General features: G+C 48.5%; 1 long non-coding RNA gene across 2 annotated transcripts; it reads left to right on the plus strand.

Annotated features, from left to right (window-relative positions):
* The first annotated feature begins 6,955 nt into the window (after window positions 1-6,955).
* On the plus strand, window positions 6,956-85,640 carry LOC119401433 (uncharacterized). Of its 2 annotated transcripts, XR_007417325.1 has the most exons (6): window positions 6,956-7,073; window positions 12,455-12,673; window positions 44,144-44,173; window positions 50,385-50,434; window positions 66,474-66,533; window positions 85,460-85,640. It is a non-coding gene; the product is annotated as an uncharacterized LOC119401433 (long non-coding RNA). The 2 variants fall into 2 exon arrangements; XR_007417326.1 differs by lacking the exon at window positions 12,455-12,673.
* The last annotated feature ends 31,594 nt before the right edge of the window (window positions 85,641-117,234 follow it).

Raw genomic sequence — 117,234 nt, forward strand, 5'->3', positions numbered from 1 at the left:
CAAGCGCGTGCCCGGCCCGGGCCCGGGCGTACATGACCGAACCCAGCCCGGGCCCGGGCGTACTTGACCGTACACAGCCCGAGCCCGGCCCGGGCCCGGGCGTTCATTACTAAACTAATCCAGGGCGCGCTTGTTCATGACCAGGCCCGACCCGGGCCCGCTAGAGGGTATTAGTTGATGATGATTATTAATGATGCCGTGCGCTTTGTAGCGGGCGATCGGACGGAAAATCCGGTGTGTACATGCATCGAAATGTTGCTTTGCCCACGGTGGTAGCTCAGCGATTAAGCTGCTTCGCTGTTAAGTCCCAGAACGCGGGTGCGATTCCCGCGGCCACGGCGGCCGCAATTTGGGGGGGGGGGGGGGGGGCGAAATGCAAGAACACCCGTGTATATACTTATCTTTATGTGCACGTTAGAGAACTCGAGGTGGTCGAAATTGATCCGGTGCTACTACGGCGTGCCTCGTAATCATATCGTGGTTTTGGCACGCAATATCAAGGAATATAAATGAAATGTATCGTATGTGTCAACCTCGAATAAAAGACCGAAATCTTTTTGTCTCCCACGGGAACAACCGTGATCTGGCCCATTGTTAGTGCTGTTAATATATATATATATATAAGGTGTATATATACGTGTCACTTCAGCTTGGCACAGTATACCTTATACCATGGAATGCATAACATTCGCGGGTGCTCGAAGGCCCGACTTACGCCTTTTAATGAGCGGGTCCGAGTCCGGCCCCGCCCACAGCCTCAAGCCCGGGCCCGGCCCGGGCCCGCACTTTCAAGCCCGAGCCCAGGCCGGGCTCGCCGGAAAACGCTTTGGACGGCCCGGCCCGGCCCGCGGGCCGGGCCGGGCCCGGTCTTTCGGGCCGGCCCGGGCCCGTGCAGTGCTCTAGTGCCTGTATAAAAGCCGACGCGCTTGACCGCTTGTCAGTTGATCGACGGTCGACGCTCTGTTCGCCGCTATCAGTGTATTGCTGTAGTTGACCTACAGTTTTCTGGCCACAAGTTCGGCCAAATAAAGAGTTTCATCTCTGACGTGCTGACTGCTTCCCTCGTCGACGTCACGACAACGTGACATCTGGTAGAGGTGCTGGTTTATCCATGTTCTGGACACCCACACGCAGTCGGGATGCAAGTCCAAGTAGTCAAGAAGAAGAGCTTCAAGATATCAGACCGTCGAACTAGCCGCCGGCAGCTAGGACTCAAGCCAGAGTACAGACCTCTTGCCGGCAACGCCAGGCAACCTAAAGCCGTGACCTCGACTGTAACGATGACCAACCCAGTAGCTCCAACATTGATCCGGCTACATCAGCCCCGGGAGCCACCAACCTTCCACGGGTCATCGCTAGAAAATCCGGAGAACTGGCTGGAAAGGTACGACCGGGTCGCCGTTTTCAACAATTGGACAAGTGAAGACAAACTACGGCACGTGTATTTCGCCCTTGAAGACACAGCTTGGCGATGGTTTGAGAACAGAGAAGCCACGCTGACGACTTGGGACCTTTTTCGCACCGCATTTTTGGACACCTTCGGCAGCGTCGTCCACAAGGAAAGAGCCCAAACGCTGTTGGAGACCCGTGTACAGCTCCCGAACGAAAGCATCGGGATGTACACCGAAGAAATGACCCGATTGTATCGGCACGCCGACCCGGCTATGTCCGAAGAAAAAAAAGCTTCGTTTCCTGGTGCGGGGAGTGAAGCAAGAGCTATTTGCCGGACTTGTACGCAACCCGCCCAAGACTGTCACGGAGTTCAGTTAGGAGGCCACAACGATTGAAAAGGCCCTAGAAATGCGTACGAGGCAATAGAACCGCCGCATGCCGACGACGAACTACGGGGAAGCGCATGCGCTGGGCTCCGACGACTTGCGTGAGTCGCAAACAGCAGCTGCAATGAGCGCGATGGTTGCCGTTGGCTCCGAGGCTCAATATGGCTCCGAAGCTAGCAACTGGAGCATGCGGGCGAAGTCATCGGCAGCTCGAAGCACATGGGCACATATTATTGCAAGTCAGTTCTGCGGTATCCCGCAAGGTGGCTGAATGGTTACGAAATGCATAATGACGACCACCCCTTTGTACCACAATGCTACAGCGAAATCCTTACAAATTTTTCAGCAAGAAAGCGTCTTAGTATTCGTTTCTTCGTAGGTGATACTGAGTACGCCTCATCCGTAGAGAGTTTCTTTCCTGATGCATAATGTTAGATTAGAAAACAAAGACCAAGTGGCACTGACGGTGCATCAGCGTCTTGCTTCAGTGTGTCAGTTGTAAGGAGGAAGAAGAACAATATGGCGCAGTGGCCCGCACTTGGCCCGCTCATTTACCTCGGACAAACAGGCCCGCGAAAAAAAAACACCATAACCACGACCAGCAAGTCGAGACTTTCACGTAGGCTCACTCGTCTGCTCCGGGTGCCCTTCCATTCTCCTGGCCTGACGTACAAGCTTTCCCCGAAGTATCACAGTCCTTATCGCGTCGTGGAACGTACATCTTATATAACATACGTGATTGAGCCAGTCAAGCCATCTACAGACTGGCGCCGCCTTGGTCGCGAGGCAGTCCACGCCAGTCGCCTCAAACCATACCACGACCCCTTCCTTCAGTCGTCAGCTTGACTCGCCAGGATGGTTCCCCTTTGTCACCGGGGTGTTGTAAGGAAGAAGAACAATATGCCGCAGTGGGAAGAGTTAGAAGAGCTAAGGTGGTGTCCCACATATAAGCAGATGAAGTAGCGTAATTTGCAGAACTCCGCCATGATTTCAGGTATTTGTTTCTTCAGTGCTGTATCCATAACTACATCAAGGCGGGCAGTATCTGTGTGGTAGCGCTATACACAACCTATCTTCGTTCTACGCTTGCAAAATGAAAAGGGAAAGCTTCTGCAAACGAACTACGTGCTGTAGTACCATATGTGCAAAAGGTTCCGCCCACGTGGATTTGACTGGACTGCCAGGGAAAATTGTTGCTAAGTATGGTGCATCTCTCATTCTATTGAGAAAAAAAATGTGGATCTCAATATTTTGGCATAACAGCTGCAAAGCATTCTGATAGAGCCATTTAGGAAACTTCCTTACGCGTACCACGCAACCCATCGCACAGCCTTCTCAGAAGAAGTGAGAAGTGCACTCTCCGCAGAACACTTTGCATATAGCGTTGTACTGGCAGTGGAACCTACAGTTTTATAAGATGAATGTTGCATCTGCTTCAGGAAGTGCGTTAGACTGTAGCGCTGTGCAAGAACTTTAGGTGATCAGACGAAGCGGAGGGAGCGCTTGTTGGGAAGATACGCATTATGTTATCGTTTTCCGCGTGCCGAGAGATAGCGCGCCGGTCTGAGGACCGTGGCGGGCTGCTGGCAAATTCCACAAAGCACCTCCAGCACCTTGGCTACGGTCTCCAAATCTAAAACCAAGTTATCGCGCGATGTCGACCATGCGAGACGTCACGCGAACGGCCTGTTTCATCGCCCATAGCGTTGATCGTCGCTGTGCAGTGCATCTCCGCGCATATGGGGTTTGGCCTTCACAGTCCACGTGCTACGTTAGCCATGCAGTGCACGCACTTTGTCTTGTGGCTACCATTGCTTTTTGAGGTCATTTTTGGAACTTTCATAGTGGCCAAGCGTTTTTGTGGTGCGGAAGAATGGGCAAGTGCTTTGTACACTTTTGCAACAGTTGCTACAAATCTTTCAGAGAGAAATACGTGCTTTTCACGCCGCAAGTCAGCGAAGAAAGTCTTCAGGCATGGGGACGTACAATACCACAGAAAGACCGCGTGCTGCAAAGCACATTCCATGCACCGCGGTCTTACAAGGGACATACATACGCTATTCAAAAACAAGGATAGGACCGAAACGCTTCTTTAATAAAGTAAAACCAGCATTGGCATGCGTTTGTTTAATTCTAGTTGCGAAGTTTAATGTCACAGGACTTCAAGTTGGAGATCCGGTGCGGCATTCTGAGTTTCTAAAATAAATTTCGGTTTCTTGAGATCCTTCGGCCCGCGCGAAATCAAAAGACGGTATAATTCTGCATCCCGCTCGTTTCGAAATGCAATCGCCGCGGTAGTGAGCGTCTGAGAAATAGATGTGCTTCGCCTCAGCGACTGTATCAGTTGACTGAAGGTAATAAGAGGGTGCTATTTCTTGTACTGAGTACTTCAGGCACCATGGGTGGTTTTTTCCTCTACGTCGTATCCTATTCGCTTGTTGCGTGGAGTTTTTTTTTTTTAATTTGCGACGTAACTGGGACGTAACGTGGATATCACAATGCAACATAAAATAATGACGCAATCACATGACATCGTCACTGGGTAAAAGGTGGGCAATCTCGGGGGCACGTGAGGTGCGGAAAGCTTGCAATGCCTTCGATCCCAGAAGCCATGCCAAACCACGCTAGGTGCAGAAATGGTTCGAGGGCGGGGAAATCAATACAATCGACTGAGAAAACGAAAATGGATTTCGCCTTCTAGGGGTCCTAGTCGAATAGGGCACCATGGAAGTTTTTTTGTTACAGTAGATGGATAGATAATATTGCGTCCCTGTTACAATGGGGCGGTGACCTGCTTCCCACCAAGGTCATGATTTTGTTATTATTTTCATTGTTCTAAATTACGCCCTAATCTTGCCCAGCTAAATTAAGGTTCTCATCCTATAAAAAAACCCTTATGAATTCACACCCCAACTATCTCTGCCTTATCGTAGATTAACCTTTATGTGCCTGCTTTTTTTGCCTTCTGCCCACTTTGCTGCCATCAGTCCTCTAGTCGTCGTTTACTTCTTTCTACCACCGATCTATTTACCTTTGTAGTGTTGTCCCCGAAACACAATGCTTTATGTAGGCTAGTGCCCAAACATACACCAGAGTGTATATCTCCATAATCAATTAAAACATGCTCCGTCGTTTCCTTCCCCACGCATGTGCATTTCTCTTTACTTTATCTCGATTTATAACTAACCGTTCTAAGGCAACCCAAGCCCCTTTCAAACAGCAAAGTGCTTTCCCTTCAATTATCTTAAAATGTATCCTTGCTGATCTCGTCTTGGCACCTGTGGTAGATACTCAGACCCGATTTTTTTCCATCGCTTCCATCCAAGGCCATTAAAGTTCATTGTACATTAAAGTTCATTGTCTGTCTGCCTATCCAAGGCATCTTTTGCTCCTCCATGACATTTCACTTGAAGTCTCCTAGTTATTTTATTCAACAATGAGTCAACACTCTCCCCATCAAAACTACCGGAACGCTCTTACCGCCTGCTGCATTTCATAATTTTTACTCTCTTTGGAACTAATTTTCCAACCGCTGAAATCGCTGCCGACTTCAACAACACCACGTCTACATTTCGTACAGTGAATTGTAGTATTCACTTTATTGTTGTTACACGGCGCTAATTTAGGCGTAGGGCCAAATGTAGGTTATTAATTAGCAGTCGCACAGGGTAAGGTAGGGAAATTTTGAAGGTGATGTAGAGTATCTTTCAAAACTTGTTCGTCAGCACTGTTTTGAGGTGTTTTCTATTTTTGCGTAATTGAAACTACCTGTGCGACACAGTACAGCTTGGGCGATGCCTTTTGATAAGCTTAGGGTAATTCTACAAAGTTTCTCCTGACATTGTTAAATGAAATAATAAAATTAGAAATCACTGCTCCGTCTACCATAAGTTTTGAATATAGACAGTAATCACTTCACTGCTTCGAGTGTTATATGTGAGAGTTCAGCCTTAGAGGTTGATCTCTCACCCTCGGGCACAACCATGAGCGCGCAAATAATGTCAGCACTGCGAGTGTACTTATGCTCTGATAACGTTAAAGAAAAATTTGGAGGACGCTTGAGCTTCACCTTCAAGTGTAGAACAGATAGCGTAATCAGGCCCCGTGCCCGTCGCCTTCTCACTTGCCAGCCTGGCTTTGGTTCTCGGTGCATGTCTCAACTGTGCTGCAAGGAAACGAATGTCTGTGCGCGTAATATTGGCCGTTTCGAACTATTTGAGAATGCCTACTGGGATTACAGTTGCACAGTGCCCATTACGCCATAATTCTTTCTTTTGCGAATCACCAAAACGCCCACTATACGTCCCTAAGGCAACACGCTAAAGTACGCCGCTGCTCACTTTCTTCATGCTTTTGCTGATGAGGATCATTAAGTATGTTTGAGCTCTTTGTAAACAGCTCTTTGTAAACCTCGTGTGATTCTACGTTTCTGCCACGCAATGTTACGTGCCTTAAGGAGGCTCCTCCAACTACATAACATTCACATAGTGCCTTTGTTTTCGAAGCAGTTTCAAGCAATGGCGCGGCTCTGTGGTTGAACGCCGGCTTCCCATGCAGGAGGCCTGGGCTCGATTCTCACGCGAACCTTCAATTTTTATTTTTGGTTTTATATGCATCTCTTTCGAGTGTTCGGTCACGCGCAACGCTGACATTTAGCTCACAACCAACCACACCGGCACCGGGATTTCTGGGAAACGACTTCTGTAACGCTATCTCGTAAAAATTATTGGGGTTCCGGCGATGGAATTTGTGCTTTCTGCATCAGCTGTCCCAGCCAGGTGCTCAAACTGCCATTCAGCAAATGCCACAAGCAAGACAGCACTTTCAGCGCATGGGCACTGATTCTAGAAGACTGATTGTTCCCTTGCGAATTTCTTTTGCGAGAGACAGGGAGTTCAGATACGAAGCGCATTCTCACAGCCCTGACGGTATGCCGTCGAGCCGCGGTTATGCTAGTCACATTGACAAAGGTTAATGACACCTGTCACTTTGGTATGTTGCATGTATTTTTTTCAACTCTGAATTTTTATAGTTCAGCGCTCGATAACTGAATCGAAAACACGTCAATCTTGCTCTCCATCATTTCTACGATATAGATAGGCCCTAACAAGAAGACCTATTGCATTTGAATATAAATATGCGGTGCTGAAATTAAACATTCATGGCTGTGCGTGACGTCCCCGGCTATATGTATTGATCGCTATTTTCAGAATTCACTCTGCACAGAAGATACCTTCAAGATAGAAAGCACTGGAAGCAAGTTTTACATCTTTTTTGTATTGCCTAAAGAAAAAGGTGAACTCAAACATATTGGAAAAATTTTTAACCACCGAATGGCATAGACGCTCCGCCACCTCTGAAGGTGGCATATTCGTCATGAAGATGCCACTGGTGCAGGTGGCGAAACGTCATACGCATTTTTTTAAAATCAGAGTTAACCTTGTTTTAATATAAGTTCGCCCGGCTTTCGCGTATGTCATCGTTTTCTTGTGGCTCTTCTTTAGAAGTGAAATTATTACTAAAATGAAAGATGGGGAGCAACTTTAGGTTCGCTCCAAGATCGAAATGTCAATAGTGCAATTAGAAGATATATTTATTGCGCAATAGAAGAAAAGAAATAAACGCCGACCACAAGTCATATGGTGGACGTAGCATGGCCCCAGAGTCAGCTGCAGGTTTCCGAAAGGTATTAGCAATTTTTAGGAATTTATCGCCACCACTTGGTTAGTTCTGTTATTTACAGTATTTTAGAGCTTACTCGTTCATTTTAACACGGTTTTCAGCATTACTAGCATTGGTATGACCTATATTGAGCGCTTTACAGTGAGCGTGATCACGCCACATGAGATGCATGAATGGACAACACGCCGAGCCTCTAAAGTGCACTTATAACGTGAAGGACGCTTGACGTTTGCCTTTAAGAGTAGAATGCGATATCGTAATTGGGCCCCAAGCGCTACACATTCAATAGTGGCGCAAGGTAGGACTGGCCGTCTCAAACCATTCTAGAATGCCCACTGCAAGTACAGTTGCGATGCACCCACTACTTCATAATCCTTTCTTTCGTGAATTAGCGAAACAGCCAGTACGCGTCCGCTTGCTGCCACACGAACCTGCGCAGCTGGAAACTGTAATTGGTGGGTAGCTGTAAACCACCAACTCGTTGGGTAATTCAAATGTATTGACGAATGGTGCTACTGTGCGAATCTGCGACGCAATATTACATGCGTTAAAAGACTCCTCCGGATACATGATATTCGTATAGCGTTTCTTTACGAAGCTGTTTTCAAGCACTGGCCTTACTCCGTCGTAGAGCATCTGCTTGTAACGTAGAATACATGGCTTCAAATCTCACTCGGACCAGGTTTTTTTTCTTATTTGTTTATTTGTATCTATGCCGAGTTTACGCTTGCGGACAACGTCGATTTTTCGCTCACAACCAACGACGCCACCATCGACTGCAACGTGAAATTTCAGCTGAAGGAGCTCTTGAGCGCTATCGCGTGAAACACGCTCCACATCAAACGCGATGTGCACTCAACGATCTCAGAAATCCGAATTCTCATGCACTGCTGGTCTAGTGTCAACTGCATGGAATTCGTTACCACAGAAGAAATTTTCCAGGAAAGGGCAAGGTTGTGTTTCAGTGCCAGTAGCCGTGATATTGAACATCCTCGTGCCATATTTATTTTATTGTCCTCTCACTACTGTTGCATCTTGTCCTTTTTGAATAGTCAGGCAAGATGCGTGAACAGATTCGCAAGGCACCTCGTCATCGTGCGCAGAATGATCGGTAAAATAAACCATTTATGGCTCAATCTCAGTAATTCTAGTTTTGAATGGTTCATGCCGTACTTATTTAGATTTTCCCCAAAGAGCTTCTTCACTCAGTCGTTTAGATAAAAATTATGGCAGCTTCACACTACTGGTGCCAAGCCTAAGGGAAGAGCAAAGCTGGGTGGCATTCCTTGTTCCTCGCTATTTTTCTGGTTCTTTTTCTTTCTCTGTTTCATGAATATTTCTTGTATATATTTCTTTTCTTTAGATTAACAGAGAGCTGAGCTAGTTGGTAAGTTTTCATTCTAAAAAGACAGGTCGTGCAAACACGGACACAAGAGAGAAGTCAGGAGACGACAAACGCCGACTAACAACCGAATAGATGCACAAGGGCGGAAAAGAAAGAAGGCACGAAAACTTACCTGCGCATGCCCAAGCAATAGGCGAACCTATCAATACGGCACGCGTGGTGGCCTACGCGAAAGATAACTGTTAACGCATTTGATTTTCTCTTTATGCAAGTTAATCGACTGTTGGCTCACGCATGCGCTACCACTATTCTCGATATGCCATGCCTGAATTATCAGACGCGTTTCTTCATTCCTATATCGGTACAAAACTGCGCATTCCGTGAATTTTGGCGTGCACTTACAATCTCGACAATGCAACGACAGATTAGAAGGTGAGCCTCCGGTTAGTGATCTTTTATGTTCTAATAATCTCTGCTTGATGCAGAGGCCCGTCTGTCCTACGTAGAAGCGGCCGCAGCTGGAAGGAACCTTATACACCACACTGCCGTACATGTGTCCGTACAGGACCTTCCGCGTGCGAAGCCAGGGTTGCTGCGGGCGCCTGTTGATCCGTATCGGTGAGGTGACGGTGAACGGACGAGGCGGGCTGGTCCACAGCTGGTATGAGACAGGCACTCACTGATCTCGCTCGGTAGTTGGCCGGGCAAATGGCGCAGTGCATCGACAGAGAAACCTCGCAGGACGAGTTGTCTGTAGGGGCAGCAACAGTAGACGTGACCACTGCTTCCCCGCAGTGCTGCTTCCCCGCAGTGGTAAGACAGCGGACGACGATCGGGGGTTCACCACACATAGGTCTTCCTTGGTGACTGGTGTTGCAGCGTTGGCGGTCGGGCGGGCGATGAAGGACGGTGATGACGAGGTATGGGAGTGCGAGGGGCGCGAATAGCAGTGGCGTATGCCATAGCCTGTGGCTCACGTGGTGTAACGTTGCTTGTTGGGCGAGTTGGAACGAGTCAGTCATAACGTAGTTCAGCGCAAAAAACAGGCAACAGACGAGTAAGAGGACAAGGACACAGCGCATTCTTCCAACTAAAGTTTATTGGATTGGAACGCATGTATATATACACACAGGGAAAGCAAGAAAAGATCAAAGAAAAAAACAGGAAGTAAAAACCGAAAGGTGAAAAGAAGAAAAGTGCCGATAAGTCACACACGTGTGCCAACACCGCCCCCCTTCCCATGACTCGCCAAAAACAAAAGCTCTTTGTCAGAAAGATGCAAGGAAGGCATGCTTACGCATGCGTCCCCAGACCGTTTAATTTCCTCAGCCTCGATGATTTCCCTCACCCTTTGGTCCCGACTGCGTGCAAGGACCGCAGTGTTGCTTTCCCTGTGTGTATATCTTGCTTTCCCTGCTTGCTTGCTTCCCTGAATCTTGCTTTCCCTGTGTGTATATATACATGCGTTCCAATCCAATAAACTTTAGTTGGAAGAATGCGCTGTGTCCTTGTCCTCTTACTCGTCTGTTGCCTGTTTTTTTGCGCTGAACTACGTTATGACTGTCACGTGGTGTTTTCGGTAGTGTAGTGGTCACCAGTGCTTGTCGCATCTCTTCACGGACCACATCGCTTAAAGCGGCGACTTGGGGCTGCCGCACTGCTAGAAAAAGCTTCCGCAGCTCCTCTACTACTGCGCGGATGGTCTCGCGCAGTGTGTCCGTCAAAATCCGGGTTCTGTCAACGTAGTTTGCATTGGCCACATCAATAAAGTGGCGGTCATGCTGCTTAGCAGGCATTTCGAGTCCTCTCAATTGTGCTAGCCTCCGACAAGACCGCGTATCACGGACAAGCCAAGCGAACAGTTCCTCCTTTACGCTACGCAATAACAGGCGTAATTTACTTTTCTCGCCAATTTCGATATGAGCCCGCCTAAAGAGCCTTGCCATTTCTTGACGAATACTACACCTTCGTGAGGGTTTTGTTTGCGCGTCTGCATCAAGACTTCGGCCCACTCCTTTCGCACAACCGTGCTGAAATTCGTTAAAAATTGCGCCGTGAATCCCTGTCAGGACTCTAGGGAGCTTTCATGGTTTTCAAACCAAGTCCCAGCTGAGTATGCATGGCAGAAGAGCACGTGTCTCAGTGTCTTCTCATCGTCCCAGCGGTTAAACAGCTTGACACGTTCAACTTGCTCCAGCCAGTCTTCTGGATCATCCGAGAGTGGCGGCGGCTTCCTGGGTTGCTGAAAAACTACGGGAGGATTGGTACCGCTGTCCATGGTGGCGGCGTCGTTCATCACGGTGGCCACGACGTCCTTCACTTTCTCCGGAAGCAGCCCAAACTTCGGCTGAAGACCTTGCTGTCGGCGGCTGGTTGCGAGTTGGACTTGCCTGGCGACTTGTAGACGACTCAGGGTTCATGTACCCCGCACCTCCACCAGATGTCACGTAGCCAAGTACGATGCCGGGTTCTTCCAAAAAACGAGGTTTAATAGAGTAGAAAAATGCGGGCGACGAAGAGCCAGCAAAACGACCTGCGTAGGCGACCGGAGGCGGAAAAAGGAATCTCGCGCCGTTATTCTTTCCTCAACCGGCGGATTACCCCGATAAATCTAGCCTGGTGGCGACAGGGCAAAACACTCTCCTTATCAAAAGAAGACAGCTCGTGCGACCTAAAAAAGAGGACGATTGAAACGCACTTTGCTTCTAACATATATAAGACGATCGGGTGTGGGTAGACGCTGGCAAGAAAACAGCTAACAGAGCAAACGATGAGGCTTTGTTGGAGGCAATATATCGCACCATGATGTTGTCAATGCGTCTGCAGTGTAAGATGAAATGTAAAGTTACTATTGAGTCATATGACCGCAGAAATCACTTGTTGCTCTTCGTTTTTTTTTATTTTTGCTGGTCTTTCAGAGAATTTAGCCTGTTTCCCTGTGTTTCAATTGGTCTGGTATGCACTTTTCACGACATACATGGATGCAACATTGCTTGTTGGGCAAGTTGGAACGAGTCAGTCATAATGTAGTTCAGCGCAAAAAAACAGGCAACAGAGGAGCGAGAGGACAAGGACAGAGCGCATTCTTCCAACTAAGGTTTATTGGATTGGGGCGCATGTATATATGCGTCCCAATCCACAGCCTGCCGCCGGCAGCGGCGGCAGGCTGTGCGCACACGCGTACTCAAGCTCATTGCATCGATTTTTTCAGCCTATTCATCGACTTATCGAAGTGGTAACGCCCCTGCCAGCAGTTCCTGCTGCTATCGCCGACTGTTCCTAGCGTGCCATCTGCCTACTTCCGCGTGACGTACAGTGACGTTTTTCCGTGGCTTCCTTCCTGGCTTTTGGCGGGCGTTTCTCACACTTTGGCAGCGGCGGCAGGCTGTGCGCACACGCGTACTCAAGCTCATTGCATCGATTTTTTCAGCCTATTCATCGACTTATCGAAGTGGTAACGCCCGTGCCAGCAGTTCCTGCTGCTATCGCCGACTGTTCCTAGCGTGCCATCTGCCTACTTCCGCGTGACGTACAGTGACGTTTTTCCGTGGCTTCCTTCCTGGCTTTTCGCGGGCGTTTCTCACACTTTGGCAGCGGCGGCAGGCTGTGCGCACACGCGTACTCAAGCTCATTGCATCGATTTTTTCAGCCTATTCATCGACTTATCGAAGTGGTGACGCCCGTGCCAGCAGTTCCTGCTGCTATCGCCGACTGTTCCTGGCGTGCCATCTGCCTACTTCCGCGTGACGTACAGTGACGTTTTTCCGTGGCTTCCTTCCTGGCTTTTGGCGGGCGTTTCTCACACTTTGGCAGCGGCGGCAGGCTGTGCGCACACGCGTACTCAAGCTCATTGCATCGATTTTTTCAGGTTAGTGTGGATTTCTTTATGCAATAATAACGGTGAATACGTCCTCTCTCTGCTGCCGCTGCCAAGGCTGCGTGTATTGCTGATATTGCCGCATGTGTATTGTCAGTTCATGTGACCCTTGTGACCTTCAGTGTCGCTAGTAGACGTTTCACGTAGATATGTCTGATCTGGATGCTGACACTTGTCCATGCTGCAAATGCCTGTGCTCAGATGAAGAAGGTTTGATGTGTGAAGGGTGTAGCTGTCGCTATCACTTCGGAAAGTGTTCCATTGCTTTAAGCTCATACAAGTCAAAAAGCGAAGCGTGGCGTAGGTCGTTGAATGTCCGACATGCAAATCAAAAAAGTCTAAATGTGTTCAGGGCTCCAAATCTAACAGTGACGAGGCAGACTTTGCAAGCTTGTTCTTGAGTGTGAATGAAAAACTTGATGAATTGTTGGGACTGAAGGACACGGTGGAAAGCATTGAGGAATCGGTAAAAATGATGTCTGGTCAATATGATGAAATTCTGAACCACATTCGTCGCCAGGACAAAGAAATTGCGGATATAAAGAACAGAGTGCAGAAACTGGAAAATCACGAGGCAATTTCTGCATCAAAAAATGTCACAAAGGAACTCAATGAACTCGAGTGGCACAGTAGAAAGCTAAATCTTGAATTCCACGGGATTCCGGTTTCAAAAAATGAAAACGCATTGCAGAAAGTCAATTATATAGCTTGAACAATGGGTCTGCCTCAGCTCACCGGCAGCGACATCGTGTCGATACACCGACTACGTGCTGTTCGTGACAAAGCACCCGGAATTATAGTTCACTTCGCAAAGCAGTCAGTGAGGGAACAATTTCTGAGCAAGCGACATGTACTGAAAGAATCCAAGGAACAATGCTACATTCTGGAGAATCTTGTAAAGCTAACAGAATTCTGCTAGGACAGACAAAAGCCTGGGCCAAGGACCATGGCTACAGGTATGCGTGGCACAAAAATGGCAAAATTTTTATCAGAAAGAAGGATGGCGACAGAGCAGTCATTGTGCATGACGCTTCTGATTTAGAGAGAGTAGAATAAGGCTCCTTGTATTCCAATTGTTTAGTACTACTTTGATTTGAATTTCGATCATAGCAATTCCTGACTTTACGGAACCAGAAGAATTTCGACAGTTATGTAGACATGAGCAGGCTAGCTCTATCAAAATGTTTCATCTGAATGTACAGTCCGCTGTAAACAAGGGAACGCAATTGGAGGTGCTATTCAACCAGCTAGAAAACGCATTTGATATAATCATGTTTACGGAAACGTGGTATGCCGAAAAAAGCAATATTTTCAGTATCCCTGGGTATCAAAACTTTCTGCTAAATAGAACTGCTAGCAGAGGGGGCGGTGTATACATGATGGTGAAAGGCCATATTATTTGCGATATGTTACCCGAGTTCTGTCGCATGAACACTGACTATGAATGTCTGTCTATGATCTCGAACCGATCCTTAGTGGCTGTTGTTTATCGACCCCCAAGCGGCAATTTTCAAAATTTTATGCGTTTCCTCGAATCCCTTCTCTCCTACGTAGGTGAATATAACTATGATATCATACTAGGAGGAGATTTTAATGTAAATATGTTAGCTGACGCCGCTAACGAAAGAACGCTAGAACAAACAATTTGTTCATTTGGCTGTAGTAATGTTATTACCGTGCCTACAAGACTCACCATTACCTCTGTAAAAAAAGATGATGTACAAATAAACGCTGCCAGCGAGTAGAGGCAAAGAAGAAGTAGATCACGTTCGATCACGGCAACGATGGCTTCTGCCTGAATTCTTCCGCGCCAGTTAACCTCATAGCGTCCATACATTTTGGTGCCGAAAACCCACGTGCGGACAAGTCTTCCCTCTACGCACGACGAACAAGACTCTACTTTCGCTTCGCGTCGCGGGCGGTGAGGATTCGACGGATCGTGGATGCGAGGATCGGCGTTGGTGCAACGACATCAGGCAGCAGCACTGCTCTCCCAATGGATCGACTCAAAGGCAAGCGATCTGCACGACGCGCGCAGAACACAAAGATTATTCAGGAAGCTCGAATTTTACTAGACTCCGCTAGCGTCGACATCGCGAAGCTCACAGCCGTAAAGCAACGACTCTCCGCTAGCAACGATGAGCTGTCTAAGATTAACCAGCAGTATGAGCAGTATATTCCGACTGAACGCATCGAAGAGGAGTATACAGCTGTAGCGGAATACCAAGATGAAGCGGTCAGCATGCTCGCCGAGATAGGTTGCAGACTTTCCCAAATGGAACGAGCACAGGCCGGCCATGCGCAAGCTGCCAGCGGTGAAAGCGCAGCAACGACTTTCAGGCACGAGGCTTCCGCAAGATTTATGGCACCCCGGTTGCCGCAGCTGCAGATCCCAACATTCAAAGGAGATATCGCACAGTGGACAGGCTTCTGGGAGCAATTCGAACAGCTTATTCATCTGAACAACGACCTGACGCCATCCACTAAATTCTACTACCTGAAGAGTTTCATATCCGGTGACGCAGCAACAGCAATCGCGGGCTTGCCCACGACCGAATCTTGCTACGCCGACGCAGTGCATATGTTGAAGGAAAGATTCGGCGATAAGACGATGATTATTCAGCACCATCTGACGGCGCTGAGAAATCTCCCAAGGGTGACATCCGCCAACGACATCCGCGGTTTGCGAAGATTGTATGATGCCACGCAACTGAATATTCGCTGCCTAGGAGCCCTGAACGTGCCGACACTGACGTATTCAGCTATGCTCATCGATATCTTGCAGAAGGCTCTACCGCGGGACATCGGTCTTTCTTTCACAAGAGAAAAACGGCACCCCGCCTTGACAAGGCCCACCGAAGTACGTTATGCTCAAGCCTCCTCGTCGAGTGCACCAGCAGAGGCGTCAGCCGCGTCGGATGCCGAGCTAAATGACCTGTTATTATTCTTACGAGTGGAGCTCGAAAGTAGAGAGCAGCACGAACTGCCACATCAGAGACCTGCTTTGGAGGATCGCTTGGACCGACGAAATGGTGGCATCCCAGCGGCATCCGTATTGCATACCACATCTATACCAAGGTTCAAGTGCTTCTTCTGCGAGATTGATCAGCACGGGACGCGCAGCTGCAACGCTGATATTCCTCTTGCAGTCAAAAAGGAGCAGCTGCAGAAAGACAACCGGTGCTTCCGCTGCACGTCAAAAGGCCACCGAGCGAAGGATTGCCGCGTTAAGCTTACCTGCAGTTCCTGCCGCGGAAGACACGCTTCCAGCATGTGCGACCCCAATTACAGGAGGGCTTCGACGACCGCAGGAACGCCAGGAAGTGCCACCGTATGCATTTCTTCAAATGCTCTTTCGTCCTGCGAAGACGTATCATCAACTAGCCAACCACCTAGGGACAACGCGGTCTATCTTCAGACATTCAGCACCCAGTTGGTCAACAACGACAGCAGGCAATTCGTTCGAGGTATTCTGGATGGCGGAAGCCAAAGAAGCTTCATTAAGGAAGATGTGGCCAGTAAGCTTAACCTGAAGGTGGTCAGACAGACCCGGTTGGCATTGAATACCTTCGGAAGCACTTGCTCTTCAGCTGCACAAAAGCGGAACGTTGTTGAAATAGCCCTTCGAAGCAGAGACGAGAAGGTTGACCTTCGCATAGAAGCTGTAGTTGTCCCTGCCATTTGCCACGGTGTGACTCTACCATCAACGAACAATGCATTCATTCTAGAATTAAAGAGACAAGGCAAGATGCTCGCGAACGACTACCGGCCTAAGGACGCACCAGACACCGGAATCGGTCTGCTAATAGGTTCTGACTATATGTGGCAAGCAATCACCGGTGAAGTTGTGCGATGTCCAGACGTGCCAGGTCTGGTGGCAATGGAGACAATATTTGGTTGGACGGTACAAGGACCTATAAGTCAGAAGACCCTTTTGGACTGTGGCACTCACCTGCTTGTCAGTGTCTTGCGTGTGGATGCAACCGAAGAGGAATCGACTGCAGAAATTCTACAGTCTTTCTGGCGACTCGAGTCTATGGGCATTACTGACTCCAACGAAGGTCTCGCTGACCGGAACATTCTACAGTTTAAGGAGACCGTTAGGAAGTCAGGCGGCCGGTACTCGGTGGCCCTACCATGGAAAGAAGATCGCAAGCATCTTCTAGGCGACAATCGGGACACATCAATTAACCGGCTCCATAAGCTCGTCAGAAGACTCTCGCAGCATGATGGCCTAATGGAGAAATACGACACGACCATACGTCAATACTGGCAAATGGGACATGCTGAAGTGGTGCCGGAGCGACAATCTGATAATGCCGTGTACTACATGCCGCATCGCGAGGTTGTACGAGAAGACTCACTCACCACGAAACTGCGAGTAGTGTTCGACGCCTCGTCCCATGAAAAGGGATATATGTCACTGAACGACTGTTTGGACAAAGGTACAAACCTGAACCTGGATCTGCTTCGAGTGTTGCTTCGTTTTCGACGCCACCCGATAGCCATCAACGCCGACATCGAGAAAGCTTTCCTGCAGATAGAAATACAGGAATCGGATCGAGATGTATTTCGGTTTCTATGGTTCGAGAACGTGCCCCGTGGTGAAAACGACAACATTATCGAATGGCGAATGACACGTGTGCCATTCGGGTCGACATCAAGCCCTTTTCTGCTGATGGCAACGATACACCACCACCTGGACAACGTAAGCGGTGAGCAAAAAACATTGGCCCGGACGCTGAAGCAGAGTTTCTACGTGGATGACCTGCTCGTAGGAGCCGACAGTTTTGACGAAGGCTTAGACGTGTACGAGAAGGCAAAGTCGATTTTGGAAGGCGCTGCGATGAACCTTCGGAAGTGGAAGACAAACAACGCTCAACTCCAGGAAGTGTTCTCGAAAAGCGAAGAGTGCCTGGAAGGATTGGACAGTACTTCAGCAACGATTCTAGGGATGCATTGGAACACCGAAGATGATTACTTGGCATGTTCTTCAAAGTCTGTCACGCAGTTCCTGCTTTCGGTCAAGGAGGACTCAAAGCGGACCATCTTAAGAACAGCTTCCAGAATATTCGATCCTCTCGGTATTCTTTCGCCTTTCACGATAATAGCGAAGATCTTATTTCAGAAGTTATGGCTGTTACGGCTACCGTGGGATTCCAAGTTACCCATGGAAATCGAGAAGGTGTGGAAAGAATGGTGTACTGAAGTTGCTCAGTTACACCTTATTAAGATACCGCGCTACGTCATGAGTCATCCGAAAGAAGATATCACCATGACGCAAGTCCATATCTTCGTGGATGCTAGTCCAAGGGCCTATGGAGCATGCGCGTACCTTAGAACGGTGGACCGCAATGGCAGTTGTGGTACGAAGATTGTCGTGGCTAAGTCTCGCGTGGCACCCATAAAAGCCTTGACCATGCCAAAGTTGGAACTAATGAGTGCAGTTGTTGGAGCAAGGCTACTAAAATACCTTAGGAAGTCATGGGACACGGTTCAGTTCTCACATATAATGTGGTCGGACTCGACAATTGTTCTGAGCTGGATACGGGCACAGCAAGATAAACTCAGCCCCTTCGTGAGAAACAGAGTGGCCGAGATAGCCGACTGCACCGACAAAGGGCAATGGCGTTATTGTCCTGGGGAGCAGAACCCAGCTGATTATCTGACACGGGGATTATCAGCGGCAGTGCTTCGGGAAAGCGTCAACTGGTGGATTGGCCCAGAATGGTTAGTTCAACCTGAAACCGCTTGGCCCATCGAGATCACTTCGGTTGCCGCCCAAGAAAACAGCTACGAACCAGAAACTCTACAGACAGAACTACTGCTACAGACGCAAGAACCCCTTGAAGATGTCATGAACGTCAAGAAGTACAGCAGCTTGACCAGGCTTCTTCGCGTCACAGCGTTGGTTTACAGATTTTTGGAAAGGACGCGGCGCACCCGTGCACCACATACGGGGCCTATTTCTGCAGAAGAGCTAAATATGGCCGAGAAGTTTTGGATAATAAGAACACAGCGAGAAGCTTTCTCTCAAGAAATAGAGCAACTCTCCAACGAACGCGCGATCTCAAGGCGGTCGATTCTTCATGACTTGCATCCATTTTTGGATACAGAAGGACAACTTCATCTGCGCGGACGCCTACAGAGAGGCCAACTTTCAATTCAAGAAAAACATCCACTGCTTTTGCCTCAGAACCATGAATTTACGAGACTGGTGATCATGGAAGCACATTGCCGCAGTTTGCATGGTGGAGTATCAGCCACACTGACAGTAATTCGTGAGCGGTTCTGGATTGTTCATGCACGCCAGGAAACAAAAAAGTTGATCAACAATTGTTACCTTTGCAAACGATTCCGAACAAAGCCCATGAATGTGGAACATGCCCCACTGCCGGAAGACCGAGCTACTATGTCTCGCCCGTTTGAAGTTGTCGGCATAGATTTTGCAGGCCCGTTATATATGAAACTCAACCAGAGGGAACCCCAATGTACCAAGGTTTATATTGTGCTATTTACCTGCGCAACCACAAGAGCGGTACATCTAGAACTGGCAGATTCTCTCTCATCAGACAGTTTTGTACTTGCCTTCAGGAGGTTTCTTGCTCGCAGAGGAGTACCTATTACTGTGTACTCGGACAACGCATTGACGTTCAAGAAGGCAAGCAAAGAGCTACGTGACATAGGGAAGCTTATCAATGGATCCCCGTTTGCTGCATTTCTCGCCAATCATCGAATATCATGGAAGTTTCTTGTGCCTAACGCCCCGTGGTGGGGTGGCTGGTGGGAAAGGCTCATCCGGTCGATCAAGTCAGCTCTTCGAAAAGTTCTCGGGAAAAGCAGTCTAGGAAGCGAGGAACTGATGACGTTGCTTCAAGAAGTCGAAGCTGTTATCAATTCTCGTCCTCTGACATACACGTACACGCAGGCAGGGGAACCGTCACCGGTGTGCCCGGCTCAATTTCTCACCGGGAGTTCAATCCTGGCTCATCCGGATCCTAGCCCACGTGAAACTTCAACCTGGCCGCAGACTACTAGGAATGGTGTTATCCGAAAGCTGGAGTATCGTCAAAGACTACTGAATCATCTGTGGCAAAGATGGAGAAAGGAGTATCTCCTGGAACTGCGGTCTCTGCATCGGTATCCGCAAGGACCTAACCGAAGTTTAACAGTAGGCGAGGTCGTACTACTGCAAGACGACAAAAGGAACCGGTGCTTTTGGCCGCTAGGCCGAATATTAGAAGTACACCCTGGTCGTGATGGACTGGTGCGGGCTTACACCATAAAAACACAGAACGGAAAAGTGGTTAAAAGACCCGCTCAAGCTCTGCATCACCTGGAAATGCCCACTACATGCAAGGCGGGGCAGGATGTAAAAAGATGATGTACAAATAAACGCTGCCAGCGAGTAGAGGCAAAGAAGAAGAAGCAGATCACGTTCGATCACGGCAACGATGGCTTCTGCCTGAATTCTTCCGCGCCAGTTAACCTCATAGCGTCCATACAACCTCTTCTTCGTTACTTGATCTATTCATAACAAATATACATCCCTGTTGACGAAAGGCGGGAGTCATGAGTACAGACATTAGCGATCACAACAGCATATATTTATGGGTGTATACAAATACGCTTAAGATAACTAACGAACAAAAAATGTCATTTCAAGAAATAACACCTCGAACATTGGAGACTTTCCGAGAGAAAGTAGAAAGTTTTGATTGGAGCGAAATATTCAAAGAAAGCGATCCTGACTGCGCGTGTAGTAAATTTGTGAATAATTTTTTGTCTCTATATAATCAGTCATTTCCACACAAGCTTTTACGAACATCAAAAAAAATTCGTAAGCCATGGATTACGCCTGAATTACTAAGCAAGATTCAGGTTAAGGACAGAATGTTTAAAAAATTTCTTAAAACTCGCGATGTTGAGCTGCTCAGAACTTACAAAACATATCGTAATAGTCTAACGAAAGAAATTAGAAAGGCTAAGGATAACTATTTCTGTGACCTTTTTTCTATGTCTGCATCAAGAGCAGACACAACGTGGAAAAATCTAAACGCTTTATTAAATCGAACGAGGCATTCAGGAATTTTAACACAAATAAGACAGAATGACGACGAATTTAATGGAAAACGATTAGCAGATTTGTTCAATGATTATTTCGTCAATATTGATACCGGAGAAATTAATGACAATGCCCTGCATTACTTAGAACGTAGTTGGGACAAAACATTTTTTCTTAACCTTGTTACTACGACAGAGGTGATCTCTACTTTTGTAGGGCTCAACAACAGTGCTAGTAGCGACGCTGATGGTATTAAAATAAAACCTGTCAAACACGTGATAGACCTTATAGCACCTTGCCTAACACATGTTTTTAATCTTTGCTTAGCAGAAGGGGTTTTCCCAAAACGAATGCAAATAGCCAAAGTAACTGTTCTGCACTAAAAGGGAGACAAAAATAGTATAGCTAACTGCAGGCCAGTGTCCCTCTTGCTCATATTTTCTAAAGGCCTCGAAAAAGTTTGTTTTTCAAGACTGATCAGCTTTTGTGATAGACATGAGATAATACATACGGCGCAATTCGGCTTCAGGAAAAAGCGCTCAACAGAACTCGCTCTGTTAGAACAGAAGGAGTTCATTTTGAATGCTTTTGAACATCGACACTTGGCCTGGTTATCTACGTAGATTTCAGGAAGGCTTTTGATTATCTTAATCATAGCCTGTTATTAAAAAAACTCGAAAAGTATGGATTTCGCGGTAAGGTATTGGCCTTTCTCCGCTCTTATTTAGGTTGCAGGCAGCAATTTGTAAATATAAACGGCCATTCTTCCGACATCAAACCAGTTTTGTCCGGTGTTACACAAGGAGGTATCCTGGGTCCATTTCTATTTAACTTGTACATTAATGATATCGTCAATATAGATGAAACCACAAAATTTGTAATTTACGCCGATGGCACGACTTTACTTTTCTCCGGTACGGTATTGTCGGACATAATGGATAGAGCAAACAATACATTAACGCAGCTAGGTAAGTGGACCGAATACAATGCATTAAAGATTATTACTACCAAAACAAAAGCTGTAGTTTTCCGGCCAAAAAACAGGGAGGTGGTCACCGATGCAGTTTTAGTGTATAATGGCGCACTTATAGAAAGAGTTAAAACATTTAAGATACTAGGTGTAATATTTTCGGAAACAATGTCTTGGGACGACCATGTTAGTTATGTAGCACAAAAATTATCTAGCATTGTAGGGATAACGTATCTAAACAGACGAACTCTCCCCACGTACGTTAAACTTCTTATTTATAACTCACTATTTTATTCACGTGTAATCTACTGTCATCTTGTACGGGGATCAACGACATTCACGAATTCACGAATACTGTACTCACTTCAGAAAAAAATGTTAAGGTATATATATAATGTGGCTTTTGATCATCCTTCAGCATCGCTTTTCCACAGGCATCATACTCTACGTATAGACAATATACAAAACTACTTGGTCGTCTGTTAACACTGGGCACCACTAGTCAGGTCGCCATCTTGGTAGCGTCAAGTGTTCGGCGTGTTCGTAGGTGTTCGCCCAGCTCCAGCCTCCGCTTCTGCAGCTTCGTCGCGCTGAGATATATCTGCATTGCATTGAACGTTTTTGACCGCGCGTAACAGGTGCATATATATAATGGCAAACCCTCTCGCTCCGCTCCAGCAGCCGTGCTTTCCGAGTCTTAGCAGCCCGGGCTGGACGACAGATTTGACGGTCGTACCGCGCATATCGGAGCACACGTTGGATTCCTTTTTGCGATCAAAGAGGACCCTCTGCCCGTCAGCGCAAGAAGGAGTACAACTTTGCCATGGAGGCATACTGTGCGCCATCATCGCTTCGCATGAACACTTGTGACTTCGGGTAAGTAACCTTTTGGTGTAGTACTAGTGACATGCTCGGCGAACGGCGTCTGATGCCGCTGTGCCTGCCCTGTGCCGGCTCTCGGCGATTACGCGCTCACCCGAAGCCGTATGTCGCTCATGTTGATATGGAAGTTCTGTCCCAGTCAAATGCAGTGAGAGCAGCTATAGGTTTCTTTTCTTATTTGTTGGTGGAAGCAAGCCACGGTATCTACGTTATATAGATGCTCGGTTTTTATACTCATTGGGGCAGACTCCGAATCGCCCCTTAAACAAGTGAGAAACAAATGCACTGATACTATCGAAAGGCTCTGTGACCAGTTTTGTCTCCCATTGTGGTGGCTCAGTCGGCTATGGCTCTTGCTGAGAGCAAGGTCGCGGTATCGAATCCCGGCCGCGGCGGCCGAATTTCGATGGAGGTGCTACGGAAAAAGCGCCCGTTTACTTGCGCTGCCGGGCACATGAGAGAAGTCCATTTGGCCTAAATTAATCCGGAGCACTCCACTATGGCGTGCCTCTTAATCATATGATGATATCGCCACGCGAAAAAGCACGATTAAATTAAATGCGGAGCATTTCTAAGCGAACCTCAGGCATTTTGGCCGTTTCTATCTACGTATCTATCTATCTATCTATCTATCTATCTATCTATCTATCTATCTATCTATCTATCTATCTATCTATCTATCTATCTATCTATCTATCTATCTATCTATCTATCTATCTATCTAGCCGCCTACGTCTGGGCCCTCTCCTTGCCGTCTTCATAACTTGTATTATACCAAAATTGGCATAGCAGGGGATCAGTGTATGCCGAACACGATTCACTGGTCATGACATGAATAACGCATAATACCTGTCGCGTACGTCATGAAACCCTTCCTCTCAGTCACGTGTGGCACATACCCGCATACCAGAGTTCATGTCATGCGGGTATGTGCCACAGGTGATACAGAGGCTCAACCAACACAGTTACCGCGAACACACGCACATTGACACGCAAGGAAAGGATAACAGTTATAATTCTTGGGGTTTTATGTCCCATAACCACGATATGATTATGAGAGACGCCGTAGCGAAAGGCTCCGGAAATTTTGACCGTCTGGTATTCTTTAATGTGCACCGAGATCGCACAGTACACGGGCATCTAGCATTTTGCCTCCATCGAAATTCGACCGCCCCGGCAAGGATCGAACCCGCGACCTTCGGGTCAGCAGCCAAGCACCGTAACCGCTACACCAACGTGGCGGACGCAACGAAAGTGAGGAAGGCGAAGACAGAACACCCCTGGAAGACACTCAACTACCATCCACTCGTCCACGTGTTGCGCAACGTGGACCACGTGGATTACGCAAAAACCAAGGCCAATGCTTCCTACAATAAACCTGCCGAGAGTACCAGGCCTCTCATCATTACCGGAGACTTCAACATTGATTTATAAAGACCCAACAACGACTGGTCCTTATACTGCATGAAAGACGGCTTAGATGTGTACAGGGCATCAATAGACCTCGCTGCCACGTCCAAGACAGGAGGCATCATAGATAATTACATCGTAAGAAGCATCCAGGATTTTCACCACCTGTAATATACCTCGCACTTCACTACACTTAGACCCCTCGTAACCGCGATCAAGAAAGGATCCGATTAACAGGTCCGGTCCAGCTGCTGGTGCTCACTGATCACGGTGATGACGACCTTGTTCAAGAACTGTCGAGAACCCCTTCCACACATGAACACGGGTTCGTGAAACGCGCGTGCGTTCTCCGTCATAATAGAAAAGTGCAAGCATAACAACTGTAACAACTGCAACTGTGACTGTAGCGTATGTGCAGTGCGCCTGCGCGTGCCACCCGGCTGTGTACATATCTAAGGAAACTTTCCTGAATGAAACTTAGTTGCGAGTAACGCCTGTCCTGTGCATCTGCGTTCCTTCTCTGTCCTGTTCTGATTCGCGCTGTCCAGTATTGAAGAGTATTATCAGCTTACCGCGTCTGCTGTTGATAACACCAATGTTTCTGTTGCCATCGTTACGCAACTGTAAATAACTGGTTACATAATACATGTGCGATTCTTCATTATATGAGTGTGCGTATACCACTACCACATTTCTCTAGCGTTATTCCGTAACGTTTCGCTCAATGTGAGAAATTACTTCACAGTCACTATCTCGCGCATGCTTCGCATAATATCGACTCTCACGGTACGGGGGATCTGCCGAATTTTTTTTTATTTAGTCTCGTTGTTGAGGGATAACACCACTGATACAGACATAAGTATTGCTTTAACAACCTGCACTGCGTTCATGGATGTCACAACTGGTTTGGCTTTTCAGAATTTTCCATGTGCACTCTACATGTTTTCGAAGCCAAAAGAAAACTGGCCGCCCCTACAATGTGCAGCTGTCATTCAACGCTGCTACCGGTGTGCCTCGTACCACAGCCTGCGAGTGCCCAGCAGGAAAGAGTGGAGCCTGCAGTCATGTACTAGCAGCAGTACGCCTGCTGGCACTCTTGATCCACCTCTTGTATACTGTGTTGTCTGTTGGGAAGCGGTGATACGAAACCTGCAGGTTGCAAGAAATACAGGTGGTTAAAACTTGCGTTGAGAAGCCATCCACCAAAACCTGTATGTACGTACAATACTAGAATATTTTGACCTGGCTGTAACATTCAAAGATGCTTCGCCTGAAATAAATGTAGGACGATATGCACATCCGTCACGCGAGCACTTTAGATAGCGGTTAATTTGCTTTCGATTAACTTGCTTTAGATTCTGCACGATATGGCTTAAGCAAAGCGCGACAGGCCACCATTATAGTCGGTCGTCAGGTGCACTAGAGGCCAACAAACTCGATCCGGTTAGTTGGCCCATGAAAGAGGGATCATCGACCACGGTCGTAAATACTCGTCTGGCGTGAATGTGTTTATCAGAACCATCTTTATCGTGGCACCAGGTTTGGCCTGTACATGAGCAGAGCTCCGCATGAAAGTCCTCGTTAAAGTCCGGCTGGCGATATCCTATCGGGTTCCGAGTGCCAGGCACGACTGGCAGGTGATAAGCACACGCGGTGCGATAGCGCCAGCCGGAGCAAGAATCTAACGCTACGGTGACGCTGGCTGCAATCACAGATTCGCCTAAAGACAGACAAGGCATGCCGCAGTAGGACTGTGCCGAAAGCCACGCTTTCCGCTGTTCGCGTTTCTCTAGTCCCAATATTACTCAGTCCCAGCCTTTACACATTCACCGCATACGTTCTAACCGCATGGCTGCGGATAAACAACACGGCGCTGATGCGTGTGAAGCAAAAACCACGCACCTTGTCACCGCCAGGATCCTTAGGTCCTCGCTGTTTACAACAGGGTACACAACAGTGTGTTGGCATTTCCGATGTAGATCGATTTGCGCAAGAGAACACTTTTCGCGCTTTCTGTATCCGTGCGGGTTTCGTCGTGTGCGGCAGCGGAGTCTCCGCTTCGTGGACGCTACCAAGATGGCGTACCTAACTCTAAACTTGTGCACGAGATGGCGCCGCGCATTTCGCATATCAACTATTCCATCTCTCTATTCTTACCGCCTGTCCATAGCATACAAATCCTAAATTAAAGATAACGGCCAATTCCTAGCTCGATTAGCCTGTTTAGAAAGGAGGATGCAGCCATATTCAGTGCGCCATCCAGTCTTGGAAAGTACCATTATGTCGAACAAATTACGGGACACAAATGCTGAAACACAAGCTTCCGGAGTTACTAAACTTGTTTTGCAACCAAAACATTGCACCGGAGAGATCATCTACAAAAAAACTGCGTACGTTTTTTTTCAAATGTTGAAGTTTAATTGTATTCATAGCTTTGCAGTGGTTCTCCCGTCATATTTCTAATGCTTGTTTTGAAATAATTTTTTATGTTCTTTAAGCACCATTGTCATTTCATAAATCTAACCCATATGTTGTCTCGTTTGCCCCTGATGAATTTCAACACTGGTTTCTCTAGGCACGAATATTTTCTTACAAATGTTTTTAGTTACAAATGTTTTGTGATAACAAATGTGTGATTACATGATATTTTCAATGAAAATGAATTGTATTATTCCCAAATGTTTTCTCCTCCATCTCTTAATTTTTTTCCTTGATGTTTCTTTGCCCTGTTTATGTGCACTGTTTAATAGCCTGTCACTTTGCATTCTCATTGTCATTTTGGTTTTTGGTCATTTTGGTTCAGCACAGTATGGAGAGCTGGGCGAGTTGGTTTGAGGACATTCTTGGAAACATTTCGGCGCGCACACAAAATACGAAAACGAAAGGCGAGAAGACAAACGGGCGCGAACTCACAACTAAGTTTATTGAGTATCTACATCGTGCAGCAGATTTTAAAAGTCATGTGCTATGTTATGAACATATGAAGTCATTGGATAATAGTAATAACTCCCATCTAGCCAAGCATTGCAGGAACTGCCAATGTCATCCTGTGTGGTGTGATACTAACATTTTATTTTATCATAAAGACAAGATAACTCGGGAAATAGTTGAAGCTTTCCACATTAGAAGGTGTGCTGATAAATGCGTAAGCAACCCATCGATTGCACTAACTGACAAGGAGTTCACCTTTTTGAGTACCACTTGACTTTTAAAATCTGCTGCACGATGTAGATACTTCTGCAATATTACTGTCATGATGTGTTTTTTCTTATGTTTCCTTATGTTTTGCTTGTTTGTTTGCTTGATTCTTTTTACGCACATGCGCTCTTGAGCTACCCTGGGTTATATATTTCGTGTACTTCCTTCAATAAACTTAGTTGTGAGTTCGCACCCGTTTGTCTTCTCGCCTTTCGTTTTCGTCTTTTGTGTGCGCGCCGAAATGTTTCCAAGAATGTTCAGCACAGTCTGCTGTAAACGCGCCGAAGTGTACATTTTGGGGGGCCGGAGCTAGTCAAGCTGCTCGTCAGCTTTTAAATGCGAAGCATTTCTTAGCGAACCTTTGGCACTTTGAGCGTTTCTATCTATCTATCTATCTATCTATCTATCTATCTATCTATCTATCTATCTATCTATCTATCTATCTATCTATCTATCTATCTATCTATCTATCTATCTATCTATCTATCTATCTATCTATCTATCTATCTATCTATCTATCTATCTATCTATCTATCTATCTATCTATCTATCTATCTATCTATCTATCTATCTATCTATCTATCTATCTATCTATCTATCTATCTATCTATCTATCTATCTATCTATCTATCTATCTATCTATCTATCTATCTATCTATCTATCTATCTATCTATCTATCTATCTATCTATCTATCTATCTATCTATCTATCTATCTAGCCGCCTACGTCTGGGAGCTCTCATGGTCGCCTACGTCTGGGAGCTCTCATGGTCGCCTCTTTCACTCAGTGTAGACCAAAATTGGCCTGGGAGAGTAAGAGAAGTTGACGAATATGATTGTCGGGTCATGACATGAATAATGTGAAAATCCTGTCGCGTACGTCGTCAAACCCTTTCCACTAGACACGTGTGGCACATACCCGTTTGCCACGGGCCGCGGTGTACGGGTATGCGCCACAGGTGATTGACAGTTTATACCTACCCAGGAACGGCGAGAACAGACATTGGTAACTTAAATGCGAGAGCGTTAAGAAAAAGTAACATCGGCAGCGTTGACTTGCCGAATGGAAAGAATGAAAATTATGATCCTAGCAGGAATCGAACGCAAGCATTCTGCGTGGCAATCCGGTATTCTACAACTGAGCCACGCCAGGTCTATAAAGTGGTTTGGAAAAACAGCGTACGCAGGCGTAATATCGGTGCAACCTCACTTGTGGTTGTGGTGCTTGCTATCTAATTTTACAAGAAAGCAATGAGCACTACATGATACTCCTAGGATGTGTACTTCTACGATACAGGCGTCATATCCCATTAACGTCAGTGGTTCCAGTGCTGGCTCCGCTTTTATAGCAGTATAATAAACATTACATCTGTATTCCTATGATTCCGCAAGACATACTGAAGCGTTGCTCGACCCTGGAGGAATACATTAACGAAAGTTACATATGATATCCACATCACCGCACTGTAAAGTGCACTTCGTCCGCCAGAATGACGCAGTGTCCTCTTCATTCCTTACGAGGCTGGGCGATGGCCTCATGCTGACCGAAGATGATGTCAGATTGGTTGGCAGCCGCTTTGTAGACTAGGCAACGTTGTCCACATACGCCCAGCTAGTCTACGAATACGACAAGCGCCATCCACTGATGTTGGTCTACGTAGCACTATCCAGACCTACCAGCCTCGACGGCCTATACCTCACCAACGCGAAGGGTGGCTTCAGGTTCCGACATGTCGCCGGCTCTGTCGACTCACAATTTGTCGGACGAAATGACGGAGGCATCCACGAATTCCAACAGCTCTACTGTACCACATACTTCACTACACATGGACTCCTCGTCACCGCGATCACGACCGGATCATATAACAAGTCTTGACCAGCTGCTGGCGCTCACTGATCACGGTGATGATGGCCTTGCTCAAAAACTGTCCGGAACTTCTTCGACACATGCACACGGGTTCGTGAAACGTGCGTGCGTTCTCCATCATAAGGGACAAGTATAAGCACTATATATCAGCTTACCGCTTGTGGTGTTTGTAATACCCACGTTGCCATTGGCAGCGTTACCCAACCGTAAACTGGTATATATATCACATATGCGGCTCTTCAACGTATATATGGGGTTATAAAATATATACAAATCTTTATCGACATTTTGTGACGTGTCTCTCAGTGAAAAAATTACGCCACAGTCACCTTCCCGCCGCACGCTTCGCATAACATGGACTCGCACGGTACGTGGGATCTGCCGATTTTTTTCTCCCTGCCTCCCTCATCATATGCTTGATGAAAAATAAAGGACCTATTATTATTATTATTATATACACACAGGGTAAGCAAGAAAAGAAAAAAACCAGGAAGTAAAACCAAAAGGTGAAACCAAGAAAACTGCCGATAAGTCCCACACGTGTGCCTGCACCGCCCCCCTACCCAATTAGTTGGAAGAATGCGCTGTGTCCTTGTCCATTCGCTCGTCTGTTGCCTGTTTTTTTGCGCTGAACTACATTATGACATACATGGATGCTAGCAGGAGTGAGCGTTTATTCCTGCAAGGCAATATGTCACAGAAGTTGCATCCATAAGCAGACCGTGTAAAAGTCATCTAAGTGTAAATGCATTTATCTGACTTTTTCTCTTCCTCACTGGGCGTGTGTCAACTATTTCGTAGTGTAATATGAACAGTGCAACATAGTTTTTAAGATATACTTGCCACAATAACTTTGCTTACAGGGTTACTTCTGAGGCAGTAGTGTTTTTTAATAGTCCATGCCTTCTCCCTGTATCATATATGTGTTTTAAAAACGAGCATATATTATATACGTTGGACGCGTTTTCACCAATCTGCATTTTTTGTTTATATCAGTTATACGTACGTTCCATGCGCTTTATATTAGGCCCTTCCACAGCCTCTTTACCCTAACATTGGTCACTGATTAAAGAACTGTACATATTTTATAATTTGCCATGGCTCTCTGGCCGTAACCGGCTCTTGCACAACCAAATGCCATAAATAAACATCATATTTTTCTGTCTTCAGAAGTCCGTAAGAAATGAGCGTGTGTGGGCAAAAAACACACCTTGATTGCAAAGTGCACGGATATTCATAAACGAAGCAAAATATAGTAGTAGTCGTGGTCTTTATGTTCCTAATTGCTGGACTGCCCCGGGGAGTGATTATTGAGAGAGCTGAAGCTTGAAGACTGCAGAAACCCCTAAGAAATTTCGCATAATGTTCAATAAAAATTAAACTTTTATTGGTAACTCTGTAAGTCTGGCAGTTGTTACACCCGGTGCCTATTTGCCCTGTGTAGAGCAAGACTTACTGAAAATGCGACGAAAGGCGAGCTAGTTGGTACATATCTCAATACAGGGTTTAATAGCTTTCGTCTGTTCTTTTCTTCGTCCCGCCTGTGCACTGTTAATGCCTTACTTCAGAGTATCTCACTATTTAGCACTGCGGCATATTAGCTATCAACTGTACTGTATCACCGAGTTACCGCTGAGATATATATTGAGCCTACATATTGATTTCTCCTGTGGAAACACACTGAGAATGGTCATAACAACAAAACATCTCGACACTTTGCTGGCAGAATCAGGAGTTCAAAACTTGGAAGACGCTTGAACTCCGCCTGCAAGTGTAGAACGCGATAGCGTAATCGGGCCCCGTGCGCGTAACCTTCCAATTGGGTACTCGTTGGATGCCTCAGCCATGCCACAAGGACATGAACGTCTGTGCGGCTAACATTGGTATTTCAAACTATCCTAGAATACCTACTGCAAGTACAGTTGCGGAGTGCCCATTACGACTTATTTCTTCCGTTTGCGGATCAGTGAAGCTCTCACTGTGCGTCCGTAAGGCAACACGCTAACATACGCAACTGCTTGTTGCTGCTTTTGCTACTGATGATGAATAGATATGTCAGAGCGCTTTGAAATGGGTGGGCCTTTAAAACACCCAATACTGCTGCAAGTCACATGTTCTGACCCCTAGCGCGTTTCTACGCTGGTGTCACGCAATACTACATGTGTTAAGGAGACTCCTCCCACAACATGTTTTTTCGAAGCATTTTCAAGCAATGGCGTGGCTTTGCGGTGGAACAATCATTTGCCAAGTAGCGGGCCTGGGTCGGCTTCTCATACGAACTGAAGATTTTTATTATGTATTTTATCGCATCTTTCTCAATTTTTCAATCACAGCCAACGCGGATTTTTCCTTCACAGCCAAAGACTCCGACACCGGAATTTCTGCGAAACGAACTATTCAACGCTATCGCGTTCATATTAGGGTGGCAAACATTCATCTTTAGAAGCTAATGGTAAGAGAAGTTGAAAGCACACCTACGAGGAACCAGTCAGTGACAAATCCACAACCAAAATACCAACGCTTGGCTTCATTAGGTTATACGATGCTAGTTATACTTATACTTAAACTGGTGTTAAAAGCAATGCGCCAGGCACTTAAACCAGCAGCGCCACAGCCGCTGTGTAAGGGAATGGTAGAGGTGCCATCGAGCAAAGAAAGCGGCCCCCAGTTGAAATTTTGTCCAGGAGTGCCGTAACCACGTCAGACAAAGCGACATGAGAGGCCACCTGATAAGACGGGACGCGCATGCGCACTTCTGATTCAGGGGTGCTCTCGACAACAGGCGACGTGTCGAAAAATGGTGCGTCTATGCATTCTGCCGCAAGCTTTTTTGGTTGTATATTTTTACGCACACCTGCACATTATTAACACGCTCACCTAAGCATTCGTTTAGGCGTCAGCCCGTCTGACCCACGTAACACGTGACCTCGCAACCCACGTGACCCCGCAAGACAAGGGGATCCTCTAAACAACGTCCTGCACACAGTCAACAAGTCGTGTTCTGTGTTTCATGACACATTGCTTCCCGCGTATCTTTACGGGACAGGTCTTTCATGGGATGGTTTTGTATGGTAGGAGGAGGCAAGCTGGGAGAACTTGTCGGGAGCAGAGAAAGCAACTTTCACATTGACACGTTGTCCTATTTTCCTTAGGCGATGGGACACAGAGCGTATATACGACATGACGGCTACTCCGCCCCGTTTTTTAGCAATCATTTGTTCTGTGTCGCCGACAGCGACGCAGAACAAAGGAGGTCAGTGGTTGTCCAGTGAATTTGCCTTTCGTGGCCATGCTTTTTGCGCTGTTTGAGGGGGTGCAGAAAGAGGGGGTGCACTCAAGTTGTAGCGTGGTACGAGGGAAAGTGGCCGCTCTTGTTGTTAAAAAAGGGTGGTTTCCACACTTCTACCAGTACGCCATGCATATTTCTGTGCAGCCAAAAAGCTTGCAACGCTTGACACACCAGGTTGAACATTCGAAGGATGAAGCAGATCGTAACAAACCGAATGACATTTGTAGCACGAAGAGATAAACGCAGCTGCAGAATAAGCAGTAAGCCTGTGCAACTTGAAAGCAGCCAGAACTACTTGTTTTGCAAGTTCCGGGCTCAGTCAAGACGTGAAGAGGGAGATGAGCGGGACGGCACGAAAGACGGGGCGCTGACAACTGAGGGTTGATATGAGCGTGTAACGAAGGAATACTCTTATTCACAGTATTTCGGCAGTATGGCCCAAAATAAAACAGAGGAGCACATACATAATGACCGAGATGAAGCGACGCCAGTAGCTCTAATATACTAAAGTCATCTGCGAAAATTTGCGAATACGACCAGAAAGCCTGCTGCGCATACGCTGAATTGAAATAGAAACACACTCGGGTTCGTAATCAATCTCTGAATGGTGGCTGACTTCACTAGCAGCAAAAATAGACCATTTTCAAGCAATCCCAGAATCCCCCGCGGGCGCGCGAAGCACTATGGGAAAAGTGTGTACGGCAAGCCCGCCGGCTGTTCCGTCGCTCGCTGCTCGTTGGCGCTGTGGGAGCACCAAACGAAAAAAACGCGTCGCTGATGGCTGACTATTATTAAATCCTAAATACTACACGTCTGAACGCACCTGCACGTACCTCTACGCATGAAATGCGAAAGGAATGATGCAGTCAGTGTAGGTGTTACCGAGCGGATGTATACCGGATGTAGCAGTTAAGCGGCATGCGAGTTATCACGTGCCGATACATGCAGCCACAACGTGCTATCGTGAGCGATGTGAGCTGGAACACCGAATTCGTATTTATTCAATGATTACTTGTTCACAAGCCGCTATGGCATTTAATGCCATAGCGGCTTGTGACCGGTTTTAACCAAACTGTAGAGGTGTTATGGTGTTCAGATATAAGATGATTATTTGATTTTAATTGACAAGTCACGCGATGCACAAAGAAGTGAGCACATTCTAAACGTGTTTAAAGAAAAAGGAAAAGGGATGGGACTAGAATTCACTTGCGAGATGCCTTACTCTGATAATTGGCAGTTTCTTGACTCATGCCTTTAAGTTTCACTGCGGATCATGTCTGCGGGCAGTATAGTCCACGTTCAGCGAAATCGGTGTTTAATTTCGCGTCGTCGCATTAGAATATTGTTAAACGAGGAGTCGTGATGTCATGGTTACGCACGGCATTGGAAAAAAACTTGCGCACATAAGATGAGCAATAGTTTCCAGCTGCAAAGTGATCGCCTTAAAGAGGCGGGATATCCTGCGTATTGTTGCATCGGTTTCCGAAAATCGGTTCTCATGGCAAAGAAAGATTAATACGGACGTCTTCCATCCGTGAATAATGAAGAAACTAGAAATATTGCAGTTATTCCACATATTTATAAGAAGTCGCATGGCCTGAAAAATTTAGGGAAGCGATGTGGGGGTGAAGGTTGTGTTTGCCGCCCCAAATAAGCTTAGTCGCATTAATGTCGCCAGGGTTCTGCAGGGGGCAAAGAAAAATGCGGTCAGAGGCATGCCAATTGTTTCGTCAATTGTGTAGGAGTTCACCACAAATTTCTCTTTCTTGTGTCCACATGTACATTGGCCAGACTGGTCGATGTATTAACATGCGCCTCAGCGAGCGTCGAAATTCATTTAATGGAGCCGTGTCATCTTACATCGCTATGTCAGTTATGCAAATGTAATCGCATCTTCGAAAGCACAGTAATTTTGTACCATCAACCTAATCAGACAACGCGAGAAATTTGGAGGCATATCATGTCACAAATAACGCGATACGATGTGTCAGTCAGCCATCTCAGTCATTAAAACACAAGGAATTCAACTTTATTAATCGACCGTGAACACGCGCCTTGGTTCTTTGACTATTTCTGCCTCATTATGGCATGCGCAATGCACCTCCATGTTTGTATATATGCTTTTTTTTAATGAACTTTCAGTTGTGGGTTAGTGCTAGATGGTTTGTGCGTTTTCTTCCTTGTACTGCTGTTTTCTTTCTTTGTTCTAAGTATTATTCCAACCTGTAGTTATAGTACCAACGAAGGTTAGTAGGCAGTTATCGTTCTTTACATATATGGAGCGAGCGACGCAGTGAATGTATCTCATTTCTTCAAATGCCGACTACACGATGTCGATAGACGCTGATTCTAATTAAATGCATCTGCGAATCACACACCGCTCCTACACTTCACACGCAACAGAGTTGTGTTTTTTTTTTCATTTATGCCGTAAGGCGCACCGGCGCAAAAGAAAATAATAAGTAAAAGGTGCCGCTTCTGAGCCGCTCAGCTGGTCCAACATAGAGGTGTGCACGGGCTCCGGGTAGCCCGAAAGCCCGAGCCCGACCCGGCCCGTGGGCCGGGCTCGGGCGGGCCGACGTATTTTCACCTCGGGCCCGGGCCGGGCTCGGGCTACTTGCAGTTTTATCGGACCGGGCTCGGGCCCGGCGCAAAGCCCGACTCAAGCCCGAAATATAGAGAATGAGCGGGCATTGATTTCTAGCACGCATGCAGCGCCTTTTCCGCGACCGCCCTTTACCGCTTTACTTTTTCATTCGCTACCTTAAACAAAAGGGGAGCAGGTAAAGCACTGCCTCTGTTGCACTCCGATAAACAGAGAAGTAACACCACCTGAGCTAGTGACGGCGCCACGCGACTGTTCGCGTTAGATTTAAGGCCAAATCCCATATGAGTGAAAATGCACGCGACAGCGACGAGCGACCCGACGTTGATCGCCTTCGTGTAAGCTGACGCGCTTACGCTTGCATGAGCATACCCCATACACGTTGTTGCTGGCATGAGGCCGTCTACATGTATAGCAAAAGTGCCGCGCTGTCACAGGTATGCAATGAAAATAAAATATTTGTTGCATGTTGGTACGTAAAACGTTTACCATTGTCTCTCAGTATTTTTTATATGCACGTGCATAATTATTACGTTATTTGTTGGTGTACAGCTGATGTGCTTAGTACGTCGCTGATGTACATCCGGTTCGGGTGTTTTGTGACTTCCGGGTGATGAGCGACGGTTTCCAAATGTGAAAAAACTGAGCGATCGCGCGATTTCGAACACGCGATACATCGCGCGAACGGCCCGCAGCGAACCTTCAAAAAGCCGGGCCGGGCCGGGCCGGGCCCGGGATGGTGTTTTCGTACGTCGGGCCGGGCCGGGCGGGCTCGCAGCCCTTTGCCGTCGGGCTCGGGCGGGCCTTCGACAAAGTCAGCGGGCCCGGGCCGGGCTCGGGCTCGGAAATACGGCCCGTGCACAGCTCTAGTCCAACAGTGGGACAGATGGAAATCGTCGAGAGGCCGTCGCAGCTAAACACTGAAGTTCGTGATTGAATTGCGCAGTCACATGTTGCACCTTGCCAAATTCACTGCGTCTAAGATGTCCTGGCACGGCGCAAGCGCAAAGCGACAGCGCGAGGCCCGCGCGCTCGTCGCGGCGGCTGCTGCGGCGTACACACTTTTCCCATGAGCGCTTGCGCGTCCGCTGGTGGCGCTCGTGTGCTTGAAAATGGTCTATTGTCCGGCCGTACAATCGCTTATGGCACATTTCCATTTCTTAGAGGAAATGACACCCATAAAAAATTGGCCGCGTATCTGCGTGCTTCGCTGCAAATGTCGTGTAAAGACGATAGAAGAGGCGCTGTGTGAGATATGGACGCCATCTGGCAATACGTCGGGAAACATGAGTGCTGTGTTGCGTGCTGGTAGTCCCGGCGCAGCAGCAGGTGAAGACCTTTGCAGAGAAACGTCCGCACTCAACGAGTACTCTCCACGCACTCTTTTATTTACACGTCGCCTGGGTACAACAGGAACGCCAGAGCGGCGCCCACAACCGGCAGCCTGAAGGCCGCCCACAACGCTGCTTTTTCATTTTTTAAATATTTTTTTTCACCTTCTTGGCCTTCTCAAAACTAAAGTTTTTCAACACCAACCCATGGCATTCGTACAGTGCAATACAGAACCGAAACCGAAACACAACAGTGAGCTCGCGCGAAGGGCACGGAGGAAGGCAAATTTCAGCGCAGTCGCATTTTCAGCTTTGTTGAAACAGCGCTCACTAGACGACGACGAAGTAAAAGAAGGCACAGGACAGGCAGCGCCTGTCCTGTGTCTTCTTTTACTTCGTCGTCGTCTAGTGAGCGCTGTTTCAACAAAGATGAACGCATACCAACTCGCTCAAGCTTCCATTCTTATGCATTTTCAGCGCAGCTTAAAAAACTAGGGTCCTTAAAATTACGTATGTATGCATTTTCTATTAAAGGAACACGCCACATAATACTTACCTAGTGATGTTGCACCTCAGATATGCATGATATTTACTTTTTGATCGACAACGTTCACAAGTATGAACAGCCGTACCAGTTCAAGACGGCTGGCCCTTGGGCAAGTGGTTCAACTTTGGCCGAGAGGCTGAATCGAGGGACGTGCCGACAAACAGAAAGACAGACAGACAGAAAGACAGACCAAAATTTCTGCGTTTAAGTTCCCCAAGAAAGACTATCGTCTTTAAAAATGTGCTGTATTTGCACAATGGAAGACAGATTGCGGATGGGAGGGATAGAGAGATATACGAGGGTTGTACGAAAAGTAAGGTTTTCATACTTCTTACAACACCAAAACATTGTTTGTTGTTACAATTTATACATCGTTGAAACGCTTACACTTTTGTATATTTTCTACATAGTCTCCATTTTTTCGACACACTTTAGAAGACGGTGCTCCAGTTTTTGCATTCTTAAATCGAAGAAGTCTCCCGCCAACCCTGAGGAAGCGTGTGACCACTGCTCGAACTTCATCGTCGCTCTTGAAGCGTTTGCCACCTAAGTGTTCCTTTACCTTGGGGAAGAGGCGATAATCGCTGGGGGCTAAGTCCGGGCTGTACGGGGGATTGGGCATAACAGTCCACCCAAATTTCTTCAAAAGCTCCTGCGTTTGACGAGCGATTTGGGGTCGAGCGTTGTGGCGAAGAAGCACTACTCCCTCCGCCAGTCGTCCGCTCCAGCCATTCTGGATTGCTCGCCTGAGTTTGGTCAGTGTTTCCCTGACGAGACTGTTGTTTTGTTTCGGGGGTGTAATTAAACCCCCACATTTTATCTCCCGTAACGATAGAGTCCAACAACTTCTCCTTGTTGCATCTGCCCTCACATTTTTGAAGAAACTTGAGAGCACAGTCAATGCGTTGCTCCTTGTGTCCGTCAGTCAGCATCCCGCGGACCCAGCGAGCACACACCTTGCGATAACTCAACGTTTCTGTTGAAGTTCTTTCACTTGTGCCGTGGGAAGCTTCAGGAATGCGTTCAAAAAGTTCACGGACAGTACCGCTCTGATCTTTGAGCAGCTCACTGCTGATCTACTGGACCATCGCATCCGCAAACGGCGGTCTTCCACTCCGTTCTTCATCGTGGATATCCGTGCGACCCTCAGCGAAAACCCTGCATCATTTGCGGACGTACTGAACTGACGTGCACTATGCACTATAACCTCTGTCAGTTGTCGATGAATATCCACGGGCGTTAAGTTCCTTCCGTGCAGAAAACGGATTACTGCTCGAACCTCGCACTTAGCGGGAGCGGCGGTACACTTCCATCTCTGTCGGCTGCCAAGCGAACACTGAGCGACGTAGCGAATCGCGGACAAGCGGGTTCGAAAGAGGGGCAACCACTGTACACGGCACTGTTGTGGGATTTAGCTAAGCACCTTCCGTCGAGGCTGTAGCTCAGTGGGAACCTTACTCTTGGTACAACCCTCGTATGTGAAGGGAAGAATTGGAAACGAAGGATAGGAAGAGCGATAAAGATAAACAAATATCGGGGGGTGTAGAAACGTTCTTGTATTTGTCAGCCCTCTCAAAGAATTAAAACTTAAAAGTAGAACCATATGAAAGCTTGATACTTTGTTGTGTAATTGTGCAAGTATGACACGTGTCTGGTTTCCATAACTAGTTTCAATTTCAAATACAACGTGAGATGGCAGATGTGTAAGCTGGTTTCTTGTTAGTTTAGTCACGACGCGTCACAAAGCTTCTGTTTCTCCGGGAAAAGTCTACAAAGAACATTCACACTGAAATGTCAGAAACATTGAAGGAGAAGTGTTCTCGTAGCACATTCAAATGCTGGCTCTCTTGTTCTTAGATATGACAATTTACTATTAAATATGAACCATGCAGCGGCCGTGCAACAACTTTGACGGATGCGCTAACAAACTATGCTGTCTACAAGCTTTGGGGTTCCCCGTCCACTCCAATAAAATTAGGGCGCTCGTCGATGTAACTAAAAAAACATTTATATGTAAAGGTTTAAAACGGTTAGGGCAACAGATGAAAATACATAAAAGCAAACTTCCAAGAACCCTTCCGCGCCGGTCCAGCTAACCCTGGCCCAGGCGGACCACACGTCGCACAAGCATGCGTACCTCACGACAGTTCACCGGCAACTCCCCCTTGACCGCTCGGTCATGCCCGATTATGCAGCTTGTCTGCATCGGAGCGTATGCACAGTGGCCCTCGCTGCTGTGTCTTGTCACTGCCGGTGCTGACGTGGGCGAGGGTGGTGATCTGGTGATTATCGAGGGTTCCCGACACATTGCCCCTCTCCAAAAAAGGCGTCGCGTCACCGCTTCCCTTGACGACGTCCTTGATTTTGGCTGTTGCCCACGCAGCAGCTCCGGCCTCCATCTTAGGCTGTGGCTCGAGCAGGGCACCACTGGTCTCGTGCTTCGTGCGCTCGATGAAGAGCATCTGTGCGCTCACATCGGTGCAGTGCCACCACTGAATGTAGTGTCCGCTTCCTCGGCGGTGCTCACTGTTCTGAAGTCGAAACTGGGTGCGTTGTCGATAGTGGCGAACTTGGCAGACACCACCTTGCCTGTTTGCTAAACAGCGCCTTGGCGTGGGCTGCTTCCTTGGCATTGGCCAGCCCACTGCCCCACAGGTTGCGCATGTCCGCTGCTGCGTTGGGCTTCGCGTTTGGCCTCGCATTGCTGCGTTGGGCCTCGCGGCTCCCCTTGTCGCTGGCGACGCGGCCCTTTTAGCCATGCCATTGCCGCCTTCGGCGGCATCCTTCTTTACCTCCACCACAGTTGCTGCTGCAGCCATTCTCGTGGTCACTGTGTTACCGCCACCATCTTCGACTGGAACCGACGTATCTGTTCGTCCTCTGCGTCACTGCCGTCTTTGACGTCGTTCTCGGGCTCGTAATTCAGCGCCATCCGTTGACCGACCGGAGGCACCGCGTCTTCACGAGAGCCTTGGCCTTGTCTGCCGTCCGGGCTCGAGTCGGCATCTTATGGGGGGTCAGTGTCGGCACCCGTGGCAGGTGTCGACGTCTCAACGCTCTCTGGCGCGGCGGCTCTGTCCTACTCCGTCGTCGTGGCCACGACCGTGTTCAAGTCGACGTTGTCGTCTGCCTGCATGACGAAGGCCGTCTCAGCCTCTTCGGTGACAGCTCCGTTCCCTCCGGCCGCCGAATCTTCTTCGGATTTCCTTTCGGCGGCCTCACCGTCGCGGCCGGCCCATTCGCCATTGCCTTCGTGAGCGGCTTCAATCATGCCTTGCTGCTGGCCGCACTCGGCCTCGCGCTCTTCCCCGTCGTTGAGCGTCCCAGCCCTGAGCTCTTCGTTTTCCGGCCTGGTGTGCACAGCTGCCCAAATGCTGGCACCAGCCCTCACCCACCGCCGATGGTCGGGATCGCCACGCCCCTCGCTGCAAGGTAGTCAGCGGACTCGGTGTGTCTCCTCGCCGCGCTGAACACTGCGGAAGCTACGTCGAGGTGCTCCATGGTCTCCAGCAGTTCTTGCAGTGCGGCCTCCATTCTTGCTTGCAATAGACAGGGCCGATTTCACGTTGGGCGCCAGTTGTGGGATCCGCCGTCTATTCCAGAGAAGGGACACTCACATGTTCACTAAAAATATTTATTAGTAAAAACTTCAACGTTAAGGCGGCATGGGCAATACACAATAACGAGCACACGACCAAGATCGACGCACAATTTCCGCGCCGGTTCCGCTAACCTTGGCCCCAACGGACCGCACGCCGCGCATACACGCGCATCTCACGGCATTTCGTCGGCCACTCCCCCTTGACCGCTCGCCGTTCCCGCTCATGAAGCTTGTCTGCATCCGGGCGCATGCACAGTGACCATCGCTGCTGTGTTTTGTCACCGGCGGTGCTGACATGGGCGAGGGTGGTGATCTGGTGATTATCGATGGTTCCCCACAAAGCTCATACTTCATGATAGGCAAATACCTGCCAAAATATAACTAATTTTCTTATAGCTCATTGGCAATATTGCGGGAGCAAATCAGTTCCATTGGTACCAATACTTTACAATTTTTGTGTGACTCAGTGCAAATTGCGCAGTTTTTTTTAGCCCGCCTAAGCATCGATGGCCGCAAAATATGCCAACAAAATGAGACCTTCGGAAACCACGCTGACGCGCCTAATGAAGTGCCTCTCTTTTGTGCACCTTTTCAGCGAAGACTCCCTGGATATGTCCATATTCCCTGGGTGCACCCAAAGACTCGCTTTGTCCGAACAGACGACAGGGGTGTACCCATAAGCTGGGTACATGTAAGATTTTCAGCTTGTGGTTAAAATGCGGTCTTTACTTACAGACAAGAAGTGTTTTTTGACACTAAGCTAACGACGATGGAGCACGACAAGATAAGAAATTCAAGCGTTAGACCTGTTCCGAGAACAAGATAAGAAGGATAAAAGGTTTTCCAAAGGCATTCCGTCGATTATAATTGTGAAGATAACGCAGCAGAAATATTTTCTTTCGACTTATCAGAAACCCACACTTTAGCCTACGTTTTCTCAAAAGCACCATTTTGGTCCCAATATGAACAAATTCTCTGGGGTCACTCCAGGTCAGAGTTGCCAAGTTTGGCTATGTGGCACCGATTAGGCTACTAGTTCTTATATCGGTTGGGGGAGAAAGAACGCTGGCTTCCTGGCTTCTTTTGCCTAGTGTCTCGTTCCCACAATTTGAACAAAACTGTTAATACGTTGAGACCTAACCGCCACTGGCGTTCGAGTATGCGTTGCTACAGCGTTAGGACGAAGGCGTGTTTCCAGCGCCCAAAGTTGAACTTCACGCTTCCCATCATGCAAAAGAAACGTCTTCGTTATACGCAGCTGCGAGTCGGAGTAAAACTGTTCAATGGCGCTTTCCTATGTTGACGACGTATTGCTGAAAGCGACCTTAAACCTTCGTTGAAAGTGAAGACGGCAATTGAAAGCGATCTGCATCCAGGATGCTTTGAACTCATCGAGATAAGGAATCGCATTTCCGACGAAAGTCGTGTGTTATTTCTTAGAATTAGGTACGGGCTACATTTCGGGATTATTAAATCCTGAACTGCGCAATGACAGGAGGAATTGTTACAAAAGTTACTACAATTTATGTTCCAGTCCCAGGAGCTGTAATTTTCAGCACATTCGTGCAATGCCCATTTTTGTTCTCACCAAACTCACGCAAGACGGCAGAAGAGAGTGTCATTTCCGCAACTGCAGGAGAAATTTCGTCACGGTGCAATAAAGGATGGCTGCAACCAACTATTTATTCTTTAGGCCCAGCAATATTCACATTTCCGTTGTATTGCTCTCAAATGTAGTCGTCAAATAAAACATCGGTTTTTTTACACATTCGTGGCTACTATTGGCTGCTTTCGCTGCTCGTGGGTGTATTTTCTACATTTTGGCAATTTTTGCCAATTTCTTAGTAATTTTTTTTCTCCTCGACCTGGTACTCCTGGGTAGAATTTACCAATTGCTATTACAGTATGACCTCTCGAACACAACTCGAGCAGTTTGCACAGTGGTGGCTATAGTAAAAACATCTTTACCACATGCAATATAATTTTACTGGACCATTCACGTAATCCGATTGACCTCGTCTTGGAATTGTGCTACAATTCGGTTTACGGGTAGCTGAGCGGGATTAGTCAGGGAATGCTGTCCATATGGGCAAATCGTTATAGCATGAGGTTCGTCGAGCCCCTTTGCTCGAAGCACAGTTAAGCATACTTTTTTGCTATTGTTGGTGCTAAGCACACGCCTACGTTATATATCAGTTAACTACAATTGTACTTTTAGATATAGGTACATTTGCAGATGACTGAACCGAACAGTAGCGCTGTACTTCCCTACGAATGTCACGCGACCAGCGCTTAGCACGCCTCCGTAGATTCCCGTGGCTATATAAGCAACTCTCGTATTTCCTTTTTAGTTTCGCCATTAGGACTCATCCACATCCACATACGAGTAGCCCGTTTTCTGTAGAAGGTATTCAAGATCCGTAAATTAGTGCGTTCTGCGAACTCTACTAGTAACTCCCCTCTGGCGTTTCTAGAGCCGATGCCATATTCCCCAAGTGCGTGATCTCCAGCCTACTTCTTGCCTACCTTTGCATTAAAGTCACCCATCAGTACAGTATACTGTGTCTTTACCTTACTCATTGCTGATTCTACGTCTTCGGAAGACGTACGATCAGCAGAAGAAGACCATATAAATGCGTCATCACAAAACATCATCGCTTGGGCAGGGGTGTTCGGATCGCGTAGTCAGCGCAAAACCATTTGAGGTAAAGAATGAGTCAGCGGCAAGGCAAGGATCAATGCAATCGCGTAAGAGAGAGCAGATGATGGTTGTCGCCTTCCAGTGTTCTTAGGCTAACGTATATGACCCCGTTTGACTCCGACGTTTTGACTACGTCGACTACAGTTTCACATCCGGCTTTGTTATTCCTACGTTTATTCTGGCGAAAGCGTTACATGCCTTATGAGTCAACATGCTTTTGAAATTTTTGCGAGAGCTTATCATACTTTGCGAGTCTGTAGGCAGCGGCATTAACACTAAGGATGAAAAATAGAAATAATAGTCAAAAATCTCACACGGTGCTCAAGAGAAAGAATGTTTGCCTGTCGGCGTACCAAAGCCACATAACCTAAAAGCCACGTGACACCATCAGTGATGTCACACGCCGGCGTTTGGCTGAGGTCACCATGTCAAAACATCTGTAGTCATCACGAAGTCTTGTGACGGCGTGCACTTTCGTTCATCGCTTGGTCAAAAGTGAAATGATCTCGGTAGCACTGCGACAATGTGTGAGGTGCATAAAACCTGCGGGGAGCGATGCAATAGACTGAGACATTAAAAAAAGGACATACATTTGGCTTTTAGTTCGTCTATAAGCGAATACACAAGGGACCCTTCGACTTTCTAATGCTCTATTCAATGAAACAGCGGTGCATGCTCGGTGACGGGGGAAAATGATGAGCTCACATGCACGCACAATTGCGGAAAAATGTCGCGCAACATCTGTTAGCACAAACAGCTTCATTTCATGACCGCCGTGTAGCAATCAATATTAGTTTGGTGTGGCATGAATGAAAACTGTAGACGGCGCTTTTCCTCGATGTAGATAAATCACAATTGATATTTATGGTACTACCGATCGGTACGCTTTTTTGTTTTTTGCGTCTTTCTTGTTCTTCATACTTGTTTATAAGGTTGTAGTAATGTTTTTAATGAAGCAGTATCTCATATAGTAAAAATACTTCTCTTAATTTCAGTTCACTCTCGCGGACATGGGGACGTATCAGGTAAGGAGGGCGCTATTTTGCTATTTCAATTAGCACGCTGTTGAACTCTAGTTAGTAAGGAAACAGAAAGGCTATAATTTTATTAAGGACAGCTAATTTGTTCTTGTGGCTCGAACAAAGTGCGGTACTTTTGCTGTTCACGCGTAACTTTCGCTTTCCCTAACGGTTTCCGGTTTAGGTAAAAAAAAACTCCGAGAAATTACTCACAAGGCCCTCGTACATATCAGCTCGCATCGATCACCGCAATCAAGTTTGGATTCCATCTTGTCACACTAAATGTTTTCATGACTCATTCGTACCCAGAACTTGTGTCAGTAGGAATTCCCTTCCCCATGACATTGCTGACATAGCAGATATTAATATGTTTCGCAAAAGAGTTGCTATCTTGTGAATATATTTACGCTTGTTTTGTATAATTTTTTCCTCTTATTATCAAAATTGTTCTCGTGTATTCCCACTGCTATTTTTTCCTTTTCTTTTTGCCTTGTTCTGAGTTTTCGCCAGCCACTTTGTACTGTTACTTTTTTGGTTCCTTTATGATTTGCTGTTTATTTTATTCTTTATGTATCGCCGCACCCCTCTGTTATGCCTTCGGGCCCTGAGGGTGCAATAAATAGATAAATTAATTAAAAAATATTATTATACAAAAGCGTGGCTTTAGTTAACGTTCATGATAGATATTGTCGGAGAATAAGTTTAGTTGGATATTTTTAAATATAGGAGGTTAAGTGACAAAAGTAATTAGTACGCGATACTAGGGCTTGCCCTCTTTATACAGTCTGTGTATTGAGACATTTAGAACCACCTAAAGTAGCAGCAGAACCCCCACAATAGGCAAGGTCAACCTTTCGTACTAGGAGGTGAATCATCTGGGATTTTTATGGGGAAGATGAACTATCGTTTCTGACATGAGTAAGATGCCATACTCGCCTGCTATGTCATGATTAAAGATGCGCGCATGGGGGTATGAGTCAGGAATATGTTGTTATGAGGCACGCATACTAAAAAAAATATACTGTCACAATGGCCACCTCAAGGTCGCGTATGAATGAAAATGGTCTACACTCACCTGCTTACTCAAACGCGAGGACAATAAGCGGTGCATTGTAGCAGCAAGCACAAATATCGTAATTCCTAAATGATGAGTAATATGTTCATGCTCAACGTCTTCGCGCTAGCCTGATGTTAAATTAGCGCCACCAAGCCCTCTCAGAAATTGTCCGCAGGCGGATTACACATGTACCACCCTAGCACAGCAGGAGTTTGCTTCGCGGTTGACCGGATAGATAAAGGAGATAGGAGCTCTTCTCTGATCTAGAAAATAGTGGCAAGTGAAACTTGGCTTGTGCATGCTTGACCAAACTGTTTTGACTTGAGACATAGCTTATTGCGCAAAAAAAGACAACGAACAAGATGATGAACAGGATGCTGTGCTAAATATCACATGAGGAATGACTCGCAGAAAAATAGCATAATACTCATAATATGTGCAGGAAGCTTCGCAACATGGGGAAATATCACTGTGAAAGCGCCCGCTCATAAACACCGCAAATTTTTTTAACTCTTCGTATGCCTCCGCAACCTGCTGTGCCACATCTAGTCTAACAGTTCCATGCACACATTTCTTTCAAGCTATGGGCATTCATTTTTGGTGAGACCCATGGAACTGTTAGCTTAGATGCGACACGAGGAGGTTGCGTCGGTATGCCAGGAGTTGAAAATATTAGTGGTGATATTAAGCGGACATCTTTAGAGTGATGTTTTCCATGGTGCCAGCTCCCTACCTATCTTGTTGTCTACACGTTGTCTCCGAGTAAATCCTCAGTTGAAGTCTAGCACCACCTGCTCTTTGTTGTCTTCACCTTTTCTGTTGTCCTTTTTTGCGCAAACTATTTGTCCGAAGCCAATTCGCACCAGCTAGCCCAACTCGCGTGTCTAATACCAACTTCATTTTTTTAAATTTCTATAATTGTTTCTGTCTGCGGTTTTTTATCCCAGAAGCAAGTGAAAAAGTTCTGATTGGTTGCGGTTGTGGTGTGAGGACGCGCGTAGGCAGCTTGTGCTAAAAGTACCTCGGCCGCCCTGGCCGCCGCCATATTTGGTTCAGCGCGGCCGAAGCGGCGGCGGCGCGGTGTTCATTTCTCGCGGAGTAACGCATGTTTTACGCATTGCGTGCGCTTTTGCAGCCCAACGAAGCATACCGTTTTCTCTAAATGATTAGGAAAGAAATACCGGCAGTTTAGCTTGCCTATTGAGCAAGCCTGCACGCGTACTAACGCGGTAAAGAAATGCCAACTGCGCGGCATTTACGCGCTCGGCTGCCAGCATTTATTAAATGCGAAGCACTTCTTAGCAAAATTGTGCGACTTGGAAGGTATCTATCTATCTATCTATCTATCTATCTATCTATCTATCTATCTATCTATCTATCTATCTATCTATCTATCTATCTATCTATCTATCTATCTATCTATCTATCTATCTATCTATCTATCTATCTATCTATCTATCTATCTATCTATCTATCTATCTATCTATCTATCTATCTATCTATCTATCTATCTATCTATCTATCTATCTATCTATCTATCTATCTATCTATCTATCTATCTATCTATCTATCTATCTATCTATCTATCTATCTATCTATCTATCTATCTATCTATCTATCTATCTATCTATCTATCTATCTATCTATCTATCTATCTATCTATCTATCTATCTATCTATCTATCTATCTATCTATCTATCTATCTATCTATCTATCTATCTATCTATCTATCTATCTATCTATCTATCTATCTATCTATCTATCTATGTAGCCGCCCACGACTTTGGCTCTCCTGGCCGTTTCGTTAATGGGATGTACACCAAATTTGTTATGGCATAACATGACTGTATGAAGAATATAACTTGCAGGTGATAACATGAAAATAACGATATACATGCCATGCACGGCATGATTTCTATGCCACGCTCATTGTGCGCTCTCGGTCGCTTCGCTAGCTTGATACACACCAAAATTAGTATGGCTTGACAAGAGTGTGCGACGACGATAATTTACTGGTTATAACATGCAAATCATGAGAGGCATGCCGTGTAAAACAATATTTACATGACATGGTCTCCGGGCGCTCGCGGTCGTTTAATGAAATGCATATATACCAAAAATAATATGGCGAGATATTTCTGTATGGCGAATGTTAGTGACAGGTGGTAACATGTAACTCATGCCTTACATGACATGCGTGCGTTATTTTCATGTTACCGCCTGGTATTTATCTTCTCCATACACCCACGTCACTCAATATTGATTTTGGTGCATATGAAGCCAGCGAACCGGCCGCAAGAGCAGCATGAGCATGGCATGTAAATCACGCCCTACATGACATGCGTGCCATTATTTTCATGTTACCACCTGATATTTATGTTCGTCATACTGTCACGTCACGCAATACCAATCTGTAGCAGTCAGTTTTCATGGCGCGCTGATCGTTATATGCGAGATCAAAGGCGTCAATTTTACGCCAAACATAAGAGCTGCCCTGCAATGTTATTATGCATGAACTTTTGGCGGCAACCGTGCAAAACAAGATGCACTCTGAGTGCAGAAGACAGGCCAAAATTCCCCGAAACAACATTCGCGAATTCTGAATGAAACGCTTACCTCACAAAGACGGTATCAGTAAGGAAGGCGCTGGTCATGGGAACAAATTTTCCCGTCGTATTCCCCGCTTTTCGCCCGTTTCTGCAACCAAAAGCGCAGTACCCAGGCATTCTTCGATGCCTCAACAGGCTTTCGATGAATTGTCAAAGCAATACGGCATGTCGTAATGTACCTGAGGCTATAAAAACAATCGCCCCCCAAAGCGCCGTGAGCCGGCGACCGGGAGACACTAGCGAGGCGTGCGAGCTGGGCCATTTATGTGGCGAAGCCGCCAACAGGGCGCGGCGGCTAAAAGAAAACGAATGCGGCACTTTTTGCGTTACAGTGACTTTAGTTTATACCTTGCCCTGTGTTGTGGTCATGCGTTTATATCCAGGCAACAAGGAAACGTGGCATTGCGAAATGACAAGTCAACTCTATAAAAGATCACATAGGTGTATACGAAACGGCTGGTCGCCGACAAGCGCTCCATTGACAGAAAATCAATTATTTCAAAATGACACATAGAAATAAGCATATGAGCGGCGCACATTCGAGGGCCGCATTTCTGTTCCCTCACCACCACCTGGTTTTTTACGTGCGACCGCCACAACCCAAATGTATACCTATTTAGAAACTTCGCTAGAAAAAAAATTCGTAAATTTTTCTACAAATACGAGTTTGCAGACCTAAAATTTCCGCATCCGTTTAGATTAGGAGCCTCCAACTCACCACAGCCAGCTGGTCGCAGTCCCTAAGTGCAGTCTAGGAAGGGCTCGGGCAGAGAGAAACTTTGTAGGACGGAGAGTCGTGCGGGGGAGCTTGAAGAAGATTTCTGCTAACATTGCCATTTAAAAAAATCCTTTTTCATATCTCATATATCGGCGATTTCAGAAAAAATAGTAATATCTGGGGTTTAACGTCCCAAAAGCACGATATGATTATGAGAGACGCCGTAGTGGAGGGCTCCGGAAATTTCGACCACCTGGGGTTCTTTAACGTGCACCTAAATCTAAGTACACGGGCCTCAGACATTTCCGCCTCCATCGAAAATGCAGCCGCCGCGGCGATTTCAGAAAGGGGTGTAGAACAAGAATTCGAGAAATCTCGACAGTGATCTGCAGAATGACAGAAATCTTTACGCCGAATCTGAAACATATAGTTTTTGTTCCACGGCTTTGTTTCGACACATGGTGACCACATCGGTTTCTAATAGAAAGAATGCTTGAGGCCAATTATGTCTGTGTAGCTCATGAACATACTTACCAAGAAAACAACGATAGAACGAGCACAGTCATGTGCGGGCGGGCCGCTGCCGAAAGGTTCTCTCGCCGCATGTTGCTCGCGGACCGTGTGATTGAGACCCCTGGTCTACATCGTATAGCTTTTCTGGATGCCCTGCCCATGCCCTGCTCTGCGCGAATACAGAAAGACGGCGCGTACGCCGCATATAACACCAGCGGCGGCTGTGGCGGTGATGGTTTGTTGGTGTAATTGCGGAGTGAGAGCTTACAGGGGATAGCAGATGTGAGTAGCTACTCCGCGTATCTAAGGCGGAAACCTCAAATGTTCATGTTTCAAAGTCGTGCCAGTTCCGGAAGACTGAAAATTACGTGAACACGCGAGCTGAGCGGCAACGTCGTCCGCCTCACCTATGCGGCTTCATGTGAGTTCAAACTATAATCAAACAAAACAAGTGAGCACGCGAGCTGCGTGTCTGCTTTCTCGACGTCCCCTTCGCGCCGACGTGTGGGCCCAACGCAGTAGGGCTGTGAAGAAACTTGAGATACGTGTTCCACTCTAATTCTTCGGCGCTGGCCCTGCCATGTATGCACGGTCAAGGTGGAGGTAGTTGCGCAAGCCGCATTCGCTTCTAATCGGTGCCGGACCCTATCTGTCCGCTTCGACACGGCAGGCTATTTGTTCTTGCAGTGCCGTTGCATTTCGAAACCTCCATTGCATGGGACCTATATGTTGCCGCGTGCACTAAGAGCTTCATTTCATATCGTTATAAGTCCAACTGAGCGTTCCCGTTCATGTTCCTAGAAGATCCTCTATATCCTATTTAATTTTTCTCCGCCAGTAGTGTTGCAGCTTGCGTAAACCAAATTCCATAAATGACACACTACATTAGAAAGACTCTTCTTGTGATCCTTTCGTCTGTTCTTGACGCTACAGTGACTGGCGTTTTTTAAAACCTCGACATACTTAGTGGATGCGAGTTACTTGCCCGCATCCTTCCAGGCTCCATCTGCTCGGTTCGCTATCCATCTTCTCAGTCTTAACTATCACTACAACGCTTGAAACAGATTGAACGCTCCTATGACGTCTCCAGAAGCGGGAAATTTCGTTGAAACAGATCATGGATCTGTTTCTGTGTGTGTGCGAAGCAATCAACCTAAATTTACTTCGCAAATCTTTTCATATACAAAGTGGATTAGCGCGCATTGCTTAATGGTCTGCTCTCAGACTAGCGCAACGCAAATGCGTGCCCATGTCGTGCAACTGCACCGAAAACTGATCACTTCGACACGCAGATCATTTGTTCCTGACTTCTTCTTGTAGTTGGTTTTACGACCTGTATACGAGTACCCATGGAGACCCCTGACGGAACCGTAAGTACAGTTTTTATCTGATTTATAGAAACCAAGGCTTAGATTCATGAATCACGTGCACGCGCTCATTATTAGATGTTTCGATTTCTTTAAAATTTACTTCTTATAATACGGGTAATGAGTAAGGGCATCTGAGAGAGAGACAAAATGATATGTAACAGAGGTAGTCGCCTAATCTTCTACGTAGTATTTTAACACATGAAAGGTAGCTTCTAAGTTGGTCTTAAAAGAGACGTGGACAACTCTCAGAAAGTGAGGGTGCTAACCATGACGAATACTAACCATGATAAATACTAACCATGATGAAATGTACGCAAATCATTATCGTTGAGTTATGCAAGTAGCAGAGCATGTGCCTACAATTGAAGAAAGAAGCAATGCATGCAGTTCTTGTTATGTAATTATTATGGTGGTTGATTTCGCGCAACTGAAAGTGCACAAGGCAAATTGCAAGTCGAGCGTTGAGCAAGTCGAGAACGACCAAGCGAGATGGGCAAGTTGCGTTTAACCAAAACTGGAAATAGCCTTGGGCACAAAAAAACAACCGTTTATATAATGGAATTTAGGCAGCTTCACTTCGTGAAAGCCATCGAAACGGCGAAGCTTACGCCCCCTTTCTTTAGGCTATTGCCCTTCTGTGTTTCTTTCAAGTGCTTCTGTGTTTTACAAGTGTTTTCTGAGTATTTATGTATTCTGTCATTGTTCTTTAGTTGACACTCAATGCTAAGGTATGGGGTGACGATATGCTCATTCACAGCCGCGATCGAGTGCTATGGTAGCGTTCCAGTGCGGCCGCGGCAAATTCGACCCGCCCACTTGCCTAAAAGACTGATTACTATCCCGGCCGCGCTAAAACGCAAACAGCGCTGCAGTCAACGCTTCTTTGCATGCAATAACCTCTCCATTCCCTCGTTAGCCTACTCCTAAAAGCTGCGCTCCCACAAAACTTTCACAATCACTCATTCAGCTCTTTCACAAAGCGCTTCTCTCAAGCCTCACCTTCGCCGTTCCAAGCGGGCCTTCCATTGCATCACCGCTTTCCCCGAGCCTCAGCGTAACCCGAAAACCTCGCGAGGAGATGTACGCCAAGCAAGGCAAAGGGTCGATTAACATGAGCTTTGGTGTTGAAATGAAGTGCTGGTGAAAAGGATGGCTGAACTCTCTCTCATGGGAATCGGTATAACACGAAATTGAAACGTGTGGTCCCAGTAGTTGATTGTTTATAGTGCATTGGTAGTGTTGAGGCGTTTATTGGACGGTAGTCGGCGACGATATGCAATGACGACAGTCAAGGCAAAAACACGGACTCAGAGCGCGAGCGCGAAGAGCCAAAACGGACGACCCACTAGAAGGCTATAGTGAGCGCAACCCATTACTCATTAAAGGCTTCGCTACAATTACACCTGTAGCGAAGCGATCGAACTTAGTAATGGGTCGGTTGTCAGGTGTGCGCCATCGGTTCGCTGGGGCAGGGCCCGCCCATGGTGCAGGACGGGATTGACGGGGCGGCAACTGATAGGACTGCATGATGGGCTGCAGTCGTGGCCTGTGCGTGACGTCGGCGTAGGCTACCGGTACATCAGCTTCGAAAGAGTGAGGTCGAGTGGAGGCTTCGTCGTAAATGTGTGGGGGTGCTGGTGGTACTCGGGCATGACCTCCGCGATTTCCTGCTCAATTGCTCGACGGAGGGGAGGCAGAAGGGTGGTCGACGGCTGTTGAGCGTACCGAGGGCGAGCAAAGTCCAGCAGAGAGAACTGGCGCGCGATTTCCTCGCGCACGAAGGTCTTGATCTCTGCGAGCAACGCGGAGTGGTCGGGTATGGTCGACAAGCCAGCAAGCTCGGCGTCGCGTGATGGAGAGCGACGGGTCATCGATCGCTGCCGGCGCAGCTCCTCATAGCTTTGGCAGAGTGTTATGACCTCTGCCACTGTGCTGGGGTTCTTGGCGAGCAGCATGGTGAAGGCGTCGTCGTCGATGCCTTTCATGATGTGCCTGATCTTGTCAGAATCGGACATGGTGGCGTCGGCTTTCTTACAGAAGTCGAGGACGTCTTCAATGTAACTGGTGAATGATTCACCGGTCTGCTGAGCGCGTTCACGTAAGCGCTGTTCGGCCTGGAGCTTACGAACGGCAGGTCGGCCGAACACGTTGATAATGGCGGTCTTGAAGTCGGACCACGTCATAAAATCGGATGCGTGGTTGTTGTACCACAGGACCGCCACACCCGCGACGTAGAAAACCAGGTTAGTCAATTTTCCGGCCTCGTCCCATTTATTGGGGACACTCACGCGCTCGTAAATGGCGAGCCAGTCCTCCACGTCGGTACCATCGGCGCCAGTGAAGACTGGAGGGTCGCGAATACGAGGGACACCGGGACATGTCGGTGCGGGCGGGGTCGTTTGCTGGGAGGCGTCTTGAGACATGGTAGGCGGCAGGGTACGGGATCGAAGAGCCAGGGGCATCGAACGAGGGCCGAAGTTGTTGTGAAGGCTCAGCACTCTCCACCAAATTATAAAGAGGTTTATTAGCGGCGACGATACTCAACAGCGACAGTCAAGGCGGGGCCGACTCTCAGCGCGAGTTACGTTCTCTTCGAAAAGAGCCGAAGAGGGCGACCCACTAGGAGGTGTTCGAGAGGACGACCCATTACTAAGTTCGATCGCTTCGCTACACCCCGGGTACGAAAAGGGAGCCGTCCGGCGACCTAACAGCTCGTCACTATGAGTGGGTCATAGTAGGCCTTGAGGCGCTCCACGTTGACGATGTCGCGCCCTCGACGGCGCATGTTCGAAGATGGTTCGATGGGTTCGATTACGTAGTTGACCGGGGATGTGCGCTCGACGGCCCGGTAGGGACCTTCTTATTTCGGCAGTAGTTTTGTAAAGATACCAGTTGCAGTGGTAGGGACCGAGAGCCATACGAGCGCTCCAGGGAGGAACGTGGACTCAGAAGTGGTGGTTCCACCGCGAATGCTCTTCTGCCGCTCTTGTTCCTGTGTTGTAAAAGTCTTGGCAAGCTCGCGACACTCTTCCGCAAGCCTGGCTGTGTCAGATATTGGCGCACACACAGTTGAATCCGGCTTGTATGGGAGTATCGTGTCGATGGTGTGCGACGGGTGCCTTCCGTACAATAGGAAGAAGAGTGAAAAACCAGTAGTGCTCTGAGGGGCGGTATTATAGGCGTAGATGACAAAGGGCAGAATGGCATCCCAATTTGTGTGCTCGGCGGCGACGTACATTGAGAGCATGTCGCCGAGCGTGCGGTTAAAGCCTTCGGTGAGCCCATTCGTCTGCGGGTGGTAAGCAGGAGTTTTACGGTTAACAGCACGGTACTCTTCTAGAATGGCTTCGACGACTTCCGACAAGAAGACACGGCCTCGATCGCTGAGAAGCTCCTGGGGTGGACCTTGACGCAGCATGAATCGGTGTAGAAGGAAGGAGGCAACATCGCGCGCTGTAGCCGCTGGGAGAGCGGCGGTTTCGGCGTATCGCGCGTTAGATGGTCAACAGTGACGATGGCCCAGCGGTTACAAGCCGATGTCAGAGGAAGTGGTCCGTACAAGTCGATGCCCACGCGCCCGAAGGGACGGTTAGGGCAAGGTAATGGTTGTAGACCAGCAGGTGACGCGTGCGTTGAAGGTTTTCGGCGTTGGCAATCGAGGCAGGAGCGAACGAACTTCTGCACGTAGCGGTACATCCCTCGCCAGAAGTATCGTTGTCGAATGCGGTGGTAAGTTTTGGATACCCCAGAGTGCGCGCATTGTGGATCAGAGTGGAAGGACTCGCATATTTCAGAACGCAGACTGCGGGGTAGCACAAGTAGCCACTGGCGGCCGTCGGCGTTGTAATTGCGTCGGTGCAGTAGGTCGTCACGAATGTTGAAATTGTGGGCTTGACGACGCGACGCGCGAGTGGTTGGTGTTGCCGACGGATCAGTGAGCAAGTCTATAAGCGAGGCGATCCATTTATCCTTGCGCTGTTCGGTAGCGATGGTGTGAACGTCGATGGAAGAAACAACATTGTTAGGTACCGAGCAGGGGGCATCGTCGTCAGGCAAGGGGGAGCGCGAGAGGGCGTTGGCGTCAGCATGCTGGCGTCCGTTGCGGTACAGCACGCGATTATCGTAGTCCTGTAGGCGAAGTGCTCAGCGGGCGAGGCGGCCTGAGGGATCATTCAATGACGACAACCAGTATAGTGCATGATGGTTGGTGATGACGTCAAATGGGCGACCATATAAATAGGGTCGGAACTTTTTAATGGCCCATATGCTCGCCAGGCATTCCTTTTCGGTGACGGTGTATTTGGTCTCGGCTTTAGTAAGCGTACGACTTGCACATGTCACGACATATTCAGGGAACCCTGGTTTGCGCTGCGCAAGGACAGCGCCAAGGCCAACACCGCTGGCGTCTGTGTGTACCTTTGTAGGGGCCGTAGGGTCGTTTTGGCGTAGTATGGGAGGCGACGTGAACAAACGACGGAGCTTTGCGAAAGCATCGTCGCACTCCGACGACCACGAATGGAGGGGCCCGTTGCTTCCGAGGAGCTTCGTCAGCGGTGATATGATAGTCGCGAAGTTTCGAATGAAGCGCCGAAAGTAGGAACACAGTCCTACGAAACTGGGCAGTTCTTTGACGGACGTAGGTTTCGGGAACTCGGTCACGGCCCGAAGTTTGGCTGGATCGGGGAAAATTCCGTCCTTGGACACGACGTAGCCGAGTATTGTCAGCTGCCGTGCTGCTAATCGGCACTTCTTTAGATTCAGTTGCAGACCAGCGTCGCTCAAACGCGTCAAAACATGCCGGAGGCGTTGAAGATGCGTGGGGAAGTCTGTAGAGAAAACGACGACGTCGTCGAGGTAGCACAAGCACGTGTGCCATTTCAGGTTGCGCAGAACAGTATCCATCATGCGCTCGAAGGTGGCGGGCGCATTACACAGCCCAAACGGCATGACGTTGAATTCGTACAAGCCGTCGGGCGTGACAAAGGCGATCTTCGGTCGAGCGTCAGCAGCCATAGGTACCTGCCAGTACCCTGAGCGCAAATCGATAGACAAAAAGAATTCGACTCCTTGTAGGCTGTCAATCGCGTCGTCCATTCGCGGTAGTGGATACACGTCCTTACGAGTGATCTTATTGAGTCGTCGGTAGTCCACACAGAACCGTCCTTCTTCGCAACAAGTATGACAGGAGACGCCCAGGTGCTGTTAGATGGTCTAATAACATCGCGTCGAAGCATGTCGTCGACTTGCTCGTTTATTACGCGGCGTTCTGTGGGAGATACGCGATATAGACGTTGCCGCAGTGGTGGTTGGGCGCCAGTGTCGATGCGATGCGTAACGGTGGACGTGCGGCCGAGAGAAGTTTGAGCAATATCGAAAGAAGCGCGAAATTTTTCCAAGAGGTCCAGAAGCTGGGAAAGCTGGACCGGCGTTAGGTTGTCAGCAATGGAAGAAGCAATCAGCGGGCGATGAACCGGACGTGGTAACAGAACTGAGCGTGCTGGAACTGGGGCAGTGCGTGCCATCTGGTTCGTCCATAACTTGTGCGTCTTCGAAGGGTTCCACGCTGCCGAGACATTCTCCTCGCACCAACGTAACACTGCACGGAGATGGGTTGATAACAAAAATTGACGTGCTGCCCTGAGTGACTTGCACGGTCGCGAAGGGCACCAGCAAGCCTTTCCTCGCGCAAACACGGTCGGATGGCGAGATGAGCGCGATGGTGTCGAAGAGACTGGCGCAGTAGACGGACACCACCGTTGACGAGTATGCAGGCAGTTTGGTGTCGCCTTTGACGAGTACCTTGCTCACAGACGATGGACTGTCAGCCGGCGTCAGATCAGAGAAGGGTGAGAGCTCTATTTCGGCGGGTGCGCAAGGAATCACGGCGTCGTGGTGGGAGAGAAAATCCCATCCAAGGATGACGTCGTGAGAGCATGCTGGAATTATGATAAATTCGACGGCGTACAGAGCATCCCTAATCATGACGCGGGATGTGCACACCGCTGTAGGGTGAATACTTTGGGCGCTGGCTGTACGGAGGGAGAGCCCGGGAAGTGGCGTCGTCACTTTTCGCAGTAGTCGGCTAAGTTTGGCGTCAATAACGGCTACGGCGGCTCCAGTGTCAATAAGGGCAGATGCGCGAACACCGTCCACAAACACGTCTAACACGTTCGATGGGCTTCGCTGAGGGCTTTCGCAGTTCGATAGCGTCGCAGCCCTTGCCTCGTGGAGTGCGACGACTAGTTTTCCTGGTCACGTGGGACCGGCCGTGGCCGCATCGGTGACAGTGATTGGCGTCGTGGTGACGGCGAACGGTGGGTAGATGGAGCTGGGCGAGACGATGGTGACATAGGCGGCGGTGAATCGTAATACGGGCGGCTTGACTGGCTCTGGATGGCTGAGGCTACACGAGGCGGCTGCGTGCGATTGCAATAGCGGGCGACATGACCGGCGCAACCACACGCGAAGCAGATCGGGCGGTTGTCAGAAGTGCGCCATCGGTTCGCCGGGGTAGGTCCCATCCATTGAGCAGGACGCGGTGGACAAGGCGTCTGCTGATACGACTGCATGATGGGCTGCATCGGTGGCCTAGGTATGGCGTCGGCAAACACAGCCGGCCCACTCGCTTCGAAGGCTTGAGGTCTGGCGACGGCTTCGGCGTTAAGTAAGTGGGGCAGCCACAGGGATCGCTTGGGGTGACCCGGCTACAGCCTGCGCGTAACGGAGCGGCGCAGGTGCCGGAGTGGGCTGGTGGTATTCAGGCATGACCTCCGCGATTTCCTGCTGAATAGCGCGGCGTAAGGGAGCCAGCAGCGTGGTCGACGGCTGTTCAACATGCTGCGGGTGAGGGAAGGCCAGTAGGAAGAACTGGCGGGCAATTTCCTCGCGCATGAATGACTTGATCTCGGCGAGCAAGGCGGACTGATCAGAAATGGCCGACAAGTCTGCGAGATCGGCGTCGCGTGATGGAGGTCGACGGGTCAGCAGTTGCTGCCGGCGTAGCTCCTCGTAGCTTTGGCAGAGCGTGATCACCTCGGCCACAGTACGAGGGTTCTTGGCGAGCAGCATAGTGAAGGCATCGTCGTCGATGCCTTTGAGAACGTGGCGGATCTTGTCAGACTCAGGCATGGCCGCGTCAGCCTTCTTGCACAAGTCTAGGACGTCTTCTATGTAGCTCGTAAAAGACCCACCGGTCTGCTGAGCTCGCTCACGTGAACGTTGTTTGGCTTGCAGTTTACGAACGCCAGGGCGGCCAAACACATCGATGATGGCGGTCTTGAAAGCAGACCACGTGGGGAACTCGGTGGTGTGGTTGTTGTACCACAGGCCCGCCACACCCGCGAGGTAGAAAACCAGGTTGCTGAGTTTGCCTGCCTCGTCCCATTTGTTTGGTACGCTCACACGCTCGTACATCGCAAGCCAGTCCTCAACATCGGTCCTCTCCGCGCCGGTGAAGATAGGAGGGTTAGGAGGGATAGGATGCGGGGGACACCGGGGCATGCGGTCGTTGTGGAAGGAGACGTTTGCTGAGCAGCGTCTTGAGGCATTGTAGTTGGTAGGGTACGGGATCACAGCTCCAGGGGCATCGAATAGGAGCACAGCACTCTCCACCAATTCGTTGAGGCGTGTATTGGACGGTAGTCGGCGACGATATGCAATGGCGACAGTCAAGGCAAAAACACGGACTCAGAGCGCGAGCGCGAAGAGCCGAAAGGGACGACCCACTAGAAGGCTATAGAGAGCGCAACCCATTACTCATTAAAGGCTTCGCTACAGTAGCTCTTTGAGAGCTTGTACAATGTCTACTGATATTTCGCAGGTATAACACCGCATGATGTGGATGCACTCGCGTTGACGCCTAGTGGCACATCTTCGTGCCGACGACTAACGCCCATGATCATGATTTAACCCTTGCAGTGGCTGAAGTTTTTAACATATACGCGGACACCGCATATATATGGTGAATACCGAGCAAATATGACATCAACAAGCACATAGTAAACACTGATACTCGATATGCACTCCTTCAAAGTGTCGTGAAAAGCGAAGAGAAACGCTGCGCGCGTCGTGTCCTTGCTCTATCCTGGTCGTTAATTCTGAACGGGCGAGCGGGGCACGTGGCGCGACAACCAAGCGAGATTCGTGGACCTAGTTTTCGATATGGATGGATGCTATGAGCGAGGCTTGGGCTAAAGCCACCACCTCGCGGTGTCTTAAAGCATTCACGAAATTAGACTGCTATTGGAAACACGCCGAATTCGACGGTCGTAGCAACGGCGCGTTTATTTTTCGAGCCTAGTGGCGCACATGTCAGCGCACCCTTATAAAGGGGACGCCCATAGCATTCATCCATCCATCCAAGAGCACTGTAAGAGGAATGTGTGAAAGATAAAAGGCGCCTTCATGCAGGCTCCGCTAAGTGTTTGGCGGTAGCTCAGTGGGCTAAACACCCTCCAGCCATTGTCGCGGACCGAGAGGTCATTGGTTCGACTCTCGTCAGCAGAATTTGTTATAGTTCTTTTCTTTGCGATTTCATGGCGTTCATTTTGCTGACGTATTTCCGTGACGGAAATATGTCATGAAAATCTTGGTGGACCCCGGCATAATCACTTAAAAACGTGTTAAAAATGTTCGGCGTCTACAATAACCGGCAGTTGAGTGTCGCAGATAAAACAGCCCCGTGTACCTCAGTCACATGTACTCTCGCGCGTTTACTCACAACTATAGTGCACCTAGTCTGCGTATAGTTGTGCAAGAGTTCAAAGCGCTAAAGCTTAGTTGACAAACTTCTACGCTAAAATAACACGCGTACATAAATTATTGGTTAAGGGGTCAGGAATCAAACACACGCTGAAATTGTTCTTGAGAAGCTGAGAAAGGCGCTGATCGAAGATGCCCACCGAGAAAAAAGCATTTTTGTAGCATGATGAGTGTTTTTGAGAGCGGCAAGAGCATTCCAACATAAAGAAATTACAGGGTCCGGTCTCCGACAGCAAATACCAGCCCCTCGTAATCAATTGTGAGCACAATGTGCTTTAATAAATAACCACCAACACTCGTAAAATCAGTGCAACAAATATTTTTGTGTTTTTACAAGCCCGCGTTACACGCTTACGCTAAGAATCAATAGTAGGTGATTCAAGGAATACTGTTTGTGAGGAAATTATCCCTCGCAGTGTTCGCATGATAGAAAAATGGCTCAAATTGCTCAGCCTACGGTGTAGCTGCCGTGGAATTATACATTGCAAATCTTGTGTGAAAAATTCCATGAGGCGGAGAAAGAGTAATGAAAGATATCGTTAGATATTGGTGTTTCTAGCGCGTAGCGCTAGCCGTAAAGCGGGCGAGATGGTGTCCACGGCAGCGGACGGAGTTGGCGACCAAACTGCATCGGCTATTATGGTCGGATACATGCAGCGCGATTTAGGCGAAGACAGAAGACACATAAAATACAGAATTACAGAGGACGCAGTTTTCTTCTTTGCCAGGCCTCCGAAGTGCCTCCTGTCTTCGTCTAAATCGCGCTGCATGTATCCGAGTATGTACCAACTCGCCCAAGTCAAAGTACTCTTGGCTATTGTGGGTGTGGGACACGACCACGGACACCTGCGGTGCAGTTCAATATGTTCGGTAAATGTTGTGGATGTTCAGGAACTTCCACTGATTTCTGGATTCCTTCGCAAACAAATCAGGCTAACAAGACTACGATCCATTGAGAATCTTGCGCAGCTCCTAAATCACGACATCTCCAGTCGCCTCAGGCAGGACCTTGGCGCATGGAGCTTGAGCGTTCGCGTATTTGGTAGTCAGTACACTGGGATTCATTTGCCTCGTCCGTATCTCTAGCGTCCTCATGGTGGTCCAGGCCTCCGAAGTGCCACCGTGTTAGCCGGGTCCCTCAAGTCTAGCGAACACTTCTTGCCTTACACCTCGCATAACCTAGCTGTCGTTTTCATTTTGAGATATGCTTGGGTCAGAGTGGCGGAAGAGGAGCGTCATTTGCTCCGTGTGGATTGCGATGTTTTCTTTCAAGAGCTGCATTCCTGTGAACAGCGTAGCTGCTGCATTTTCCTTGGGAACGGCACCTGCGAAGGGCACATAAATGTAGTGGAAAAAGAGACACATAGTATGAAGGATGTAGTATTGTTTCCCGAATGACGTGCTCGCGGTATCGTCTAGCTATAATTACAGAGGACGCAGTTTTCCTTCAAAGTCTCGAATCTCGCGTGTTTCCACGCAACGTTTTCGGTCTTCGAGCAGCGATCCACGGAATGTTGGTGGCTCTCATTCTCAAAGTCTTGTGCTTCATGTTCTAGTCGAGAAGAGACCCATGCTGTGGTTGTAGTCACTTTGCTGGGACTAGTTCGACAATCCGGGTGGCTTTAGCGTCTTCGGCACAGTGGCGTCTTGGCTAAAGAATTTCAATGCATGAACAGACAAGCACCTCCAAGAGCTTTCACGTCATTGTGACGGTGAAGAAGGTGAACTCAAGCAGTTAAAAATAAATATTTTATTGGAAATAACTGTATACCTAACATAACCTTGATCGTTGGTGAAGCGCGTCGGCTTTCATACAGTTGCGATCGAAGAATCCAGCGTTATGGTTGGCGCCCGCATCACTTCAACAATAAACTTGACTACTAGCGTGGCGTGGTCAAAGGTGGAGTGCACAAGTCTAAAACAATGAAAAATGGGCACGGTTCCTAGACATTCCAGCGCGATGTGCGTCAGGCGGTGGTCACCATTGTACTAAGCCGATCACAGAAATATGCATAAAGAAGTGCCTGTGGCAATATTTCGCACACTCACGTCCACTAAAATTGCTGGATGCTGCGTAGCCGCTACGTGAGGGTGCGAGCTTTCGAAGCAACCGGAAGTTATATCCCTCGTCCGGGAAGCTCCATGTCACTAAAGGTGGTCTTAGGAGGTTCTTGATCGCATTGGTTCCGTCTTTTCTTAAAAGCGGAGCTGTTTAGCCGGCTGTAATAAAGTATGGTGTCCACAAAAAACCACAGGTGGGAATGCGGCACAGCAATTGGGCAAGCCTCACAACATACTACAGGCGGTGAGATCGTCACAAAAAGAATCTCTGCACGACGAAGTGAAACACGTGAAGGAGAGAATGAGCAAGAAAGAGATAGAAGGAAAAAGACAGAAATGGGGCGAAATAATGTGATTAAGAACATAAAAGTGAGAAAGGCAGAGATATAAAAAACATAGAACAAGACATAAAGAGAAAGAAGCAGAGAAATAAAGAGAAACAAAGAAAGAAATAGACACGAAAAAGAGACAGAAGAGAGAGAGAGGAAGACAGCAAAAAAACGAAATAAAATAAAAAAACAAAGACAGAAGAAGAAGAGAGATAGAACATGAAAAGGAGAAAGAGAAATAGAAAAGCCACCAAGAGAAATAAACAGATAGAGGCATACTAAACATAGAAAGAAAGAAATAGAAACTAACAGCTACAAAAACAAATACAATAAATAGAGAGAATAAGACAGAGACGAAAGAAAAATAAAGAGAAACAAGCAAGGCCGTCCAGCTCCGCTCTTCCTTCAGGCTTAGCAAAGGTAGTACGAGGGTGCCATACTTTTTTGGATTACTGGCTATTGCAATACAAAAGAACATTCGACGGCCATTCATGCACATAAACGTTGGCTAAATCAACTTTTTAAGGCGACACATCAGTCTGACGTCTTTCTCGAAGTGTGCCTTTCTGCTTTAAGTCGTGGTTTTAGGCTGTGAATACGTTTCTTTCTTTAGAATGCATGCAGTCATCAAATTCCTGCGACGCCTAGCTTCTCCTATCCCTTATAATTGGTTTTTAAGGCGTTCTGTTCCGTGCTGTATGCCTCAAATACCACACAGTCTATCTGAAATTTGCATGCCCTTGTAGAGGAATAAATATAAATTACAGAGCTGTGATTCATTAAGAAACGCTTCGACACGATGACAGTCCACATTCTGGGTCCAGATAAATATAATAAACAGATGCTCACTAAATGCACTACCTTAAAAACGAAAATAAAATGATCGACGCGTACCGTCCTGCGGTAGTATATCTACAATCTTCTACAGCGTAGACGCGGACAGTACACGGTCCGCGCATTGTGCTACTTGCGGCAACTGCAAGAACAAACGTTCGCAATGAAAGCGCCGGGACGCGCTGTCATCGGACACTACAAGCACGTTTCTAAAGTAGCGTTCCAGTGCGCCCATCGCAGTCTCTGCAGTGTTATGCACGATACAATTACACATTTTACAAGTAGCATGTAGTGGTTTAATTCAGCAGATTTCTTTGTTGTATGGCAGCTCTATATTACAGAAGAGCATGGCTTCTGTGGAATGGTGGGACTTCGCCACTTCAAAAATGCTGACGGACTTGCTTGCACTCTTACTCATTGGCACGTCTCACTGGAAATCTGCCGGCTATACACAGACGGCAATGTAGCCGGTTACTTTATCTGGCATATAAGGAGAGCGAAAGAAGCTTGCTCTTCGAGTGCACTTTCATTCAGGGAGCTTATAAACTTGCAGGAGATCTCCACTACCACCCAATCCTGTCTCACCCATGTTTCGTACTAAAATTAGCAATACTGAATACAATTTTGGGGTATGTATTTCCTGATCTTTTTGCTGGGCGGCTTGCGCAGTTGACAACACAACATGTAGGCTTTGTTTTAACAGAAAAAAACAAAAAAATTCGGCGGATCTCAGGCATTGTGAGAATCCGTTTCATGCGAAGCAGTTAGCGAGTACTACTATGCTGTATTTTATGACTTTGAGCGAAGCGTTACGAGAGAATCGACATGTTTTTGTAAGTGTAGTAGCTGTGTTCACATCGTAGGCTTACTAGACACGTCGACAACACTGGCGTTTAAAGGGTAAGTTATGGTGCGTTGTAACGTCAGCCCTCACATTAGAGTACATACGTCAGTGTTATCGAAACTGAGTGTACAAAATGGTGCAATTATGTCAATACCATACGTAACTTCTGTATTGTATTCCTCCAGGGTCGAGCAATGCTTCAATAGAGCTTGCTGAATCATACGAATGCCAATGTATTGTTTATTGCACTGCTATAAAAGCGGATCCAACACTGGAACTTATAGGTTAATCTGATACGACGCTTTTATTGTAGCAGTACATATGTACTGTTTATTGCTTTCTTGTGAAATTAGATAGCCAGCATCACAACCACAATTGATGTTGCACCGACATTACGCAAGCATAGGCTGTTTTTCCGAACAAGCTTGTAGGCCTGGCGTGGCTTTGTGGCAGAATACCTGATTGCCATGCAGAATGCTAAGGTTCAATTCGTGCTGATTTCATAATTTTTATTCTTTCCATTCGTCGGGTCAACGCTGCCGATGTCGGTGTTCCTTAACGCTCTCGTATATATATTACCAGTGTCTGTACTCGCCATTCCTAGGCAGATAAAACTGTCAATAACCTGTGGCCCATACCCTTACACCATGACGCGTGGTAAACGGGTATGTGCCACATGTGCCTGGAGGAAAGGGTTTGAAGACGTACGCGACAGGATTTTCACGTTATTCATGCCATGACCCGACAGTCATATTCGTCAAATCCTCTTACCCTCCCATCCCAATTTCGGTCTACACCAAGTTAAGGAAGCAATCACGAGAGTACCGGAGGTAGGCGGCTGGATAGGTAAATACACCGATAGATACGTTGAAAGAAACGCTCAAAGTACCAAAGGTTTGCTAAAAAATGCTTGGCATTTAAAAAAAGGGAACTCTGGCCAGTTGCTACAATTAGAGTGGCCGAGCGCTCGATTCCGGGCAATACCGGAAAGTTCTGATTGTTTTGCACACATGCGCTCAAAGCGTAATCCAGCTCCTTTAGTGGACATTCATGTCAGCGCGCACGCATACCGCATGTGAATGTGATGTCGCTGAAAGGTGGTTCCACCGGTAGACACATTATGGTGGGTTTGCTTTTAACAGGGAAGCTCCTATATCCAGCTGTGAAAAATCCTTGGTAACCAGAGAACTATCTTCACCATGAACTGGTATGTGCCACGAAAACTGGGCAGATCCCACTGCTCACCTCTGGTCCACTAAAAATGAAGACGGCAACAGTTCTTCCAACAAATGGCTGCGAAACGACGGCGGTGAACCGAAGACCCCGAGTGCGTAGAATTAGAGAATAGAAGGTCACGGAACATGGAGTGGTGGCTGCGAGAAGACACCGAAGCGATAGAAGCCATACGCCAACGACAACGAGCCCGTAGATTTATGAGAGGTGCTTACGCTCGGTTTCAGCGCCATTTCCTCTCTCTGGAATTTGGGCATGCATATCGTATCTGTCACCGTCTATGGTTCAACTCGAACGTCTTCACTGGGAATGAAGTTAGAAACAAGCTAGTTAATTTAGCTAAAGCCTAGCAACTACCCATAAGCAGTCCGGTTTGACTTCAGAATCGTCAAGTTTCACTCTTTTGAAGCCTTGTGCGACTAAGTGCAAGCTTCGCCATTTTCACTTTTTCTTACCCGTACTTTTCGTGTACGTTTGTAAATAATCTGGCACGCGACTAAGCAATTAGTAGTTTTGGAAGTCGATTGAAGATAAAAAATATGGTTGATCCCTCCGTCATAGGAAAAAGGAATAACACGAAAGTAAAGCATGCCCTTACCGAAGTAACTGAATGTTTACAGAAGTAACTGAATTGATATAAGAGAGTTTGCACAATTTATATTGATGTCTGGTAGCTACAGCACCGTTTACCGTGTACTTAGCTTTAGGTGCACGTTAAAGAATCCCAGGTGGTCGAAATTTCCGGAGCCCTCCACTTCGGCGTCGCCCATAATCACATCGTTAGTTGGTATGTTAAACCTCAGATAATATTATTATTATTATTATAGCACCGTTTATAGTGATACACCTGCTTTGATGATTGATGGTACATTTCCATCCCGACGACTAACGTCCATGTTAAATGATTCAACAAACCCTAGTGGTAGCCGTAGTTATTGGTGAAAGCGTAATAAGAGAACGAGGTGTGATAGCCAGAAGAGCGTCGCATATTGGCATATTGCAAGCAGAACTTGGTCGCCATCCCGCGGCATGTTGAAATGCGATTGAACACATTTTAACCGGACTAGAGGGAAACGCAAAGCGCGTCGTGCCGACCCGGTAGCCCGGCCGCGATATTTTTGGTTTAGATTAGCGTGATGCTATGAGCGAGGCCGACGCTTTTACGACGCTTAGGCCAACGTCGCCACCTCGCGGTGTGTTAAGGCATTGACAACATGTAACTTCTATAGAAAACGCGCCGAATGGAACGGACGTGTAACGCTTTGCAGGTGCTAATCGCTGAGGCCACAATAATGACGAATTGCTTTGCTTTAGCCCTCCCAGAAGGCAACACAACCCCGCCGACCGGGAAAGTGGTGGATATAAAAGGCGCGTTTGCGAAGCCTCTGGAGTCTGTGACCGTGGCGCAGGGGATAGCGCACCCGGTATCTGTTGCTGCGGACAGAGCAGTCATGGGTTCGATGCATGTTGACGGAACTTTTTTCTTTGCCATCTGATCATGTAAATTTTTTCGACGTCACTTCCGTGACAAAAATACGTCACTGAAGTCTTGGTGGTCCCCGGCATAAAACACTTTCGTGTTAAAAATTCTCCAGCTATACCCCAAAACCGCAACATCTTCAGAATTGAAACGTTCAGAGCACGACCCACTTTAACCATACCATGCATGGATGAAAAAACATCCCCGCGGCCCCTCGGAACGCGTTCTACCACGTGGTGGGGTATCAGGAGCTAAATATTCGATGCGATGCTTATTTCTGAAGGGCTGAAAACACCAACATTTTATATTGGTCTAAAGCTGCATTAAGCGTGTGAATGCAATTAGAATATACACTGTAGCAATGTGTTGATTCGCTTTTTCAGCTGACGTTACTGCATTTTGTAATGATTATTGAGTGGTTTACAATGTGCAGGTTCTTACCTATTTCTATTGCCTCCGTTTATCACATGCACAGAAATACCTCTTTTTCTTTCACAGAAATATCTAGGCTGCAATTATACCTGCAAAGAATCATCTCCTTGTGGAATACAGAGTCTTGTAAGTACTGGGAAACTACTCAACAATAGAGAGGAAATAGATAGACGGTGGCTGTGCTCTTTCAAGCAGTGGAATGAGTGCAATGGGCGAAAGAATTATTCAGGTCCGTCGGGGCGTGAAATCTAATGAAGCCGATAGATAATAAAGCAGATTAGAAAATAAAGGGTGGGATTTCAGTCGTTTGTATATGCGCCATTCATGAAATGAAGGTAAACGAATTTGGACAAAAACCAGAAATGCCTACGCGGACGAAGTCCACAACCTCTCCATTACACATGTGCAAAACCATATTTATGATACGGTGGCGCCAGAGTCTCTGTCCACAATTGTTTGTTTTCCTGTTTGTGCTACCATGGGTGTGTTAGTCAGCACCACTTGATGCTATAGCGCTAGCAATTTTTTTTTCAGATAGCGTCACATAGCTTTCAATGACTCTACAAGCTCGCACCACAGAAATGAAGCCCCTCGTGTAACGTAAACGGTCCTAACTACTTAGACATGCTAACGTCTTAGTCGAGCAAGCGTTAGTGCCAGCGGCATCACCTTCTTGCTTGAGCCGCCGAAAGCGCCATAGAAATATATTCTAGTGACAAATGTGGGTGCTAGTAAGGAGTGAAATACTTCTGTCTTTTTTAGCCTTCGCTGTGCTTTGAAACTCACGAAGCAGCTTCGCTTAGGTAGTTCGTCACTGCGCATGCTGTACTTTAACGCTTAACTTTGGCTACAAAATGGTGGGGAAAGCTAACTATAACCCAAGTAACTCAAAACGTTGTAACGAAGTTGTTTAAATGTGTTCAGATTCAGTGGGTAATGTCGCAATAATGTGCATTATGTGCTCTTTTTACAGCGAAAGCTGTTATGAGATCATTTCAACGGCCGTTTTTGGTGCCGTAGTTGTCCGCCGCCGCCGCCGCCACCGGTGTCCGTAACCACTATCGCACGAAATCAGAACAACTTTCCAGGATGGAACGAGGTTCGAACCTGAGCCCTCTGCGTGGGAGCCCAGTGATCTGCCTCAGGGCCATGCCGGTGCTTAAAACTTCGTTGCAAAAAGACCCTATAGACATCAGACTCTGCCCAGGCTGCGCTGCGAAAAACACCGCCACCAGCGCCCTCATCGTAGCCCTGGCACTAACTGGGTAGTGCAAAGAGAGCCGCCCGCAAGCGAATGTGCATAGGCCGCAATATAACCCTCCTCTTTCGTTGGTGTCGAGGCGCGGTTTCCTGCAAATCAAGGACCTGGAAAGCTTCTTCCGCCAATCCACGCTTCAGAAACAAAGGAAGCTGATCAAAGCGAACTGCGAGTGCAATGCAAAATAAGTTTTAGTTACTCCCGCGCGCTGCAAATCGCAAGTACAAGCGAGCATCACACGACACCGAGTTCGAGGCAAGCCCTCCGACATCCGTTCTCTAGAGCCTAAATGCGTTAAAATCGGGTATATACGTATGCCACAGCGATAAAGTACCTATATACACGATAAATTTACTTAGCTATGCATCTTACGATCAGTGGCACAAAACTCGGTTCATCAGGGGCGAACTCGGCGATTTTCGCCTTTTCAGTTGCATTCGATCTCCCTTAATTCATCTCTCGCTTCCTGTGCATTGGAGTGTTTTATTACGCATCCTCAAATGGTCTCTTGATGGTCGTCTTCCGTTTGTATGTACTGCAAATGGGGATACGTGCGTGTCCACTTTCGCAGGGTACAACCAAAGGCAAAACCGTGGCCTCCGAGATAGCTACGGCAACCGCGGAGGACACGGGCGAAACAAACCTGAAGGGGGTCACGACCAACATTCTTCGATTTACTTGTATGACGCACGTGGTGTTAGCTAGTTAGAACCAGAACTCTAAGCCTTCAAAACGTACGTACGTCCGCGATGCTGTGTTGTGACGACCAACTCGTCGCGGTGTGCGTATCACGCGTCTCCAGTCTGCCTCTAGCTGCTCACTTCGTGTTACACGACAAGCACCGCGGTCAGAGCCTCTGCTGAGCTTCATAGTCAAGGTTACCACGGTTTTGCATCAGGGCTACGCAAAACAACAGCAGAGCCACACATTCATGCCACCGGCTCTGGAGAACGCGGGTACTTCGCTTACCCAACACGCTCGCAACGGCCCGTATCCAGCGCTCTCGCCTTTCTTCTTCGTACGACAACTATGGAAATCGGTAAAACTGAACGTTGTTATTCCGTCTATTACGTTCGTGGCAATTCACAACGCAACAGTGCGTCTTTTGCGGAGTTTCTTCGTAGCGTGCGGAGGGCTCTCGTCTGCTGCTGTTTTCGCCGTCGTTCAGGCGAGTGATCCAGCAAGCACTTCACGACGGCTCGGTGGCGCGTCCGACTAGCGGAGAACAATTCACAACTCTCGTTTTAAATGCTAAATGCGCAAACACACGCGATATTAAGCTCAATCGTTGTTTCGCACTCGCTAGTTGCACCTGGTCCCATAGCAAACTGTGCGAGAGAGTCGGTCTATGCACTACTCAATACTTCTCCGACAGGTGGCGCCACACATCTTGGAAACTCCAGAGTCTGACGTCTATACAGGCTTCATGTCGGGAAGGAACCACATTAACATATGTAATGTAGTGTGGTAGAACAGTAAAATAAGAACCAGGCGTCACACAAACGCGAATTCTGTAACCGGGCGTCACACAATGCAAATTGCGCAACGAGTGAGTTGTTGAGTGCTTCCAACCCATTACAATGGCCTCTACGATAATTCTTCATCGTCATCAGCCACAGCATCAACAAAGTGCACATAATGCCTTACAGGTGTTTAGCGAGCACCACGGTTCTCCGCAGAATGACGAAAAATTGCACAGTGGCTGCTTCCCTACTTCACAAAAATGATGATTTATGGCGTTATGGGTTCCTGGCAAGTGCACTTCTATTGGTTGCCAAGGAAGCCCATAAGGCTGCCATGATCCATTTCCTCAGGCACTCAAAAAAGTTAATTCCTTCTCTCTCTTGCTCTCTGTTTCTCCGGTTAACGTATGTTATAATGCGTGGTGGGACAGTTAAATAACGACCGGGCGTCACACAATATGAATACGTCACACAATATGTCACACAATACGTCACACAATATGAAAGCTTCCAACCATTACAAAGGGCTCAGCAAAATTCTTCATCGTCATCAACCACCGCAATAACAAAGCGCACATAATGCCTCACAGATGGTACCTCGCTTCGTCGCAGAATAACGAATAATGTCGTGGTGGGTGCTTCCCAACTTCCTAAAAATTGATTTGTGGCATAGTGGGTACGTTGCTTATGTACTTGTATTAGTAGCCACAAGAGAGTTTATAACGGGCTCTAGAAATGCCGCTCTTCCAGCTTTCGCTGTGACTGTGCTGCGCTTTCCGCGCAGGCCTGGCGTTTTTTGAACACCCCAAAACGTTACAAAATAACGTTGCAGCAATGTTCAGGAGGACATTCCAGATATTGTGGCAGTGTTTGTACAATGTTTAAACAACATTATCTCAACGTGCGGGTGTGCTAATTGGACTTTCAGGCAACATATACAGGAAACATTCAGCTAGTGTTATTGTGTGTATATTGTTAATACCGGGTACGCTAACCTATTGAGGAAGCCGCTGTACGCAGCTCTCGGCCTGGAAAGTTGTCTGTCATGGTGGGGAAAAACTGCATAATTAAATGCTGCCGAGGAACTAAAACATTCTGTTTTAGGTGCGTTCCTTGATCAAACACATCTATACATACGTAAAGAAAGCCTGTTAGAACAGCCAAGCAATAAGAATGTTAAACCACAGTTGCAGATGTCTGCAAGACTCAGCAGCACACTGTTTTCCTGTCATAAAGCTTGAAATATGCAGAAAGCACAACCTGCACCTATAGATTAGAGCATAAAAAATGTACACGTTTGCTCTATGTAACAATATTAGGTACATTACGTTCTTTGGGTAGAATTCTTTACGCGAAGCAGGTTGGAGGCTACACTAAAGAAATCATGAGAGCATGTAGTGCCGCAGCCGACACAGCAGAGAACATGCACATGTCTGAATGCAAAAACAAAGAAAGGTAGAAACGCTCGTAGATACTGATTACTTACTTTTTACTTATTTCTTATTGGTGAAGGGCCTGAGGCTTTACATAGGGCAGTGGTACGAAAAATACAGTAATTTATATGAACAAAACATATTGCTACAAAATGCTTCCTTCTATACACACTCAACTGCTGTGTCATCAAAACAGACAGAAAATGCCAAAAAATTTTAGTTGTACAATTCCAGTCTGTAAACATGCGAGGGAAAAATACTGGGAAACATTCTGCTTGTTAAATACAAGGGAGGACTTGATGACGGCGGACAACCAATACCCCCTCATTTTGTTATGATGACGCATGTGTTGTTATGATGACGCATATATATTTCCACATGTCTCTTGATCCACACATACATACATTCATATACAAATATTGTTAGAACAGCCAAGCTATAAATTTAAAGTGTCAGAGCAGACTCCGAACAGACTGCTTTCCTGTCAAAAAGCTTGCAGTGTACGTGATATGCACCCCGGAGATTCATTACTCCATAACAAAATATGTAGTTTCCCTCTGTGTAAAGAATATCTATAAGTGAACATGTGTTGTGTGTGTATACCTTTACGTGCAGAATTGCAGGCTACAGTAAAGCAGCCATGAGCATGAGCCGCAGCTTAGGCAGCAGAGGCCATGCTAACGTGTCTGAATGCAAGAACAAGGGAGAAAATTGAGGACACTTATTCACGATTACTTATTCCATATTTATGTGTTATAGCCACTAAAGCAAGCATAAATTGAGGTGGTACAAAAAAGATTTTAAATGTGCGTACATAATATCAGCAATACATGTTGCAACATATTTTCTTTCTTATAATGTCAGTTGCTCTGTCATTAAAAACGAATAGACAGCTAGAAAATGAAAATAACTCCTGTTCATACAATCCTGGCAAAAGTTTTTCTGAAAACGTTTTTATCTATATTGTAGAGAAGCCTTGGGACATGGTAATGGGTTACCCTCTCCAGCGCCTTCTAGTGGGTCGTCCTCTTTGGCTGCTTGAAAAAGAACGCCGCTCGCGCAGGGAGTTCGTGCCTTGCCGTGTCTGTCGCCATTACTCATTGTCGTTGAGTGCTGTCTATTAAACACCTTAACAATTTGGTGGAGAGTGCTCTGCTCCCATTCAATGCCCCTGGAGCTCCGATCCCGTACCCTGCCATCTACCATGCCTCAAGACGCCGCCCAGCAAACGCCTCCTCTCGCAACGAGCACATGTCCCGGTGTCCCCCGTATACGCGATCCACCTATCTTTACTGGCGCCGATAGCACCGACGTGGAGGACTGGCTCGCAATTTACGAGCGCGTTAGCATCCCCAACAAATGGGACGAAGAAGGCAAGTTAAGCAACTTGGTATTCTACCTCGCGGGCGTAGCAAGCTTGTGGTACAACAACCACGCGTCCGATTTTGCGACTTGGTCCGATTTCAAGACCGCCGTCATCAGCGTTTTTGGCCGCCCAGCAGTTCGTAAGCTGCAAGCCGAACAGCGCTTACGTGAACGATCTCAGCAGGCCGGTGAATCTTTCACAAGTTATATCGAAGACGTCCTCGACTTGTGTAAGAAGGCCAACGGAACCATGTCTGAGTCTGACAAGATCCGGAACGTAATGAAAGGCATTGACGACGATGCCTTTACCATGCTGCTCGCCAAAAACCCTGGCACAGTGGCCGAGGTCATAACGCTGTGCCAGAGCTACGAGGAGCTCCGCCGGCAGCGTTCGATGACCCGTCGCTCCCCATCACGCGACGCAGAGCTTGCTGGCTTGGCGGCAATATCTGACCAGGCCGCGTTGCTGGCAGAAGTCAAGTCATTCGTGCGCGAGGAAATTGTACGCCAGGTCTCTCTCCTCGCCTTTGCCCACGCGCCGCACGTTCAACAGTCGTCGACCACCCTTCCTCCTCTCCGCCGAGCGATTGTACAGGAAATTGCGGAGGTCATGCCTGAGTACCACCCGCAACCTCCGGCTCCTGCGCCCCAGAGTTACGCTCAAGTTGCCGCCAGGACGCCCCAAGTAATTCCTGCGGCTGCCCCAATGAGTTCCTCCAACTTCTCCAACTCCAACTTCTGCGGCATGTCTTGACCCGTTTGAGCAACGCCGGCCTCCAACTGAATCTGAAGAAGTGCCGATTTGCGGCACGGCAGCTGACAATTCTCGGCTACGTCGTGTCCAAAGACGGAATCCTTCCCGATCCGGCCAAGCTTCGGGCCGTGGCCGAATTTCCCAAACCTACGTCCGTCAAAGAACTGCGCAGTTTCGTCGGACTGTGTTCATAATTTCGGCGCTTCATACGAAACTTTGCCACCATCATATCGCCGCTGACGAAGCTCCTTGGAAGTAACGGACCCCTAAATTCGTGGTCGTCCGAGTGTGACGAAGCGTTCGCAAAGCTCCGTCGTTTGTTGACGTCTCCTCCCATACTACGCCACTACGACCCTACGGCCCCAACGGAGGTACACACGGACGCCAGCGGTGTAGGCCTCGGCGCTGTCCTTGCGCAACGCAAACCAGGGTTCCCCGAATATGTCGTGGCATACGCAAGCCATACGCTTACCAGAGCCGAGACCAATTACTCAGTCACGGAAACAGAGTGCCTGGCGATCATATGGGCCCTTACAAAGTTTCGACCTTATTTGTATGGTCGCCCATTTGATGTCATCACCGACCATCATGCACTATGCTGGCTGCCGTCATTGAAGGATCGCTCAGGCCGTCTCGTCCGCTGGGCACTTCGCCTGCACGACTACGACATCCGCGTGCTGTACCGCAACGGACGCCAGCATGCTGACGCCGACGCCCTCTCGCGCTGTCCCTTGCCTGACGACAATGCCCCCTGCTCAGTATCTCACATAGCTGTTGCTTCAATCAGCGTTCACACCATCGCTACCGAACAGCGCAAGGATAAATGGATCACCTCGCTGATCGACTTGCTCACTGATCCGACGGCAACACCATCAACTCACGCGTTGCGTCGTCAAGCCCACCATTTCGCCGTTCGTGACGACCTCCTGCACCGACACAATTACAACGCCGACGGCCGCCAGTGGCTAATAGTGATACCCCGCTGTCTGCGTTCTGAAATATGCGAGGCCTTCCACTCTGACCCGCAATGCGCGCACTCTGGGGTATCCAAAACTTACCACCGCATTCGACAACGATACTTCTGGCGTGGGATGTACCGCTACGTGCAGAAGTTCGTTCGCTCCTGCCTCGATTGCCAACGCCGAAAACCTGCAACGCACGTGTCGCCAGCAGGTCTACAACCATTACCTTGCCCTAGCCGTCCGTTCGGGCGCGTGGGCATCGATTTGTATGGACCACTTCCTCTGACTTCGGCTGGTAACCGCTGGGCCATCGTCGCTGTTGACCATCTAACGCGATACGCCGAAACCGCCGCCCTCCCAGCGGCTACAGCGCGCGATGTTGCCTCCTTCCTACTACACCGATTCATACTGCGTCACGGTCCACCCCAAGAGCTTCTCAGCGATCGGAAGTCGTGGAAGCCACTCTGAAAAAGTGCCATGCTGTTCACCGCAAAACTACTGCTTACCACCCGCAGACGAATGGCCTAACCGAACGCTTTAACCGAACGCTCGGCGACATGCTGTCAATGTACGTCGCCGCCGATCACACCAATTGGGATGCCATTCTGCCCTTCGTCACCTACGCCTATAACACCGCCCCTCAGAGCACTACTGGTTTTTCACCGTTCTTCTTACTGTACGGAAGGTACCCGTCGCACACCATCGACACGATACTTCCATACAAGCCGGATCCATCTGAGTGTGCGGCTATTTCTGGCACAGCCAGGCTCGCTGAAGACTGTCGCGAGCTTGCCAAGACATTTACGACGCAGGAACAAGAGCTGCAGAAGAGCATTCGCGATGGCACCACTACTTCTGAACCCACGTTCCTCCCTGGAGCGCTCGTATGGCTCTCGGTCCCTACCACTGCAAGTGGCCTTTCTTCAAAACTGCTGCCGAAATACGAAGGCCCATACCGGGTCGTCGAGCGCACACCCCGGTCAACTACTTGATCGAACCCACCGAACCAGCTTCGGACATGGGCCGTCGAGGGCGCGACATTGTCAACGTGGAGCGCCTCAAGGCCTACTATGACCCACTCATAGTGACCAGTTGTTAGGTCGCCAGACGGCTTCCATTTCGTTCCCGGGGTAACTGTAGAGAAGCCTTGGTACATGGTAATGGGTTACCCTCTCCAGCGCCTTCTAGTGGGTCGTCCTCTTTGGTTGCTTGAAAAAGAACGCCGCTCGCGCAGGGAGTTCGTGCCTTGCCGTGTCCGTCGCCATTACTCAATGTCGTTGAGTGCTGTGTATTAAACACCTTAACCATATTTACAATATCAGTGGGAAGGTACATAAGCAAGGAAGAAAAGGCTGGCAAAAATGCTGTGCTAAATACACATGAGGACATGATTATGGCACGCAGTCATTACCCCTCTCATTTTTCAACCATGATGCACGTGTTGCCCCATGCCACGATTTCATGAACAGAGGCAGTATACCAGTGTTAAAAACTGGCACATCCCATTCAGATTAAGCTTTTCTTTGACGGAGCTTAAATGGTTCAGAACAAGAACTTGCTTTTAGCAAAATAGAAAACCTTCCGCCGATATGCTTGTAGCAAAAGAGGTTCCACATCGAAAGAAGCTTTCCAGTATTTTTAAAGCAGCTGAGCTTTATGATTATTTGCTGACATTCATTTCGTGCAAAGCGGGCGATTTGATGTGCCCCCTTGATTAGATAAAAAATAGGCATTAAAAATGAAGGTAAAATTCCCAACTTTTTTCTGTTCTGTTCGTTACCAAGTTTTCTTTCTGTCCATTGGACCATAACTGATTAAACTACCATGACGTGATTGGTCTTCTTGTTTATTCAGTAGAGATTCTAACAATTCATACCTAGAGGTGAGCTCTTCAAGTTATCTTTACATTGTTGTGAGCTACACCTCGTAAGTTTCTAGTGTTTTTTGTTCAAATACTTCTAGTCTTGTTTGTGCCACTAATTTTAGCATCTACGCTTTTTAGAACTGCAGTGAATTCGGCTTGGACTTGATACTTTGAAGTGAATGGTATGTGCAACCTTGGTAAAGTGACACAGAAACCTCGTTGGTTTGCGAGTCGTTAGAGAGGGAGTCGATTTCTAGAAGGGAGTGATAATGAGTATTATGACGAGTGTTAGCCTCAATGTCATAGGAACATAACACCATAAATATCAAAGAAACATATACATAATGTCTCACTCGCTCCTGTGAGCACGGGAACAGCAGCAGGCACGGTGAATTGAATCCTTTAGTATATAATGATAAATGTGCACCAACCTGCATTAGAATCAGAGCATCAACTAACAGCCATACCGTTACCACAGCTCACATGCCCACTGATGTTAACAGGTGCAAATTGAGCGGCATATTGAAGTTGCTGTTGTATACTTGAGATTCTGCCAATGTGGTTCAACTTCACTGAGAGAACTTGCCAGTGAGGGTCCATCCAAGAAAGGTACACTGTCAGCGACATCAGGAATGAAGAATTGCAGGGTGATGGCTGTGAAGACCGCGATAAAAGCTGCAAGGTACCTATTCGGCAGCCCGATGAGAAGCATGACAATGAGGGCCTGCATTACGAAGAGAAAGGGATGAGATTCATGCTGGTAGCACTTCTTACGTGCCAACTGATCAAGCACAAACAATATATTTAAATGAGAACACTTATCTAAAAATGCACATAATTAACTGACAAAATGCGGCTGCTACGTGTTAAATAGCAATAACCTGCTCATGCGTCATGCTTGTGATGAGTGACGTCCGCGGGTGTTCAAAGTGCGCGCCATCACAAGTTTGAGTAGAAGTGGAGGACGAGGGAACTGGTACGAGCGCTGGAAAGTAAAATGATAAAGAAGACAAAGACCCAATCAGAGAAGGCTGATTCATCTCAAGCCACACATTGCATTGAACTGGACTTTGTGCCACTCCTGGCGGCTCCCCGGAAATCGGGTCAATACGGCAACAGTGGCGGAGCCGAAAGGACGCAGAGTCCTAACTCCGTTTATTTTCGACTCACAGGTTGATGTTAACAGTATCTCAAAGCATCTGGTCACTTTGTTTTGTTAGACCACCGCTGCTGCTTCCTTGCCGTTTTCTTGCCGTTGTTTTGCGTTGCCGTTTCTTTCTCTGTTCGTACGTGCATTTATCTGCCATAATGCCTATGAGCGGTGTATACCCCGCCTGCAGCAATGCCTTGTCAAATGAGGGGCGTCTGTTGGAGCATACCGAATGTGACCACGCATACCCTTTGGGAAACTGCTCGGGCTGGTCTGAAAACAAGTTCAAAAGCAAGGGAGAGGCAGGGTGAACTACGTGGCGGTGCATAAATTGCCGTAAAGCAAAATCAATAATAATAACGCTTCGCTACAATAATAATAATATCTGGGGTTTAACGTTCCTAAACCACGATACGATTATGAGGGACGCCATAGTGGAGACTCCAGAAATTTCGACCATCTGGGCTTCTTTAACAAGCACCTAAATCTAAGTTCACGGGCCTCAAACATTTTGGCCTCCATCAAAAATGCAGCCGCCGCGGGTCATCAGTGGAGCACGTAACCACTACACCACCGTGGCGGGGCTAAGGCAAAATCAAAAGGTGCGGGAACACAGGGCATGGAGCCTGAACTCGTTGGTAGTCTGGCTGACATTGTCAGGTGTCTTGACGCTCTTGCGGTTGTAGCAGGGCAGATAAATGAGATCAAGTAATCGACACAGTTGATATCTGACAAATATGATGAAATTCTAAGGAAGCACGTGCAGCAATATAAGGAAATTGGCAGCTTACGCAGGCACGTCCAAATTCTCGAAAAGAAACTATTGCCACGCCCACTTCTTGTCCTATTTTTATGTTTTTGGGTTTCACCAGCAAGGGCGGTTATCAACGCTCGACGCTGCCCGCGGAGCAGTGTTCGAGAGACTTCTCAATTGTAGTAGATCGTTTTGTTAAGATTTCGCGCCGCACGCGAATGTTCCAGCTTTATCGAGAGATAACGCCGCCACCAGCGATATCGCTGGAAAGTTCCATAGCACCTGTATAAAAACCGACGCACTTGACCGCTTGTGAGTTGATCGACGGACGACGCCCTGTTCGCCGCTATCATTGTACAGCGTGTATTGCTGTAGTTCTAGTTCTCATTTTCCGGCCACAAGTTCGGCCAAATAAACAGTTTCATCCTGCAAACGCCGACTGCTGTCTTCGTCGACGTCACGACCACGTGACCTGGTGGAGGTGCTGCTTCATGATCCGGACGCCACCGCGGAGCGCTGACCCAAGCCCAAGCCGCGATGAAGACGACTCTAAGGTCAACCCGGATCCTCGAACCAGCCGCCGGCAGAAGGGACTACAACCAGAGTACGGGCTCCTTCCCGAAAACGCCAGGCAGCCGAAGACCGTCACATCTACCGCCGAGACGATGACAGACCCCCTGCCACCTACAACGGTCGTCATGCATCAACCGAGGGAGCCGCCGACATTCCGCGGATCACCATGCGAGGATCCAGAAAGCTGGCTGGAGGCATACGACCGGGTCTCCACGTTCAACAACTGGGACTGCGACGAGAAGCTACGCCATGTCTACTTCGCCCTTGAAGATGGCGCAAGGACCTGGTTCGAGAATCGAGAGTCCACGCTAACATCATGGGACCTCTTCCGCACCGGATTTCTCCACACCTTCACGAGCGTCATCCGGAAAGAAAGGGCTGAAACCCTTCTCGAGACCCGTGTAGAGCTCCCCAATGAGAACGTCGGACTGTACACCGAAGAAATGACTCGCCTATTCCGCCATGCCGATCCAGCCATGTCCGAAGAAAAGAAAGTTCGCTTCCTGATGCGGGGAGTGAAGGAAGAACTCTTCGCCGGACTTGTGCGCAACCCGCCGAAGACGGTCTCGGAATTCCTTTCGGAGGCCACCACAATCGAAAAGGCACTAGAAATCCGCACTAAGCAGTACAACCGCCGCATTCCTACGACGACCTACGGGGAGGTTCAGGCGCTGCAGTCTGATGACCTGCGTGACACCATCAGAGCGATTGTGCGGGAGGAGCTGCGCAAACTGTTACCTTCGCCGCAGCATCAAGTGGATTCAATCGCCGACGTTGTCCGCGAGGAAGTCCGGCAATCGCTTGGAATTCCCGAAGCACCGCAGGCTCAGCCGGAAGCCATGAGCTATGCTGCTGCAGCCCGACGCAACGCCCCCCTCCTCGCCCACGTCAAGACGCCGCGCCGCCGCAGCAGTTCCGCCGCCAGGCACCGCCGCCACCATCACCGACGCCATACCGCCCGCCGACAGGACAACGCTGCGCCCCCCGAAAGACCGACGTTTGGCGTGCCCCTGACAACCGACCGCTCTGCTATCACTGCGGGGAAGCCGGCCACACATACCGCCGATGCCAGTATCCACAGATGGGGCTACGCGGATTCGCCGTCAATGCGCCGCGCCCGGAGCCAGGCGAACGGCCTCGCGACATCGACGACTACCTCACCGGAACACAGTGGGAAGAACGACGACCTTCCCGCTCGCCGTCGCCCGGCCGCTACATGTCACCGCACCGCCGGCAGTACACTGGCCCAAACCGGGGCCGGTCGCCTAGCCCGTATCCGGGAAACTAAGGGCAGCAACCGATGGAGGTGCGGTTGCTGTACGACGAACTGCCGAAGATCCTCCGCGGCCGCCGACGACGACAACGCGACGAGACCTTCAGAACACGACGCAAACCGGACGGAGCCCTGACGACGAAACTTCGCGGCCCGAAGAAAACCTGACGACGCAACGTCGAAACAGCGGGACAAATCGACGAAGCCGTGATCCGACGCCACGACCTAACCGCAACGCAAGACGACGAACAAGCGACCTCGATGTTCTTATCGACGGCCACAGTGTCACAGCTCTCGTCGACACCGGAGCCGACTATTCCTTCGTCAGTGGGCCATTCGCCACCAAGCTGAAGAAAGTAAAGACCGCTTGGAGTGGACCAGAAATCCGGACAGCTGGAGGCCACCTGATAATGCCGATTGGTGTCTGCACGGCGAGAGTCACCATCAATAACCGCACTTATCCTGCGAGCTTTGTAATCCTACAAAACTGCTCCAGGGATGTGATACTCGGAATGGACTTCCTAAGTGACCACGGCGCCGTTATCGACCTGAGGTCTGAGTCGATAACACTAACCTCAGACAAAGCGCTCCCGCCCCACGCGACGCCAGGGAACCATGCACTGAATGTGATAGAAGAGCAGGTGACCGTTCCGCCACGCTCCAGCGTCATTATTTCCGTCGGCACCGAAAAACCTGCGAACCTTGAATGCGTAATCGACGGCGATCAGCAACTACTCCTGAACCGTCAAATTTGCGTCGCAAGAGGTATCGCCGAGCTGCATGACGGTAAAGCAAAGGTACTGCTGACAAACTTCAGCCACGAATATAGGCACCTCAACATGGGTACGACGGTTGCCTACATCGACGAATGTGTAGCCGCCAGCGATGCTTTCGCCCTCTTCGATGCTGTCGAACCTGCTTCGACGAATAGAGGTCCCGAACGGGATTTTGACGTCAACCCGAGCCTTCCGAAGGTCAAGCAAGATAAGCTCAAAACCCTGCTCCTGCAATACAAGGACTGTTTCTCGTCGTCATCGCGGGTCCGACAAACGCCCCTTGCTAAGCACCGCATTATAACAGAAGAAAATGCTCGACCACTCCGTGAGAGTCCCTACCGGGTTTCGACGCGGGAACGGGAGGCCGTGAAGAAACAGGTCGACGAAATGCTATGCGACGACATCATCCAGCCGTCGAAGAGTCCGTGGGCATCCACCGTGGTGCTAGTGAAGAAGAAGGATGGGACTCTTCGTTTTTGCGTCGATTATCGTCGCCTGAACAAAGTCACGAAGAAGGACGTGTATCCCCTTCCCCGGATAGACGACACCCTGGATCGATCACACAACGCAAAGTACTTTTCGTCGATGGACCTCAAGACCGGTTACTGGCAAATAGATGTCGACGAGAGAGACCGAGAAAAGACTGCCTTTATAACGCCAGACGGCCTGTTTGAGTTCAAGGTCATGCCTTTTGGTCTTTGCTCGGCACCTGCGACTTTTCAACGGGTTATGGATACAGTACTGGCCGGCTTGAAGTGGCAGACGTGCCTCGTGTACTTGGACGACGTCGTAGTGTTTTCCTCAAACTTCGACGAACACCTTCGGCGCCTTGAAGCTGTACTTCAAGCAATCAAGACCTCCGGACTCACTTTGAAGCCTGAAAAGTGCCGCTTCGCGTACGAGGAGCTCTTGTTCTTGGGTCATGTGATCAGCAAGGATGGTGTTCGCCCGGACCCGCGGAAAACAGCTGCCATCGCTGACTTCCCGACGCCCACCGACAAGAAGGCCGTACGCCGTTTTCTCGGCTTGTGCGCCTATTACAGACGTTTCGTCAAGGAATTTTCACGGATCGCCGAGCCACTGACGCAACTCACGAAGGCCGACGTCGAATTCAGGTGGGAAACGTCGCAAGTTCAGGCATTTCAAGAATTGAAACGACGCCTGCAGACGCCTCCGATACTTGCGCATTTCGACGAGCACGCCGATACGGAAATCCACACCGACGCAAGCAGCGTAGGACTCGGCGCCGTCCTTGTGCAGAAGACCGACGGATTGGAAAGGGTCATCAGTTATGCTAGCCGGTCGCTATCAAAGGCAGAAATCAACTATTCCACAACAGAAAAGGAGTGTCTGGCCATCATCTGGGCTACATCGAAGTTTCGCCCCTACATCTACGGCCGGCCCTTCAAAGTTGTGAGCGACCACCACGCCTTGTGTTGGCTAGCCAACTTGAAGGACCCTTCAGGTCGCCTCGCACGGTGGAGCCTAAGACTCCAAGAATTCGACATTACCGTCGTTTACAAGTCCGGAAGAAAACACTCCGACGCCGACTGCTTGTCTCGTGCCCCCGTCGACGCACCGCCGCAGGCCGACCACGATGATGACTGCTTCTTGGGAACCATAAGTGCCGACGACTTCGCTGAACGACAGCAAGCCGACCCGGCACTCAGGGGCCTTGTGGAATACCTCAAGGGCAGGACCGCCGTTGTTCCAAAAGTATTCAGGAGGGGATTGGCGTCATTTCTCTTGAAAAACGACGTCCTCGTAAAGAAGAACTTCTCTCCGGACCGGGCCGACTACCTCATCGTTGTACCTTCGGCACTGCGACCAGAGGTTCTGCAGGCCCTGCACGACGACCCGATGGCTGGCCACCTCGGCTTTTCCCGCACGCTCGCGAGGATAGAGGAAAAATACTACTGGCCACACTTTCCTGCCGACGTCGCCCACTACGTTAAGACTTGCCGAGATTGCCAGCGACGGAAGATACCGCCGACTAGGCCAGCGGGACTTCTGCAGCCAATCGAACCACCTCACCGGCCGTTCCAGCAAATCGGGATGGACCTACTGGGGCCGTTCCCGACGTCGACTTCCGGCAACAAGTGGATCGTCGTAGCAACTGACTACCTCACCCGCTACGCCGAGACAAACGCCTTGCCCAAAGGCAGTGCCGCCGAGGTAGCCAAGTTCTTCGTGGAGAACATCATCTTGCGTCATGGCGCCCCAGAGGTCCTCATCACAGACAGAGGTACCGCCTTTACTGCGGACCTAACTCAGGCGATCTTAAAATACAGCGAGACGAGCCACCGCCGCACCACCGCCTACCACCCGCAGACCAATGGCCTCACCGAGCGTCTAAATAAGAGCCTCGCCGACATGCTGGCCATGTACGTCGACGTTGAGCACAAGACGTGGGACGCCGTCCTTCCGTACGTGACCTTCGCTTACAACACGGCCGTCCAAGAAACGACGCAGATGACGCCGTACAAGTTGGTTTACGGAAGGAGCCCGGCGACGACACTGGACGCCATGCTACCGAATGTCACCGACGAAGAATACCTCGACGCCGCCGCTTACTTACAACGTGCCGAGGAAGCTCGGCAGCTCGCCCGCCTGCGCATCAAGACCCAGCAGCACACCGATAGCCGTCGCTACAATCTGCGACGACGCTTCGTGGAATACCAGCCCGGCGACCGCGTCTGGGTCTGGACGCCGATACGCCGACGTGGCCTTAGCGAAAAACTCCTCCGGCGATACTTCGGACCCTACAAGGTTCTTCGACGTCTCGGCGCTCTTGACTACGAGGTCATCCCGGACGGCATTACGAACTCCCAGCGACGCCGCGCACGACCTGAAGTCGTCCATGTCGTGCGTCTTAAGCCGTTTTTTGCACGTTAGCGAATCTGGGGACTCTACTTTTAGCTTTGTTATTGTAATTTATTTATGTATGCACTTGTGTTTTTTTTCTCTTCTTTGTTCTTTCACAAGCATCGGGACGATGCTTTTTCAGAGGGGGCAATGCCACGCCCACTTCTTGTCCTATTTTGATGTTTTTGGGTTTGACCAGCAAGGGCGGTTATCAACGCTCGACGCTGCCCGCGGAGCAGTGTTCGAGAGACTTCTCGATTGTAGTAGATCGTTTTGTTAAGATTTCGCGCCGCACGCGAATGTTCCAGCTTTATCGAGAGATAACGCCGCCACCAGCGATATCGCTGGAAAGTTCCATAGCACCTGTATAAAAACCGACGCACTTGACCGCTTGTGAGTTGATCGACGGACGACGCCCTGTTCGCCGCTATCATTGTACAGCGTGTATTGCTGTAGTTCTAGTTCTGATTTTCCGGCCACAAGTTCGGCCAAATAAACAGTTTCATCCTGCAAACGCCGACTGCTGTCTTCGTCGACGTCACGACCACGTGACACTATGCTGTGACAATTCACACGTTCAAGAACTGGAATCATCCGTGAAAACTCTCCATGTGCACAGCAGAAAGCACAAGAATGTAACATTATATTGCCACAAAAGCCTGTAACTAGCAAAGCAACAAAACGTCAGGCTGGTTCAATCACTGGCAATAAGACCTCATCGTCGTTGTCTCGAGCTCGTCTTCATCATCTTTCCACAGCGGCGCCAACAAGCCTGCCAGCAACAATACTAGCTGATCTTATATTCGTGGCCATATTGAAGTGCGTGGTGTTCAGATGGCTCCAAATGGAAAGCTGCTCGCACTACTAAATGGCTACGCAAAGTCTGTGAATATTCCTCAAATGAGTGCAGTGTCGACGCTGTTCACAAGCCCTCTGCTAAACCAGTGCAACAGCCTGGCGTTATAGTTGGATTTTCCGGCAGTCGCTATGTAACGCATGCCTTAATAGTAGAAAGGCCCCCAAAACCTGAAATCAACAGTGCCCAAGAGATACATTTTGCAGAATCTCGCCTCAAAACTTCATCAAAGCCACGGAGCCTTCATTCAAAATGAGGTTCAGAAGCTCATCTGCAGCCACATGTTCAGGGAGCATGACTGCGACGGCGTCCTTGACTTGATACATCTGGAACACCACAACCTCGCTGCGGTTGTCACACCCACATCCTGGGACGTTTCGCCTCCTGCGCCAAAGTCATGTGACCTGACCGCACATAATACAGAGGCTGGATGTCACTATTTCTAACTTCTTTATTCTCTTCAGCCTTCCCGCCAATCTCATTGGCATGTATTCAGTTGTCCACTTCTTGAAATGCTTGAGTGCCGTCAACACTATGGTCATGCACCAAGGTGGCTTCTTTTGAGGGCCGCAAGTTTCAGGATTAGGATGCATGGCTGACCCTCCTTGTGATCTGGGACCAGAAAGATGAGGTCTGGGACATCCAGCTTCCCGAAGCACCTTCTGAGACTGAGGAGACATCGGCCGTCTCATAAGCAGAGGAAAGCCGCGCCCTCCTCTTGCATGGTGGCGGAAGCAAAAAGGGAGCATGCGTGGCAATGCAGCCTTGGCGTTCGTTCACTAGCTCTTCATATTGTCGTCGTTTATATGGAGGAAAATAGGTGCGGCGCTAAAAAGACCGGAAGAAAATGAAGACACGAACCGAATATAGATGAGCGACAAGTTCCAACTGGTTAACTGGTTATAACACAGACTACACTGCTTTATACGCGGTGCCCAGTAGCGTAATCGTCTTAGACAAATGAGGTGAGTGAAGTGATCTAACAAATCACCATATGTCACTTCAGGCAACTCCATTACCAGATCATGCCTGTTGATTCTGCAAGATCATTGGTTCACAATGATTTGTTTGTTAACTTCACTGATGTTGTTATATCTGCCAAGAGATTACGTTCCTTGGCATCACCTTTGTATAAGCGGCCTTTCTGTCAAGTAACGGATGGAAGTTGGCGAGCCTGCATATCGGTTCGTGTCTTAACTTTGTATGCACGCTTTTAGCACTGCATCAATTTTCCTCAAGTAATAAAGTAACTGTGTATCTCCACAGCATGCCCTGTTGATTCGTAGATTTATATGGCGTCTGCTAGGTCCAAAATATTTTTGCGACAAATGATCCAGGTTGTGTCTTAATGGAACTACAAACTCAATACAAGAAATATTTGACATTGTTACTGTTTTATGCGGACGAAAACAGAAAAAAGCTTTTCAAATAATTTACCACGCATTAATACTCAAGCGTCATCGCCCACGTGTGAAATTTAGAGATTAGACTTTGAGCATTTATTCTGCTGATAATTAAAATGTTGCAAAACAGCGTTGAGAGAGTTTCCTTTTATGTCACATAAAGCTTCTTACTTATATTTCATAGACATGGTACAGTGTCCCAATGGCCAGGATGATATGAGTCGGGGCAGAGGCAAGGGGCCAACCATAAAGCCTCCTGTGTAATCAATTTGCTCACCATATTCTTATTTTCCTTCTTTACAGACACTTCCTACTGGTGTTTTTCGGCACATGACGCCTCAGGTCCGTTATACGTGCTTATTAGGCGAATGCGACGAAGCAAACGAATGTATTCCTCTGGGTCTGTTCGTCGACTGCTGGAAGCCTTAAATTCAACTATAAATCAATAACGTCTGAAATCATCTCTGTCTGAATTAAACTGGAGTTTGAGGTATATCGGTAGTGCAGATATTTCAATATATTTTCACACAAAAGTGTTTTCCGCCGGGGTCCACCAAATCATCACTGACGTCGTTGGCGTCACAGAAATGACGTTGGAAAAACACACATGAACAAATAACGAAGGAACACATGACGCAAAATTTTTGTTCATGCGGATTACATCGAAGCCAAACCCACCATCTATCGTACGCAGCGATAGGTGCCGGGTGTTCCACCCACAGCGCTGCCAACACACACACACATGCATGCATGAGGGTTTACAAACGAGGCGTATATCTCTCACACCTTAGCGAGTGTCACGGCTGTGGCAAATAGAACGCCCTCGCGCATTCAAGGCTCAAGCTACAAACACAGCTTCTCAGCGAGAGACACGCAAGTACAAAGTTGAAGGCCTTCGCGCATTGAAATCCCAAGCTATGAACGCAGCTGCTCGCATTCCTGAAGTGTCGTATGCATGAGCATCGGCCAAGTTTTCCTTATTACAGGCGCATTTTGTGGAGAGAATTGCTAAGGTCTAGCAATTCTCTCCACAAAATGCGATGTTTTGAATAATGGCATATCGATTACCCGTGTTTATTATGTGTTTTATGATGTCATCTTTCGGCGGGATACTGCATATGCTGTGTCCTGCTGCATAATAAATACTTCAACCACCACAAAGGTTTAATTATGATCACGGACGTTAGTCCTCAGGATGGACATGCGCCGCCAGGACGTCGGTGCATCCAGGTTAATTGGTGCTATACACTCTAAGCCGAAATTGAGCAAAGTTTGACTAACTGCAGTCGTTAACCAACGGGTGAACGGTTCGTCCAGCGTGGTGTAAATGCGAGACAGTGCGTGTCGTGCGCAAACGCCAGGCAAGAAAGGGCGCGCAGGCGATCGGCGCGCCGATCACCTGCTGCCGCGCTTCACTTATCGGCCCTGTGGGCTAGCACAATTACGAGTTATATGGGCTATACGCCAGAGTGAAAGGGAAGCACTATTACAATATATAGAAGCTGTTATGAATGTCAAGCTCAACTCGCACCGGCGCACATAGCGAGCGCGCTCACCCACGTTTCTTCTCTATCGAGCTGCCGGACCCGAATAAGTGCAAGCCTTCAAACCCGGACACCGCGGATAACTCGCTTCAATGTGCCGCATTAGGAAGAACTACGAACAACACTGACAGAGCTAAGAAAAGTAAACTGTTCGTCAACGGTTGTATTCCCGCAGAGTCACCGGCTACAACTACGAAGCAATACGAAGTAGGTTTCGCTACGTCGTCGGCACCAAGCCAGCCGGTGGCCGATGCGTGTGCGTTGCCGGTCCAGGGGAAAGAAACGTTGCGTATGATTTGTTTCCCAGAGAATAACGTCTTCTGGAATAAAGTACAGTTCAAACTGTGTATTTCTCTCCACGCGACAATTGTTGTCAAACTTGTAGCGTGAAGGCAAGCGCCGATACAAATCAACGTGCGACCCGCGGTGTACAGCGAGTGACTTACGAGACCGGTGAAAGAGCCGTGCCTGCGCGCCGTCTCGTCGTTGTAGGTATGCATATATCTACATCACTCCCTAAGACGCCGCGGACAATGGACATCTGTTTTTTGTTTGTTTGTAAAATAACAACGACGAAAATTGCACAGGAGACGCATGTTGTGATCGCCAGCGGTCGTTTAACTCACAGCCGTGCTCCTCGTAAAGGCCTAGAGACGTTGTCGGCAAGGCGACGGCATCAGCGGGGTGCCTGACTGCTTCGCTGGTGTTCCTCTATAAGTACCACTTCTATGTCTGTGTGCACACAAGTGCATTTTACGTAATTGTACACCAGCATTGCTAACGCTGGTTCGGCCGACACGATAGAGTACCAGCTAATATTTCGAATTGGCTTACTGAAAGGGCGTTAAACATCCGGCGGGTTTAATTAAAACATCGGTGTGTTGAGCGCCACCAATGAGCCCACGTACGTTTACACGAACGCTGCGAATGTTTATTGTTTTATTACACCGAACAGAAGAGCTGCCACCGGCACTACATGGGAGGTCAAGATACTGTGCCTATATATTGCCAATGGTTAGTTTTCGGCTGTGTAGCGTGGCCTGTCGGTGTGTGTGGTGTTTTAGATTGCAATGGTTGTGTGTGGTTCTATGCTTGTGCACGTGCCGCAAATTCTGCACCATTCAATGCTGATTCAGTTGGAAATACCAAGAATTACGCCAACATAGACATGAATCGCGATCCTTCTTTTTTGCCCCGTTGAATCAAGGTAACTATTGTCAAGTTTAGGTAAGCATAGTCTACCATAATATCGCCTAATAATTAAGTCCAAATAAGCCGAACCTAATTTCTCATGAGCCCAGAGAATTTAAGTTAAGACTAATTTTTCTGACGGATTTGAGCCTAATTAAATTCAATTAAGCCTTATATTAATACTTACGAATAGTCCCAAATTGAACTACTTAAGCAACGTGAAATCGAACCGAACCAACCGATATACGTGAGCTTCGTGTGACATAATCATGATAGTTACTTATATTTAAGCTAGTTAGGAGGAGCCGGGGTAAGTGTAGATAAATGTGATTAAGCGTAGTTGATCACGGCACCGCCTAACTAATCCGGGCATAAAACCAAACCTAATAATTCCAAGGAAACAGTCAAATTTCCAATGGAGCTAGTGAAACCAAGCTCACGACGATGCTGACTACCACTGAATGAGTGCAGTCTAATTAAGCTCCGTTAACCATAATAAGAGCTAATTATGGCTCACTCTGATCAGGGTTGATTAAGTTGTATGAGATAGAAACAAACACACCCAAGATATTTGAGTCTCTTGTGGCACAGTTATGCTAATTACGTATAGTCAAGCCAATTTGGAGGAGCCAAGGTAAGTATAGACAAATCTATTTAAAGGGGTCATGAACCACTTTTCCAAGTAATGATCTAATGACCTCAGTATCGGAGTTTACTGCCTCCCGAATCGATTGCCGCAAAAATTCCTCGAATCCGTCAAGAATTAGCGGAGTTACGGGGGTTTGGCGCACGCTCTCAGCGCTTTCTCTCTTTTCTCGTGCCGACGAGCGCACTGGAAGCTAGAGAGGGAGGGGTGGCACGGGGGAAAGAAGTTACGTCAGCGCGCGTCATGAAACGCGATCGCTCTCTCGCTGTGATTCGCTTGCGCGAGTGCGGCTACCGTGTACTGAGGAGTGCGGCGCCGGCAAGTGGCGGCACCCCGGGGCAAGAAGCGCATCTGATCCGACCGCCGCTCTCGATTTACGTCGGCTATCGGCCAATCAGGATGCTATGTCTTTTGCGACGCGTCGATGCAGATCGCGACGTCACCTGGCAGACGCCCCGCCCACCGCCGAGAGTGAGAACCGGCCTCTGTTTGAAAAGAGGGCTCCTGAGAAAACAGCAACTTCGCGTTCCGCTTGTAGCTTTTACGCGGAGCGCACGACAGCAATATTTGGCTGAGCAGTTCATAGCCGTGTCAGCTTTCCGCAGGATGTGTTTTTTCAACAAGCCCAAGGGGTGCTTCATCACCCCTTTAAGCGTAGTAGAGAATGGTATCGCCAAACTAAGCTAGGCCTATTTAGGTTATAATGAGAAACCTAATAAAACCTAATTATCTTAAGCAATCCAAGTCAAATCAAATAAGGTAGTGAAGCCAAGCTCACAAAGACACTAATTGCCACTGACCGAGCTGAGCCTAATTAAATAAAGCTCAGTCTGCTTATTTGGCCTAATTAGGCACATCTTGGTCAGTGGTAACTAGCATCTTTGTGAGCTTTGCCTCACTACTTTCATTACAATTTCGACTTGGATTCCTTGCATTAATTCGATCTAATATGCTCAGATTAGGCACTACCGTGCTGAACTGTGGCGAATCAGATTTATCTGTACTCTCCTTGCATCTGCCTCTAGCTTAATCAGGCGTAATTAACATAAGCATATACTTAAGCATGTGCACACAAACACATATATATATATATGACGCTAGGAATGAGAGACGTCCAGCGGCACATACGCCATACTTTTATTCCATTCACGTGCCACCTCTTCCTCGTCGGCTTCTCCTGCCATGGCTTCATGTGTCACACGATTCCCCCTCCCCCCGAGAGAGTGCGCGAGGTACTAGCAAAAGTGAACGAGGAGTCTTATACGAGAAAATCAGGTCAATAGTTCCATGTCCCTAATGAGTTCAATGACCTCGCCAGTACTTTAGAACACGGTTCAGCAGTCCGGTGATGTCCAGCACAGCTCTGGTGGGCGTGGCTGGCTGTTCCACATTCCACAGCAGATGACATGGGCTTCCCCGGCGCCTGCATGCTGAGGAAAACACGGCTTGAGCTCCCGTGAAAAACGAAAACGGCTGGGAGACCTTGCAGCATCCGCAGGTCAGATGTCGTAGGCGTTGGGGTCTTTGTCGTGGCTTGTACACGCTGTTTGACTCTCGTTTGCGTGTTCATGACCGAAGCTGATGGAGCGATGTCTGTGTTCTTGACGAGAACATGGGGTGGTTTCTTGCTTCTTTCGTCGTTGCCTGTGGTTTTGTCGCAGTTGTCTTGATCTGTGGCGCGGAAAGCATCCTTGATGACGTTCCTTAATGCGGAGGTGTCTCAGATGTTGAACATGTTTTCGGTTTTGTTGGTGTCTCTTCTGGCGAACATCTTTATGCCGCAAGTGTTCTTTAGATGTAGTTTCAGTTGGTCGTTGTCCTTGTTCGAGTACCCGTTGTAGGCTCTGGGGTTCTTCGAGCTTCTTCTTTTGGCATTGCTGTTGTTGCGGGACTGGACGAGGTGGGCTTCTTGGAGTAAGATGAGTCTGGTTTTTTTTGCAAGTTGATGTGATCAGCAAACAGTCGGTACTCGGTGGTCTACTGTAAGGCTTGTCTGTCGATGAAAGTAGTGTGCCAGAATCATCAGCAACCTTCCCAGGGTGTTCTGAGAGGCCACTCATTGTGGATGTTTCAATCAGTTGGCAGCGCCCAGGGTTTAGTGAATTCAAAACTTCTGTATTGCTTTGGCTCTCAGGTGAGTGCTCACTGGACGCTACAGCAGCAGCCATGACATCACCAGGTTTCGATTGCGATTGTAGGTAAGAAAGCGTGCCATGAGCGTTATGAGCAACTGAAGCGCCACTTGATGCAAAACCAGGTGGTGCGGCACGTATGCGATGCGACGAATCAACTGCGTTGGGTGGTTTAATAACGCCTGGAGTACTATGGTGCAGTGAACAGGTAGAAAATGCCGATTTCTTTGCCCATGGGAAACCTGGCGGTAGGTTCGGTCTTTTGGGAAAAGGGTCTGGACGCGTTTCGGTCAGCAGATGCTTTACCTTGTCCGCTTGGAATTGTAAATTCCTAGTCGGTGTTCGAATGTGTGAGGGATATTCGGACGATTTATAAGATGGTACAATCGTCGCCAATTTTCTCACATGAGGTCTTCTTTGGCAAATGTGCTTGCTGCGTGAAGAGTTCTCGTTATTGTGATGAAAAGCCTCCGGCTGGTGGGTTATGGACAAGTCTTCATCGTACTCTTTAAATCGACTGATCATTTCTTCTTTGATTTTTTTCCAAGATTCGTTGTTTTGGAAGATGTGCGTGAGGTAAAAGCGGAAGGCCTCACCGGTGACGTAGTCGTTGAAGCTTTTGAACCTCTCCCGTTCTGACCATGATGCAGCGGTAGCGTGGCGTTCGAAGAGGTTGAACCAATCCTCCGCGGGTATATCGTCCGCTGATCCGGCGTACTTGGGGATGTCAAGGTCCACCGATGATGCCGCCATGAAGCTGGTCACTGTATGCCGCTAGGATGTGCTTCGGTGGTCCACGTATGGTCACGGCGTCTTGTTCAGAACTTCGTCGATGATGCGTGGCTGATGAAGTGGCTGCCAGCTCTTCATCCTGTCAACTTGTGTGACGCTAGGAATGAGAGACGTCCAGCGGCACAGACGCCATACTTTTATTCCATTCACGCGCCACCTCTTCCTCGTCGGCTTCTCCTGCCATGGCTTCATGTGTCATATATATATATATATATATATATATATATATATATATATATATATATATATATATATATATATATATTGAAGAAGATTTTCCAATGGGCCAAACGTACTTGGGAAGAGAAGAGAAACAACTAAGCGGTTGTCTTATTTTATTTGCCAACGGTTTCGACCGGAGGACCGGTCTTCGTCAGGGGCTTATGAGCAAATACAGCGCTATACGAACATCCAAAATCGTCGAGGGCACACTTAGTATATATCTATATATATATATATATATATATATATATATATATATATATATATATATATATATAGTTGAAGAAATGAAGGAGCACACTTACGAAAATTGCATATTTTTACTCATTTACGTTTCGGCCGTGCCACGGCCTTCTGACGGACCTTCAGAACTTTCTTTTGAATTATATATATATATATATATATATATATATATATATATATATATATATATATATATATATATATATATAATTCTAGCCGCCTAACCAATTTTTGTTAATTGCCGAGCTTGGCGGATTGGAAAAAAAATATTCTGACGTGCTCTATATGGCTCTGAACAATATTGCGCTAAGTGGAGACGCGTAGCGCCTACGCTTAATTTTTTAATACTTGGTGCTTAATAGCTGAAACACCCTGTCATCATCATCATCATCATCATTATCAGCCTGTCTACGCCCACTGCAGGGCAAAGGCCTCTCCCATGTTCCGCCAATCAACCCGGTCCTGTGCTTTCTGTTGCCACGTTATACCTGCAAACTTCTTAATCTCATCTACCCACCTAATTTTCTGCCTTCCCCTCAGGCGTTTGCCCTCTCTTGGAATCCAGTCAGTTACCCTTAATGACCACCGGTTATCCTGCCGACGTGCTACGTGGCCGGCCCACATCCATTTCTTCTTCTTAATTTCAACTATGATATCCTTACCCCCGTTTGTTCCCTGACCCACTCTGCTCTCTTCCTATCTCTTAAGGTTACACCTATCATTTTCCTTTCCATCGCTCGCTGCGTCGTCCTCAATTTAAGTTGAACCCTCTTTGTAAGTCTCCAGGTTTCTGCTCCGTAGGTAAGTACCGGTAAGATGCAGCTGTTATATACCTTCCTCTTGAGAGATAGTGGTAGACTACTATTCATGATTTGATAATGCTTGCCAAATGAACCCCATCCCATCCTTATTCTTCTAGTTATTTCACTCTCATGGTTCGGCTCCGCGGTTACTACCTGTCCTAAGTAGACGTACTCCTTTACAACTTCCAGCGTCTCGCCACCTATCGCGAAGCGCTGTTCTCTGCCAAGATTGTTCCACATTACTTTAGTTTTATGCATATTAATTTTCAGACTGCTGAAATAGCTGAAAAAAAGCTGAAACACCCTGTGTATATATATATATATATATATATATATATATATATATATATATATATATATATATATATATATATGTATACAGGGTGTTTCAGCTATTAAGCACCAAGTATTAAAAAATTAAGCGTAGGCGCTACGCGTCTCCACTTAGCGCAATATTGTTCAGAGCCATATAGAGCACGTCAGAATATTTTTTTTCCAATCCGCCAAGCTCGGCAATTAACAAAAATTGGTTACTGTACTTTTGTAATAGTAACTTTAGAGAAACGTTTTCAATAGAAATGTTGTAGCGCTTGATCGGAAACGTCGAATTTTTCAATCTGTGTGAAGATAACTCCCTTGCTTAATTTTTTTCCGGGCTTTCTTTAAAGCGCGCGAGTTTAAAAAAAATACCACGTGACTGCCGCCATACGCGCGGCACTTTTAGTGCCCTCAAATGTAAGTCGAACGAATTATGAAAGGCTGCTTGGCGCACAATGGTCGATTGAGCAGGCTACCGGTGACTGCGATGGACGTCAAGTGACAAAATCAGCATATCGTTTCAACAACGAAAAAATTGTTCAACTAAAGAACGGCAGCCAAGGAGCAAATGCTACATGAGATCGTAGGCAGCATTTGGTGCAGCGGAGGTATTAAATGCGAAGCATTTCTTAGCGAACCTCTGGCACTTTGAGCGTTTCTATCTACGTATCTATCTATCTATCTATCTATCTAGCCGCCTACGTCTAGGTGCTCTCATGATGGCCTCCTTAACTTGGTGTAGACCAAAATTTGCATGGGAGGGTAAGAGGATTTGACGAATATGATTGCCGGGTCGTGACATGAATAACTTTAAAATATTGTCGCGTACGTCGTGAAACCCTTTCCACCAGACACGTGTGGCACATACCCGTTTACCACGGGCCGCGGTGTACGGGTATGCGCCACAGGTGATTGACAGTTTATATCTACCCAGGAACGGCGAGAACAGGCATTGGTAACTTAAATGCTAGAGAGTTAAGGAAAACCAACATCGGCAGCGTTGACTCAACGAATGGAAAGAATGAAAATTAGGATCCCAGCAGGAATCGAACCCAAGCATTCTGCGTGGCAATCAGGTATTCTACCACGGAGCCACGCCAGGTCTATAAACTGGTTTGGAAGAACAGCCTACACAGGCGTAATATCGGTGCAACGTCAATTGTGGTTGTGGTACTGGCTATCTAATTTTACAAGAAAGCAATAAACACTACATGATACTGCTACGATGTGTACTCCTACGATACAGGCGTCATACGAGATTAGCGTCTGTAGTTTCAGTGTTGGCTCTGCTTTTATAGCAGTCTAATAAATATTCGTGTGTATTCCTATGATTCAGCAAGCTATATTGAAGCATTGCTCGACCCCGGAGGAATACATTACGAAAGTTACATATGTTGTCATGGATCCATGGACACATGGAGCCCTCATATCATGGACACATGGACCCCTCGTCACCACGATCACGACAGGGTCCTATAAGAAGTCATGACCAGCTGCTGGTGCTCACTGATCACGGTGATGATGCCCTTCTTCAATAACTGTCAAGAACTTTTGCACACATGCACTGGGTTCGTGAAACGTGCATGCGTTCTCGGTACACGTATAAGCACTACATATCAGCTTACCGCTGGTGTTGGTAATACCCACGTTGCCATTGGCAGCGTTACCCAACCGTAAACAACTGGTTATATAACACATATGCGGCTCTTCAACATATATATGTGGACGTATAAAATTGATACAAATCTATAGCGTCATTTTGTAACGTGTTGCTCAGTAAAAAAAGTTACGCCACAGTCACGTACCCGCCGCATGCTTCGCATAACATCGACTCCCACGGTACGTGGGATCTGCCGAATTTTTTTTTCTTTTCTTTTCGCACCATGTAGAAGCACATTTGAAGGGGTGAGGGTGACAGCATGCTGAAGGACCGAGGTAAAAGATGCACTCACACGTGACGGCCGCTCTTTCGTAGATATTTTGTTTTTGTTTTTTTTAGAGGGTAAGCCTCTATCAGCATTTAGCGTCCATCGCAGTCACCGGTAGCCTGCTCAATCGATCTTCGGGCGCGGAGCAGCCTTTTATAATTCGTTTAACTTATATTTGAGGGCACTAGAAACGCCGCGCTTTTGGCGGCAGTCGCGTGCTATTTTTTAAAATTCGCGCACTTTAAAGAAAGGCTGGAAAAAAAATTAAGCAGGGGAGTTATCTTAGCATAGATTTAAAAATTCGATGTTTCTGAACAAGCGCTACAACTTTTGTAGTGAAAACTTTTCTCTAGAGTTAGTATTTAAAAAGTTCATTAAGCAATCTTTGTTAATTACCGAGCATGGCTGATTGGAAGTAATATTCTCACGTGCTCTATATGTCTCAGAACAATACTGCACTAATTGGAGATGCGTAGCACCTATGTTTAATTTTTTAATACTTGGTGCTTTTTAGCTGAAACACCCTGTATATACGTGTGTGTGTGTGTGTGTTGGCGTATGAGCCATGGGCCCTCTCTCATTTATATCGTCACACAAGTCGACAGATAAAGACCTGGCAGGCACTTCATCAGCCGCACATCTACAACGCAGTTCCCAACAAGGTGCCCTGACCAAATACAATCCATCTGAGCAGATCATAGCAGCCTATAGCGATTACCTTCATGGCAGCGTCATCGGCAGACTTCGACATCCCGAAGTATGGAGGATCAGCGGACGACGGACCAGTAGAGGACTCACTCAACCTTTTTCGAATTCCACGCTACTGCTGCATCATTCTCGGGATGGGACATGCTCAGCAAGTTCAACGAATACATCACCGGTGAGGCGTTCAGGTTCAGGGAACAAACGGGGGTTAAGGATATCATAGTTGAAATCAAGAAGAAGAAATCGATATAGGCCGGGCACTTAGCACGTCGGCAGGATAACCGGTGGTCATTAAGGGTAACTGACTGGATTCCAAGATATGGCAAACGCGTGAGGGGGAGACAGAAATTGAGGTGGGTAGATGAGATTAAGAAGTTTGTAGGTATAACGCGGTATATATATATATATATATATATATATATATATATATATATATATATATATATATATATACATCTGCCCGTGTTGAAGGCGGTCATCAGCCTACACGATCCTGTTAGCGTCAAATGTTATGACAGCAGTACTGACGCCTGTCAAAACATCATAGCTGCGGCGAGGAAACAGAAGCGCGATTATGACCGCCGCCGGCGACCTGCCCCGGCGTACAGCATCGGAGACGAGGGGGGGTACTAAGGGACAGCAGCTGTCCGGGCAAAAAGCTACTGGCGAGGTTCGAGGGGCCCGTCACAATGACCGCGCCTAGGCGAGAATACCTGGCACGTTAGCACCTCGGATTCAAGCTTCGGACTCCACTGGTGGAGAAGTAACTTCGCAATGCAGGTGTCGTGCTTCAAGAATCGAGGGTGCCGTTTGGACTAAACTGTTGTTTCTTTTTTGTTTTCCAGGCCTGCAGCGTGGCCGAGTGTGAACGGCAACAATGGCACTGGGGCTCGGTTGCTTGCGCAAGGAGCCCGGAGTGAGAAGAGCTACAGTTTCAGATTAGAACAGTCTATATATATATATATATATATATATATATATAGCTAGTTCACCGATTGTTTTCATTACTTAATCACGCACTGCCAAGCATACCAGGAATAGACTTCAAAATACAAACTGACAGGCACAGATGCCAATTCCACCTAACGCGGTTTCCATCAGGGTATTTCGTACTGTAGTAACACACGTGCAGGTCAAAAATAAATGATCTATTGTTTCTAGGTGACTACAGAATGGGCACAGTGGAGAATGTGCCGGAGCAGACCTCTCTTGGTAGAAATGTGTTTTGGTACATGGCAGCGCAGCCTTGAAATGGCTACTTCCAATTTAGGGGTTCGGTAAAATGATCTCCGACAGGGATGGTGACGATAGTTTTTTCTTCATTTTTAGTGGACCAGTGCTGTTTAGTGGGATTCACCTAATTGCTGTGGTACATATTGGTTTATGATTGTGCTGGTTTTCTGATAGGACGTGGCTCATACCTGTTTTCTGATGAGCCGCACAAATTACGGCTACCTTAAAGAGCTCTGCCGTTGAAAACGAGTTGAGTGCCATAGATTTACACATGAAAGTGTTTGTAAGATTGCGCAAATGAAAGGCTCTCACTCAGATTCTGAATTGAGGGCTTTTAGCGCACTTAGAGATCCTGTGTAGAAGGCTATTTTTTCTGTTCCCGTTACAACGTTTTTGACAACTATCCACAAAGCATAACATTCAACGTGAAAAGGAGAAACGAACAGCGGGAGCCTCGCGTTCTCTTTCTCTTGTTCATAATAGGACAGTGCATCCCAAGTAGTCACGTGTATTTGAACCATCTGTGGAAAACTCGTTGTACACGTCGTATGTTTGTTACACTCTGCAGAACTTGTGTATTATAAGCTCGTCTGTGGTATTCTGTTTCTTATCGGGTCAGTGAAAAATCTAGAAATCGTGTAAAGTCGCACTAAATAGCGAATGTATGTGGCTTTCCGCAGCATTATGCTCTTCTTCTGTGATATTGTACTCACGACACTTTTCTTCGTACCGACGTAGAGCGGTTGCTCTGTTATTTATTTGTTTAGTGTAATCTTGTTTTACACTACATACCATTGTTGCAGCGTATATGTCCTTCTGATGACCGAACTCGAAGCACGTAATCATCACTTGTGTTTGTTCTAAGGAAGGCTGATTTGTTTTGCCGTACAGGCTCGGAAAAGTGGATGTTCGGTAGGCGTGAATTGCTAAGTGCAGCCCTAGCTTGTGCAGTGGCTTTAGTCTGTCCAGGTGCGGCTGTGTCTCTGATTCATATACTACACAACCATAGCCTTCTTTGCTACGTATTAAGGATCGGCATATGTGTAGAAGGCTTTTATTGTCAGATCCCCAGTGTTTCCATGAGCAGACTTTATGCATATTCAGTGCCCTTTTCGATTTTAGTCAAACGGCGCGGTGGGACGCCACACAAAGAAAGAAGTGAGACAATCAAGTGCGGTGTGGCTTACATTTTTTGATGTCGCATCCCACAACGCGGTTTGACCAGAATGAATGCTTACGAAATTGCCCACCTTTCCGCGCATCTTACTCATATTTCAGGGTCCTATTTGCTTTATTTTTAAAGTGTTTATATTGCCGCGACATATTGGCCGCATTCAAATAGCGCGCCGTCAACATGCATACCCGACACTGCGCGCCGTATCGTAGTGCCGCGCAGCGACCATCGTGGCACGAGCACCTGGCCGGACCCGGCTCGCATGCGCCACGCGCTCGTGTGCCTCTCGGTGGAAAAAGAAGAGGAGAACAGCTGAACGACATCTTTGGTGTTCGACTGACTCGCAGTTTTACGACCGCAGTGCCTTTGAGTTGTGGGCACAAGTTCGCCCTTAATAAATACGTTTGTTTTATTAGCCTTTGTGCTTCAGCATCGCTACATTTCTGGTGGAGGTGCGGGGTATGAATCGAAGCCCCACGAGCGCAAGACAGCGTAGCCCCGACGACCAGCGAGTCGATCCCGTAGAAGTGACTCCTGTACACCAGAGGGCCAGCCGCCGTCTTCGAGGTGACTCACCTGAGTTCAGTCCTCTTCACTTCACGCCAAGGGGAACTCAGACAACGGACGCCGCCACCATGACTAGCCAGGTAACACCGGCACAAGTGGTCATCAATCAACCTCACCAGCCTCCAGTGTTCCATGGCGACTCGTTCGAAGACGTGGAGGATTGGTTGGACCTGTTCGAGAGAGTGGCGAGCCTGAATGGATGGGACGAGAGAGAGAAGCTCCGTCGCGTGTACTTTGCTTTGGAGGACTTTGCAAAGACGTGGTTTGAGAACCATGAAACCTCTTTGTCTACCTGGGAGGAATTTCGACGACAAGTGCTGGCTACTTACGCCAGCACAGATCGCAAAGAAAAGGCGGAGGCTTCTCTTCAAACCAGGAACCAGCTCACGAATGAAAGTGTGGCGATGTACATCGAGGACATGGTCCGCCTGTTCAAGCGTGCCGATGCCAACATGGCCGAAGATAAGAAGGTGCGCCATCTTATGCGTGGCGTGAAGCAGGAGCTATTCGCTGTTCTCGTCCGAAACCCACCGAGAACAGTTGCCGAGTTTCATTCCGAAGCGACAGCCATCGAAAAAACGCTGGAACAGCGGGCTCGGCAATACAACCGGGACATAAACTGTTCACCTGCCAATGTCTTCTCTGGAGGCGTACGGAATGACATGGAAACCCTGCGAGAGCTAATCCGACCAGTAATCAGGGAAGAACTCAGCAAGTTCCAAGCACCTCAGACCACAACTGCACTGTCTGTCGTCGACGTAGTGCGAGACGAACTGAGGCAGCTCATGCGGGAGCCGGAGCGTGAGCCACAGTCAACTCGACGCATCCCAACGTACTCCGAGGTACTGAGGCAACCCGTGGTGCACAACAATGCAGCAGTTGCGATGGCGGCGCCTTACCCGCCGACAGCGCGCAGTGCGCCACATCCGCCGGAACCAACGGCTAGCTACCAGCCTCCAGCGCGTAGCGTAGCTCGCTATGTGGAGCAAAGGCCCCGGAAAAGTGACATCTGGCGTGACCACGATCGCAGGCCTTTGTGTTTCCATTGCGGAGAAGCGGGTCACCTGTATAGGTTCTGCCCTTACCGACAGGCTGGATTACGGGGCTTTCCATTGTACGCACCATGCCCTCGAAATGGTGAACGACCAACAGAGATTGAAGAATACTTATCCACACGCCAGAGCCCACTCGCTCCACGCCAGCATCAGCCAAGGTCACCGTCGCCCATGCGCTACCGATCGCCCAGCCCACGTGCCTCTACAAGACTGCCTGGACGTCGTTCTCCAAGCCCACACCCGGAAAACTGAAGCAAGCGACCTGTGGAGGTGAGGCCGCTGAAAACCACAGTTGCGAAGATCCTCCATCATGGGTTAAGGGTGACGACGCTATATTTCCCGTAAATAGGTGCAGCAGCGAAAAGATTACTTCAGATTTGCGGTTGAAGATAGACGGATGCGAGCTGAGTGCTTTAGTCGACACCGGCGCTGATTATTCCGTAATAAGCCACCAAATGGCGAAGAAACTGAAAAAAGTTGTAACGAAATGGACCGGATCGCAGATACGCACGGCAGGTGGACACATTATTGCGCCCCTTGGTAGATGCACTGCAAGGCTCGAAATAAGAGGCTTTACTTACGTTGCCGACTTCATTGTACTGCCCGAATGTTCGAGGGAACTCATATTAGGCATGGATTTTCTACAAGCTAACGGCGCCATAATTAACCTGCGTAGGCCCAGTGTATCATTCTCGACCGAACAAGCTATGCCTGTGGAGGAATCGGAAGAGCGGCGCCTTACTGCTCTGCGCGTCGTTGCGAATGACGTAACTGTGCCGCCACGCTGCAGTATAATGGTGCTTGTGGAGAATGAGGCATTTTATGACCGTGAAGGTATAGCAGATGGAAACGTAGGGCTGTTTTTGAACAAAGGAATTTGCGTGGCTCGAGGTCTTGTTCATTTAACCAATGGCCGTGCAGATGTCCTACTGACGAATTTCGGGAATGAATTTCAACACATCGCCCAAGGTACGGCTATCGCCTATTTCCATGAGTTCTGTATGGCGACCGAACTATGCAGCTTAACGACAACGTCAACCACTGGACGAGGGGCCTGCAACGTCGACACATCAGTAACCATCAACCAGAACCTCCCCGACAGTCAAAAGAAACAGATATATGCCCTGGTAAAGGAATTCTCCGACTGCTTCTCCACTACCTCGAAGGTCCGGCACACGTCTATTGCAAAGCACAGAATTATAACAGAAGACGCCACGATACCTATATGCCAGCACCCATATCGAGTGTCGCAAAAGGAAAGAGAAATTATCAAGAAGCAAGTCGACGAGATGCTGTCAGATGACGTCATCCAGCCTTCCAACAGTCCATGGGCGTCCCCCGTAGTGCTCGTTAAGAAGAAAGATAACACGCTTCGATTCTGTGTCGACTACCGGAAACTGAACAGTGTAACTAAACGAGATGTATACCCTCTGCCACGTATCGATGATACGCTAGATCGGCTGCGATGTGCAAAGTTTTTCTCCTCCTTGGATCTCAAGAGTGGATATTGGCAAATAGAGGTGGACGAGCGGGACCGTGAAAAGACAGCATTCGTAACACCAGATGGCCTCTACGAATTTAAAGCGCTTCCATTCGGCCTGTGTTCCGCACCAGCGACGTTCCAGCGAATGATGGACACTGTCCTCGCGGGATTGAAATGGCAGTCATGCCTAGTGTATTTGGATGATGTGGTCGTATTCTCCGCAACATTTGACCAACATCTAGAGCGACTGCGCATAGTACTGGAAGCCATCCGCTCAGCAGACTTGACAATTAAACCGGAAAAATGCCACTTCGGCTTTGAAGAGCTGCGATTCCTTGGGCATGTCATTAGTTCTGAAGGCGTTCGCCCAGATCCCGAAAAGACAACCGCTGTTGCGATGTTCCCGACACCCAGAGACAAAAAGTCAGTGCGTCGCTTTTTGGGTTTATGTGCATACTATAGGCGGTTTGTGGAAAACTTTTCAAACATTGCGGAACCCCTTACAAAAATAACAAGAGACGACGTGCCCTTCATATGGGAAAGCGAACAACAGGACGCCTTTGACGAATTAAGAGAACGCCTGCAAGCTTCACCAATCCTTGCCCATTTTGATGAGACAGCCGACACTGACGTTCATACCGATGCCAGTAATATCGGCCTCGGCGCTATACTAGTCCAGTGGCAAAATGGTCAAGAGAAAGTGTTAGCCTATGCTAGCCGCAAACTGTCGAAAGCTGAGGCTAACTACTCTGCAACCGAAAAAGAGTGTCTCGCAGTCATTTGGGCAATAAGCAAATTTCGACCATACCTTTATGGTAGACCGTTCAGGGCAGTCAGTGACCACCATTCGCTATGCTGGTTGGCAAATCTCAAGGATCCGTCAGGGCGACTAGCAAGATGGAGCCTTAGGCTGCAGGAGTATGACATTACTGTAGTATACAAATCCGGGAGAAAACACAGCGATGCCGACTGCCTGTCACGCGCACCAGTCTGTCCAAGTGTGTCTGAAGAAGATGACTTCCCGTTCCTAGGCGTTGTCGACGCATCGGAAATCGCTCAACAACAACTTGATGACCCGGATTTGCTGCCGCTTGTACAACGCCTGCAGGGTCTCGACGTTCAAGTCCCGCGCATATTCTCGAGAGGACTCCCTTCGTTCTGTCTTCGAGGAAGAGTCCTTTACAAGCGGAACTTCGAGCCCAACGGCGAAAAGTTTTTACTAGTCGTACCAAAAGCTATGCAAGAAGAAATTCTGCACGCATGCCACGACGAACCGACATCTGGACATATGGGTGTGAGCCGTACATTCGCCAGGATTCGTCTGAAGTACTACTGGCCTAAGTTGCTCGCATCAGTGCAGCGCTACGTCAAAACCTGTCGCGAATGTCAAAGACGCAAAACTCCATCCGTAAAACCTGCAGGTCTTCTCCAGCCAATAGACCCTCCGGACGCCCCATTCCAACAAGTCGGCATGGACCTCCTAGGACCTTTCCCGACATCTTCTACAGGCAAGAAGTGGATAGTGGTAGCCACAGACTATCTGACCCGTTATGCTGAGACTGACTCTCTGTACAGCGCAACAGCAGTCGAAGTCGCCAAGTTCTTTGTCAACAGCATAGTCCTCAGACATGGTGCGCCCATCGTCGTTATCACGGATCGTGGAACGGCCTTTACTGCAGACCTAATGCAGTGCCTGATGCGAATGACACATACCGGTCATAGAAGAACCACGGCGTACCACCCCCAATCAAATGGCTTAACGGAACGCCTGAACAGAACTCTGACCGACATGCTTTCAATGTATGTCGATGTTGAACATAAACTGTGGGATGAAATATTGCCCTACATAACCTTTGCATATAATACAGCCGTTCAAGAAACAACTCGAGTTGCGCCATTCGAACTTGTATTCGGCCGAAGAGTAACCACTCCATTGGATGCCATGTTGCCACTAGGTGACGAAAGCAGCTATCCACCTGACCTAGACGATTTCTTGCAAAGAGCTGAGGAAGCACGACAGATGGCAAGATACAGAATACGCCGCCAACAGCGCGTTGATTCCAGTCGGTACAACCAGCGACGTACTGAATCGGTTTATGAGCCCGGTGACAAAGTGTGCATATGGACCCCAGTGCGCCGCCGTGGACTCTCTGAAAAGCTTCTCTGCCGATACTTCGGCCCTTACGAAGTACTCCGTCGTATAAGCGACGTTACTTACGAAGTCAAATCTGCTGGACACGAGACCTCAAGACGCCGCAATCCCACAGAGGTGGTACACGTAGTCCGCATGAAGCCCTACTATGACAGATCATCGAAAAACGAGTGAGAGTTCGCACGACTCCTTTCCCTGTCTGACGCATCGGGTCGATGCGTTGAGGAAGGGGATAATGCCGCGACATATTGGCCGCATTCAAATAGCGCGCCGTCAACATGCATACCCGACACTGCGCGCCGTATCGTAGTGCCGCGCAGCGACCATCGTGGCACGAGCACCTGGCCGGACCCGGCTCGCATGCGCCACGCGCTCGTGTGCCTCTCGGTGGAAAAAGAAGAGGAGAACAGCTGAACGACATCTTTGGTGTTCGACTGACTCGCAGTTTTACGACCGCAGTGCCTTTGAGTTGTGGGCACAAGTTCGCCCTTAATAAATACGTTTGTTTTATTAGCCTTTGTGCTTCAGCATCGCTACAATATGTGATAAAATATGTAGTGTCTTCTAAAACATGACCCCAGAAACGTGTGTTATTTTTTGCCTCGTAGGAGGGATTGTAGCATCTTGAGGACAAGTTCTGAGTAAAAGTCCCTTTTTTGAGAAAAATCACAGCCACACTTGTTTCAGCACGGAATCCAAAGCCGTTTTTGGATCTCCATTCTGTTAGTTCATTTACTGGGATTTACACTTGCCGTTCGTACGTTACTATGTCCGATCCTCGGCACGATATTTGAAGATCATCGAGAGGTAATGAATACATGACAGAAGGCGCTTTTATTCTGTTTATCGAGTTCATTATCACCACGAGCAGAGTTGTGCTGAGTATACATCCTTGTTGCACACAAGTTTCTTGGAGGAATGTGCTTGAAAATTTTGCTCCTAGACGGTCTTGGATAGTGCGACCCGACACAAAGTCGGCTAGAAATTTGAGAATTTATCCAGGGATCCTTCTATCAGCAAAATCTCTGCAAAATTTGATGCAGTGTCGTGCGCCTTTTTCAAGTGAAATAAGACTCTAAAGCAGTCTTGTTTATGTGGAAAAGCATTTCGTATTTCTTGTTGTTGTCAGCCAAGGTGGTCTCTCGTTTTGTAACTTGTTTTGGGCTGGTTGCTGTTGGACGATAGAGGTGGTTTTCCGGCTTTTATGAGAGTTATTATGATTGCGTTATACCATGAATCTGGGACGATGCCTTTGTTCCATATTCTGTTGAAACATTTCTGTAGAAGTATCGTAAATGCAAATGAGAGGCTCAAAAGCATTGAATAATGACTGCGGTCCTGGCCAACTGCCATATAATACTCAGAAAAAAATAGTCTGAAAAAATTACTAAACGGTGAAAATGAATCACAGGGTTCACGTGATGATCGTGTGACAGGCAATTTCTGTTTATCTCTGGACGATTTCTCTATTAAAAATACCATGAACTAATTCAGTCATAACGAGGAAAAATTGGAGCAAAATGCAAAAAGGAAACATATTTGTGATAGGTCAACTGCAGTATCATGCAACATGTTGCATGCATGCAACGTGTTGTATGTACACTATACATCAAATATAAATACAGAGAAGCACGTAAACCATGTCAAGTATCATTCTGTTAGACATAAAATCAATATATAACGAAGCAGAGATTACAACAAGGTGTGTGCTAGTGTTCCTGTTCATTTTTCTGAAGAAATTATTATTTAACCGCACAGGAAAAACTTTTGCTTTGTTTTCTTTGACACGCTATATCATTCCAGATCTTAACTCCAAAAACATTGTGGTAATCGTTTTCCATAAACAGAAGATCCTGGTGACTATGTCGAGTACGGTGCAATACCTCGAAGTGAACTGTTGGAACTCGCTCGTCCATTCTTCAATTCTCCCCATGCGCTGTGCGAGATGGAGCAGTTAAGTCAAGGCCTGTGTGGGAACAAAAGGCTCGAAGCAAGCATACATTTATTTCCGGGGTAACTAAGCTGATGTCGCAGCCATGATGTAAAGTAGAATAGACCCTAGAAGCTGTGCCTCATACCCACACCGGGGGATTGATGATGGCCGAGCTTCTCTGTCTCTTAGTGTCTGCGAACCGAAGCACACTGTCCACTACAGCGCTATCGCCTGTCCGGTACCCACTACATGGTTCCCCCCTAGCGATGAAGGCATTGTCGTCGAGCGGTTTAGTTGCTTGAGTCAGCGTCCACTTGAGCTGGCTTCAAACGGTCTATAGAGATCGTCTCTTCCCCTCCGTTAACAAGGAGAGTGAAGTACTTAGGGTCGTGCTTGAGGACTTTAAAAAGGACCGTCGCAAGGTGTCTGTAATGGGGCACGAGTAGCATTGTGACGGATGAAGACATAGCCGGTATGGTGTATTGATGGGCTCATATAAACAGTCTTCAATGGTGATGCAACGGCGGTGGCACAGCAGTATCTATAGTAGTTCGCAAGTGGTCGGCATAAGAGTGTAGCTCAGCTGATGTCGGTTCCGAGGAAAATAATAAGCCAGGTACGCGAAGTGTCATGCCAAAAACCAGCTCTGCGGATGAGCACTCTCTGTCTTCTTTCACCGCCGTGCGAAGACCTAGCAGAACCAGAGGTAGGCGCCCTGTCCATAAAATTGTTGAGTCTTGCGCACGCAGTGATACCTTAAGTTGACGGTGGAAGCGTTCCGCCATGCCGTTCGATCTACAGTGCTAAGTTATAGTCCGTCTGTGTGTTACGCCTAGAAGGCGGAAGAGAGCCTGAAAGAGGCACGATTCGATTTGTTTCATTCGATCTGTCGTTATGGTGTGTGGCACGCCGTAACGAGCAATCCTAGGGAACACAACAGCTTGTGCAACAGATTCTGCAGCGATGTTGCATAGCGGCGTTGCTTCCGGTCAGTAGGCGAATCGCTCGATCCAAGTGAGTATGTAACGTTGCTTTTCGGAAGGGTGTAGCGGACCCACGTTGTCGACGTGAACATAGCAAAAACGACGTCTGGTGGTGGAAATTCGCCCGTTGTGCTCATGGTGTGTCTGTTAACCTTGGCACGCTGGCACTGGATACACGACCGCGCCCAGCGACAGACGTCAGCACTCGCACGGGGCCATAGGTAGCGGGAGGTGAGGAGACAATGTGTGGCTCGCACTCCTGGGTGTGATAAGGAGTGTAGAGCGTCGAAAACTTCTCGTCGGAATTGTTGTGGGACGTACGGTCGAGACCGACCCGTAGACACGTCGCAACTGACGGTATAGTCACAGACAGGTAGTAAAGCCACTTCGAAGCACAGGGAGTTTTTGCAGTTCGGAGGGTCGGAAGTTCAGGGTCTGCGCGCTGAGCAGTAGCTAGGCGCATGAAATCGATGCCGGAACGGGGTGTTTGGGTTGCGTTGATGTGAATCCGTGACAGGGCGTCAGTAACGGGATTGTTGGAACCACTGATATGTGATGTCTGTAGTGAACTCGGCAATATAGGCGAGCTGGCGAATTTCGCGTGGCGTTTGAGAGGAACTGTTGGAAGTAATAGCATAAGTCAATGGCTTCTGCTCGGTAAGAATAAAGAACCGGCGACCTTTGAGGTCCGATGCCCACTACACCTGCTTCTCTGCGCACAATTTCACTGTGCGCAAGTCCATCCTGATTTTCTGGAACACCCGGGGCCAGTGATTCGACGCGCCGCAGAAATCCGGCTGGCCTAGTTGGCGATGTCTTCTCTCGCTGAGAGTATCGGCAGGTATTTACGTAGTGCGTGATGTCGGCAGTGAGGCGAGGCCAGTAGTACTTTTCTTCTATTCTCGCCAGCATGTACGAATATCTAAGGTGTCCTGCTGCCGGGTCATCATGCAAAGCTTCCAGAAACTCTGGACGTAATGCTGAAGGTACTACGAGGAGGTAGTAGGCCCGGAGTGGCGAGAAGTTGATTAGGAGAACTCTGTTCTGAAAGAAAAATGACCCCACTCCTCGCTTGAATACCTTTGGAAGAACGGTGGCCGTACCGTAGAGGTATTCCACAAAGCCCTTGAGATCCAGGGTTGTTCGGTATCGTTCGGCGATGTCATCAGCACTTGAGGTTCCGAAGTAGTCACCATCATGGTCTTCCTGCGGTGGTTGGTCAGCGGGAGCACGGGACAGGTAGTCGGGGTCAGAGTACTACCGCCCGGAGTACTACCACCCGATATGATTCGACTTGTACCGTTCCCCACTTGAATTCCGCGTCGGTTATCGTGAGATGGGTTAGCGGCTTGCCGATCCGAGATAAACCTGAAGAAACGACTGTAATAGGCGCACAAACCCAGATATCGCCGTACGGCCTTCTTGTCTGTGGGCGGCGGAAATGCAGCGGTCGCAGCTGTTTTCCGTGGGTCCGGGTGAACTCCAGACTTGCTAATCACGTGGCCCAAGCACAAGAGCTCCGCGTAAGCGAAGCGGCTGCAGAGTGATTCCGGAGGTTTTGATTGCTTGAAGCACACGTTGAAGGCGCCGGAGCTGCTCGTCGAAGCTTCAGGCAAACATAATGACGTCGTGCAAGCACACGAGGCACGTTTGCCTCTTCAAGCCTGCCAGCACTCTATCCATAACGCGTTGGAAAGTTGGAAGCTGCGGAGCAAAGGCCGAAGGGCATGACCTTGAACTAGAAGAGGCCGTGTGGCGTTATAAAGGCAATCTTCTCTCGGTCTCTCTCGTCGACAGCGATTTGCCAGTAGCCGGTGTTGAGGTCCATAGATAAAAAGTACTTCGCGCTGTCGAGTCGGTGGAGTGCGTTGTCTGTACGTGGGAGAGAATGGACGTCCCTCTTTGTGATCTTGTTCAGGTGAGAATAATCGACGCAACAACTAAGCCACCACGGGTGACGCCCACGGACACTTGGATGGCTGAATGATGTTGTCGCGTAGCATTTCATCGACTTGTTTATTCACGGCCTCGCGTTCTGGTGTCGATACTGTAGGGGCTCTGACGGAGTGGACTGGCGCTTTCCTCTGTAATGATGCAGTTTTGCGACTGGGGTTGACCGAATTTTTGACGGGGACGAAATGCAGTCCTTGTATTGTTGCAAGAGCAGGGTTTTGAGCTGTTCATGTTTGTGCTTCAGAAAGTTGGGGTTGACGTCGAATCCTGGTTGACGAGCTCGGTTCGTTGGAGTAGGCTCATAAGTTTCGGTGAGTGTGAAAGCATTGTTCGCTTCCACAATTTCTTCGATTTAGGTCACTATCGTGCCTTTCTTCACGTGTTTGCACTGGTCGCTGAAATTTATAAGCATCACTGTTGCTTTCTCTCCCCTTGCGACGCAAGTCTCGCCGATAGTCAATTGGCGCTGGCCTTCTTCAACGATGCTTTTCAGGTTTGCTGATTTCTGAGTACCAGCACATTCAAGGCGTGCTTTCTAGCGGCGTATGCGGCGGTAGTTTTGTGTGGATAGCGTTACCGACTTGAATGTCAAATCAATGACTGCACCATAAAGGCCTCAGAAATCCATACCGAGGACTAGAGCTCTTGAGTAACGCTGTAGGACTACAAAGCTTGCGGGATAATTCCGGTCATTAATCGTGACTCTCGCTGTGCAGATTCCTGTCAGAGTTACTAGGTGATCTGCAGCTGTCGAGCTTTCGGGGTCTTTCGAGGCAGTATTCACTTTCTCGTACTTCGTGGCGGATGGTCCTCTGATGAGATAATAGTCGGCTCCGGTGTCGACAAGAGTTGTGACGCTGTGGCTGTCGATAAGAACGTAGAGGTCGCTAGTTCGTCGTCTTGCGCTTCGGTTATGTCGTGGCCTCGGAACATGGCTACAATGGTTTGTCCCGCTGCTTGGACGCTGCTTCGTCAGGTCTTCATCGGACAGCCATGTTCCGACGTCGGGGCTCCGTTCGGCTTGCGGCGTGATCTTTAGAATTCGTTGCGTAGTCGTCGTCAGTGGCGGATGTTCTCCGGTATTTCGTCATACAGCAACCGCACATCCATCGGTTGCTGCCCTTAGTTTTCCGAATGCGGACTAGGTAACCGCCCGGGTGTGGCCAGTGTATGGTCGGCGTTGGGTAGAGACGTAGCTGCCTGACGATGGCGATCAGGAAGGTCCTCAGGAGGTCTATTGCACTCCTGTGAGATAGTCGGCGATGTCACGTGGCTGTTCACCTAGTTCTGGACGTGGCGCGTTGATGGCGAACCCACGCAGTTCCATATCACGGTAGTTGCAGCGGCGGTACGTGTGGCCGGTTTCGACGCTGTGGTAGCAGAGTGTGCGGTTGTTCGGGGGACGCCAGTCTTTCTCGATCTGTAGCACCAGTCGAAAGGCGGGTGGAATGGCGTTGGCGCTGGTTAGGGTGGTGTCTGGCGGTCGAATTGCGGCGGAGCGTTGTCATGACGTGGGCGCTGAGGGGGAGTGTAGTAATATTAATATATGGGTTTTAACGTTCCACAACTTCGGCATGACTATGAGAGACGCCGTAGTGAGGGGCTGCGGAAATTTCTACCACCTGGGGCTCTTTAACGTGCGCCTAAATCAAAGTACAGGGCCCTAAAGCATTCACTCGCATTCACACTGACTTTTCACTCATAGGCACCCACAATGGTACTCACATCTACTCACCTCATACGTGTTAATGGTCACACAATAGTCATAATCACGTCTGCTCACCTCATTCTCTTTGATACTCACGTCTACTCACACTCATGGGCACGGGCACGCTCACTAATAACTGATAGACACCCGAGGTCATACTCTCCTCTGCTGACCTCCTTCACTTTCATACTCACGTCCACTGGCTTTCCCAGGTATTCACTCACGCTCATACTCGCTTCTCACACTCAGGCACTCACGTTCGTTCGTCTACACAAACTCATGACTACGCACTCACGCTCATACTGATGTCCACTCACACTCCTCGGTACTAACGCACGTTCGTACTCACATCTACACACGCTCATCGGCACTCTCTCACGCTCATACTCACGGGTGCCAAAGTCAATGGTAATCACTATTGTTCGTACTCGCGGCTACTAAAATTTGTCGATGCTCTCTCACCTTCATACTCACGCTTACTCGCACTCATTGGTAGTCACTCACGCTCATACGCCTAATCAGACACAGCGGTACTCGCTCGTGTTCATACTAGGGCCTATTAAACTCATTGGTACTCACTCGCGTTGACATGTACGCCTACTACACTCATTGGTACTCACTCGTGTTCATTTTACCGTCTACTGACACTCATCGGTACTCACTCACGTTTATAGTACCGTCTACTAACACTCATCGGTACTCACTCACGTTCATACTCGCGCCTACTCGCAGTCATGACCACACACAGTCACACTGAGGGTAATTATGAGTCAGTTTGGCGAGCTTAGAATCGCAATATTCACTGCAAATGAGCCTAACCAGTTTGCTCACCAAAGTTAGCACCCAAGGATCGGTTCAATGTAAAATGGTTTTCGGAGGAATAGGAAATAACTTTTTCCTACAACGGCCAGATTGGCTCATTTCCTTAGGTGTCAGGCATGAGTCCTTGTGCTCTGGCGGTATCGTCGGCTTGCCGAATGATTTACAGGGGCATTTCTGGGCCTGCCCTTGGCTGTGCGGTTTCCACTGTCCTCCGTTAACGTATCTTTTACTTTTCACTGGCTCTCTGCGGCAAGCCCACATATATCATTCAGGTCCGCACTTTGATAACAAAAGCTACACATATCTGACTATATAACTCCGGGTAGTAGTAGTAATACGCGACCGGATTCGGGAACGTGTTCGTCTGTAAGAGGCACCATGCCGTCACCATTGGCGAGATGTGCGCCGGGGAAACGCGGGCCCGTGCAAGCCTTTAATGTTTTGTAAGCTCCTCATAACTAACCATGCGGTCTTTCTCTATCCCCGGGCGTCACGCTGCGCCTGCGCGGCCTGCCAGTTCTCGAGCCAGGTCCTGCGCGATTTCGTTCCCGGGAGGGAGGAGTGAGCAGGCGCCGATATAATATGAACAACCCGCTCGTCGCGAAAGTTAACTAGAGTTCTCAGCGCTTCCGGCGAGGTCCTTCCCTTAGCATAATTTTTAACAGTGGTATTGGAGTCGCTTATTAGGACGTCAGCTTTTGTCATAGCTGCTGCTGTTCCTGTACGTAGTCCCACTTACCTTGGCGTCCGTTTAAATATCCGTTGCTACTATATCCATGTTTCGACCATTCCCATATTTTGCTGCATCTCCATAGACGACTTCTCGAGCGCTGCTCAACCCCTTATATAGTGTATTCGCCCTTTCCATCATTCTATATTGGTGATGCTCAGCATGCATATTTCTGGTTAGTGGAGGTACTATGATATTGCCACGCCCACTTCTTGTCTTGTTTTGATGTATTCGGGTTTGACCGGCAGGGACGGTTATCAACGCTCGACGCTGTCGGCGAAGTAGTGTTCTAGAAGCGTCGCGATTGTAGTAGATCGGTTTGTTAAGATTGCGCCCCGCACGCGAATGTTCCAGCTTTGTCTAGAGATTACGCCGCCACCAGCGATATCGCTGGAAAGTTCGATAGCGCCTGTATAAAAGCCGACGCGCTTGACTGCTTGTCAGTTGATCGACGGACGACGCCCTGTTCGCCGCTATCATTGTACAGCGTGTATTGCTGTAGTTCTAGTTCTGATTTTCCGGCCACAAGTTCGGCCAAATAAACAGTTTCATCCTGCAAACGCCGACTGCTGTCTTCGTCGACGTCACGACCACGTGACATCTGGTGGAGGTGTTGCTTCATGATCCGGACGCCACCGCGGAGCGCTGACCCAAGCCCAAGCCGCGAAGAAGACGACTCTAAGGACAACCCGGATCCTCGAACCAGCCGCCGGCAGAAGGGACTACAACCAGAGTACGGACTCCTTCCCGAAAACTCCAGGCAGCCGAAGACCGTCACATCGACCGCCGAGACGATGACAGACCCCCTGCCACCTACAACGGTCGTGATGCAGCCACCCAGGGAGCCGCCGACGTTCCGTGGTTCGCCATGTGAAGACCCCGAGACCTGGCTCGAGACCTTCGAAAGGGTCTCAACATTTAATAACTGGAACTGCGAGGACAAGCTGCGCCACGTATACTTCTACCTAGAAGACGCCGCGAGGACGTGGTTCGAGAACCGAGAATCCGCCCTACAAACATGGGATCTCTTTCGGACGACGTTCCTAAGCACGTTCACGAGCGTGGTCCGCAAGGAACGGGCCGCGGCTATGCTGGAGACCCGTGTGCAGCTGCCCAACGAAAATATTGCCATCTACACGGAAGAGATGAATCGCCTGTTTCGACACGCCGACCCAAGTATGCCCGAAGAGAAGAAAGTGAGGTTCCTCATGCGGGGTGTCAAACAGGAACTCTTCGCTGGATTGATAAGGAACCCGCCGAAGACGGTCACTGAATTTGCATCGGAGGCTTCCACGATCGAGAAAACGCTTGAGATGCGAACGCGGCAATACAACCGCAGCCTCTCGGCTACAAGCTACGCCGACGTTCAAGCCCTAGGACCCGCCGACCTGCGTGAGACGATTCGGGCAATCGTGCAAGAAGAGTTGCGGAAAATTCTACCTTCGTTGCAACCTCAAGTAGAGTCCATCGCCGACGTCGTGCGCCAGGAGATCCAGCATTCACTCGGCGCGCCTCAGCTAGCAGAGCCGCAGCCGCAAGCTATGAGCTATGCTGCTGCAGCCCGCCGTCATGCTCCTCCTCCACGCCCCCGCCAAGACGCCACACCGCCGCAGTACCGTCGCCAGACGCCGCCGCCGCCACCGACGCCCTACCGACCACCTGTCGGCCAGCGCAACACCCCGAGGAAGACCGATGTATGGCGTGCTCCCGACAACCGCCCGCTCTGCTACCACTGCGGGGAGGCCGGCCACACGTACCGCCGCTGCCAGTACCGTCAGATGGGGCTACGCGGATTCGCCGTCAACGCGCCGCGCCCGCAGCCAGGCGAACGGCCGCGCGACATTGACGACTACCTCACCGGAACACAGGGGCAAGAACGACGACCTTCCCGCTTGCCGTCGCCCGGCCGCTACATGTCACCGCACCGCCGACCATACACTGGCCCAAACCGGGGCCGGTCGCCTAGCCCGTATCCGGAAAACTAAGGGCAGCAACCGATGGAGGTGCGGTTGCTGTACGACGAACTACCGAAGATCCTCCGCCGCCGACGACGACGCCGCGGCGAAACCTTCAGAACACGACGCGAACCAGACAGACCCCTGACGACGAAATCTCGCGGACTGAAGAAGACCCGCCGACGCAAGATGGAAGCAGCGGAACGCATCGACGCAGCCGTGACCCCACGCCACGACCTAACTGCAACGCGAGACGACGAACTAGCGACCTCGACGTTCTTATCGACGGCCACAGCGTCACATCTCTCGTCGACACCGGGGCCGACTATTCTGTCTTCAGTGGACCGTTCGCCACCAAGCTGAAGAAAGTAAAGACCGCTTGGAGTGGACCCGAAATCCGGACAGCTGGAGGCCACCTGATAACGCCGATTGGTGTCTGCACGGCGAGAGTCACCATCAATAACCGGACTTATACTGCGAGCTTTGTAATCCTACAGAATTGCTCTAGGGATGTGATACTTGGAATGGACTTCCTAAGTGACCACGGCGCCGTCATCGACCTGAGGTCTGAGTCGATAACGCTAACCTCAGACAAAGCGCTCCCGCCCCACGCGACGCCAGGGAACCATGCATTGAACGTTATAGAAGAGCAGGTGACCGTTCCACCGCGCTCCAGCGTCATTATTTCTGTCGGCACCGAAAAACCTGCGAACCTTGATGGCGTCATCGAGGGCGACCAACAACTACTCTTGAACCGTCAAATTTGCGTCGCACGAGGTATAGCCGAGCTGCGCGACGGTAAAGCAAAGGTAGTGCTGACAAACTTCAGCCACGAATATAGGCACGTCAACTTTGGTACGACGGTTGCCTACATCGACGAATGTGTAGCCGCCAGCGATGCTTTCGCCCTCTTCGATGCTGCCGAACCTGCTTCAACGAATCGAGGTCCCGAACCAAATTTCGACGTCAACCGGAGGCTTCCGAAGGTCAAGCAAGACCAGCTGAAAACCCTGCTCCTGCAATACAAGGACTGTTTCTCGTCGTCATCGCGGGTCCGACAAACGCCCCTTGCTAAGCACCGCATTATAACAGAAGAAAATTCTCGACCACTCCGACAGAGCCCCTACAGAGTTTCGACGCGAGAACGTGAGGCCATAAAGAAACAAGTCGACGAAATGCTACGCGACGACATCATCCAGCCTTCAAAGAGTCCGTGGGCGTCACCCGTGGTGTTAGTGAAGAAGAAGGACGGGACGCTGCGCTTCTGCGTTGATTATCGGCGCCTGAACAAAATCACGAAGAAGGACATGTACCCCCTCCCACGGATAGACGACACCCTGGATCGACTGCACAACGCGACGTACTTTTCGTCGATGGACCTCAAGACCGGCTATTGGCAGATCGAAGTAGACGAAAGAGACCGAGAAAAGACCGCTTTTATAACACCCGACGGCCTCTTTGAGTTCAAGGTCATGCCTTTCGGTCTTTGCTCGGCACCTGCGACGTTCCAGCGCGTCATGGACAACGTGCTGGCTGGCTTGAAGTGGCAGACTTGCCTTGTTTACTTGGACGACGTCGTTGTGTATTCCTCGAACTTCGACGAACACCTCCAGCGACTTCAATCCGTACTTCAAGCAATAAAGAACTCCGGGCTCACCCTGAAGCCAGAAAAGTGCCGCTTCGCGTACGAGGAGCTCTTGTTTTTGGGTCACGTGATCAGCAAGACTGGAGTGCTCCCAGACCCGCCGAAAACAGCTGCCATCGCCGCTTTCCCGCTACCCACCGACAAGAAGGCCGTGCGCCGATTTCTCGGCTTGTGCGCCTATTACAGACGTTTTGTCAAAGACTTTTCACGGATCGCCGAACCACTAACGCAACTCACGAAGACCGACGTCGAATTCATGTGGCAAACAGCGCAAGTCGAAGCATTTCATGAACTGAAACGACGCCTGCAGACGCCTCCGATACTTGCGCATTTCGACGAATACGCCGATACAGAGATTCACACCGATGCAAGCAGCATAGGACTCGGCGCCGTCCTTGTGCAGCGGACGGGCGGAGTGGAAAGGGTTATCAGTTATGCTAGCCGGTCGCTGTCTAAAGCAGAGGTCAACTATTCCACAACAGAAAAGGAGTGCCTCGCCATCATCTGGGCTACGTCAAAGTTTCGCCCCTACCTCTACGGCAGGCCCTTCAAAGTTGTGAGCGACCATCACGCCTTGTGTTGGCTAGCTAACTTGAAGGACTCTTCAGGTCGCCTCGCACGGTGGAGCTTAAGACTTCAAGAATTTGACATTACTGTCGTGTACAAGTCCGGAAGGAAACACTCCGACGCCGACTGCTTGTCTCGTGCCTCCGTCGACCCACCACCGCCCGACGACCAGGATGATGACAGCTTCTTGGGAGCCATAAGTGCCGAAGACTTCGCCGAACGACAGCAAGCCGACCCGGAACTGAAGGGTCTAGTGGATTACCTGGAGGGCAGGACCATCGCTGTCCGAAAAGTATTCAGGCGAGGATTGGCATCATTTTCCCTGAAAAACAACGTCCTCGTAAAGAAGAACTTCTCTCCGGCCCGAGCCAGCTACCTTATCGTTGTACCTTCGGGACTGCGACCAGAAATTCTGCATGCCCTGCACGACGACCCGACGGCTGGACACCTCGGACTTTCCCGAACGCTCGCACGAGTACAGGAAAAGTACTACTGGCCGCGCCTTGCAGCCGACGTCACTCGCTACGTAAGGACGTGCCGAGACTGTCAGCGACGGAAGACACCGCCCACAAGACCAGCAGGCTTCCTTCAGCCGATCGAGCCTCCTCGGCGACCATTTCAGCAGATCGGGATGGACCTCCTGGGGCCGTTCCCAACGTCGACTTGCGGAAATAAATAGATCGTCGTGGCTACCGACTACCTCACCCGCTACGCCGAAACAAAAGCCCTGCCCAAAGGCAGTGCCGCTGAGGTAGCAAAGTTCTTCGTTGAGAGCATCGTCCTTCGACACGGCGCCCCGGAGGTTCTCATCACCGACAGAGGTACGGCGTTTACGGCTGACCAACTCAGGCGATCCTGGAATACAGCCACACAAGCCACCACCACACCACCGCGTACCACCCACAGACCAACGGCCTTACCGAGCGTCTAAATAAGACCATCGCCGACATGCTGGCCATGTACGTCGACGTCGAACACAAGACGTGGGACGCCATCCTTCCGTACGTGACCTTCGCGTACAACACGGCCGTACAGGAAACGACGCAGATGACGCCGTACAAGTTGGTCTACGGACGGAGCCCGGCAACGACGCTCGACGCCATGCTACCAAACGTGACCGACGAGGAAAACATCGACGTGACAACCTACCTACAGCGCGCCGAAGAAGCACGACAGCTCGCCCGCCTACGGATCAAGAACCAGCAGACGACTGACAGCCGCCGCTACAACCTTCGACGACGCCACATGGAATACCAACCCGGTGACCGTGTATGGGTATGGACGCCAATACGCCGACGAGGACTTAGTGAGAAGCTTCTTCGACGATACTTCGGACCGTACAGGGTACTTCGACGCCTCGGCGCACTCGACTATGAGGTTGTCCCTGACGGCATTACGAACTCTCAGCGGCGCCGTGCGCGACCTGAAGTCGTCCATATCGTGCGCCTTAAGCCGTATTTTGCGCGTTAGCGAGCTTGGGGACTCTATTTTTTTCCTTTGTTATTGTAATTTATTTGTGTATGCACTTGTTTTTTTTTCTCTTCTATGTTCTTTCACAAGCATCGGGACGATGCTTTTTCAGAGGGGGGCAATG

The sequence above is a fragment of the Rhipicephalus sanguineus genome, chromosome 8 (assembly GCF_013339695.2).
Source record: "Rhipicephalus sanguineus isolate Rsan-2018 chromosome 8, BIME_Rsan_1.4, whole genome shotgun sequence".
Taxonomy (NCBI): domain Eukaryota; kingdom Metazoa; phylum Arthropoda; class Arachnida; order Ixodida; family Ixodidae; genus Rhipicephalus; species Rhipicephalus sanguineus.